The following is a 144,179-nucleotide window of genomic DNA, read 5'->3' on the forward strand; positions in this document are numbered from 1 at the left end:
GCAGGTTCATCTTAGAGCACATTTTCCATTATAGATAAAATGTTTTCCTATACATGCTTTATAGACAAACAATAGAAGTATAACCAATGGCTCAGGAACTGCAATATAAGCAGCCTCTGTATGACTAAGGTAGGTCCCAGGATGTTTTCATCCTTACAGAAAACAAAGACCAGAGATATTCCTATAAAAAAAGGTATTAGAAAAATTAGTATTTAGCCTTTTGCTGAATGTCACTTCTTTTACATAAAATTTCCCTAAAAAAAGAGACCACTGTTCAGCATTCATATTCTCTGCTTCAGCTTTTGCTGTTACACTGAGATTACTACAAAATAAAGGTTAGGCATTCCCATGACACTGAATTCTGTAATACTCTACCTATTGAATACTAGTCTGTTGGTTACCCCTTTCTTATCCTGACCTCCTCATTTTTCCTCCCCATTTCACTCCAGGTGCTTACCCTATTTTGAGCACAAAATCCAGGGCCTCTGTTTTCCCAGTGATTCCAGGCACTCTCTTACTTTTAACTCAGTAAAGCCTGCGGCAACAACACAGTTCTTTTAAAATGAAGAATTCATGTTGCTCGCACCAAAATGAGTGGTAAAATTCCCAGCTCTGGATTAAATCAAGAGAGTAAGAATTAAAGTGTATCACCATTAATATGCACTTCTGTCTGAAGCTGATACAGTCCACATAGTAACTACATAAATCCACATAAATGCCAAAAGCCGAACTAAAGCCTACCCAATTACAACTGGTATCATATATCTTTATCCCAAAAGCAAACTCCATCACTTCAGTAGCATCAGTTTTCAAGAGTTGCCCAAGGGACTTTTCTGTCCAAAAGCCATTAACAGATTACTCTTGTACATGTGGCAAAAAAGAGCATCGGTATTCTTCACTGAAATAATAATTCTGTCCTAACCCTCGTACTGCTGACAATTCTACTGCTCTTCCTATCTTAGACTTATGGCTTCATATTGCCTTTGATTTTTTCATTCTCCTTTTCTCACAGTACAGATGACATCTTAATGGTACCCTACCCTTCATCTTTCTTACCTTAACTAGAGTTCAGTCTTTCTTCACTATTACTAACAAAGCTGCTGCCCAGTCCTTTGCTCTGCCACCTTCTTACTACTAATTTTACATTTCTGAATCCTTAGTGTTACCATTTCCAGGGCATCCTAAAGACAACATTGACGAAACTAATAGCTCTCTGCCGTCTTTCTTCCTCTCCTCCTAATTTAATTGTATCTTTCTATCTCTTACCACATTAGGGTCCACGGTACTTATCTGTCTCCCCTGTAGGCTCCACATAGTTCTGATTTTTTCATTCTTTTCTATTTGTTTTCCAAACTCTTCAATTTTTTCACCTTACCATATTTGGCACTGTTGTGCCTACACCACGCACTTCCAGGACTGACCTCCTGTTTACTCAACTTCTACTGGATAATTTTTCCCATGCTTACTAGGCAGAGCAGAGTCCCAGTCTATCAGATGGGTGGGCCAGTAGCCAATATGATTTTGTGACACAACTAGCACAGGGTCATTGACCATGACCATGGGTCATTTAGGGGCATCAGAGCTACTTTTTCACACATTATAGCTTCCCAGAACAGTCTTCATATACTGAGTTACTAAGAACTGACTTACCAATGCAGAAAGACATAGCCTAGCTCACAAAGGCATTCCACTTCTTTTCATATACCTTCTTGAAAACAGATGACTGAAATGAGCACCTTTATTCTACTCATCTACATCTTTATAATTGTTTGCCTTCTGCATTGGTGTCTTTGAATAAAACAACAGAAAAAGCAAGTACTGCAGCAATTTGTAAACTCCACCAGCAGCATCAGTTTAATCTGTACTGAGTAGCTGATGCTGAAGATTTTTCAAACAGTCCTCAAGGGATGATCCAATCCCGATATCTGCACGAAGGCACTTGAGACTCAGTTCGTTGTCCCACATATAGGTGTCTAGTACTGCTTGAGGTGCCTCAGGCAAAGTGAGAAATCCCATGGCAGGTAATAAAGGACCTATGGAAGACTTCAGCCCCTCTGGAGCAGCAGCCTGGGAATATCAAAGGTGTTTAGATACTTCTAACGGGAAACTCAATTGAATCTTCAGTGTCTGTAAAGAAGAGTAAATTATACTAGTTTCCTAGAGTTGTAAATTGCAGAGACTACCTTATTTCTTAATTGATGTGATCTGTGTATGATGACAGGCTGTTTTGCTCCCTCCTAATTGTTTTAGCATTTGATTGCAATCCATATGCTCTTCTTTCAATAGCAGATCTTAGATTGCTCTAAACAAGTTAATTATATTCCACAACACCCTTGTGCATTAGGAAAGCATTAATATTCTTGTTTTGCAGTCAAGGAAAAAGGAAGGAAAAGAAAGGGTAAGTAGCTTGCTTAAGGTTAAACAGTAAGTCAGTAGCAAAATTTGAATAGGAACTCCAGATTCTCAACCATGGTTTGAATTCCCCACAGACCACTAACTCCCACATTAAATATAAGGGCAGTAATAAAGGCATGGTTTCAGAACTCCAAAGTGCAGAAAGCTATCCTATAAAAACAATATATTTGTGAAAGGATGCAGAAACTGGTATCAAAACTTTAGAGTTCCAAAACATCAGTGTAGAGATAAACATTGATCTGGAAATTCAAAAGGCTCTGACAGTCCGTATCACTGCAATGACAGCAAAAAACTGCAGGCACAAAGGATGGAACAAAACTGAACTCCACTTGCTGCCTACTAAGAGCATCAGTAAGGCAGACATACTTCCCTTGGAAAAGACATCTCACCATCACCCTGCTAGACAGTCTCACTTGGGAATCATTTTTGATCTTATTGGAAACAGTCTCATCTACCTTTCTTTTCTACAAAGAAACATCAATTTTAAGCAGGTAATTTTTAGGAAAAAAGTTGATATTGTTGTAACATCCAGATGTCTCAGACAGGATGAGGGACATATTGTGGTTTAGGTACTGTATAAAAATATATCTGCAAAGATATAATAAGCCAATTAAAGCACGGACAACAGGTGGGTGTAACAAACAGCAAGAGGAATGCAAGAAAGGGGAGAGATACGAACAACAATTATGAGAATTAATGTCTTCATATGCTGCTGTAAATCCACTTTTATATTCTGAAAATCTATAGATGAGAAGTTGCATGAGGTATGAAACAAAGAATCTGGTCTTTCACTAATTTCAGTTATTGCTTTACCTGAATTGTATCAAATGCGACAAGTAAAAATTAGAGATAGGTAGATCAAATGTTTTCTGATTGTGCATATACAGGCTGGTTCCACCAGTAAAACAAATGGGAAGCTTATTTTTTAAAACGTAAGGCCAGGTAGTGTGATATCCTGTACCCCTACTCTATGGGTCCAGTGCTCCCTAAAACATTCTTGAGGTACCTTCTTGGTTTTCTTACTCATTTCTTACACTATTCATTCACTGTATACAAATTGTGTGGGTTTTAGTCAATATATATGGGATTCTAGGGCATATTTCACATTGGATTGTAAGGGACAAGTCCCAGTTACTTTTGGAATTGAGTTTGATCTGTTTGTTAATGGATTTACATAGTTTCATTGCCTGGGATAACAGTGGACTTCACTGTAGGAATCTGGACCTTATACAATTCCAGATTGTATATTTCGTTTATCTAGAAAAGTCACGCATCATTTACACAGAACACGCAGGTATACTTTATACCAGACATATAAGATAATATACAAAATGATAATATCACAGTTCAGTTTCCAAGCTCTGTTTGACCCAGTTTAATGGCTGAGAAATCAGTCTCCCATTAGCCATGTCAGACACCATCTTTCATGACAATTCTATTCTTTTACACCTTTTCTCTCTACAGTGTCTTTCTATGGTATATTGATCTTTGCTAATCTGAACTGAGAATATCAGTTTTACATCAGATGAAAATTACCAGCGGTCTCTAATCTATTTATCTATGTAAATATTTTTATTCAGTTAGCATTATGGAATTGAGCATTAATTCATTTCAATGACTATCATTCTGACCTGGGTTCAAACCAGCAGCATCATCAATTCCAAGCCAGCCAAATCTCCACAACAAGGGCCCTGGCCTTTAGAAATGTGTATAATTTCTAGAAAATATTGCCTGGAATAATCAGCTCTAAACAAACTTTGAGATATCATAACTCTCACTTATGTCCTTGGGCTGCTAGCTTGCTTGCCAGGAGCATCAGTTGATATCCTTCAAGTATGGTTAGCACAAGTTAGCACAATTCCTACTAGACAAAACTATGGAAACCAGAACAGGGCACAATCATACAATACAATCTGAAATGAGTCTGGTATTGGAGCGTGAACACTAACTGGAGATGAGTTGTGCTTTTAATATTTAGGACTCTTGCATCCTTGCACCACCAACTTTTTACATGTTGATCTTTGTATCTAAGAAAAACTACTTCAGTCTTTAACTCCAAAGATACCACATAGGATGCAAAACATAACATCATTCTTCACATGTACATGCAGAGAACAGACTACATATGTAACCATAAATTAAATTCATTTTAGAGCTTTTAGCTTTTTTGTGCAGATCACTAGTAACATTTATATCTACGTAAATATATTTTTGTTTCAAAAGTAATAGAAAGCTGAACTACCTTATCTTCTACACACACAACTAATTTTTCAGTGGGAGTATGTGAGTACAGTGTCACTGCACTGTTCCTCTACTGATTAAAGGATTGGGCCTTAGACAGCTTTTCCTTGCCCATTTGCCTTTTTTCCCTTTGACCAAATTTTATCTATTTCCTGAGTCTCGTAGAGAATTAGAAAATAACATTTCTTGGCTATACATTAGCATCCATTCTGCCTGCCTAACAAAGTCAATACACTGAGGAGAAATAACTAATAGGATTCTGCAGTTTTTAGCAGGCATTCAGCTTGGCAGAGAGGAAACCTGCTGGGTTTGTGATCTGTTAACTGCTACAGTATTCTATAGTTCTGTCACATCAGTAAATTGTGGCAAACCACCTGTTGGATCCATACGCTTTAAAGCTGATTGCCAAGCAAAGGAGCTCCACACCGAATGTCATCAGTTCATCTTTCTCTATGCCTTGTCAGAGGAAAGAAGACAAGAGCTTTTTGCAATAAAAGGCATTTTGCAATACATAAAATGAATTAAAATGAAGCTGCAGCAAACACATACTCAGAAAAGCACCTGGGAAGGGCAAGTTTTCACAGAATTTTGACCATAGGATAAGGGATATACTGTTATTACAATAATCAAATCTCTGTTAGCACTACTATCCGTGTGTTCTTTGGGAAGCTGAGGGCGGAGAAGGCTGATGTGTCGTTTTCAGCCTTCACCTAATTAGAGATGTAGTAAGGCTTAAACTAAAGCTTAATTGTGTATACTGTTTAAACAGCACATCATATCTGCTCAGAGGATTGTTCTGCTGTATCCCTTCTACACCAGGAGAAACTGTTTCTAATGTTTCATTTTGTGAATGTGAGGGCATGGAGGATGACAAGCAAATTGACCACTAAAACCAAACCTGCGGAATAAAGACGAGTAATCAAAGCCTGTGCTATCACTTTATACTTCCTGCAAGCACTGCTGTACAGTGACTGGCTGCCAGCAGTTCTGCTGCAAACCTGAGCATACGGCTTCAAGTAGTTTTGCTTCTCTAATGATGCACAGAAATATGACACACCAGTATACAAATTACCAGTAGGGTTTTTTCAGTCACTTCTGTAGGATGCAGATGAACTTCCTCCCCATGCCAGGAAAGGAGAGGATTTGATTATGATTTTCAAACACCACTTGGATCATTTTATTGAAAACCACTGCACTGGCGTAAATCTCCTTCCACCATCACACGAACACACTCCCCAAGTCTGACTCTAAATGTACCTATATAGTTAATCAAACTATCCACTTGGGCCAGTCAGTTGTTAACAACACAGAGTAAAGAGTGTAAAGGTCCCTTTGGGCTCTATTATTTAATGTGTCTTTTTATACCGTCCACACTAAGGGTTATATTGCAGCAGCATTTTGCTCCTGCCAACAAACATGTGCCATCGAGGAGCCCTGAGCAAGCAGTCACATCTGTGTCCACTCCTGTACCACCCATTTAGCAGAGACAATGATCACTAGAAACAACAAAGGAGCCACTGATAAAACAAACAATGCTGTGAGCCAGAGATCACTGCCATCCCAGGCAAGTTTACCATGAAAATACTCAAGAAAAAGGGAGAAGAGAGGAGGGAAAAGATATATCAAATATAGAACTGTAAAACTTACACCTTGAAGAGGTTTTACCCACGCAGCCACCCAACCCCACATCTGAGTAGCATTTTGTAATGCACTGCTAGGACTGAGCAAGAAAGACTGAACAGCGCACATGGGAAGCAGCCAAGCATCCAACGCCTCCTCCCATTTGGAGTCACATATTCTCCTACGAGTCAACAGACACAAGAAATAATAATAATTGTTATTACTACAGTAATTATAGTAATAGAGAATCACCAACCTTGAGGATCCCAGTTCACCTGTTTTCTTGGAGTCTCGATTGGAAATTTCATTGCTTCCTTTTTGCAAAGGGAGTAAAAAGAATTAAATAAATTCCCAACCTTCCTGTCTCGATGCTGCAGTCAAACAAATTAATTTCAAATTATAGGGAGCCTGCGCTGTTTGACTGAGAGGAACTGGTGGTTGCCAAGGAAAAAAATACACAAATAAATCGAAGAGGTTGGGGAGGGGCGGGCAGGGGAGTGGAGTGGAGGGGTTGGTGCCGACGAGGTGAGGAGGGGTTCAGACACCCCAGCAGAGAGAGGGGTAGAAGGGATGGACTGAGGACCGGAGAGAATCTGGGGGAGCAGGAACAGAGCAGACTGAGATGGCCAGCGGGTCCAGGGTGCTGCTGGCTCCAGGAGAGGCTCCCGCAGCCGTCTCGCTCCATCCACCTGCAGATGTCAGGATGGCGGGGTCCCCGCTGCAGCGTGGCCCCTCTGCTGCGCCCACCCGAGGGGCCACCCGGGCTGGCGAGCAAGCAGGCTTGCCAGGATCGGGGAGTCGGCCAGCCCCCCACACCCCCAGGGACACCTCCCACACACGCACACGCTCTCTAGCCTCAGACACCACCCGAAAATGCGCCCACCTCAGTTCAGCCCCGGGCACTAGAGGGGTAACAAAAGTCAGCCATGGGGCGTGAGCCGCAGCAGCATGGCTAGGGCGAGGCAGGGGCGAGGCTGGGGACCACCCCGACTGAATGCAGCAGCAGCCTGGCTCGCCCAGGAGAGCCGGAGCAGGAAGGGGAGGAGGAGGAGGAGGAGGGAGCCACCCTATAGCTTTGGAGGGAATTCACGGACCCCCTCTCTGCACTGGCTTAAAAAGAGGGTGGAGAGAGGCTGTGAGTCCCTTTGTAAGAGGCGGTGGCGGGGTTCCTAGGGAGGGGGCAGGCTCCGGCTAGTACTCAATGGGTATCTTTCCCGAGAGGGGTATGCAGGCTTGTTTGGCAGAGTTTGCAGCCAGAGACACGCTCGACTAAGCTACGAGCAGCAGTAGCGGCGGCGGGAGCACATGGCAGGAGTACGGCAGCATCCAGAGCCTCTGCAGCACAGGGGGAGGGGAAGGGCAGGGATCCTCCGAGCCCCCGCGGGCTCTGGGGACCAGAACCGGATACCTCGAAAGCCAGGGAAGCCCTGCTCCCCATTCTGTCCCCAATCCGCACGGTGGGCAGCGTTAGACACTTCGCGTCAAGGCAAAGCCTGGTACAGCAGGGCTGTAAGTTGTGGCCAAGCTGCGGGGAGGGGGCAGGAGGCTGAAAGCCTCTTGGAGCCCCCCTAAGGTCTCAGGAGGCTTCGGGGAAATGGAGGACACGTGTGCAATTACCAAGCACTTGCTGCTTTCCAAGTCTGCATTCTTCCCTCCTCTCCGTCCTCTCCAGGCTTTCCCTCAAACCTAAACCAGGCTGGTAACACCAGAAAGGTCTCCAGTTCCAGTTACAATACATGCCCCAGCTCCCCTCCCTTACCCAGGAAAACAAAACCCCAGCCCCTCTGGGGGCCTGAAGAAAAACTGTAAGAGATTAACCCTGTCCTGCCTATTCTCTTCCACAGGGGAAATCAACTCCTTGTGTGAAGGAGAGCGTTCCCAGGGGATGGTTTAGTGGAGAGATCTACAAATTTCTGTGGGTCATGGTCAGACACACATACCAGAATCAATTCAGAGGTCCATAGATGATCTGAATTTTCAGGAAACACGGTTGTGATTTAAACCTGGTGGCTGAGATCATTTGTTCCCTGCTTTTTGCCCTGTACTTCTTTTTGCTCAACTGCCCTTTTTCTGTCTTGCTTTCCTATCTGTTGCTCAGATGTTAGCTAACCTTGTAAGACCAAAGAGAGAAATCTGCCCTGGTGAGGAGAAAAAAAATCCCTCGAACCAAAGCAGCTTGTAATGTGTGGCTCTCCTCAGGAAACTCGTACTGTGGAGATTGGCACACTCTTTTCACATCCACATTCTGAAGCTAAATCTGTGCTTGTTCCCAGTCTTTATTCAATCCTAAGCAGAAAGAGGAAATCAATATTTGTGAATCCACATTTCCATTTGGTGGTGGTGTACAAGGTCCTGTAAAGCAGTATGTAGTTCAAAGAAACTACATGGAAGTAATGCAGCAAGTTTTCCTGGGGGGAGGTGCTGGGTGTCTCTTCTTTCCCTAATCCAAGCACCCTGTGGCTCTTGTTTTGTGCTGTATGGGAGGAGGCGGGAGAGGCTGCTCTAAGGGAGGACATGGTGAGAATGATAATGAGCCTGCTCAGTCAGACCTGAATTTGAGATGATTGCAATGATGACATCAGGAGCACAAGGTATTTCCTTTTCAAGCAAACCACGATGCATTCTGAACAGGCTTCAGGATTTCTGTTGACATTACTTCTGCAAACTGAATGGAAACAAAAGTGAGGGTAGGCTTTGCTAATTGTGCTGTGTAATCGCTTGAATCATGTTTACAGTAACCTAAAAGATTTCAAAGAAGCCTTCTGAATGCCTAACAAGATCACTTTGATATGTATCACAAGATACATATCAAATATGTATCAATAAAGAGCTATTCATGTATTTATACATACACATGTATAATATATATCCATGTAAATAATTTTTCCTTAGCATTCAAAAGTTTCCAGTTCATTGGCATCTCCTTTGTACATTACTGGGAAAAACTACAATATAGATATATACTACTCAGTTGTGTCACCCTAACCCAAGCACTACCTTGACTTTGTGCTGTAACTATCAGCAGTTAACTGATGACCTGTATTGTGCCACAGACACCTGTCCTCTGAGAAGTCACCTAAGATAATCAAAATGAAACAGTCCCCTGAAAGGCCAATGGCATTAAATTCCTGCTAAGATATGCAGGAAGTCTATAGTCTAGAGATGAATTCTTCAGGTAGTTCATTACCAGAAAATCATTCTGATTTTTACAGTCTAAAGAAGAGGAATTTTCATGTGGACATATGAATCCTTTATTATTAAAATGACAAAATAGAGACATCTCATATTTGTTTGACTTACTGTAACACTAAATAGATAATAATGACACAATGACATATTCATGTTTCTTGTATACCCTAATGTTCACATATTCGCACAAAGTGTCTGTAAGTTCTACATAAATGTTTACCCTCGCTATATAACTTAAAAACCTTGTGGCAAATCAATTGTGATTGATCTGTCAGGTACATAAATGTAATGGTACATAAATGTCAGGTACATCATGTAATTGTTTTGCAATTTTTTTAGTATGTTATGAGCATGAAAAACTTGCTCAATTATTTCAGTGCCTCAGACCTGCAGTTTTATCCAGTGGGCCAATTTATTCCCGAAGTAATTCATTTAAAATCAATGGGGTTACTCCAGAGATAGATTTGGCACAATGAGTGCATCTTTCACTCACAGCACAGCTGTTGCATAGAAACGTAACTATTATCTTATGCAAATTAAAGGCCTTTCACCCCTCAGTGATGTCAAATTCTTATGATAGGGAGAACTGGTGCCTTGAAGCTATAGTGTTTCAAGCTGTTACTCTGTCAACTTTTATAAGCTAAGTGGATTCAGTAATGTTTAATATTTAAATGAAAGCTCACTGAGAAAAAAAAAAATGTATCATGATCAATCTGTTTTAGTACCTGCATAAGAATTTTCAGGACTTGACTTTATATCAGTAGTTTATCACACTGGTCTTCCTAAATTCTTCCTTCTCATTTAGGGCTTATTGTTCAGCCTTAAATGTCATCAGAGTTGGTGTTAGTTGAGAATCAGTGCCTTACAGAACAGGGCCTGTGACAATCACAACACAATAGAAAATAGGCTCTCTATTACAAGCATTCTCATTGAAAGAAAAATAAAATGCTAAGTGCCCTTTTGCAGTTCATTAGTAATATGGTATGAATGATTTAGAAGCTATTCTGATGCAACTCAAAGAAAGCCATAGAAAAACAAATTAATAAATAGTTCTTATACTTACCTAAATCCAGTGAGCGGGAGTGGAAACATGCCTTGATCCTTGATAGTAGGTAGAAATCATCTATAAGTTGCATGTTCCACTTCTTGGTTGCACTGAAGAAATGAAACATGGTTAGATAGAAGTCTAGACAGTCTTTGTGTCATTACTTTACAATGTACTCATTTGTATATGTAACTATTTAGTTTATGGTTAACTACATAGTTGTTTGAAATCTGCTATTTCTAATTGTGAAGATAATTCTGTTTATTGCCACAGGAGTTCTGTTATTTACAGAGACCAAGAGAGCCAGAGAATAACCCAAACGAAGTGCATCCTGTTCTTTATATTCTATTGATCCATTCTGCAGTAGTATTAATTTGGGCACAATACAGTGCGGAATCCTTTTCTAACTTCTTTAGGAAGCTTTCTGTCAAGGAGAAAATTCAAAGCTTTCTCTACAGGATAACCTGAAGACCCTTTATTCAAATAGTTTTCAGAAGGTTTAGTGTCGTTAGGAATCAGGAAGTTAACTAAGAATAAGGACTGTGTAAGGAAAAGCAACCTACTATTTTTATTGTCTTCTATTGCATTCAGTTTCTTAAAACTTTTTAAGCCATAGCATACAGTGCTGTGGTTTTATTATTTTATGGATTAATCCAAGAACAGAAAATTTACTGATTGGCAGAAATGGTTTCAGTGAAAACAGTGAGTCTACCTAAGGAAACTACACCTCCGTATAACCTTTGCCAGGATGGTACCACAGCCTGTCTACAGGTTCCTTTGGCCAGTGACACTAAACAGAATACACTATGGATTCTACCTCTCATATCCTAACATATCAATCATCTAAATGCCAGAACAGATGAGGGAATACCTGCTTCACAGTTTGTAATGATCTTCATCATTCTTCGTTCTTTTCTGGTACCCATTCCTCATTAGCCAGACTCCAGCTTTCAGCCACCTGTTATATCAGTCCCTTTGTATAGCCAGCAAGGACAAAAGTGGAGTAGTTACCTCACTTTTTTATTCTATCTGAAAAAGTACATGCACATTATTAGTGTATTAGTATGTTGTAGAATTTTTTCCAGTAAAAGATAATGCCATGTAAAAACGTATACCCAAAAGCTGCACAGTACTGTCTGTCTGAACCCACTCACATTTCTTTCACATTAGTTTGACTTCAGTACAATTACTCCTGAATCGTAGTCATGAGAGAATTACAATCTGGCTTCCAGTTTTTCCATGATGTCCCTGAATAATCATCATAAGATCAAAGGCTGATATCTGACAAAAATAGCAAGCCTGATTAATAAAAACAAGCCACCAAATTCATTTTTATAGAATTCCCTCATGTAATTTTTCTAAGATTTCTTACTTGATAGATACATGACGGTCTATTTTAGCCAGCTGATAACTTTCTTCTATATTAAACAGGAAATTTGGGAGTTAGCTTTCGGAGATCCCAACATTTCTTTGCCATTCACACCAGCAGCAGAGCCACGAACGGAAGGATACGGGCAGGACCCAGCCCAGTTTGCTGACACCTTTCAGGACCCTGGACAGGGACGCCCTCTGCTTCCCGGCTGTCTGTCACCCACCGGTCCCACCACACCGGGGGCCGGGTGGGGGAAACAGGGGTGTGAGCCCCGCTGGGGCATGAGCGTCCTGGCCCCGTGTGAGAATCTGGCCTGCCAAGTGCAATGGCAATTCAGACTTTGTAAAAGAAAGTAGCAGAAGGCACGGGGGGAGAATAGCACACAAAATATCCGAAAAGTAAGAGGCAGTGGATGAAGGGCCATCAGTATCAGAAGCATAGTGACAGAAGTATGGGCAACGATGCTAGTGGCAAGGTCAAAAGGGAACAGGAAAACCACAATGCCCGTGATACAAATGAAAGATTGGAGAATAGATGGCTTAGACATGAGAAGGGTAAGGATAAATGGGTGGGACAGACTCCTTATTTTGAAGGCAGAATGAGGGATAAATGAGTGAATGGGTTTAATGCACTACAGAAATATATTAAACCACACTTGCAAATGCAGGAGTCATTTAAGGAATAGTATAAAATTGCACTGCTTGAGTAGATTGAGGAAAACAGAGCCAAAGAACACAGTTTTATGTATATGCTTGTTCTTCTAATGCTCTTTTGTTTAAAGCCTCCAGACGTAAGAAATAAACTTAAGAAGCTTTGTACTTAGAACACACAGGGATCTTGGGCAAGAGTTCAGGTTATTTTCTGTGTTGCTGCATAGCCTGCATGTTTTCTTCTTAATTAGCAGGACTAGTAGAACTAATACAGCTACATGGAAGAATGCTTATCCTGTGCTCTGACCTTACCTCCCACAAACATGACAGCAGCCTTATCAGCCAGTGGGGCAGGGTCAGGGGTCATACACACCAAAGACATTAATGCTGGTCTCAGAAGCATTGTCTTACCACCCAATTTTACTGAAAACTTTCATATTTCTTAGAATCAACTATGCCACTAACTGCAGCTGTTCATTTCAGTGTTTTCCAATGCAGTATATTGTATAAGCAGCCTATGAAATGTGAGGATTAATGCAACTCTAGAACAGTTAAAGTAGAGAGGAACAGCCTGCACAAACACCATTCATGGTGACCAGTCCTATTATAGTTGTGCCTATTTCTTTTCTACTCTGAACAGCAAGGGAAGAAAGAAGCTATACTGAGTATCTGAAGGGCTGACTACAACTCTTGCATTAATCATCATCACTTTTACAGTACTCAGAAGAGCTTTACTACTTTCTAAATTAGGTAACACATTTCTCACATGGCTCGTGTGTAAGAAGCTGTTCCAAAAATGTGAAAGCAATGGAATTGGAGCTGTGGAATAAGGAACAATGGGGCTTCCTATTGAGTTTAACTGTCCCGCACTTTCCCTCAGCCTTGTAGCCCAGGACATGCATCTTCTCAGCCACAAAGATGTAGAAAGTTTTCAATCACTAGTTCAGCCATTGTTTGGAAGGCTAACACTGAATTGCCTGTGTCTCTGTATCTGCATACCACTGGCATCTTCAGTGCTGGAACTCTCAGGAGAAAATTACTTTGAAATAGGATGATATTTCAAGCAAAATAGAATCAATAAATTATTATTCTGTTGTAGGAAGAGTGGGGGCTGTGTTCTGAGTGTAAATTAAAAATCATTAATATTAATTGTAGGAACAGTGTGACAGGCAGTATAACAATCAGGAAAACAGCTCATGACTGATTGTCTTAATATACTAGCAAGGAAAAAGCTATTGCTGCATTTCTGAAGATATGCAGCCTAAGAGTAGGTGCATCCCAGTTTGAGTTTCTACGCAAACTGTACACGTACATCCATATGGAGTCACAGAAAAGAAATAACAATACAAACCCACAGGTGGAATCTAATGGATTTGGTAGAAAGAAAGCACTGAAAAGACAAGATTCACCCTAATATATAACATCATCATCTACAACAAGTACCATTCTCGATTTCATTAACTGTTTTATAGTATTTTGTGGGAGAAGATGAAGTGGAATTACAACAGTTCTGATGCAACATTGCAAGAGAATGCAGTGTTATTCACACATGGCATTTTCTCAGCAAAGTGAGAAGCTCACTGTGAATCAACCCATAGGCAGTGACTTCTCATACTCAGCAGATCTGCTACAGCCTACAGACCAACAAGTCATTCAGCTACCCATTAAAAGAAATATGTCACCATATATAATTATAATAAGGTTCTAGACTATTTATACTCTGGTAATACAAAGGCAATAAAGAGGTTATGTGAGTTGGGAATTATACTAAGATAAGATCTCTTCATGTTGGAGAATGGAAAAATGTCATGTACATTAACCTCCTAAGCTAACAGTTGTAGGTTGTCTGCAGGCAGCCTCCTTTATACATTTACATTTTGAATACACACTTGCTTTAAGCCTTTTATGGAGTAATTCAGGAATGCATCCCTACAGCTGTAAAACAGCTGTACTTACTTCTGTATGTAATGCATAGGAAAGCCTTGAGATCTTCTATTTAAAAGGAACAATAGAAACCACTGTATTTTTACATCTTTACATTGTGTGTGTCTATAAAAATTCCATTCAGTAATTCTGATCTGCTTTCTTACTATACTAAATAATGTGATGCAGGTAATCTCTAGATCCCAGAGATTTATTGTGGAACAGTCAGATCAAAAGTACTTGTATTACAAAAGGCATGTACAACTCAGATTAGCAGTCTGAAAGCACTCTGGATATTTTTTTTTCTTTTTTCATTGTCTCAAAGAAGTTGTTTCACAAGTTCCCAAAGATATTCAGGCAAACAACTCTGAGTCAATAACAGCCACCTAAGTATCTTGTGGTTCTCTTAAGCACACACCACCAAATCTATCCATCAGTATTGTAACCATGCTAATGGAATTAAAGAAGGAAAGAATTTAGCACAGAACTACATTGGCCAGCATTTTGAGTAAAGAAAGGTGATGGAAAGAATGAAGACTCTGCCACCATCATAATTAGCTTCTGCAAAAAGTTTTTATAGTGGACTCCATCGTAGAGTTCAGAAGTAGCGCAAAAGTGTACATTTATGGTACATATTTTCTGAATGCCAGGTTGGAATTCAGAGCAGCTATGACTATAAAAATATTGACAGGAATTTGACTCAACATTAGGTGCTGCTAAACATATAAACAAGCATGAAAGTTTGCTATTACAGGTCCTTGCTAGATAGATTGATAATTTGCTTTTGCCAATGCATGCTATACTGAAAAATATTGTTATTAAAGAAATAATATAAGAATCAAGACATACACATAACTGTAACTATCCTTTTGCTTCATAATAGCATACCTCTTATTCTGGCAGTTTATTCTATACAAAATCTTTGCATAAAACCACCCTCCCCCTCAACTACGACAAACGTCTATAAATTATACATACTGGCAGTTTCATATTACTTTTGGCAGTATAGCATCATTTTTTAATTATAATAAATATCTCATTCTTGATTTTGTAACAGTCCAAAAAGAATAAATCACAAAGCCTCTTTAATTTTTCATTTTGTGTAATCACAGAAATTTATACCTGTCAATTTATCCTTGTATGTCAACATCCTTTTTCTCATAATGCTCTTTGTCTTTTTTATCTTCTTTCCACTGTCTTGAGAAGCAGTGGTCAAAATTGAATTAAACACAGGTCTGTTCATTAAAGACCTATTGCTACTTTATTTAATTAGAAAGCAAATTTTTTTGCATTATTTTCAGTGCTTTTAAACATCATTATTCATTTTGTTTCTCTCATAACTGGGTAAAGACATTCAGTCAAAGTACACTACAGATGAGCTGGGATCCTATTGTTTGCCCATTTCTTTTAGGAAATTCATGGAAACATTGAAAGCAATACTCACTTAAGCAGTGACAAACTCAAAAAAAATGAGGTGATATTTAGTATTTTCAACATATGCTTTCTGCTTCAGAGTTGTGGAATGTCCATGGCAGACAGGACTCGTTTTGGTTCTGTTTCACTCTGACTTGGGATGGATATTTAAATAAGTTTATAGCAGTTTGTCATGAAGTTTTCCAAAATGAAAAATATTTCAGTTTTGGTTTTAGGAATGATGTCATAAAGAAAAACATACATTTTTAGCCTACTTTATCCTCTGCCATGACATTCACTATTCATTGATCAGGGTTAGCAATAAAAGGCAATTTCCTTTTGTTTGTAGTTGTTTCTGATTCACACATAGTGGTAGGAGGAAATCCAGCTGTTGCAAACATTGGATACATGACAGTCTGGCAGCCAATACCATCTTTAGAGCTGCCATGGGAACTGACAACAGTCAACCAATATAGCCATACATTTCGTTTTGGAGAAACGAGTTTTACAATCAGCAACACTGCAGCAGTCACAACACAGCAAACATGAGTTAGTTACTGAGATTCAAAACAAATGGCCAGTGAGATCTTCAAATGAAAATTATCAGCCCAAAAGAGGCAGTCTCACTCTACTTTCAGCAAATTAAATGACATTTTTTTACACACAGTGAAAAAGCAGCAGAATTGATGTGGCTGAACTGCCACCATCTCCATTTGCACATCGTATACCAAACATTTTTGCTACTGTCTTGATGTTTACTAAAAGAATCAGTTTTTTCTTCAGTCATTTCCAAAGCAACAAAGAAAATATATCTCTATAAATGCAAATCTAAAGAGTTACAGGGAGTCTTACATTCACCTCCTTTTTGTTTTGATCATGAGTGTTTTGTTTTTCATGTCATCTTCCTTCTCGGATTTTTTATTCCACCTAAAAAATTGCTAATATCACTAAGACCAAGAACAACTAAGGCTGCTTAAAAATTACATTAAGCTTTATTCAGTTAAGCAACTTGTATCTTAGATTGCTATCTCCTCAATCCCTAGACTTACGAGATATGGTTAACATACACCAATTAAGAATCAAATTACTACAGTTCCAGTAAAATGAATAGAAATTCTTTTCCCATTACTTCTGTTGAGATGGAAAGAACCTCCTAATATTTTCTAACCCACAGTATCAATGTACAGTTCACTGGGTACATACTGAAGAGTGTATTGCCTTATGGTTGTAGGTGTCTTAGCCCTTCAAAAATGAAGGTGAGGACACTGATTCTTATCTATCAGACACAGCAAGATTATAAAGTTTCTCCAGAAATCCTTCCATAGTTCTGAGAAAACTGAAAAAAGGAAAAGAAAACTGTATGAGAGAGAGGGACATGATTAGCCCTAACCAAGCTACCAAGCTCAAGGTGATACTAAATAACTGGAAAACTGTGAATATAGTATAATCTAGAAAGGAAGAAAATTATCCAGGTAGTGACAGGTCTGCTGGTTTGACCTCAACACTCTTCAAGGATATGTTTTTAAAAAGCAGAAACAAAGGACTTATGGATGTAATCAATAAATGCAAAAAAACCTAATAGGTTTATTAACCAAAAAGAACCTGAGGGGTTTTGAGATGCACTTAGCTAAAAGGCAGATAAAACAGGTAGTTTATCTTGATAGATAAACTACAAGGATTGAAGTTATTGGTGATGATGCTGGAAGACCAATATTGAAAAACTTTTGATACTTTCACAGTACATTTTGTAAAATAGCTAATTGTGCATATTTACAACTGATGGGATGTGGGAATGACAGAAATTGAAAGGTATTGCCAATACGTATTATAATTTGAAAAGTATTTATTAATACTGCAAATTAGAACACAATTGGTATTAGCAGTACCAAGTGCAAAGGCATTCCTTGGAGGACAAAGAATTGTTGTTATGAAAAGCAGATGACACAGGAAGAATGAGACATGGGAATATTAAATGAACATGGAATGTCTTGGAAAACAAAATTCATATGAACCAGGTAAATGTTTCTGGCACAGATCTTACTAGAACATATGAAAAAAAACATGAACTGGGGGAATGGGAATCCTAACTTCTGAAAAGTTAACAGAATAGCATGAGACTAATACTGGCACAACATTAACTGAGTATATACAATGATCATGAATGTAAGGGTTTGTATTCCTCCTAGGAATTGAATTTTTGAGCAAACTTTTTAAGAGGGCTGCATGCAACTTTTAAGACAGAGATTTAACAGCTTATGGAAGAGATTTATAAAATGATGTTGTCTTTCATTAAATAAACCATTAGAAAACATAAGACTTCCTACTCTAGTCATATTTTTCTTTCTTTCTGCATTGTATAACAAACTGATTTGCTTACTCAGAGTAAATTCAATTCCTTCTAGTCTTGTGTGGAATTGCTATACTCTATTACAGATATTCATGTTTAATATTAAAAATCACAGGCCCTATTGGCTTGTATGACATTACATTAGGGATAAATATTCTAAGTTTAGGTCTCATCCATATAATGTAATCTGCAGTTCTGATATTTATTATGTTATTTCTCCTTCTATTGATGATAAGCATAGTGCAAAAAGATTCATCCCAAAAATGCAGACATATGCACTAACTTTAAATGTCTCCATTTTTACTAGCAGCTATGAATTAAGGTGATTCAAACTGCAGCCTACTGAGGCACCAAAATTGCTGTACTCAAGGTCACGCGTGGCACTGACAAAGCTATAAACACATCCTGAGCATCCTGACCCTTGGGCCTGTGAAATATCCATCAAACTGAAGGTCCTTTCTTTTCTGATACATGTAACATGTTAATGGAGGAGGGGAGAAAAAGGTTTTATATCAAATTTTAAAACAGTAAATTTCAGGTTTTGTCTAAATCTGAATGTTGGCTATTCCTGAAGTCTTATGATGTCAGTAACAACATACAAGTTTAGCATGTAGTAGATGTTTTCCTTGGAACATAACATTTACATGAAAGGAAGTCCTAAAAAATAAAGCAGTTAGGACTTAGAGTAATTCTTCCTAATATTTTTTTTCTAAGTATTAATGAAATTATTCTGCAGAAAAATTACTCTTGGAGGATTTAATTGCAACAGTTAAACTTCACACACTCCATTTTGATTCCTACCATTTTCTTGCCCATTGCTTTCTTTCATTTAGAAGTGGCTAATGTGACCAAAATTGTTATTCCTTATGAAACGTGCCATGCCAGATATTTTCTCAGTCTGTTTTCTTCACCTTCCAGTATGTGTAAACACAAAGGCTTTGATAAAGTTAATGTATAAATATTGCGGTACCTTTTTGAAGAGAAATAATCCCCCCAAACTCTTCCAGTTGGGAATTTCAGCCCATTTCTAGTAAAACTGTATTTCACATTCATGCAGATATTGAAAATGTATGAAAGGGCTTTGGAAAATCATAGTATATCTGTGTCTTCTTTTGTCAGCAATTCTAAAGCTGCCCTCGAGAATTTCTCTTCTTGACCTTCACAAAGCTGAAAGAACTCTCTTCAGCACAGAGGATCCCATTTGTTTAAGCATGTGATGGGTTAATACAGCACGAGGCAAGCCTGAGCATGCTGTAGTAGCTGTGTAGAAAATGGATGGGCCACACAAAATGCCACACTGACATTCTTCTGTCTGCCTGACGTGGGCTCGGTAGCCATAGATGATCCATCTCAGCTAAGCAAGAATAGCTTCACTGAGTTGTATCGTATATATATGACTAATCTGAGTCCTTTTCTCATCTTGACTGAAATATTAAAAAAAAGTTTTCATCCTGCTTCTCATTAGTTACTATGACAAAGCATTTCTATCTGGCACAATAGGTAAATAAGATAGAAAGTGAAGTATTTCTTATGGTCTAGATAACAAACTTATGACATTTACATATGTTTTCCCTTTAACATTCCAATTATTCCATTAGTTATTGAAGTCTACACTCTTTAATACCTAATAATTCAATTAAAGTAATGAGAAAAGAACAGTCCTCAGCAGTCAGCCCTATTAAAGAACAGTTTTTCACTTACACACATTCTGTTTGCAAACTTTTACAAGAAGAGTAGATAAACAGAAAATGACACAATGTAAGAATAAATACAAGCAGATCTTGGGTCAGCCCAGCTAGTAAGTTTTACATTACAGCTGAGAATAACATCTTCTACAATTTATAGAGGTTTCTTCCTTGCCAGATTTAAAAATAGTCTTGTAAAACAGGATAGGTGTATTATAAAACTCTGTGTAGATCTGAAGAGAAAGAATATAGAGTACAACTGCACAGCAGCTTCCTGAAGAGGTTTTGGTAGTAGTTATTCATACTGCTGGGGAGACTTCTTCTAAGCTGATAAATAGTATGGAAGTTTAACACTATGTTCAAAGAAACTTTATATCATTATATATTCCTACAGTTGCCCTCATCTTCCTTATCACATTCCCTCTTATTTTAGGTTAGCTCCCTTATTGCATTCTAAATTACGGGGTTTTAAAAACTGCAGTTTTTAAGACATGGATCATCTCCTCTGAATTGTTTCTGCATTATGTTCCCCACTGGAGCCCTAGCTTCACAAAAATCTATTACTACTGCTGCCATGCAGACAATAACAAAACAACTAAATGCATTGTCATGAAGAAAGAGACAGTCTCCAGCCCTGCCAGAACACATAACTTTCCATCATTCAGAAAGCTGCAATGATATTTCAAGATTGCACATGATTTTAAATAACTTGAAGAATCACATGACCAAAGACCATGCAGCAAACACAAGGCAGAAATCAACCTACCATTCCTCCTGGAAAAGGAATACTTTAAAAAAGCAAAACAAAACAAAAAACAAAGCAATCAAACAACATATTTCAGTAGCTATTAAGTCTTTTGGTTTTTTTTTTCCCTCACACCATCTGTGTGTGAGCTACTTCAATTATTCAACACAAGAATTTCCTAAGTAGGTAGCAAAGAAACCTGCTCAGGCAGCCTGTTTAAATGCATTTAGAAAGCACTGCCTCCATTGATCTTTCAGGGAAATGTTTTTATTTCCAGGTAGTTGTAGGGGAACAGACTGTAAGGTTAATTGTCTGATACACCGGCTGGGGATTGCTGCAACTCAGTGACAGCCCTCTGTGAGCTGCAACAAGGGATTTGGAACACTCACACAACCAGACCATGGGCAGGTGACAAACCTGCACTTATGCCAAATAAAAACTCAAATAGATCCAGGAGATTTATTTCCATTATGAAGTACATGCTGTGATAAATTTAGGGCTTTTCTAGAATACTTTGTGAATATGGTGTGCAGATCTGGTTGTTGGGCTGTTTTCTGCCTGAATATGTAGGCTCACTTTGATAGACAGCTGTAAGGAAAAACAAGCATGAAAGAAAACCAATGGCTTGAAAAAGCAAAGACTCTCAAAAAAACTTGCAGATTTTAATTTTTCAGTGTACATGCAAACTATTTTTCCAAGAAAGTCAAATCCTACAAATGCAGAGTTCTGACATTATGAACAGATCTCTGTCCCAAGTGAGCAGATAACTGTTTGAGGTCCTAGCAAGACACATAGTCTTTTTCAAAGGAAACTTGTCCTGTCTGGGCTAAGTATGCAGAAGAAAGCAGACATTTCCTTTTTTTTAAAGTATTTTTCTCTGTGTTCATCTGTTGCAGAATACTATGAACATTTTCACATCAGTTAGGTGTCTACATTGGGCGATATGCAGGGCAGATGTAGTAGACAAGGTGATAGTTCCCTAAGTTTGTGTCAGGGCAGGGACAGATGCCCACCTACACTTGCAAATGTGACTCTCAATTCCTGCTGCTTTCATTCCTCCCAGTCTAGGTGCATTTTAAAACCATGTTCTGTTGTAATGCATTCCAAGGAAAAGGGGAAAATGAAAATGCCTGCTGAAAAGGACAGACAGCAACGTTGATTTCTGTGTTTTCTCTTTTCAAATTAGGAAAGGACAAATCTTCCAGGTTTTGCCATGTTATTGCTTCTTCAACAATGGTAGGCTCACTGCAGCAATTTATGGTACTTGTTTCTGTACTTGTTCGAGTTGATCAAAGTCCAGGACTGATTCAATTTTTGTTAAGGTTTTGTGTTGGTTTTTTTGTTTTGTTTTGTTTAGTGCATGTTATAGGACTTAATGTGTTAGCACATTTTTATACATCTGGGTTACTTTTTAATTACACTTAAAATATACATACTCTCACAGACCAAAGGGGGCCAAAGGCCTAAGGCTCATAAGTGAGACTAAGCAGAAATACATAGAGCTTTGGTATGTGTTACCATTTGAGGTCAAAAATTTCAGAGCCAGGACATCTCTAAGATGCTGTGATGGCTGACTGAGAAAGAATTAGTGGAAATCTCTACACACCCTCAGCGTTGCCTAGAAACCAGGGGAATAGTTGTGATATGTTTCTAAAAATTCTCGCTTAAATTTGTCTGTTTTAATTATCTACATGGTGGAAAAAAGTATAGGAACATTAGGGAGAAGATTTTGAAAAATCAGTCATTCAGGTTGGACAGAACAGCCTACTTACCACATGTTAAGTACCACAAACAGAATTTGGGAACCTGAAATTCAGAATTCAGATAAAAACCCCAAAAAAGTATTTAAACATTACTATAAGCAGCTAATTTAAAACAAAACAAACGAACAAAAAGGCAAAAAGAGACAAGTGTTTTCTGTAGCATGATCTGTGCAGGCAATAGAGAGTATCTCAACCATGTAGAGTTGAGAATCTCATACACTTATATTCTCTCCAGTATCTTCAGGTATCTGAAATGGAAACTGTTTAAAGACTATCTCTAACTCTAAAATCTACAGATTTAATTATTTTATTTATATCGCAGTATAAACCAGAGACCCTGAAACACAAGAACTATGGTAACTCATTTCCTGAAGCCTTTTCCCCAAATATCCAATTTCACACACAATCAAAAATCTGCTTCAGAGAAAAAAAAACCCAAACAAAACACAAAACAGAAAATCCCAAAACAGTTGGATTAGTTTTTTCTGGATTTGCAGGTCTTGCCTGGCAGATACTCTCTATGACATTGATCTCACATCCGAGAGTAATATGAGAAAATTACAAAATGCTACCAAATTACTTTGTTTTGAGAAAAAAGTAAGGGATTTGTGACATCATGGTTGACGGTAGTTGAAATGCCCCAGTAATAGATGTTTTTACCAAAAAAGCAGTCAGAAAGACAGAGGACCACCAGAGGATGGAGGACAGATGAGTTTCCAAGGCATACATTTCCTCTCTCACCCATCCCAGACAAATTTAACACCAACTACATTTTGAGATTATTTTACAGAAAATAATTTGGCAGTTTAGACTGCCAAAATGAACACTACAACATGAAGCATAAGAACTAAGGCCATATCAAAGGAGTACTTAATATAGCTAATGGGAATATCTAAAATTATAAGAGATATCACAACATTCAATAGTCAACTACTGAAAAGCTTTTGGTAGAGTCTACAAAAACTTTAAATGGGAGCTTTAAATGTGGCAGAAGTAAGGAAGAAATGTTGTTTTCAAATACCATCCCCTTGATTTTTGTTGTGATTTGAACTACATTCAAATTATTTTTCCTAGCATGTAAGAAGATGCAGCAAACTACATTAAAAAACATGTATTTAGCCTGTAATTAATACTAATTTCTAGATAGTGAAAGTGAATGCCTTTCCAGCTGGGGCTACATGTACCCTCTTGTGAGGTGTCTGGCTATGGAGGGGACTGCAGTGCCCCTGGCAGGTCAGTGAGAAAAATCTTCACACAAAATATACAAAAAAATCTCAGAGATTTCGCATTAAGGAAAACAGCAACTTGCCCAACAAAATGTAAATATAAGCCTATCACTTCTTCAGAAAGTTCAAGTCTAGCACATCAGCATACATATATTAATCAATGGGATAAATCCTGCTTATCAAAAGTTTATTTTGTAGTTCATTTCTAAGGTGCTTCTTAAATTCTTCAGTGTAATGCACTGGGAACGCTCTAAGCTCTTGATTTGTCACTTGCTTCTCTGAAATATGAGCGATTTGCCGTAAGTTTGTCCCTGGCATTCATTATTCTTCGACTTCCTGTCAAGTTACAAGAAATAGGCTTAGATAATGAGGGACAAAACGGGGCAGAAACTTTCTCCTGGCTGCCATGCACCGCTGGAACGGACGTTTCGAGCCCGCCCGCTGGGGGGACCCGCAGGGCCCGGCGGCCTCTCGGCTCTGCCCCCCGGGCTGGGGCTGCGGGGGCGAGGCCTCACCGCGCTCCGCCGCCGCATGGCAACGGCGAGGCGGCTGAGGCGGGACCCGCCGGCCCGGCCCGTGTCCCGCCCCGCCCCACCCGCAGCGGGGGGACGAACCGCGCACTGCCGCCGGCGCGAGCGCCGGCCGGCGCGCCCCTTCGGCCCGGCCCGGGGCATGGAAGGCTGAGGATGGAGAGCGGAGGCAGGCGGAGCCAAGGTCGGGGGCTCGTGGCGGGCGGGCTCGTGCGGGCGGGGCTGGGCGGGCGGGGCTGCCTGCGGCGGGGGCTGCTGGCGGGCGGGGGGCTGCCCTGGCGGCGGGACGCACGCGCCTGGCTGACCCGGCCGTGCTGGCCCGAGGGGGTGCGGGGCGCGGCCCGTCTCGCCTGGGCTGAGGGCAGGCAGCGCCTCCCCCTTCCCCGCTGCGGTGTGGGGTGGGCACGGCGGGGGCCGGGCACGGAGCCGCGGGCAGCGGGGCCGCTCGGGTGCTGCGGCGGGCACTGAGGGGGCTCGAGACTCGTCCCTCTCGCACCCGGCCCCCCGAGCTGGGCAGCGGGCCCGGCGGGGCGGCGGGGAGAAGAGCCAGGTGCCGGGGCTGCGAAAGAGACTGACAGCCTAGTGTCTAGAAACTCCCTAAGGGTTGTAATGCTCCGAGGGACGGGCCCTGGAACTGTCCCGCAGCCGTCATCGCGCTGTGCTCCTGTGTTGTACCGGCATCGAGAGCCGCTGTGGGCAGCTTGTCAGGCGGCCAGGATCCGCCGCTGCCTTTGCGAGGCCCAAATTTCTGTGCCAACTTTTTTTTGAGTCAACTTTTGTCTTCTTCAAAGCTGGTATTCACGGTTTGTTATAGTGGATGGTAGCCTGTGTGTTCAACATCACATGGTATTTGGCTGCAGATCCAAGTATTTTGGCTTGGGACTTTAATGCAAGTGTAGTTGAAAAACAGAAGACTCAAAAGCTTTGAAGGTCTTATAAATGGTTCCTTACACACGTTTAACCATCTGTGGGCTGCTCTGGTGCTCTGTTCCTATAGTCTTATGGGTGTTGGTCATTCATGATAAAAACAGGCATAAACACGCAAAAATGTTTGCATGAACCAACTCTGGAATAAGATATTTTTAGATATGAACTGGATTACATGCATAATATAAAACTATGGTAGGAATTAGTCTGTCCTGCACTGTAATGTCAAAATTATACATAGCTGCATAAGGTCAAAGCCTTTGAGATAACGTTATGCTTTCATGTTGCATCTCAGTGTCAGTTCCAGTCTTTGGAGACAGTGACAAATGTCACTTCAGAAGTCTGATAGCAAAGTAGAGCTTGAACATGAATTCTAATACTACATGGGAATATGAAATTCAGGCAAAAACTAGTATCTTGTGCATCCAATTTTTATGGTCTCATATAGCATGAAGGCAATTTTATTACAGATTTATTCTTTTTCTGAGTCTTCTTGGTTTTGGTTGTCAGAATACTTTTATAGACAATCAGAAAGCATGCTGATTGTTGACTATAAAATGGGAATATGTAGGATGTACGATCTAAATTTCATTCAGGTTGCAGCAAGCTTTGCTTGAATGACTTCTGTTTAACAAAAAAAAAGCTTCAAAAGTAGGAAAGAACCTACCGTGTGTGTGTTAACAGGGGAGGCTACTGCTTCTCTGCATAGAAAGTTATGATGGAGTCCATAGTGTGTGACTGGCTAGCCCAGTGTCTGGATTCACAGACACACAGGATGAATTCTTACAGAGAACAAGGATTAGCACAGGCAGAGATAATAATTCCTTACACTGAACTACCCTAAAAATTTTTGTGCCTGAGCAAACTTGGCAGAACAGCCATTGGATTGCTTGCAGACAGTTTAAGAAAGAGAGAGAATAACACATCATATTTATGGTTTCTCTGTAAGACAGTTGTATCTACACACTGTCCATCCAAAACATTAATGCAGAAGAGGTGAGATACCCTATTCCATGCCCTTGTGTGTTCTGTGCAAAGTTTATTGTTCCGACTTTGCCTCATTATTGTAAAGAAAGAACCAAAAGATTTTATTTGTTTTGTATCAGGGTTTGGTTTGTCTAGTGAGAATACTGAGCAAATAGAATTCTTTTTTTTTTTAATATATTGAACTATATAGGATTTGCATGTAGGTCTTTTTGAAGTTCAAATAAGGCTGAGGGGTTTTTCCCCCCATAGAAATATTGAAGAATTAATCCGTTATGTTTTTCCCTAATTCCAGGTATAAACCTCGAAGTTATTTATGGTAGTAATTTCAGGAGTCAGTTAATATACTCACAGATTTGTAGTATGACCTCAAATAATCTGAATACTGTAATTTTAAACCAGTTTTGTTGCTTAAATCCAGTCTTCTGCCCTGGGCTGTTTAATTCCCACAGCCAGCGATTTGCACATACCTGAACAGCAATGAAATCATACGCTTACTGTTAGTCAATGACACACATTTATGCCACTTTTATAATAGTGGGAAAGTCATCATTACTTCTGCATGGAGGATGCTGTTAGGTTTAGGCAGTTTGCACAGGCTTCAAAGATTCTAAAATTAAATTAAAATACTTCACACATTTTCAGACAACGCCCTTTTACTTAGATTTTTACTGCATTGCAGTAAATCCTTGCATTAATTTGACTGGAACTGAAAGGGTGTTAACACAGATCTGTGACTTCTGAACTGCTTTTTTTCTTTGTATTTCTTCGTTTGCCACTTGAACAAACAGCTTGTTAAACTCAAGCATTATTTGGTAGTATCAGTTCAGTTTTTCAGAAGTTGAGTTTAACCATTAGTCAAATAGTCTATTAAGTGAGTTTTAATCACTTAATGTGATTAATCCCATCTCCATTCAGCAAATAAGTTTGTATAAGGACTTAAGTGCCAAATTGGTCCAATTTCATTGAAGATTTCTTACATGCTTCAAGTGAAATACCTGTTAAAGTAAACAGTATTCAAACCATTAACCCTGCTAGCTTCTTTTCTTCATATTATACCCTGCAACTTTCTCTATAGCACAGCGGGTCAAGGTTTCTCTGCTCTGCATTCTGGGCAAGGCTATCTGTGCATTAGACTTCAGCTAATCTATTTCCAGGTAGAAATAGGAGAGAGTGGAAGTTAATAGCACTAAGGGGACGAGGGAGGGGGCATTCTTGTAGGCACAGATTATACTAACAAGGGAGATTTTTTTCCATACATGTAGAAGAATCTACATATCGTGTGTCTATATGTTTAGACATATTATACATATATATACATATATTTTATCTCTTGGTCTGTGTGACAGTAGATATTGAAACACTTTCAAACCACATGTTCGTAGGATGACATGTTGAGTTCCACATAGCAGTAGAAGTCAGAGCACACACTGGTTGTGTAGGATGTACTTATGAGGTTGTGATCTAGCACCCTTGAATAGTAGCACCATTCCCCCAGGGGAGTTGTTATGGCACATAGTGGCATATGCTCCTGGATTACCATGTGCCTTCTTGCACAGGCACAACTATCCAGGGAACTCAGGTTAGTAACCTTGTAAGACAGCGGTGTCTGAACTGTGGTACGAGTATTGATAGTTGTTCACCTTTCACTTAGTAGCAGCATATAGTCACTGCTGGAACACCATCCCTCACACACCCTTCCAAAAAATCAGAAACTGCAGGTGCCGCTGCTAATTCCAGAGATGCTGCCCAAGCAAATGATCATAGAATCATAGAATTGTTTAAGGTGGGAAAAGACCTTTAAGGTTATCAAATCCAACCATCAGCCAGGACCACCCTCGTGTTCACCATTGAACCATGTTCTCAAGTGCCATATCCACATGTTTTTTGAACACTTCCAGGCATTGTGACTCCACCGTTTCCCTAGGCAGTTGATGCTTTCTAAGCCAACGTTTTACAACCCTTTCCATGAAAAAAAATTTCCTAATACCTAATCTAAACCTCACCTGGCACAAGTTGAGGCCATTTCCTTTCATCATGTCATTGATTACCTGGGAGAAGAGACCAACACCCACTTCACTACAACCTCCTTTCAGGTAGTTGTACAGAACTGACTAAAGTTCATTTGCTTCTGTGACTGCATCTTGTATTGCCAAATGTGCTACTGACACACAGCTCTTTGTTTCTGCTTTTGGAGTATGAATAGAGCAATAACTTGCATCCAAAACTTCCCTTAAAGGCCACACCTGTAGCTAGAAAAATTTTAACAAATATTTTTCGATAATTATTTCATCAAATATGACTCAGTATCTTTTCAGGCTACTGTGCTATTTCATTAGATTTCTTAAATTTTTCAGGGAAGGGTTTGACTCTTGAAACTGAAACATAATTTTGGTTGCATGGTTTTAATTTATGCAGACTATTATTGGATTATTAGTTGTAAAGGACTGAGGGACCTAACTCTAAGGCACTGGGAGTACATGTAAAGAAGAGCTTTTGTGTAATCCAGCATGTTAAGTGTATAAATAGCACCCATCTAATTAACGGCTTAGAAGGTTATGTGTAGTGCGTGTCAAGGTGTGTATCACTTTCATCGTATTTTGTCTGTGACACAAATGATCCCATGCAAAATTCAGATGGAATATTTGGACTTTTATGAAATCAGGGCATTGTGTTTTCTTGGGGCTTTATCAAGTTCTGCAACAGAAAATTTAGGTAATAATGACTATTTTTAACTGAATTCTGCCATTTCTTAATGAATCTTAAATGTGATTCTGTTAAAGCTGGCTTCACATCCACAACTTTATACTCTCAGAATTGGTAGGAGTTTTGTTATCACTGAAATCAGAAAAGAGTCCAAGAGGCTTCTGTTTTCCTTGCAGGAATAGGGAAGAAAATACAGGTGTGATTATTAAGTACTCACCGTAACTTTCAAATAAAATGGAATACTATCTGCATTCCGTAAGTGGATAAATCTAAAGCCACGTTTGAAGATCTCCCATGATTGCATTGGTGTTGTGAAAAACTAGTGTTTTAACCCCTTCTCCTAAAGGAGGAGTCTGTGGATGGGTCACTGCTCTCTGCTGGCCCTTCGTTCTATCTAGTTCTGCATCTACTAGCCAACTTCAACCATTAGAGTAAGAACTAGGAGTATTGTCAGTGACTGCGTAGGAGAAAACCCAACAAATTAATACACATTTTTTAGAGAAAGTAATTCTGTTCTGTGTTCTTTCCCAGATATGTAACTGAAGGGTAAGTACTAGTCAGCCAAGGATAAGCAACCAGAGAAGCTTAAACTAGATGACCAATTGTAGTATTCATAGCACCTCGTCAGCCACAGTTGAGCAAGTAGGGGGTGGTTGAGGGGAGGAATGACCACAGGTAAGGAAAAGGGGGACATGAAAGGGGTTTAGGGGATATGAAAGGGGTTTAGGGGATATGGTATGAAAGATGGGAGCTACATGGATAGGAGAGCAGGCCTCATTAGTAGTAATATTAGTAGAGTATGCTTTTTTTTTTTTAGTTATATCATCATACTAATATAAAAGACAAATAGTTAGAAATAGAAAAATTAGTTTCTTATTTAAATAAATTAAGTTTAAATCCAGTGTGGATCTTCTTAATCGGGTTAATCTTTTAATGTACTTTCAGATATCAGTTTTTACTCTATATATTTCTGTGTTGCATTCGTATGCACAACAATTTCTGTAGCATAAAGAGGTAATGGATACTTTAGTTTAAAAATTCACATAGTACCAAAAGGAGAGGAATGTATATTTTGGGGCATAGTTTCATTCCTTTAACTATGACCTTGTCAGATATATTACATTAAATGCTTAAAGGAGTTTCTATCACTGCTTGAACTCATTTTGGATTTCACAGAGATTATTTAAACCACTTTTGTTCCTTCCTCAGCATGTGTACAGCATTAGTGCTGCAGTGTACTGTTAGTTGTATGGAGTTAGAAGAGTGAATTCATAGCAGGAAGAAAGATCACTGAAAAGATCACTAAACTAGTTGGTGGAACAAAGGTGGTAGTGATAGAGCATCCTTGACTTGCATGAAATTCACAGCACAAACCTTCTGCATGTAGTTGCCTGAATTACCCACTTGAACAAAGGTGTCTCTAACTATTTCAGGTTTAGAGCATTGAGATTTTGGGGGAAAAGAGAAGAGGAAAAAGAGCTGTCAGCAGAAGAAGTGAGAATACCAAACCTTTAGTGTAGTGGCTAGAGCATTTGTGCAGAGCATTTGTCAGCTTGGGCCCTTATCAGCCTGAGAGGGATCAAATCCCCAAATACCATGCAAACGATGCAGTTCTAGTCTGTCAGAGATAGGGGTACTTTCTACATTGCCAGCTGAGAGGAGGCAAGAGTCTTGGAGCCACAAAAAAAACCCCAATGCACAAAAGGGTTAAAATATCCTGACAGAGTGATAAAAATACTCCTCTGGAACAGCTGGGGAGACCTGAGGTCTAAATCCATCTTGGTCTGAAGGTTGTTTGAACCCAAGCTAAGGTCTAGGAACTGCCCTTTGGAAATTATAGTGTTCACACATCTCTGCACAGTTAAGTAAAGGCTTTATGTCTTGTAGTGCTGGATTTAGATGCCTATATCCAATATCCCACCTCCAGTCTCTGTATTTTTTTTGGGTTATCTTTTAAGTAGCAAGTCTTGGTGGGTAAGGATAGCCTGATTGATTTTTTTCGGTATATTTTATTTGCTGTGCCTGAAGTACACACTTGTTATAAAAATAGCAAGTCTAATACTTGTGTTTAAAATCTTTCCTGGGAGAACATTGTAATGAAAGACTGGGCTTCTCTCCAGTACATATTCACTTTCCAAATCTGAAATGGCTTTGTAGAAAAATGATTTCCATAAATTCTCCATATCCACTAACAACCAGGAAGCAAAGTAACAAATAGAAACCACCAATTTTCATCATTTTTAAGACTGTAAAAATAGAATTAAAGATAGGATGCATTTAAAATTAAAATATAATTTAAACAAAATATCTTAAAAATCTCTTTGAAATAATATAATTATTACTTAACTTAGATACCAGCTGGAAAAAATTATAGGGAAAGTTTTTTTAAATTTTTTTCTCTTCTTTGTTGCATATCACACAAGGAACTAAAAGATCAAATGAATTTCTAAAAGTTCTTAATATGTTTGCTCGCTGTACTTCAGGAGAACGCTCATTATGGGAATCCTAATTTTATATTCAGTGCGGACAGTCCACTTATATCTGTGAGGAAATTTATGTTTAGATCACATGTATCATGTATCAAAGATAGTTTTGTAGTTATCTTCCCTTTGTTTGGTTTGTATTTGATTAACTGTGTACACACATGGCTGGGCTTCGTGAATGAAGATTTGGGAAGGGCTCTGCCCATGTTTGTTGCAAACACGTTGGTGGCTGAAAAGGCCAATACAAGATAAGCACGTCCAGTTGCAAAAGGCACAGCAGAAAGACTCCTTAGGTGGTATATTCTGCAAGGCACGAATCTTTCTGCGTTGTCTTTTCTCCTTGAGGGTGATCCCGCCTGCTTTCTCAAAAGCATCAGCAGTGTTATAGATGGTGTGTCTCCAGACCTCCCGACTGGAGGCCAGAGTAGACCAGTTATGGTGGTCAACATGGCTGAGGCTGAGATGTTGTTTCAGGGAGTCCTTGTATCTCCTCTTCGGGGCTCCTCTCATGCGGCAGCCAGTGGCAAGTTCACCATAAAACAGGATCTTAGGGAGGCGGTGGTCCTTCATCCTGGAGACGTGCCCTGCCCAGTGCAGCTGTGTTCTCAGTAACACGGCCTCGATACTTGTAATTTACTGAAAATCCAACCTACACCTTTAAAAGGATCTTTACATATTTAAGCGTTCAACTTAAGTTGCTTCTGCTGTTGTGCAAATAACTTTGAAAACACAGCCTGAAGCTAACCAAATACCTGTGCAAGTCAGAAGACAACGTGAAATTATAGTTGTGAAACATTTGACCATTAACACTTCCTACCTTACTTCAGCAGGTAGAAATATTTCTCTGACATTAGCAACATGCACCTTCATTGTAAATATTTGACACTTTAAAAAGCAGTTTTGAGTTTCAGACTGGAGGTATTGGGAGAATATTGTAAGTTGACTTAAGTGTAGAAAATGTACGTTTGAAGGAACGTGTATGTGAAACAGCCTGGAATCCTAAGGAACCAAAAATTTGCTTATTTGCCTTTTCTGTTTCAGTAGAACTGAACATTATTTTAGCCAAATTAGTTTCTTTGACCCTTTTTCTGTGATAAATTTTGTACATGTTTTGTGAAAACAGGTGGTTCACAGAGAGAGCCTCAAACGCCCTCACTGACACACAGCTTACAGGAACAGCTGAGGTACGTTATTTGGCCTGGGAGTTAGAGAATCTAGGAGCAAGCACCATAGGATACCATGGGTGGACCATAGGAAGCCTTCATCACAAGTTCTGCTGTTTGTGGAAATACAAGAAAATGTAGTTTGCCAGAATAGAGGGCCCCTAGAATCCAACCATATATTAAAAAAAACCAAAACACTGTTCAGCATTAACTTTTACCCAGCAAGGAAATATTCTAAACAGCAAGAAGATGTTGTTTGTTAATGGTGTGCAAGTTTTCAATGAATCCAGTACTAGAGGAGCTGCAATCTTGCCATTTCATGGGTATCCTAAAATAAGAGTAGTTGTGAATGCTTTTATTTAAGGTTTTTTCACTTCCTGAAAAAGGCATCAAAATTGTAATGGCCTAGGTATTTTCTAAGGAAGTTCAGGGATACTTGTGAAAGTGCTGAGTACACGTTATCCTGCAATTAGCAGGAGCAGGGTTGCAAATCCCTCTGGTTGGATCAGGGACTTGAAAAATTTCTTTGGTGGCATAGAAATTAGAACATGCAGGGGGAACTGAGATTTGGGAACATAGTGCCTGAACAAAGGCTGTGACGTCTTAACAAGAGATGTTGTGTTTTCAGTGCGTTTTGGGCTTCTGTAAATCAGGGGTTGTGGTGTGGATTGGGAGTGACTCCGGTGCTGTCCACATGTCCACAGCCGAAATAAAGGACACAGAAATGTTTTTAAGTTCTTCTTCTTGACATTTTCTGACAGTTTTTCTTGCCAATGAAATACTGGTCCTGACTTTTTTTTCCTCCTGCCCTCTTCCCTCAGATACAGATTAGTTGTAAAGGACAAAACCAACAGCCAGTAGTGTTTTCCATAGAATTTATTCTGTGCCATCTGCTGGTGATGTGAAGCAAGTGAACATTTCAAAATCGTCTGGATTCTCTGTAGTGCTGAACAGTTGCATCTCCAGCTGAAGACAGTAAAAGCAACAGGTTTCTGAGTGTCTCTTATCATCTTTAACTCAGGACAAAGTCATTTATTTACTTGAAGAGAATCTGCTGTAATTATAACAATGTCTCTTCTGTCACATAAGAATGAGTTAGAGGTGCTGTTGTAAGCATTGATCTGACAATACCAGTCTGCCTCCCTCTGGAATTATAACCTAGCTCTGAACTACAGAAAATAATGGAATGTTTAGATTATTTGGGGGAATTGTGACTAGAACACTTCTTATTCTCAGGTGTCTGCTATAATCTAGATTTCTGATATATGGGTGGGGTTTTTTATCATTAGGTGAAAATTTTATCAACTGAAATGTTATCATCTAACATTCAAGTCCTCTAGAAGACTTGCATTCTTTAAATGTGTACATTGTAACTTCAGGAAGTGGCGGGTTTCAGGGTGGATCCAGCTATACTGTGAATACCACACATATGTAATAGTGTATGGTGGAGAAATATAATACATAAACAGGAAAGAAATCCTTTATTGACAGAGGTTTACAGTCATTATGGAGACAGTAATTCTAAATCTAATGAATTTTTGCTATATGTTTGGAATTTTAATATTTTTAAAGTTATTTAGCATTGTTTGTCCCTATGTATGCTTAAATCACAAATTAGGAAGAATTGTATCACAAGGGGAATTTAAAATGAGCCATTTGAAATTGATATGGGTGAGCAGGATTGTTGTCCTTTGGCTTTAGAGAAAACAGTATAAAGATAAAACAATTGCAGGACAGTTAGCATTTCTTTTTTTTTTCTCTTGTCCCTTTTTTACTGCGAGTCTGGCAACTTCCCAGCAAAGGGAGTGGGAGCACTATTATTGCAAACACCACCTCTAATACTGGAAAGCCACAGAAGCCTGCACTCTATAAAGGCTGACTTTTGAAAGTATGAAATCCTTATAGGAATTCAAGATTGCCCTGGTACTTGTTGTGCTTTGTAAGAGAGGAGATTGAATCTGTTCATACAGATTTAGTGTCATTTCACAACAGTGTTCTAAAAGTGTTGCAGATTCCTAATTCATGTGCCAGTTTTTAAATCACATTTTCCCTGTATCTTGGTGTTTAGATTAAGTTACTTAAATACACTGTTGTATTTCAGTAATAATAGAACAATTAAATAAGATTTTTTCCCTCAGTGGGAAAGGTCCACTAGAACCATTCATGAATTCCTTGGAGAAAGATTCTAACTTTGTAAAAATACACTTTGGGATTTTTTTTTTCTAACTTTCAGTTTTTGTTTGACATTTTGTTGAAGTGAGTGAACACCCACCTGCTGTCATTCCCAGATGTGGTCCAACAAGTCCATTTAAAGGGCACTTAAGTACTAAGAGTAATGGTAAGTAACATGTACTTTCATCATAAGATTGACATGGTTCTTCTTATGTCAATTAATTTATTTTATGATTAAAATGTTATTATAATTAAAACCTTTTCATCAAGCTATTTGGTGAAGTTTATAGCACTTAGATTTAGTATGCATTACTGAAAATGCTCTCAAGGAGTAAGTTTTGCCTTGACTGTACTGCTGGCTATAAATAGGTAGCAAGACAAGCAAATATATAAAGATGTCACATCTGTGTTAGCTGGAATATATATATGGTTACCACTTAAAGAATCCTTGAGGTTAAAAATATTCCTTTACAGTCAGTAGTTTACATGGGCTAGTGTATGTTTCTGTGCCATCCTTGTACCTCAGACACTTTTTTTTTTCAAACAAGCATAGAGGGAAGAAACAGGAAGTTTCCATGCTGACATTTTCGTAGTCCAATTTCAGCCACTTGTGTAGCTGTTTATTGAGTTAGTGGACTCAGTGGGAAAAAACAAAGGAGACACAATGGTTTCATGTGATAGTAACTGGCAAAGAAAAATGGCTGCCATTGAGCAAAGAAGTTAAGCACACTGTAATTTAAGCTTTATGACTTTGAATTGAAGTTAATAACAGTTTAAAATTTTAGTATTCTTGTTCTCGCCTTTGTAGTGTTCAAATGTATTTTAATCTTACAGCTTTCTGCATAGACTCATCTCAAAGTCTGACTAACCAATACCTCATCAGAGATCACATGATGTTTCATTATAACAGGATGCTTTCAGCCAAAGGTAAAAACCTGCATGTATGAATTAAGTTTCTACCCCCAGATTTAGCTCATTCCTTCAGAAGAGGCTCATATCAAGAAGGAATGAACTGGATTGTAGTAAGTGTACAGTTCCTGTTTCTTACTAAAACCGGCATCAGCAAGGAGATATAACCGCTACTTAATAATACTTTTATATTATTGAGATTGGAATTTTTGTATTAAAACCTTTTCCTTAAGTGTTACCAAATATATTACCCTAATTTTACTGTATTTAGTGCTTTAATGGTCTCCTTCGACTTTTCTTGAAGTTATTCTGTGATTTTGAAATATGATGAAATGATGAAATAATGAATTTATAATTAATTCAATTAACTCTAATAATTAATAGATAATGAAATAACGTGCTGAACTGAAAATCATGGTGACAGTCACAATAGCAAAGATACAGAATTTATTTCAGGAATGAAGGTAGAAAATTTTCAGTTAAACTCAGACCACTATGTCTTTTTTTATAATTTATATTTTATAATTTAATAATTATATATTTTATAATTTTTTAATTTAAAAAACTTCATTATCTTTTGTTTTTATTGCAGTGAATATAGTAGTGAGTTTTAAGGACCGTGTATTTGCAAATGAGAAAATCAAGTTACTGGTAGAGTCCATGCTCACAGATATAGTGTTATCTCTTATGTAACATATTCAGTATCCTTGGGTATGCAGGTAAATGCCATCAGCACAAAATGTGCAGAAACCTTGTGTAAAGAATCTTCATTTAAGTGATGATTCTTACTTAAAATATATGTTTTACCCAAACAGCTTTGTCTTGTAAATTCTCTGAATGTATTAATATCAACCTAATACTTTAAGTACATGGTAACTATCATGTTTTAAAATAGAGAAGAATTAAATTAGTCTTTGTTCTGTATTGGTTTATTGCTATTTTTTTCTACCTCTCACATATATGAAATAAATAGTGAATCATTCCCATTTGGTGTTTTTCTTATTTTTAGCAGCTATAGACTGCTCAGTGCCCAAAAGTAGGCTGACCAGCATCAAATGTAAGTACTTGATATATACATATTCTGGAAAAGCTTCTGTAAAACTTACTTAACACAAAAAGAGCCAGAGAAATAGAAGAGTAACAACAGAATATAATAAAGCATTCATGTATCTGCTTGTTTATTCCGCTTTTCGGTACATTTTCCAGCTAGTTGTAAGAATCTGCAGCAAATGTGAAACCAGTGAGATGGATCTGTCAGTGATGACTGGTGCTTAGCATGACAGTTAATTTTGCTTAGTATCCTTTTCATCCACACAGGCAGATGAAAATGGAGCACATAAGGAGAATTTCAACATTTTCTCCTGTTGTGTGATATGATGTAAGCTTAAACACTCAAGAAGAGAGCTTGGTAGTGCCAGGTAAAGAGAAATTTTGGGAATGTGGGCACCTGGGAACCGAGGCTGAAACTTCTTGTTCCGTTGTGCAGAAAACAGAGCCAATCACAACCACACAGCCCCACAGCCTGGATTAAACTGCAGTTAATTTTTCTGCAAGTTGTCTAATTTCTTAACACTGTTTAAAGATACCATTATTGTAGCCTTACTTCATAGCGTTAGCCAAAGTGCAGTACTGTCAAATAATTGATTTATGAATAACTAAATGAGTATATAAGTTAAAGTGGATAAATAGCAGCTGTTTGTTAAAATATCAAAGATATATTTCTGTTATGTATCTGTCTTTAATGCAGTTAGAAAAAGTTCTTCATTCTCCAATTTCATATTCAGTTACGACTGCTGAGGTACTGGAGAAAACAGAAGTCTTCTTTAAGGATGGAAAGTTAAATCTTCTAATGACTGAATACTTTGTGGTTAGTATCAAATTCAATCAAGCCAAAGTGATACTACCTTTTAAAAGTATCAAGAGTAACTAAGATATCAATCATCCTTTTGGCAGACTCAATTTCATTAGCACTTTTTTCAGTACTTTGGCATAAAGAGTTGAGACTGAATTAAGCAATGAGCTGCACCAGGATCAGAGATGCTATGCGGGCTTGCCTTCTGCTTTCAAACGGTACAGCACAAGTAGTAACAGTATTGCAGGGATATTTAAAGCCTCTAATTGCAGTAGGAATTTCAGATCACCTATTCTGTAGAGTCACCTGAAAAATGTCTTACTTCTCATGCTCCACCTCTACTGAGCTTTTCTTTGAAACAAGCATGAAAATAGAGGGTTGGTGTAAGAGGAATATTTACAACTGTGTGTTTCTATAATGAAAAACTCATGTAGCTTTTCTTTCTGCATCTGCTAGAATCTTTCTTAGGTTCCCTAATTAACAATTAGTCTTCCATACCTTTTCATGTCTTGGGTTTTTCTCAACACCAACAAATGCCTGTTTGTTTTAGAGTCTGCTGTCTTTACAGATAAAATGCTTCTGAGCTGATAGCTTGTGTGATTCACACTGGAATGAGCTTCCTCAAATAATGAGTTCATTTTGGGAGACAGCGACAGTGCCTTAACCTTAACAGATAACTGTCCTGACACTTGCAGGTGTGCTCTGAGTGAGGAAATTTCCATTTCAGATGGCAAGGCTTTGTGCAATACATTTCTCTTCCAGTTCATCCTACTCAGACTGCTGTCTGACTATGTACCTCTGTCGTAGTCACAGACAGAACATTAATCTGCTGTACAGTGTGTTGGAAATGTTTCACCGTTGTTGCTGCTTTTGTTTTTACCCATCTATTTGGTAAAACTGGTACACTAAATTCTTGCTAAAGAACAAGGTGCTGCTGCTGTACTTTATCTTATTAGAACATGCATACAACCAGCACAGCCCTAGAAGATATTTCTTATTCATGAGAGAAAAAAACCTGGAAGATGGGGGGAAATAAAGCCTTTTATTACAAAAAAATTCCTTGATTTACCTACAGTTATTCTAGCTTAAGACTTGGGAGTGCTAATTCTTACTCAGTTGGAATTTATTATATTCCCAAAATAAAGCTGGCTCCTAAAGTGAAACTGAACATCATAGTTAAGGCTTTGGATCCTAGTCAGTAGCACAGGATTCATTTGGAAGTAATGTTAGATTTACTTCTTGGTCTCACAGAAATGAGTATACATCATGGTTAAATGGATCTTCTTTTTATCCTTAGATTTAGCTCAGTTCTAACATACAGTTTGTTTCCTTGATGTTCTACACTGAGCAGAATGGCACAATAATCAAGTGAAAATGAATTTACTAGTTTTTAAAATCTGTTTAACAAAGCAATAAATAATGTTGTATTTTTTTTCCCTTAAAAGTGGCTTCTCAAGACAGTATTATGTCTCTGCCTCACTTTATAGGTTTCATTTTTTTAGGTGCTTTATGTTCCCTAATAAAAATTAGAGTGCCAAGTTAAAGATAAAAATCTAAATAATAAAGCAAGCTTATGTAAACAATAGAATTTCTATTAGAATATTCCTCAGTGTAGTGTTTTTACTTTGCATAGTGGGCACCATCAGAGTTTATTTGTCCTCCTTGAGCTTCCTAATCAAGATAGGACTTCTGCCAACACTAGATCAGTCAGAAAAGTCTTGGAAACTTCCAGGGATGGAGATTCTGAACCCTGAGAAACCTCTTTCACTGTCGCAATATGTGTGGGTCTAAAAGGTTTTTTCCATGTATCCAATTCAAACAGTGTCGGGACTAGAACTAAACTTGCTTGAAAGCATTTATCTTGGCAATTCCAGTTTTGAAGGACATATTTTGGATGGTGGATTGTAAGGGTTATAGGTGCCATAGCTAAAATTGTTGTTCCATGATGGTCAGTGGCAAAAGTGTCTCAACTGCAACAGATAGGTCCAGGATTTTCATGTGTGCGTTTGTACCAGATACTGAAGATCATTCTTTCTTAATAAGAGCCTTTGAGGATTTCTATTGCTACTCAATGTGTGCATGTAACTGGTTTTTTTTTTCTGACCTGCTTCCTTGACATGTTCCATCTGACTGAGATGACTTTACAGATAAGGAACTCCACCACACAGGCTGAAATTTGTGCAGAGTTATCAAAGGGATAATTCCATGGGACACATCTACTTTCAAATTCATCATTATTGGTCTCAGTGTCTTCAAGGTATTTAAGGTTAAGACTACACAGGCATACCTTGTTCAGTATCTGCCGTATTCTCATAAATTCTAGATGTTTAGAATGAAATTGAAAATCATTTCGATTTTATTTCATACCTAAAATTAGAGTAGTTGCATTTTTTCCTACCATTCTGTGCACTGTTCATCAAGAATTACAGATTTCTGTACTGTAATAATAGCACAACCAAGTGGTCCATGTTCAGGTGTTAAGCTCAGTGCAACATATCATTTGTAGAGTCTCTGGAAATCCACTGGAGAATAATTTTTCTTCCTCTGCCTTTTGTGAAACAGATTAATGTGGCGATGATTGCCAGTAGCTCAGACAGTACGAGTTTTTAAAAATGTGCTGAGGAAGAAAAGTAATGGAAAAGGATTTTTAGAATATTTTCAAAACAATTGCTGTTTTCTTGCTGGAGATGGGACACATAATTTATCCAGGCTCAGTTGCAACTTCAGTGTGATTGAATATCAGCGGTGTCTCTGTAAAGTCACTGAGAATGAGGGGTTTACAGCTCTATTCCCCCAGTAGTTCTGTACCTGTCATTGCTTCAACTGAAGCATAGGATTAACTTTTTTCTTTTATTTTTGTATTCCTTATTGCATCCCAAATAAGTTTGCTGTTCCCCCTCTATTTCAAAAGAGATTTGGGCAGGGAGGTAAATTTTCAATTTGAAATTATAAGATTTATTAATAGGATAGAGTTACAAAACAGAATTCCCACAGATAGTGTTAAAAAACATCCTCTGAAAATATACTTCATGTACTGCTAAAATAGCAGGTGAGTATTTCCCTTTGGGGTTGTTGCCATGAATCAATCATTAGTGTTTAAGAATTAAACATGATACTGTAGTTGGCATTCTTCCTGGCCATCTGAATGTGTTCTGTCCTTAAAGTGGATTTAGTTTCCACTGTTCTTTTCCTGGTATCATAGCTGGCAGCGAAGTAGGCAAGGTGCCATGCCCCTGGGCTAGCAGTGAGCATGTTCCTGTGTATTAGATCAGCCTTATTGACTTAAAATAGTTGTTAGAATGTGAAACTTCTTGAAATGTGAAACTTCTATGTTCAGAATTAGTCCAAGCATGCTGATTGATACCAGTGGCCATTAGAAGTCTGTGGTTGTGGAATTTGAGCCAGAAAACTTGACAAAAGCTATGCCAAGTAAGACAGCTGCTGCTACACATGCCTGGTTTCTAACAGTACTAACTTTTCAACCCATCTGTTTAGAGATTTTTCCACAGGGCATATTGATAGTACGGACTGAACCCAGTGATTAGTGAGCTTGGGAATGCAGGTCTCTTTGATACTGGGGGGGGGGAGAAGAAGAAGGGAAAAAAGTATTCTGAGAAGTTACCCATCGTAAATCTATTTTAGCCTGATGGGACTTGAATACTTGGAGGGAGGGTGGTGAGAGATAGGGAGAGACAGCAGTTCAAACTGACCAGTAATGTTGTTTTTCTGCTCTTTGAGGGGTTAGATTCAAGTGGAAATATCAGGAAGTGCATAATATTATGTAATTCTGTATTTAAATCTTAATTTTCCATGTGAACACAATATGTAGCTGTCTACCCTTTACACTATGAAAAGCAGAGATCTGTGAAAAGCTGTCTTACGTGTTTTGTTGTTGCCGCTGTTTTACAGGACACTTTCATAAAATCTCCCTATCCTTTTTTCTGTTGGGTCTTGTCCTTGTGTATGTATTTCTTAAAATAAAAGTTATGAGCAATTAATATAAGCTCTTTCAAGTCAAACACTCAGATAATTCTGATGTTTGTGTTTTCAGAGTTCAAGTTTGTCTTTGGCAAAATGTTCTAGTATATTTATCCAGTTCGATTTTTTGGAGAGCAGGAAAGCCCATTGGGCAAAAAATCTTTATGAAACTGTACTTTTCTGGAGTGATTGTACTTTTTCTTTTTTCAGAAGTTGTTTACTTTAAAATTTCTTCTATAGAAAAGTTTTATTTTTTTTTTTTAATGAGAGATAATTTTAGATATGTTGATCAAAAATACATTTTTCAAAGAGTTTGCAATTGTAAAAAGATCATCTAATCTGACATCATGAGTTGAGTAGACCAAAAATTCCATCCAGTTGTGCTCAACAGGCATACTGATTGTGGTAAATAAAGCACATAAACAATAAGAACCTGAAGTCTTGACTTGTAAAGGTCAAGAAATAGAGAAAACATAATTTCCTTTTCTAGATGTTGCAGCAGTTCATCATCATCATCATTGAAAATGTGTCCCTGATTTTTAATTGAATTTTCCCAGCTTTACCATCTGTCTGTGGATGAGGAGAGTTGTTGCTTTTATACAATTTTCCATTACTGAGGATCACAAAATAGCTATAGCATACCAGAGAACAAGGATAAAATTATGCACTCCATTTATTCTCAGCTTTATTTCAGTACAGTATGTATAAATTGTCCTTGAAGGCTGCCCTAGGAGTACCTTGAGACAAAAATCACTGTCCAAGCCCACCTAAGCCAGATGGACCTCTCTCTAGGGTGCACAAATAGAGGTTTACCGGGGCAGGCCTAGAAGTTTTCTACAGGGTTGGTGCAGGGTTCCACAGTTTCTGTGTAGTAGACTGTTGACAGACTGCTGTGTTCTTCATGCAGCTGGCAGATGTATATAGGGGATGTCTGGTGGATGAGGACCTCATATGAGGTCAGAGGTGAATGGATTTGAGATAATCCTGTGGTTCTAGCCTCTCCTGAAATGCCTGTGAAAGATTTATGTCTCACTGTTAGGCTTTATATCCAAGCATTCGCAATTACCAGATTTTGCCATTAGTATCTTTGCCAAGCAGTGTCACATTTCTGAAGTACATACCCTCATGCAGACATTACTTTCTGTTTGATACAAGCAAGTCTTTAGTACCAAACCTTTAATAAATACTTTGTCACCCTTTTTTGTGGTGATTCCTCCCTTATTTGATGAAACAGTGCTACTGATAGTGGATGTGAAGAAGGACTGCAGAGTTATCTCTTAGAGTTATGAAAATTAAAACTTCAATGTTAAGAAATTTCGATTGAGACTTACAAGAAACCTGAACTTCATAGCCAATGACAAAATTCAGTTTGCATTTGATGAGATCTCACACTGTGTGCTTAAATCCTGGTGTATTGGGGGGTTGTGTAGAGCTAGGAAACTGATAGTAAAAATTCTTAAGGACTTGATATGCTGAACACTGCAATTATAGTTGCTGCAGGCACTTCAAGCTCAGCAGAAATGATGTTTGTATGGTTTATCTGAAAAGAATTCAAAAGGGAAAAATAACCAGAAGTGTGTTACTGTAAAAATAACATATAAAAACACAATGGATAAATGCTCAGTATTGAATAATTCTTTTGGGATACATTGTTCTGCAAGCTGAACTCATTTTAAATCTAACTTAATATTTCATGGTCTGCCCTGGGTTATTTACATCAAAAATGAAATAACTTGAAGGTTAACTGCCAGTTGTACTGTGATATGACATAGGATAAATTTAGGGACTGGAAATTCAGAGCAAAGGACAACCACTGGCATTCCAAATTGTACTGTTCTTCTAAGTGCAGAGCTTTCAAGCTGACTAGGACTGCAATATGCATGATTAGTTTATTTCTTCCACATTTATGGCATTTGTTTTATAACCCTGTGCATGTCCAGAAATAATGCTGCAGCCTAGACCTAAGAAAAAAGAATCAAGCCTTTAGGGGGAGTGTTCTAATAGGGAAATAAAGCTTTGGGATCACCGCTTTGAAGTGCAGTGTACTCTGCAAAAAGAGTATTTGCCTAGGCTGAAGTGTTCCTTCTATAACAGATTGATCAGTATTTTATAAGTATCTCTTTATGGGGAATGCTACAGTTTAACATCTAAAATTCATGGTCTTCCTGGGGCTTCGTCTCACTGGCAACAAAATTAAGAGAACAGATTCATGGGGTGGATGCAGTAAGTTACAGAATCTAGTTTCACAGACTGAATTTATCTGATACTCAAAAATTAATACTTTTTATATTTTAATACATTTTCTCTTACTCTACGTCTTTGTAGTGGTTTTGAGCACAGTAGTTAATGAGATATAATTAATCTCAAAGTCTCTAATAAGGCTTTTAAAGGGACTCATTATTTGGATCTATAGACTGTATTTCTTTATTCCTCAACATTTAGTTTTCTGTTTTTAAAGAGATGAAAAATAACCAAATGGTTTTCTTTTGTTCATTTATTTGTCACAATGTGCTTATTATGATGTACCTTTCCCATATTTAACTCTACATGTGTGTTATGTTTCTGGAGCCAATGTTCAGTAAAAGCTACTTGCAGTGAAATTATTAAGTTAACAAGTGCAGTTGATGTTTACTTCCCACTAGTCTTTCACAGGATACGAAGGACACACTTGTCAAATTTAGTTTATTAACCTCTCTGAAAGCTAAAGAAGTTGTATCTGTAATTGATTTGAAGTAAAGATACCTTAAACAGTGAGCAACATTTCCAATTAACAGGCAAATCTCCCTTTTAAAACTGCATATTTCTTCTTGAATGCTGGTCTCGTTCTTTCTGGGTTTAATATAGTCACATTGCAGAACAAGTGGTTATGTGTGACAGCCTTAAGTATCTTCAGTGCCAGTCAATTTTAATATTGTAATTAGTGCCCCAGAGGTTCAGGCAAATTTTCTCTCTGGCTAAAATCAAATGTGAAGACTGGATTCTCTAGTCCCTGCTTGGGGAAAGAGCATGTGAAATAAGGGGAGGTAGGCCGTGTTCATGTTTTCACACTTGTCTGTGTCACTTGCTGACTGCCCCCAGGCTGTCCTAACTTACCTCCAGCTGCCTGTTTACATCTACATTAACTCTTTTCAAGAAGTATTTCTCTATCCTGCTTTGCTGGATTCACAATTCCTAGCTTTTACGTCTGATCTAGCCTGAAAATTTGTACTTTGGCAGTAAGATGGGTATACTTCTGGGATTTTCTGACATTCTCTTTTGCATATGTGTGTGCTGCCTTTCAGTATGCATGAGTGACTTTATGGCTTTTGGAACAAACTTCTTAATGCATTAGCTGAGCTAAGCTCTCTAAATTGCGAGTGTGAGGAAAAGACATTACATTTTCCATGCAGATGACAGTAGTCCCAGTGGATCATTCTGGCATCCAAAGATGGCCTTAACTGGCATACTTAGTGTTCTTTCATTCCTTAGTCTTGGACATCAGCCATGCTTTGGGTAAAAAGAGTCCCAACATACAGTCCTGGAGGAGGTTTTTTTGTAGCTTTGAATGCCAGTGGTAAAGGCAGAGTGCATGTATGTCAAATTTCAGTCTTCATCCTGTAAAGAGCAGAATAAGGACAACACAAGATTCTGTTTTGCTATAATATTCACACTGCTTTGCACTTTGCCTAGACACTCCTGTTAAGCAGGTGTATGCAGGTGGAACATGCAGGAAAATCATAAAGCTTGTCTTGTCTTAGGCAAACCCGCTTTTCACCTGAGCACTTGAATGTAAGGAGCTTGCTGTTTCAGGCACCTGCTGGCACTTACCATACTTCTGTGTGATTTGCATTTTTCTTTGTAGAGCTCTCATTCATGCATTTTTCCCTAGATACACATTCAATACACACCAGCCATCACCATTTTACCTGGGCACTAGGCAAAACATGAGTTTTTACAGCTTCCATGCATGTGCATACACGGACAAACTGTATTGGCCCAGGATAAGTCATTATTTAACTCAAGCATATAAAACTTCTAACCTGTAGCTAATTTTTGAGGGCTTGTCTGTAACTTTTAAGACAAATGCAATTAGAAATAATAGTAATTTAGAATAGACACATAATAATAATTCAGTGTAGGAAGAAAAATATTCTATTTTAATTATTTAATAGTACAGTATATTTTGTCCATCTTTTACAAGGTGTATTTCTAATTCAGAATTGTATATGTAGCATATTTAACTTCAGCTAATATTTTTCCAGTAATAAAAGCAACTTCATATTGTACATACTCTAATAGCATATACTGGATTAATCAGCCACCATAAAAGAAATTACTTTGTATTTTCCATATCCATTGTAAGAATTGAAAGAGAAATAGGTATTTCCCTGAGCAATGAGAGCAAGGATTTTACATCTGAAATTTCTAGCTTGAAAGGGGACTAAAGTCTTTAATAAAATGAATACACATATTTAAATATTTCCTGGAGATTAAAATGTGTGTAGGATACGTGTACACATTGAATGCATTTTAAAGGTTGATTAAATGTCCTCAGATTGCTGTAGGTCTCAGCTGTCTAGAAGAATGTACCACAGCAATCCATGAAGTTATTTACATTTCCATGCATTAAGTAAAGTAGTGCATGTGAAGGTTGGGGTCTAGCAGAGTGTGATATAATTACATTATGAAACCAAAGAAGAAATTCTGAAAGGCCTTTCTATGTGTCTGATCACTGTGGAACTGTGTTAAGCGACTGAGAAATGTGATCAGGAGTTAAAACAGGTTTCATTGAGCAGACAGACTTTAAAAGTGTGCTTGCTTATATAAACCCTCTTTTTTTCCTGATTGGAAATGAAATTATTAATGTTTTTTATCAGCCTCATTTGGATTTTTCAACTTTGTGAACTCTGAATACTGTGTACAGTTCTGGGCCCCTCACTTCAAGAAAGACATGGAGGTGCTGGAGCATGTCCATGGAAGGGCAACAGAGCTGGTGAAGGGTTTGGAGCACAAGTCCTGTGAGGAGCAGCTGAGGGAGCTGGGGTTGTTTAGCCTGGTAAAAAGGAGCTTGTGAGGGGACCTTATTACTCTCTACAACTACCTGAGGGTGTAGCCAGATGGGGGTCACTCTCTTCTGCCAGGAACTAGTGACATGAAGAGAGGAAATAGTCTTAAACAGGACCAGAGGAGGTCCAGGATGGACATCAGGAAGAATTTCTTCATGGAAAGGCTTGGCAAGCATTGGAATGGGCTGCCCATGGAGGTGGTGGAGTCACCGTCCCTGGAAGTGTTCAAGAAGCAATTGGATGTGGCACTTTAATGCTGTGGTTTAGTTGACAAACTGATGGTTGGTCAAAGGTTGGACTCGATGATCTTGGAGGTTTTTTCCAACCTGAATGATTCTATGATACATATGTGACACCTGGTTGCTCACAATATAAAAATCTTTGGACTGCAAGATAGCAGATGTAGGTGACTGGTTTAGCTGACTTGTACACAGAAAATTTATCTGTCTTTTGGACTTCTTTATCTGATGGCATCTGACTTATCTTCTGATGCTGCAGATGGGGTCTTGGACTGCAGACCGGTGTAGACTGATAAAAATTCCCCCATCCTGATCTGACAGTGGCTCTTTGAGACTTTTCCTTCAGTTTTTATGTTCTTAACATGAACTTACTTGTTTGGCTGTGGGTTTCTGTATTTGGGAGACTACTCCATGCTGTTAGCATGGATTTTTAGCATGTCAAATTTGCTAACAGTAAATGGGTTTTATTCTGAAATCCTGGATGAGAGTACAGTCAAAAGAGTTTTAGCTGTAAAAAAATGATAGCAAGCTTGTAAGTTTTTGAGCAGAGTGCTCTGCTAGCAATTCTGATCTTGGAATTCCTATATACTGGTGTTTATTGTGAGATAAGAATACTTCAGGAAAGCTAAGGCACAGCTTCAACTACCAGCATAGTCTTCATTATTTTTATTCTAAGAATAGATGTAAATTTTATAATTGCTTTGTGTTGGAAGTGGAATGTATCTCAATAGTCTGACTGTACTGAGCAATTGGAAACCACTATGATGTTTTTTCAAATCACTTAGGGAAAAAAAAGAATATTTCAGTTTGGATCTAACAATTTGTCTCTTCCCTAAGTTGCTGACCAGCAAAGAAGAGAGAAACTGAAAAAGAAGATAGCCAGGTGTGAAGAGAAAATGAGTGTGTGTGAAACTGTCTCCCGATCCAGCTCAAGAGACAGTGGAAGTCTGCCATCCTCTTTCGGAAAGGTAGATATTTTAAGTTTGCTAAATAGATGCTATCATATACTTGCCTTCCATAACAACAGCTGATCACTGCTCTGCAGCAGCTCTAGAGCAAGGGCTGGAATACTTCACGCAGAAGAAAATAGACAGCTGTGAGCTCCATATATTCTAACCCTCCTATTACATACAGTGCCACCCCCCTGCCTCTTCTGCCCTGGTTGTCTCTCCTGAAGAGCCTGTAACTGTCCAGCGGGGCACTCCAGTTACAGGTCTCATCCCACCAGCTTTCACTTATGCCAGTGATGTCAAATCTCTGGGACTGCGCCAAAGCTTCGAGCTCCTCTTGTTTGTTCCTTTTGCTATGGGCTTTGGTGTAGAAACATTTCAGGTGTGGTACATTGTAGCCAATACCTTGTGAAGTAGATTGAGTGCTCCTTTTCTCAAGTTTTGGCACACCATTTTGTGTCACTGACACCAGTGAGTCACTAAGTGCAAACTGTAACTGAGCCTTCTGGTAGAAGGGTAGGCAGTGGAAGTAATTGGGCTGTCATACGTTCATGCTAGAAATGAAACCCTATTTAAACTTTATTTCATTTGCCAAAGTATACATTGATTTCCTTGTTCATAGACCAAGGGACAGTTCCTCTGTTTAAATCGTTAGATGTCCTTTAATGCATTGTGAGGATGAATTAGACATGCTAATTGTATTTCTGTAGCCATCAGCATATATTATTGATAAGTGACAGCTGGAAAACAAATTCCTAATGCCTGATAAAGCATATGATATAGAGGATTTTTCCAGTAATCATATTATTGCTGGTGCCATTAGGAAAAAGCTGAATATACATCCTCTGCTTGTGGAACTGCTCCAAAAATTGTTTTGTTGAATTAGGACATTTCTGGGTTGGGGTGAGGGTCAGCACAAATTTGAAGCAGTCAACCTTGGAATACTCTGGGTTTCCAAGAAAGTGATGGCAAGAGAAGAATGTGGTCCTGTGCTTAATGAACATCTTACAAGACAACAGAAGCATGTAAGAAAAGGAGACAAGCAGAATTCTCCTCGATTTGCCACTGTTACATTTAAATGTAAGAACACAATAGTTAGAAATTCCTTTCATAATGCATAACTTCTTGCTTAATAAAATGTCGCTCTTGTAAAATGTATATCAATTTAAGAATAACATACATATATATATATATAAAGATATCACCCTTGTCATTCTGACAGTGTTAATGGCTGACTAGATTGTAGGCTAAATATGTGCTAACCAACTTTGATGTATGCACCTGAAATCCTATTTTCAAGTGGCTTCATTCATTAGCATTCACTTTTTATGTATTCTGTCAAGTTTGGTGCCTTTATTTCATCATTTTCATTATTCATGTACCTGCATTTATTACTATTTAATGCTACAGCAGAGCACAGGATCAGTTTTGAGTTGAGACTCTGCTTTGTGCCTGGTAAAACCAAAAAGAAATAAAAATAATTTCTCTAAATTATATAATAAATGTTATACATATCTTAAAATCTGTGTGATTTAGTTAGTGTATTTTGTTATACACTGAGCTAACTATGAAACTGAATAGTTGTAATGTGTCTTGAGCATGACTGGCCTGCTCTTAGTTTTGTACAAGGGTTTAAGTGCTCAGTGAATTCAGAACAGTGAATTCTTTACCTTTATATGTAGTTGTAAATGTAATGTTACTGTGATGTGAGAATCTACTATGATATGTAGTGAACAGAGAAAGTGCTTACTAGACTTCATTACTGACTTTTTGGAATAATTACTGATTGTCATCAAAAGAGTCTTTTGGTCAGAGATAAGAAAACTGCATCCAGAACTGTGGGTTAAGATGTGATAGAAGTTTATGGTGCAGCATGAATTTCTCTACTAAGTGAGAAGCAAAGGAAGAGGCTCGTTCTCAAATGTCACAACAGAGTAGCCTTCAGATCTGTGGGACTGCTAGAACCTAAATTACTTCGAAGACAGTAGTGTATCTCTCACAGCACAGTAGAAGGACAAGGAGGCATAAGATACCGTGGGGACAGCTGTACTTCTCTTCTGCTCCTCTCTTTCCATGTAACATAATAATGATGGTGACACCACGTGTGAAAGTTAATCAAAATAGGATGTTAAATTACAGATACAGATGCTCAAAGGGCTGCTAACTTTGTGGTTGTGTATCTATGTGAATATGTAATTTTTAAGCAAGTATTTAGATACTTAATTAGACAGAAAATATTGTGACACCTATGCATGCTGAAATCCTTAGATTTTTAATTTTATTTTTCTGTACAAACTGATGTGGGTTTTTAAACATTCATCTGGTCAAGTTGGATGAAACTCAATGTGACTTATCTCTGAAGCAAGAAAACCTGAATTGAGCTGGCCACAAGTAAAATCTATGATTTGAACAACTTGGCATTTCATATCTCATGTTCAAGTAATCCTATTAATAGGCATTTCTGGCTGCTAATGATGTTTTAAAAGAAGTTAATCCATGCCAAAAGTCAGTTGAAGGAAGGCTACTTCGCAGGAGGTTATATTTTCTCTTTTAACTGTTTGAAGTATGGTTGCCATTGCTTTGACATTTCAAGATCCCTTTCAGTCTGTTTTTTGAGACTTTTTTGTTTTCTGAAGAATTAGTTAGGACCATCTGCTTGTGCATATGAAATACAGATTGCAAAACACCCATTAACTGTTTCTAGTCTCTCTTGTTAATTTTGTATGCAACGTACATGTGTGGCTATGTGAAATGCCTACTCAAATGCCTTATATTTGAAGATTTATTATACTGTTATGTTATTAACAGTCTGAAGATGTATTGTGCTTGGAATAGTTCTGTCAGAGTGAGAGATGTGACTAAACAAAGCAGAAAAACCTTCTGAGCATCAAAGAAAGTTGTTTTCATCAGGAATGTTCAGTACAGATTTCCTTTCAGGCTTCGTAGTGACAATCACCTCTCATGCTGGTTGCTTGAATTAATACATTTCCATATGCACATTCAGTAATACCCCTTATTAATAATATCACAGTGTTTGATCAAAGTAGGAACCTACCACAGTATACACACATATGCACACACATGCATAAAAGGAAAGAGTGTAACAGGAACATAGTTTTGAAAGAGAAGAATAGTTATTATTGATGCCAGTATGCAAACTGATTGTATTCGTAGAGGGTCCAATTTGTTCACATATTTGTGTTGAGTTTTCTCTCTTGACTTTCTCAGTTTGTAACAGATGACATGCAAGGGTTTTATGACAGCAGCATCTCTAAAGGCAGCTTTAAAGAGACCTTTTCTCTGTCCAGGCATTGGAGAGCGGGCACTCAGCCTGCTTACAGCAATATGGAAATGGCTTATAAATGGAACTGTCTCAAGTTAAGAGAATCACACATTTATTTCAAAATTGCAGCTTCTGTATCTTGGCAGTGCAGTTCATAAAGCATCTCTTCGATCTCATTTTATGATGGTAGATGAACTATTCTGTTGGAAGACCTTTTCATACAAGGACAAGTTAATTTCAAGATTTAAATTCATCTTGGTGTAACTTCAGTGACCCCAGTGAAAGCTGCCTTGGACCTTTTATATGAAAAAGGATTTGGCAAGATTTCTCTTCACAGTTTGGTTTTTATAGGGCAGCTGATACTTCAGTGGCTTTTGAGTTGAGAAACTAAACTTCTTTTCTTTTAGAAAGTAAAAGTAACTTCCAGAGAAATCTGGATTCTTTCTCTGTGTTACTACTTTTGCCCATCAGATGACAGCAGTATGCTTTGATCTGTTTTTACTGAATTTTCTCTTCCACAGAGTCCATGAAGATTCAGATGTCCTCTCTATACAAGCATGGTGCAAGCACTATTCAATTTACCCAAGTTTTGTGACTAATAAAATTGAAGCATAAATATGTACTTTTTGAAACCTTTTAAAGGGGTTGCTGAAGTGTGTCATCGAGTAAATTTGTATCTTTGAAAACAAATTACAATTGTTTGAATCAATAGAATAGGAACATATATTGGTAAGCAAGATACGAGTCAAGATTTTTGACTCCAAATTACAGTAGTTATAGTTCTTGATAGTTCTAATATCTAAAGTTATGATATTACCATGGAATAGTTTTTTAATTGTATCTGAACAATAAAATGAAATATATTTTAATCACTGTGCTACTGCATATTTGTAGGCATGTTTTTGTCTTCTTTATTTTTTTGTTTCCTACCTAAACATCTGATGTTTTTATAGATAACAGACTAGAGAAGAAATTGAACATACTTGCTTACAGTTTACTTGCCTGTAGCAACACAGGTGTACAAATAACCTTCTGAAGGTTTGGAGACAAATTGCAGGCAAACAGCATTTCTGACACTCCTTAAATCTTTTTGAAGTCACCAACATAGTTCCTTGTTCCTGATATTGTTTCTTTTTGTATTTGAAGGCAAAACTTCCTAGTTTAGGCAGTAAAGTTTTATAGCAGGATAAGGACTTTGAAAGACTTTTCTTCTTTCTCAGTACTTGAGTGAGGACATCTCACAACTGACACAAATACAGTGCAGGGTTCCAGTTCTCTCTAGTCACTTGGTCTCTTCTACTTATGAAACATTTGAGGAGGAAAAGAAAAGAACTACCCTAAGCTTCTTCATATGTAAGGAATGCTTAAATTCAGGATATTGCTACATCAATCCTGTAACTTTGTCTTGTTTTAGGATCAGCTCAGCTGCTTCAGAGGAATAGAACATGTCACTTCCATGAGGTGTAGTTGAGTAATTGGCCAATATCACTTCATACCTTTTCTTTGTTACTATTTTGCATGGGGCAGGGAACCCGTCATTTGTGAGCATATGCTCACAAATGCTTCTACAATCTGATTTATAGTGCAGCTCCATGTACTAATTTAACCACTCAGAGTAAAAAATTTACAAGAAAAAATAAGCTACTTATAATATCCAGTGAAGAATATGGAATTAGCTTTTCAAAACATCTATATAGGTGGATTCTGAAACTTTCCAGTCTTGTCTGTTTTCTGTAGTGCTGAGCTACCATTGCAAGTACTTTGTATGCAAACAATCACACTGGTAAGCCTCGTTATACTGCTTGCTAAGGCATTTGTTTGGCATTGTAACTGCATGTTATCAGTTCAGCATTTAATTATGCTGTAGTAGTAAAATAAAGTCAGCTTACACCATCAAGAAGAGCTCATTTTGCTTCAGCTAACTAAAAAAATAGCTCTTTGCATTAGGCATCAGCAACTGTGGACATTGGGGTACTGGAATACTGTAGATAGGTCTTACTGATGTGAGAGAAAATAGTTGTGAAGGAAATGTATGACAGCAGTGTGATCTGTGACTTAATTTTCATGGTAAAATATCTGCATTTTTAGTATTCCTCTAAATAATGTTTACTATATGCCACAAGATGTATAGTCATCATATTTGAGCTTCAATTTAAAATATTAAGTGTTTGTTAAAAACCTGAGTTGGTCTTAGAAATTGAATTTTCTTCTTAGGAAACACCTCTTCTTGTATACATGCTTTTAAATCTTACAGCACTTTGTTGCTGCTGATGTGGACCTATATGAACTGCCTAAGTGTAAGGAAAGTATGATAATAATTTCAAAAAGTCAGCTGTCAGTTTTGAATTGGATTTTGTCAGTTGTTGTTTTATTTTAGTTATTTTGCCTTGCGTTTTACTGATTGCGTGGTACGGCAATGAGATTTTCCAGAATAACACTATCCTCAACTTATGTCCCTCACTGCTGCACTGCAAGCACTGTCTCTGGGAGTTATGGTGCCAGGTAGTTTGAGTCATCTCTTCTCCATCACATGGTTGTGTGTAACAGAATTTCATAGTTATACATGTGGTTGAAATACATTAGTTTATACAAAATTTTGTTTGCTGATAGGCTGCTGGCTTAATCTTCTAGTTCTGCAGAATGCCTGCCCTTGGAGATTGTAAAATATCATACATAATTTTCCCTGACTGACAGAATATTCAGTGTATGGCTCTATCATAGGTAGGAAAGGAATATACAACAGCTGTTTTGGTAAGGTGCTTTCTAACTTATCAGAAACATTGTAAAGCACATTTATGAGTGTGCATGCCCTGTCCAGGTATTTATGCTTTGAAGTTGCAAATTTTTCAAAATTTTCTCTATGACAGAAATAAAATTTCTATTTAATTGTTCTTTCTCATTTAACAAAAAAAAAAATAAATCTTAAGATGCCACTTAGAGTTAGTTGTGTTTCTGTCTTGTCTTTACCACAGTGTCATAATACAATTCAGGAATAATGTTGAATTTTTAAGCATGGGATAATTATGAGTAATGTCTACCTTCCCTGGGTGGTATGAACAGAGCATACTCAGATAAAATAATTTGCTACAGTGCAATGAATCCTTGACTTCTAAAAATGTATTGAGCCTTTGGACTCGATACAAAATGATTAAACTCTTGGTTTGATGTAGGCATCAGTATTCTGTAACAGAGCACCAATGTTTTGCTACTGAAGCAAACTGTTTGCTTATTACTCTCTTTATTTCCTGTGATTAGGTTTGTAAATCTGTTAGTACTGGGGCTGCTCTGAAACCAGTTTGATATTACAAAAATTGGATGTTCTTACACAGAAAATACCTCCAAGTTGGTAACAATAATTGGTGAGAGTACCATCGTGAGCCAAGTTGGTAACTTGCAAAGCAATCAAATGTTGTTTTATTTTTTTCTAGAGTTTCTTGGAAGAGGAAGACAAAGATGGTCTCTTCCTCTGTGCTGGCCAGGCAGAGGACCTATGTAGAGCACTGTCTCCTTATGGCAAGCATGGCTTGGTTCACACTAATAGAGTAAAATATGCCACAAAGTGCTCTCGGAATACATCTAGGGCATCTTACTCAACCTCAGCTACATCAAGGCCACCAAGAAACTGCTCTGGACTTTCATGTAGTCGCTCCACTGTGAGCACTAGTCATTCCCAGAGATGTCAAAGAAGCAGCCCCAAAGAATGCAGCGGGGATCTTCTAGAGAGGCACTCTGAATACTTCACTAAGAGCCGAAAACCTTTTACTCCACGCACCTTAATATCAGATGCTAAATCTTTCCTGTTACAGTACAGATATTACACTCCTGCTCGAAGGAAAAAGAAGAATCCCCGCAAGCAGCGTGTGGAAGTTCAGACACAGACCGATGTGATCAGGTACAGAGATTGAAACTTTATTTTGAAACTCTAGAATTTAGATGTTATCATAACAGTATCTTCATAAAAGCAGCATGTTTTGCTTTCATTTACATTTGTATTAAACCAGAATAATTGTTCTGAAGTTATTCTAGATATACCTTAGCAAAAGCTAAGGAGGAACTGGTTTTATCTATACAAATTGGATATAAAGTGCTGCTAAATTCAAACTGTGGGGTCTTGCTGGTGATAGTCATTCCCTCTCTGTTCCCTAGGCTCTCTCTGGTGTGTGGTTGTGCTTTCTGTCTTGTTAAGAATTAATGAGTGTAAGCATGCAAGTAGTTCTCCACTGTTGCCCCTGTAGTCTTATACTTTACAGTTTGTCAATTAATACATCATGCAAAGATCCTTTTTTATAATTCTTGAATGCGGTTCTTCGTTGTCTTTTTATGACTTGAATTTAAATACCTTCATATATACCTTATATGAAATATTTTAAACAAAATTAGCGTCCTCCTGCATTGAGCTTCTTAGCAAATTGAACAGTTTTGATTAAGTTCTAGTTTTACTGATACTGCCTCATAGTCGGAATTTCCTAAGACTGGAATTATGATAACTTCAGCTCCATGTTGCAACTGTTGATTTTCTGGATGGGGGTCATCTATATTCCTGGTGCACTTTTAATTTTAGGATCATCTCCATTCTAAATTCTGAACAATTATTTTGGATAATTTAGCTATCCCCTGTCAATATGCAGCAAAATTATGGATTTGGACCACCTGTGAATGACTATTGTTATCCTTCAAAAAGAACTATAACTTAGCTTTATTATGTGAATGAAAGTCTGGCAAAAATGTTCTAAACTGTCTGGTACTAGGTTCCGTTCAGAGGGACAAGAAATTTGCACAGTGGCACTGATATTCTAATCCTGCATATTTTGAAAGTAGCCTACTTGGAAATCTAATACCTTTCTAAATTTTATAGGTTTTCATGTGCAGACAAAGTGTCTGGGAGAAAAGTTATGACTGAACAGCAGAAGATAACATTGAAGGTAATAATACATCTATCAGTCATCTGGGTTCTCTTAACCACACCCCTCACCATCATTGTGGGGTATGTACTTCATTGCTGCCTCAGCAGTATACAGCTGATTTAGGTTTTGTTTTCTGTATTGCCATGAGATGAATTAGTTCTGTAGAGGAGAGAGAGTTTCAGAAGAATGAGTGGAAACAATAAGGAAAAATATAGAGGCACATGAAGAGATATCTTGATTTGTTTTTCAGTTGTTTCTATAAGTGCACTATCAAATATCTGTTAAGGTCATAGATAACTGGTGCATGACTTTTCAGCAGAAGAATGTGTGCCTTTTTTTCTGTTTACCCAGTTTTTCAGAAAAGACATAAAATCTGTAGGGCTGCTTAATCATAGAGAGTTAATAGATTCATTTTAATGGTTAAATTTTCCATGTATTTGCACCGATAATAAAGATTTTTATCTCTGTGTTGTAGGCTGAAGATAGAAGATATACTGTGGATGAGCCTGACAGAGGAATAGATGCTTGTCCGTGCGCCATCCTAAGGTGCCTGATTTACAGCAGGAAGGAATATTTGAAGTGTTCCTCCTTGCTTTCTATACAGCTGGTCCTTAGGCCATAATCCTTCCCTACCATTTCTCTGTATATGTTTCTTCTCACAGGACTTCTGTTTGGTTGTTTTTTACATAAATGGCCCAACTTCAAAATTCATTATTTTCTTACGACAAAGTTCCACTGGGAAGCCAATTAAGAAAGAGAGCTCTAAAATACATGAGTATTTTTGTCAGAAGTGAGAGTGATGACACGTTAATACAGCTGTTAATTCTGTACATCTGAGCTCACACTGTAACTAAATACTGGATTGGTATTCCAATTGGTATTTCCCTTTAGGAAAATGTGTCTCCAGGCATCCAGCCTTTTGAATCTACAATATGTGAGAATTGTAGACCAGAAGTATTTCCCACATCTTTTTCTGAAAACATAACACTGAGATTTAGAATATTGCTACAATGCAAAAGCGGTGTTGGAAATCAGGCCAGAACTCAAGGGCTCTGAGCTTATTCTCCTCATTGCTGACCTAAATGTTGGCCTGACTTGCTGATTTGGTCTCTGCTCTTGTCATACAAAGGCATTTTTTTCTGAAGAAAAAATGTACTCTGAGTTAAAAAAGCACTCTTATGAATAGTGGAGGTCAAATCGCATCTGAAGCAGCACTGAGGTCTTTTGAGCACTGCATCTAGTGAGGTTTTGTAATAGTTTTGAACTATAGTCTTTCAGGCTTCAGTGTAAGCAATGGATTTTGCTCCTGGAGCAGGGTTTGCGGGTCTTCCGGTGGGTTTTTTTCCGAGGGGAAGTGGCACAGCATGGCTCTAGGAGAAAATGAAATGCAAGGTAGTACAAAAGGAGTTTAGAATTTTGTTCTCTTTCTTGCCCTCTGATCTTCTGATTAGAGAGACATCGTTGAATTCTCAGAAGTCTTCACCAAGGAAGACTGTCGAGGCTCAGTAAGTATGCTTAAACCATTTTTCTGTTCATTTACAACATCAATCTAGAAAGCTTTCCTCAAAACTGAGTAAATAAACACTTCACAATTTGCAGAATTGATATGACTATGAATTTTTATTAAATAATTAAAAATTTTTATGTGATTCTAAAAATTAAGACAATTCATTATATTTTCAGAAGGATAGACTTCTCTTCTTGTACAGTGATTATGGTTTAACTTTCCATTTCTGTTTTGGTCTGTAATCTCTGAAGCAAATATTGGCAAATAAAATACCAAGTTGAAGGGCATTCTTACCACATTTCTGCACTGAAATTTGATGAGAATTAGAAGAGGTTTGAGTTATATTCAGAAACACAGCCAATGCTTTATCAAATGGCCTTGGGAAAGTCAGTTAATTCTTTGTGCTTTAGGACAGGCTTGTTCCTGCCTAACTTTGAGCATACAATATCAAAGATCAGCTGTAGATATCTTTCTCGAGGGAAGTAAAATTATAATCTTTAGTCTGGATGACAAATTTTATGTAACGAAAGTCATGCAAGATGTATTCCATTTTTTCTCTTTGTTAAGACTGAAGGATGATTCAGTAGAGTTTGGATGGATACTTTGGGAGATTTCAAAAGATACTGTGAAAGAGAAACAGCACTGAAATATTTCCTTTTGAGGTTTTCTTTTTTTTTGTTTTTCAAGCAGAACTCCAGAGTCTCCCATTTAGAGCAATTGGCATCAACAAGGCTTTAAGAGATATCAAATAGAGATAAATTTGTTCCAAGAGGTGAAAGTCACATCTCACACTAAAAAGATTTTGTACATCAAAGAGATGTGTTTGAAAGGAGTGGAGGTTGTCAAATAAGCACTTAAATTTTTCGGAGCTTCCATTTAGGACTAGCAATTTTCAGCCACAGTCAGGTTCTCTAGAAGCTCCTTTGGAAGCCTTTACCAAGAGCATCAAACTGCATTTGTACACTTTCTTCTTGAGTGCAAAGCAGGTTCTGAGTGCTTTCCAGGATTTGCTGATTCCCTCACTCAGGATCTCTGTGCTAAATTATACCACAACAGAAAGTTAGCATAAACACAAAACACCATAACAACCTTTCTAACAGTCTCATATTTTGCAGATTGAATGAAAGGTTTAGTTTGTCCTGATAGACTTATCTTTTATGAAAAATAGCAGCTGCTACAATCTTTTTAATGGCCTTTCTCATGAAGATGATTAGACCTACTACATTGTGTCATATGTGTCTCTTTTTTAAAACATTTGACATTTGGTTTTCTATTCTCCCTGCAGGGAAGAGGAGCTTTTGTATTTAACTTTCATTGAAGATGTAACAAATGAAATTCTTAGCCTTGGCCTATTTTCTAACAGGTAGGTTACCGCTATTTTCAGTTTTGTAATACTGTGTTAGAAACACATGGACTCAGTAAGAAAGGGAAGTGGTGATTAGTAATCATTTCTTTGCCTTTAAGAATATATATACACAGTTGCCACTTGCTTTTGTTTTGTTTCCTTTTCTGTTTTGCTCTGTGTAAGAAAGAGGAACTGTGAAATACCTTTGGGTCGTCTAATTTGATCTGCTGCTATGTACCATGAGATCAAAGCTTCTGTTAGAAACTGGCCTGGAACCATAGGTGGAATAATGCTAAGAAAAAATCATTTCACTCTGCGGCATCTCTTTTGCTAAATTAACTGAGTTACTAATCTTTCACACAACAAATCCTCAATCTCCCTTCTCTCTTTATTCCTGTTCCAGTACAAATTCAGTCTTCAGCATGGGTTGCCAGGATTACATTCTGTTTTAGATAAAGATTCACCAGTTGCTAAATCAGAATTTTTTCAATAATTAAACAATAAATGTGTTTGAGTAGTACTCTCCTAAATTCTTTTCCATACCAGTTCTTTCTGATAAAGAACTCTCAGTTTATGTGAAAAACCCTACAGTATTTCTGGTACAGAATTTTAACCCACTTTTGTAATTGCACATTCAAAGCAGTCTAATTTCATAATATTCTGATCTTCCTCTGGGTTGATAGTTTCCCCAGCTGTTTCTCTAGTTCCTCTCTTGTTTTTTATTTCTCATGTCAAGGCTAACAATGAGAATGTTAAGTATAGTAAGTAAAAAATTTAGCAAATTTGGAAAGCAGTCTTTGTCTGGTCCTTTTTTACAGTAATGTTGTCTTCCCTTAATACCCTTCTTGCACTATTTTTTTAAAAACTAATTTCTCATGTAAGCTAGATTAAATTCACTTGACTTTCTGAAAATGTGTTCTAGTGACTGTGTACCTCAGTTGTCACAGAACACTTTGTCTGCAGAATTTTTTTTCTCATTCTACTTAAGCAATGGAACAGAACTCTTATGACTGAGGACTTTTCCCTGGATTTTTTTTACCAAAGCTGGATTTTACTTTTTCCTTCTATTTACTCTTGTGTATGTCAGCCACTGTGGTGGAATTTAGAGATTTTGGATACTTTAGCATGCCAGTAGAACCACCACTGGATTGTTAGCGTCTCCCACCATATTGACCCAATAGACCAAATACACACAGAATTGTGCTACAAATCACCCTGTGGTTACCACCTGCTGCCCAAAGCTGGGTCTGCCTGCTGAGCACGTGTCCAGTGGGTTACCAACCACAGGTTTCTGACAGAGCATAGTTGAAACAGTCTTAGTGGTCCCATTCAGGTAAGAAATGAAAATAAAAAAACTATAGTCAATAATTTATGTAGATCTGTTGAAAGATGGTTTTATTGCTGTGCAGTAATTTGATTTTTCATTTGTAGGGTTCTGGAACAACTGTTTGAGTGCCATATAGAAGAAAATAAGCACCGTTTGGATGAGGTAGGTGTTGACCCTCTAATAGTCTCTCTCTCTGCATATGACTTAGGTGACATTTCCAAAAAGTGTAGTGGTTGTTTTGAGGATAAAGGTAACCAGAATTCTCAGTGGGAAGCCTCTCTCTCCATAAATGAGATTTTCAGATTCATGGATCATGGCAGATCAGGAGTCACAGGGACAGTGACAAAAAACTCAGTTTGGTCACACTCACTCTTGTAATTTAGTCACTTGATTGCGAGCAGCCTGTTTCCTTCTGTCAGAATTAAGCCCTGAGTTTGAGCAGTGCTCAGGTGCTGTGGGGCTGGAGAAATGTCACTGTTCTTTCCTTACCCCCAGGCCAAAATGCGCCACATGTTGGATGTGCTGAAAGCAGACCTCGGATACGGCCCAGACAGCGAGGCAGAGCAAATCTGTGAAGGCTCTGAAAGCTTTGACTCACTGGATCTGCAAGAGTTTGATACTGTGGAAGAGCCCGAGTTTACCAGTAAAGGTCACAGGGTAAGAAAAGCCACAAAAAGTGAAGAGTTCTTTGAGACCATGGATTTATCATTAAAGGAACCAAACAAATGTGAATCACCATTGTGCAGGGAAATGTCAAAGGAGACACAGAGCATGGAGGACTTTTCAGAAGATGTGGCAGAAATTATGGATGCTGGGACAGAGTCTGATTTTTGTGTGAAATCTGAAGAACACACAGACACTTCACCCACATGTGAGGCAACTTTAAACTTGATTGCTTGTGACAGTGATTTAGAAGTCAGTAAGGAACTTGATGATCTTGAGGAAAGCTTTGCAGAGGCCCTTCAGATCTCACGTGATTATTCGTAATAGTAGCCAAAACTTAAACAGGAATAAAGCTACTTCTGTGGTGAACTGCCATTTGTCAAATAGTAGTAAATTATTTATTTTCAATTTATTTCTGTTTAAATATTGCTAAGATCTCTCTAGCAGGATACTATTAATTGGGCATTAATTAATCTCTGTGTCAATGTAGACTCTAAAGGGTCAGTTATCAAAAGAATTTTGTATATTTTGCCTATAATTGTATAACTCGGAACAAACTTTGAGAATACTAAAATTATATTTATATTTTTAAAAGCTGTAATAGTAAGTTATGAAATATTTATTGTTTTAAATAAATTAATTGCTAGTGCAGTTGTGCTCCTGCTATAAAGATCCAAGATTCTGTAGTCTGCAAGAATTTAGCAACTTAACATCAATTTAACATCCAACAATGCCCTCTTCCCGAATGGACAAACAATTCTAGTATGTAGTACACTATGTTGGCACTCACAGAACACTACAAATGAGAAATCAAATTATTTCACAGGAAGAAAACCAACTTTAACAGAGCTAAATAAATAACTGACCGTAGTTTTTTATTTTCATTTCTTAGCTGAAGGGGACCACTAAGACAGTTCAATTTCTTGCATTGATGACAACTGCAGCATAGCATTCTGCATCAAGCTTTGGTTTTGGAAAAAGATTGAGTTGGGTACTACTTGATGACTACTAGTCTAGTAGAAGATACGTCAGGCACTTTGTACAGCAAGTGGAGAAAAGGTGGTGTACTTTATGGTTAAAGTGAAGTTATAACATGCATTGCACAAAATCAGCCCAAATTTCATCGTTTGATTAAAGAGAGTACAGCTATTTCCTGGCATTCATGTTACTGCAGAATGAGGTTAACAGGTTCTGAGGAGAAGCTGGCAAGTTATGTTATCTTGCTCTAGGTGAGGAACTATAAGAAGCCTTAGGAACTGGATAAAGCCTGTTCCCTAGTATCTTTTAGGATTGGTTTTAACCTTCCTCCTCCAAGGACAAGCCCAAGTTGTACCAGTTCATACACAACAGGCACCACCTGCCTCCCCTGTGCCTCGTGAGCATCTACTACAGACTTGATTCTGTAAGTGAGATGACCAATTACAGCTGGAAGTAACTCTGATAGACACAGACCACTGCTTTACTTGTGAAGCATAAACTTTGGGCAAAAAAAAGCAATCTCAAAAAAAGTCTAGGAAAAGCCAGCAAGACAAAAACATTTCTGGCACAATCATCAGCACTGCAGTGCAGAACATAATTCCCCAAAAATGCAAAAGCCGCTTTCCTGGATGCCTTGTCCACGGTAATAAATTGCACTTGTTGACAATGACAGCAGACCAGGGTTTATTTTAGCCTTGTACACGTGGCTGGGCAGATGGGCACTCAGCTGGCTGTCGTCTTAATCTGGCCTGCAGCATGAGTGCTCTCGCTCACTGAAAAGCAGGTAAGATAAAGTGAGGATTTTGGCATCCCTCTATCAGAGCCTGTCTTGTTGAAAAGATGTGGCCACAGGGCTGAGTCAGTACAGTGCAGGGATGGGTTTTTCCTCAATCACAAATGATCACAGCCCTTCTCCCATTCACAAAGAAACTCCCTATTTCTTACCCCAGAGAGCTGAAGGGCAGGATGCCCCTAGGAAACTATTGCTTCTATTGTATGAAGAATTCTGATACAAAGGACTATCTAGAAAACTAAAGAGTCTGGTTAGATGTATGTAAGTATAAAGCCTCCTTGCTCCTCAGACAGGACTTCACCCACTCTTGGGGCCCTCCATTCTGAGTTCTCCATTCTTGGTCAGTAATGAAATTTAGGGGGTTTCTTTCCTACCTATTAATACACTGTGACTTGCACATCATAAAAAAACATCACTCAGCAAACTTTGGCTTGTTGTCAACAGGAGTCTGATTAAAGATTAATAAGAATTTCACATTTAAATTCTATAAATGAAAAAACAAACAAAACACCACAGCAGTGAACCTCACAGAAAGGCACAAATAGTGACATACTCATTTCCTGTTGTGTGAGTAACACAAAGCCAAATAAAAACAGTTCCTTGACCATATTTCCTGTTGATGAGCTGTATGAACATCAATGACATTTTTTTCTGGGTAGATGGAACTTAAATAAGGAAATAAATTCATTAAAGCAGGCCTTTCACAAAGAAAGTATCTGTCTGCCTGAACTGTAACTGTGAACATTTATTGGATCCATAGTGAAGTTTCTGGTAAAGAACCAGAAAATCACACACCCCAGTATGCAGTAGCTGGAGCAGTCAGCACAGTCTGCAGAATTGGTTTCTCATTGTACAGCCATTCTCATCAGACAGTGGGGAAAACATGTTCTAGATAAATGTTATCTATATAAGATCAGTTTATCTACAGATCAAAAGTAAATCCAGGCTGCCCTGCACTTAAGACTTTTTCCCTTCTATTCACGTTTAAGGCAGTGCTTAAACTACAAGTTGTTTAAGGAGCTTGATGTGCAAGCCTGACTCTCATCACATAAGATTAATCAACAGCACAAGCTTTGGATTTTTTTTCCAAGGGTTTTTGGTTGGTTGGTTGGTTGTGGGTTTTTTTATTTCATCACTTTTTACTTGGTGATATACTCAGGTCTTGGCACAAGCAGTAGCAGAACAAGGCAGTCATGACACCACAACCAATCTGAATCCTTCAGAAGTAACAAACTCAGGAGCAGTTGGCAGCTGTGATCTGCAACATAAAGACCTAAGTCTGCCCATATTCATGTGGGCAATGAGCACATGTATCACAACATCAATGTTTTCTTCAAATGGACAAAAGCTGCTGATATTACTTTGCTCTGTAGCAAAACAGCCTCTTATCTTTAAAGCTACAGTTTTGTCATCACTGTTCTTTTTAAAAGGTACGATTCTGTTTATATACAAAGCAAAGTGGGGCTTTTGGTCATCTGAAGTAAAGATTAATGGGATCAAAGAAAAAGATGCTTAGATGTCCTAGGGCTGACCAGAAAACAAAAACCTTCAAGCAAACTCCAAACTATCATTTAATCCCTGATGCAGCCCATGTGTAAGGCTCCTACACAGTTTTCATTTAGGCTTAGCTGCAGAATGACTTCAGAGTCCTGTTTCTCTGCATTTCTGTACACTTTTACATCATTTATAGCAATGCATCAATAGTTATAAGAATGATGCAGCTCAACTGATAATGTTTCATAATTCAAGTACAAGTGGCTCCATCAGACAGTGGGAAAAAAGGGCTACTTTTTTTCTCAGCAATGATTTGTGCAAGGATTATGAGCAAGACAAATGGAACATCAGCATAAATAAAAATTAAGCCCAGGGGTTCATTTGTAGCTCCTAATGCGGGCTGTTCCACTGCAGTGAAGGCACAGCTTCTAACCAAGATATCCCAGTAATGCCCTTCAGTGCACGGCTACTGTTCCTGTGTGCCCAAACACCAAGGAAAGGCAGCAGCCCCAGGCCATAGCCTGGGGGAAGGAGAAGTAGTAATGGAAAATGAGTGTTAAAGAGATTATAGGGAAAAGGGACTGGGAAAAGGGAAATTGTTACTTATTCCATCTTTTAAAAAAATGGTGAGACCTATTATTGGGTAGAACACAGGTGCAGAGTAGAGACTGGTTAACACTGGTCTTCAAACATGTTTTAGAGCTCCCTTAGTTTTTCTACCTGTGTATCACAGCATTTGTATTTGAGTGTTTGAGACTTAAAAATCTGTGAAAAGGAAAAACCCACAAAACTGGGACTTAGGCTGTACTTCAGAAAACTATGGAAAACTCCAGCATTCCACTTTAGTTTTTGACCACTCAAGGCAGGAGCATACACTGCTAAGCAAGTACAGGGCACTGCAGCTGCATGATGTCTCTAGAGCAATCAACCTTTTCTTTCTGGCACTTTCCAGGCACTTAACCTTCTTTTTTCAGGAGCTGACAGCTGGTATGTACACAGATTACAAGGAACAGAACAGCAACCAGTGATTTAAAAAAAAATAAATCATTTCTCACTCTCCAAAACCACCAAACCAGATACAAGCAGTCCAATCTTCCTGTTTTCTTTATTAATAGTGAAATCTGCTTCATTCAGAAACAACCACCTTCAGTTTCTATTCCAGATAGCAAAGCGAGTGATACACAAACAGGTGAGCAGAAGATTGATGTGCTGCACCAGCCATTGCCCCAGCATGGGTCACAGCCAGTCAAGAGATCCAGTTTCAACACCTGTAGCAGGTTGTGAGCCAGCGGAAGCTGAGCATGTCACAGGGGTAAAGCATCACTGGGAAGGGAAAAGAATCAGCAGTTATCACTGGCATGACAAGTCATCAGCTGACCCATAGAGCACCCATACATCATCTCCATTTCAGCCACCTTAAAGAAAGCCCAGGAGGACTGCAGGATGTCAGGCAGTTGATGAATAGCAACAAGAAGTGTTAATTCAAGTGAAGGGAACCAAAATTAAGGATGAAGTGTCTGCTTGTGCATGAGACTTTCTGTTCTCTGTAGAAAGCCTCCAGAGCAGTTGGGCTCCTAATGGGACCGATCCATTTAGCTCACCACTTAGCTAATTCCAGCAGACAGCAAAGGGAAGGAGGTGTGCCTCACACCCAGGTGACAACACACAAAACATCACTTTCATTCTTTTAAAACGTGACACTGGCCTGTAAAAGGTAGACTCTCAACCCAGCACCACGTTTTGGGCTGGAGGAATGCCCAAGGTGCCAAAAACCCATCCCCACAGGGCACAGGCAAAGGCTGCTGCTGCTGTGCCCTTGCTGCTCTTGTTCCCAGGCTTCAGCACACAGAGTCTCCCCTGCAATCCTCCCAGCCCTACCACATCGGGAGAATGAAATTAGACCTTGAGAAGGGCAAGGAAAGGCTACATAAATGGAGTAGGGAGGCCTATGAAACTCGAGAAACTCGAACACAGCCTCAGCCTGGCAGGCCACAGAGCTATGCTGTCCCATTCTCAGAGGACAGGCAGCGTGATCTGTAGCACGAGGTGCAGAGCTCTCTGCAGTTATCCCAAGAATTCAGCAAGCCCGTAGGACTCCCCTTACAGTATCTGCGTGAGGACTGCAGCATACCTTACATCTCTTAGCAGCCAGAGCCAGAGTCCAGATGAGTAACAGAACTATGAGATGACCCCAGCTCTTCCCAGTATCTGTTTCTCTCGCTCGTAAGCATGCTCACATGCCAAAAAAGTGAAGCAACATATCAAAGGCCATCAGCTCTCCTGTCAGCCTGAGAATTCCTTGTAGGAACTAAGAGGTGTAGCCTCTCCAACCAGAAATTCAGCTCAGAGGCATTTGGCACCCTGCTTTTTCCCAGCGTTTGACACAAGTGAGACCAGAGATGACACAGATAGCATAGGTTTAAAAATTGAAGCAGAACAATTTCTAAGATTATAGTTTCAACTTAAATTGCTTTTCTTAATTTTGGGAACGAAGTAAACATTCGGCAAACAATGGAATTTAAAGTGATGGAGACCTACACCTTCTGGTCTTCAGGAGACAAATTTTTCAAATACGGAGTGAGCACTTGCTCACTCTGGAGGCTCAGAGACAGTCACTTCAGAACCAATGAATTTATTTCTGTACTGCTATGATACAGGAAATTCAACCCTGATAAACCTGCTAAAATAGTATCTTTCACATTATTGAACTAAAAACAAACTACCTTCTGATTGCATCAAGTCTTTTGCTAAAGATTTTGTCAATGGAAAGACATCTGCAGCATCAATCAGTTGCAAAGAGCACAGCATGCAGACAGAAGAAATCAGATCTACATACACACACACAAAGTATGTAGTTCTTTCAATCACTGACTATCACTATTAGCCAGGCTTGACATAGCCTTTCTTCATAGGTACTTAACACCAGTGAAAATTATTCATTCACCTCTGGGTATGATAGATAATTCAGAGACTGTTCTTGGAAGAATTTGATGTTCTTCTTAACTTATGTGAGGCACATGATTGTCATTTTAGAAATGGCTAATAATAACTACCTGAAACTCATCTGCAAGCCCTCCAAGTCTTTTCTGGTTGTTTTGTTTATTACAGCCGATATTTTAGATCCATAAAATAAGCAGGGCAGAAAACAATCTAGTATGTCAGGAATGGCAGATGTTTGGTTTAAATTTAAATTTAAATTTAAATGTGAAAGACTGTCATGCAGATCAGTTTGGGAGATGTGACTGATCCGAAAAGGGGTAGCATTTTTGTAAGCTCTGCCCCTTCTAGCTCCCACATCTACGTTGTGCTGTTTTAAAAGTGAAGAGCCCAAGAACACACATGTGCCCCAAAGTCCATGCTTTAAAAAAGCTCCCAAAGAATGCCATGAGGTCAAATGTTGCAACATGTCTTCAACCCTGTGCAACTCTTAAGAAGTTTTGTGACAAAATAGTCCCAAACTCATCTGTATTCCACTTACACTTGGTTTTAATTAATTAGGCTAATTTAAATTGTAATAACAACAGCACTGGCATTTAAGTATCAGAACAACCGCTTCCCTAAGCATTATGTTCCACTGGAGCCACAGAACTGCCATCCCTCAAACAAGATCTGGTGGCAGAAGTTTCACCTTGAAAGAGCCAGATTGAGCCAACGGGTCATGCAGTGATACAAGATAACCTCCTTAGTTCAGAACTCATGAGCACCCACCTGTCCCCCAGTCCTCACTCAACTCCAGTTCTCCTGCAGCACCATTCTCCCGTCAGTACCTGCGTGAGTGACATTCCTGTTGTACTCACAAATTGTGATCCTCCACAAGCAGTTCTCAGGCTGCAGGAAGCAAACTGGCAATGTTTGTGTGGCACTGAACAGCTTGTCTTCATACAGAGTACAGCATCCAGGGGATGCTCATAAAAATAGTGGAGAGGGACATTTATATGCTGTCATTGACCGCTCAGGGAAAAGGAGTGGGTGTAAGGAAATCTCTCATCATATCCTAAACAGAGCAATGTGTACATGCAAAACTTCCGGCTAGGTACTAGGTATTGCTGAGTTTCATGTAACCTTCATGTATCCACGGCCATTCACGATTTAAACAGCCCTAACAGCTGAGCAGGAGCTACTTTAGGGGCTAGTCAAAGCCCCAGGCTAGAAACCTCTCTCATCAGCTCCCCTAAGTTTCTCGTATACCATATCCAGGAGCTCTTGCCTAAGAAAGCTGCTGGCTGGCTGTGCCAAATCCAGGGATCAAGTTGCTTCCCTGTCAGCCAGCTCTGGCCAACAGGAGGCTCTAATGGGGATTTTACAGTGTCTCCAGCTACAGTTTAAAACAATTTGAATTTAGAGGAAATTTAGATTTCTGAAGGGACCTTTGCCTCAGGTCTAAAACCAGTATAAGTGATCAGAACTGCTGGGTGTTTTTATCAGGAGCCTAGGAACCCAGGAAGTCCCATTTCCCTCTTCTGATTTTGAAACTATGTCAAATAAGAGAGCTTTGCTCACACTGCTCATGCAACACATTCCCCAGGACTTGGGAACTGATCAGACAAGTACAGAGACAGCTGGTATGTTACTGTCTTACCTTCAGCTAATTAATGCCATCAAATTGAGTGCACCTAGAAGACAAAATTTCAGTTAAAAGCAAGCCTGATTATTTCAGATATAGTTAGGTGGACAATGCACTAGGCATTTAGCAAAGACAAAGAAATGCAACTGTCCAATGGAAAACTGTAATGTCCAGTATTCAGTTCACATATCATGGCATTATAAAGTCTCAGGGTGCACCAGGTGTGTAGAGCAAGCCTTTGTACCACAACCTTTTTAACTAAATGCCAATTATAAAATGAAGAAAAACTTCAGTGTTAGTTGTTGGTAGCAGGTCCAATAATAGTAAGCATACAATCAACTGTTTCCTCTCACATCCTTTTGGAAAGGGTTCTGCACTTTTCAAAACTTTTTAATCCCTCCTACACTTAAAGGTTACAGGAGAATTGAAAGCTCAGTACCAAAAATGACTTTAGAAAATGCAGAACATTGTGAACAATAATGACAGGGCAGCAGGCACAAGACTTTCCTGCCACAAAGATGACAGCTCTTAGTATTTGATAGCCTAAATTTTATATCCAGTACTTGCAGCACTTTGGAAGAGGGATCGCACCTTTGTGTACTGAAGGCAAAGTCCCAGCTTAGGACTACACATGAACACTAAATTCTCAGATTTTTCTTTTTATAATGGAACAATAAAAACTCATAGCTGTTTCAAATATTTATTTCCATGGCAAAAATAGACTATAATATATTCATTTCACATATATTACATTCAGTAATACAAGCTTTTCTGTCTATGAAACACAATTTATACATTGTTTTACAAACCAATTTCAGTTTTACAAGAATTAAAGCTGGTTTGATTATACATTTTTACAATATTGGTGACAAGACAGCAAAAATAGACATAAACCACTAGCTTGGTACTAGAAAATAATACTTCATGTTTGCTACTATTTGAACAACATCTCATTTAAATCCTTGCATACTGGCTCAAATGAAAATCGAAGAAAATGGAGCCAGATCCCATGTTCCTCTGACATTAAGAATTCAATCCTACAAAAGTGCTGATGGGACTTCAAACACCCATTTGCTTTAACTGAATGGAGAGATTTCAGCAGTGTGGAGCACACATGCTTACTGATTCACCAAGTAAAGCCTCTAAAATTTCCATCCAAGTCCTCTCAGATCAGCCATAAAGAGGACAGACAAGTTGGGTATTTCAAAGCAATTTAAGCAAGTATCTTTGTAAAGAGCATACACACCTTGTCTGTCAGAATTATCCAGGATTAGCAAGGTGACATACTGGAGGATTTTTCAGGGGTTATCCCCATCAAGTTTCCTACCATTCTAAAAATTAATGGCATTTGCAATGTCTTTAAAGTATTAAAGTCTCTTAATTTTACCTAAATATTTCCAAATGGAAAAACAGCATTTAAATTCCCTTTATGAAAGTTAGGCACCTTCTGAAACTGTACTCATAAAACTAATAATTTGGTAGTTCTGATTGCTGCATATCTGAACCAAAAGAATGTTACAATATCTACTGACTTGCTCTCTGACTTGCCACAGGCTGGATCTGTTGTAAACTCTATTCATCCGATTCTTTAAATTTGATTTCTATCTTCATCCTCTAAGTAGAGCTGAAGAATAGACTTCTACAAAGCAAATACCCTGGATGTTATTCTTCACCACTGAATGCAGCATCATGTGGAAAACAGCAAAGAATAGAACCAAAGGCTATTTAGCAAAAGTTTTTTGAAATGCTCATCGAAGTTAACAAATCCTGTTTTTTCAGCCCAGTTAGACCTTAAAGTAACATATGTGATTCCAACAGAATGCACCAAGTTAGCTGGTCCCCAGCAGGATCTTATTAAGAAATGTTATTCTTTAACTTGTTTTTACAGACATATTTGCTACAGCAGTTAATTAAGATTTTTTCCCTTACCTTAGCACAGTATTACGTTATTTTAATGTCCCTGCATTGCAAATGCTGGACTGCAACAGAACTTCTAAGCACATGTTTAATTCCATATTTCAAGAGTCTCTTTGTCAGCCCAGCCTTAACTTGGTGCAACTCACACCAACTGTAAACACCTGGCTTCATTCATAACATATTCAGACTTCCAAATCATCTCACCTGCATCCATTAGAAGTCATCACTGCCAAATCACAAAAAATGCCTATGTCCCCTGCATGTTGCATCTGTAAAACCAGAGACTGTGGTTTGAAAAATCTGACCTTTAATAATTAAACAGAAATTGAGCTGACAGATTTTATTCAATACAATTGGAAAGAAAGAGACATAAAAATAACAGAGCCTCTGAAAAAATATTTGGAGTTTAAAAAATCACATTTTAAAAAGCCAGTAAAAATAACACCTATGACTACATATTCACTTACCCTACCATGCCATGAAAAACATACCATATGACTCAAACCCTTCTAGCAGCTCTACTGTGGATACAAAACATTCCAAATCCTCCTCCAAATGCCTTCTGCCACTCCTTAAATCCTCACTGTCTATGTCCAAAACTTCGAATTCTCTTGTCCAAAACAAGAGAATTTCTTCTGAATTCTCAGCTGCTTTTCCTTTGAATGCTGTACCTTCTTATATGCACATTCCTGTTGCATTCTTTTGGTTAATTCTTGTAATCTGTATTTAAATTTAAAGCAGACATGTGAGTATTCATGCCTTAAGGGCTCAAGCTTTCATTGGCAATAAGCCCATTTTAATTCCCACAGAAGAACTGCAGGAATTTTGCATCTTGCAGTACTGGACTCTGGTTTTGCATGACTTTGCAGTATTAAAAAAAAAAAAAAAAAAAAAAAAAACCACAAAAAAAAACCCCCTAAATTCTAAAGCACTGAGTTCTTAGCAATTGAAGCACTGATTTTTTTAAATTAATAATTTGAACTAGCTATTGAAATATAATAATGGGTTCACTATTTTTAAGTCCAGGGATTTAGTAATGCTACTGATATTAAAACTGAGGTCTCCTTACACAGCTAGCTTGTATGATAAACAACCCTGCAGCTCCCAGGTTTGGTCCGGAGGCCATTGAAATCTATGAGCCACTCAACTTTAACAGCTGCTCCAACAGAAAATATGTAGCAGCAGCCTCAGGTAGTCTTACTTATTAAAATTAAAGGAGCTATTTTGGAGAAAATTGCTCCAAGTGTTGTCCACTTCAAACAGATACACACAGCATTATATGAGAAACCAGAAAAAAATTTCTCAAAATGTCAAGAATCTTTTCCATTTTAGTACAAATTTATTTTACTTCTATTTGTTATTACTTTATTTTACTTTTTTCTCCTAAACGTTAATGATAACTTAGAGCAGCTCTTCATCCACAGAAATACGGGGACTCTGCCTTGCTCACCTGCTTTGAATGAAATATATTACTACATATAAACCGTAGCACCCTGCACTTGTAGTGTTTATTGTTCACTTGTGCAAAAGGTATTGCAATGAGTGCAATACTAAGGCATAAAACTTTTCCTGCTCTTCCCAGGGTACAGCAGAGAAGGAGAGCACTGCTGTGCAGGCTGCAGAGACTGTGCAAAACCCCCCTGTGTGGCACAGAGCTTCTCCCTCACCCAACAGGGCCAGAAGGGAGCTGCAGCCTACAGATAATCCAGCTAAGTCAGTGACATCTTTGCAATGGACAGGGCTCTGACATAGCTTCTTAGAGAAGAGCTTCTAGCTCAAAACTACATAGATTCACTGGCCAAAAATCTCCAATCAGAGCAACCAAGAAAGAAATGAAATGTGCAGAAGTCCTTGCTATAATTTGCGGGTTCTTCTCCTGACTCTTCATTGAATTTGATCCTAAAAAGCATCTTCCACCTACCCAACAAAAGACAGTCAAATCTGTCTCTTGACAGTATATAGCACCTTTATTTTTCCCTGAGAGCTCTGACATCCCTAGAGATCAGCATCATTTTTGCCATTTACTGCAAGAATGTCTTCATACAATTTTTCTTACTAAACAAAATCCATTCAAATCTTGCGTAATAATCTGGTTTCATCCCCGTAGAAACAGAAACACATTTGGCAAAATGGACAGGCTTATAGTGAAATTTTAAGCCTTTGACAAATAAATTCACCTCTGACTCACTGTGACTGGATTTGGACAGTGGATGTTCTTCTAACGTCCAACACTTCATGAAGCACCCAGCACAACTACAAGTAAAAATGCATCCCCTTCCAAAGCTCAGAACAAAGTGCTAAAAACTGAATTGTCTTTTATAAGTTAACTGAAAATCTAAACAATGGTTTTAAAAATCATTTTGTTACGGAGGATTGTGAAGTTTAATTTCACTTGGTATCTTTAGAAGAGAAACTGCTTGTTTTCAATGCTCACTCAGAGCCATATGCTTACATACAAACACAGTCCTGCAATCTTCAGTAGAAAAGTTCACATGAAGTCAAGTCTATTAAGGTCAAGTCTATTAAGGCAAAAACAGACTGCTGATGGACAGAACTGCAAGCTGAAGGGGAGGAGGTAGCAGTGTTATGCTTAAAAACAAAAATTACAACTGTGCCTATCAGATTGGAGAGCAACTGCCTCTAAAAAAGTGAACACAAATTCTTTCAGCGAAACAGAAACAGAAAAATAAGCCAGAAAACACACGTTTCCTCACCCATGTCAGATAATCCCGTAAGTATTGGATTAAATTGTTTCTTATAACTGCTCCTTCTAATGCTTAGCAGCTGATGTTCTGCCCCAGTAACTGCTGATTAGCTAAAAGCTGTTGCTTGAAGTTCTGGTTGTCCATCATGTCACTAAAACTGCATTTATGAGGTTATGAAGATCACAGTGCAAAGTTTAGACATGGAAAAGGTACAAACTACATTTTAGAGCCTGCCCTTCCATTCAAAAAGATTTCTGCAGATAGAAGTGAATTGTGGCAAAAATTAAACGTGTTTGTAAAACACAGCATGATACAAATAGCTAAGAATGTTTGTTTCTTTCAATACTTCTTTCAACACAGAAATGTCAGATTGGTTTCTTTGCAAGATTTATATGTAAAGAATCAGTCTTCAGTACTGGTTTCCTCTGGACTTCCAGCTTTACATTTGGCAACTAATAATTCCTAGGAAATTTATGTAAGAACAACATTTCTTTTCCCTAGTCTGAAATATTCAATCTAATTTATACTGAGAGTACAAAAATTCAGACTGCCTCCAAGCAGACCTGAAAGCACCAGATCAATACAGTGTGCCTTAAAGTAAAAGATTTTGTACAGAATGACATATTAGCACAATGTCATTTGGACTGTGTGTTTTTCTTTGTGGAAGTAGCTTATTATAGAGGAAATTAAGGCAACCTATCTATCATTCTTAATTAATGTTTTGGGACACAATTATTATTTTGAAAGGGTTTTAACAGTTTCCAAACCCTTGTTAGACCTCAGAAAAATAAAATAATTTCAGCACTGATCAAAATTAATTTTAGTTTCATTTCATTTCACTAAGCAGGTATCAAGGGAAATGGACACTTAAGCATTCCAGCAGACTGATCTACTATAGGGTTTTTTTGAAATTAAACCAGATATCTAAAAGCTATAGCTCATTTTGAATAGGTTTTCATCTCAGCATCTCAAAACACAGAAAGGCAGCTAAAACCACACTGTCCCCATCTGAAAACCACAGACAAAGGATTATTTAGGGATACTGTCATTAGATCAGCCCCCATGGGACAAAACAGAAACTACCAAAGGTATGACTCATCTTCAGGTCCATGCCACAGCCATTGACTCAGCCACCTACACAGCTACTAAAATACCCACATCTCCAGTGTTACCTCTAACAGCTCCTGCATTCTACAAGTGTTCTCAAATACTCTTCATTGCAATGCTGCACAGCATTAGCAAAATCTGTTCTAGTACTGACAAAATAATCCAGAGGATCTCATGCTTTAACGGCTTTCTTGGCTGGGAACACTTACATTTTTAATAGTCATCTTTGCACTGGGTAAACCAGCAATCACAGCTGCCACACCTCCTCCGTTATGCTTCATATGACCATCTCTGCTTCACCACTGTGCACCTTCTTATTCCCATTTTGGTTCTCTCATTTAATCAACTTAAAAGGCTCTTCCTAAAATATCAGGTTAGTAATGGTATATTACCATATGAAACAATGCATGATTATATTATCTATATTTAACTACATAAATAACAGAGAAAAAAAAAGTGCTTAAAACATTTGCATCCACTTTGATTTCAGCCAGTAAAATCAAACTGTCCTCTAAACATATGAATAATACTGAATATGTACTTTCTCTCATCTATTTGTTTCCAATAACCTCATAGATACTTAAAATATTTTTCCCCTGCTTGTTTCAGGTAAAAATGCCTCCACTCAAATGGAAGTTTTCAACAGTTGCCATTATCTTTCACTTGTCAATTCCATTACATGGCACTACAATTACCAATAGCTTCCCCTAGGACTTTCTGCATGATTTTTGAAGTTTGTTCAAACGTTGTCAGTCTTCTTCTCTGAAAACATTGTTCTGTTTAAAAAGTTTTGTGTTGTGGTGTTTTGGGTTTTTTAATTTAAAAAATATGAATATAAAAATAACTGTCATTAAAGCAACAGCTTGAAATATCTAAGAGCTGCTAATTTTTCTAAGTAAACCAGAGGAAACCAAAAGTTCATTTTTAAAAATATAGATGTATTGTTCTAAATATAAAATTGAAAGCAGAGTGAAACTGCATAAGACCTTCACATTCCCAAGGAGCTCCTACAGATTTTAGCTTTCACACAGTCAAAAATTATGTTTCAAAACATAATGTTAGTAAAATTGTGCTGTGTACTTCCATTCTATGATACTTATTTTGCCCAGAGTAACACCACTCTAGAGAATATGTGTAAGTACTACAGACCAGTACAAGTGAAATTCTTCCTTAACATAACTGCAGCTGAACATAGGAAGAATTTACTCCAGCAAAGATCCTACTTTGTAGGGACTGTTACACCGACTTACGTTTAACAGGCACACAGCAGCCCTAAAAGGTAACTGTGTGATTCATCATTTAAAACACCAGGTCTGTCTGGACAACTGTGATTTCCTTTCTGTAAACTCTTGCAGTGTCCCTTAGGAAGTGACAGGGATTAGATAAGTCTAGAACTTTTGAGAAACTGAATGAGAACTCCATAGACAAAAGTGTACTGCGAAAGAGTCTGCACCATCATCATTCTCTGCTGCCTCAACATGTCCAGCACTCGTGGGATGTCCAGCATCTGAAAGAAGAGAACAAACCATTACAAGTGACTGGTGAGCAAGGAAACTGGGTTGCACTTTCACAGCTGGAGGTTCAGAGCAGTACCAAGTGATCTAAGGGCAGCTGTTCTAATTTAATCTCACAATTCGCTGCCCATGTCTGCAGTATAGACTACACTACACCACTGACCATCTGTGAAATATGCATAATGGTAAAGATACCTATCTCATGGGGTATTGGTCTTCACAAATATAATGGCTGCAGAAGTCTGTCTCAGTGTTAGGACAGGGATGCACAATGAAACACTAAGTCTCAGCTGGCATATTATATTATTAAGAAACACTTTGCAGCTGTTCACTTCTGGCTAAAAGTTGATAGAACTGGATTTTATTCTATTAAACTAGCACTTTGTCCTCTGCTGAGACTGATACTGCAAGTACACCACACTTAAGAACAAGATAATAACAAGCACAGAGGTTGCCTACAAAGCATGTTCTTGAATATTATCCATTCTAATTAAGGCAAGAAGTGGTAAAGTCAGGATGAAATCCTGAAATATGCTCAGTAGCCTGGGGCATATCTTGTTCCACTCAGTGACTCAACATCTTACAGAGTCAAGAATCAAAATGAGCATTCCAGTACTTGGTGTATATGTGGGCAACTCTAGAAGATTATTAACTTCTGCTGAATTTCCAAGAGCTCTTTCAAGCATAGTTGTAAGGGCTCTTCCAAAGACTGCTCAGACGAACAGCCATTTTAGGCAGGTTATTTTCTGTTCTATTACCTAACATTATTTAGAGCATGAGAAAGAAAAAGAGATCACCTCATTGTGTTCCAAGCAAGCGATCATGATCTCTGACAGTATGACCACCCCTGTTCGCCCCACACCTGCACTGCAGTGCACCAGTACAGGGGGATTAGAGCTTTTAGGATCCGCAGTGCTGTTCGTGTGGCGCCGCACAGACTGTATCTCTTCCAAGTACGCTGTTAAGTTCAACAAGAAGAGAATAATTCATTTAGGAGATGAAGCCCTGTAAGCCATGCTATTATGCTGTACGACCACCAGAAAAGTAGTAGTTTAACAAGTGACATCCCACAGAAAAACAGATTATATAAATCACAAGTCATACCACCACCAGAGCAATATAGATCTACAAAGGTCATCTCACTTTTTAAGGATTTTCACGTCTTGTTCCCCTACTTCCCCCTAAAGGTGGCTCACGGCCATCTTGCTACTGCTGCAACATACTCAAATGTGTAGTATGTGATGCACTTATGTTTTAATCTATACGAACTTTTAGTAAATTTTGGCTTTAGACATAAACAGTCCCTTTAATAAACTGTCAGGTATATTCCTGCAAAAAGTATAATTCAGTATATCTTGCTCGTGTGAAGAAACCTTTTACAGCAGAATGCTTGACATACTTATCAAAAGCTAATTCCCATATAGCAGCCATTCTAGAAGGTATTAAAAAAACCAACACAAACCACACACCAAAACAAAGCTATTAAATATAACTTACATAAAAATCCCTTTAAATCTTCTGGACAGCCATGCTCTGGCCAGTCAGTGTACTGCAAATGCCAAACCGTTCTCTCCTGTCCTGTGAGAAGATGCTTAATCTTCAAACCTGTAGTTGCATAGCAGCCTGAGTCAGTACGGAATCGCGTGGTTATCTTAAATCTTCCATAGGTTACAGTGTTGTGTCGTGAACCAAGACGTGGCCAGTATCTGAAGCTTTTTTCTCGCCCACTTTCCTTAAAAGTAAAACATTTGCTTAACAAAAAACACAAGAACATTCATACAACTAATTCTACTGTAGTAACAACTATATCTCTCCTCTATTACATATTACTAGAGTGTTATTGTTTCTTACGGAGTAAATCAACCTTCCAGTAGAAAGAGTTTGCAAATTCATCTTTCTACCAAAGAAAGGAAGACAGAATAGCAAAGGAGTCACTAGAAATTTGTCTTTGATTGGTCTTGTTAGAGCAAAGATGTCCTTCCCTTAACAGATTATTAAAAAAACATTGTGGAATATTTGGGAGAAACCAGATTTAATTTATACTCACTTCCTCTGCTGTCACCATAGCTATGATGGCAATCCCTTGTTCCCAGATCATCTGCCAGAAATCCTGACATGTATTCTGCAAAGGGCCCTGCGTAGCAATGTAATCCCACTCTATGCCCCCAACAGAGATCTGTAAAAAGAAAGACATTGTATTAGTAATTACGCAAAACCCTTTCCCCAATTCTGAAGATGCACAAAATGAAAAAAGACAGCAACACTGCAGAAGGAGGAGCCCCTTGTGAGTTATATATGCCCCAATTTTTGGCTATGTCTTGTCACATTAGATGCAGAAGAGACAGAATTGTATAGGCACATGACTAAATAAATGTACTTTACATCATAAGCATAATGAAAAACTGAGAAAATAAAACTATATTTTTCTTTTGTGAATTGAAGGTATTGTAGCAAATTCAGGCTTAGAGAAGCTTGCATACCCTGGTGCTGTAAATGCTATTACGAGTAATAAAAATTCAGAAATTTCTGTTTCCTCGAAAAATATTATCTTGCTTGAAAAGGGTCAGAAGATTCACTCAACATTTGTGAATGAAGCAGAGAAACAATGGTACTGTGTCAGTGTACAAATGGATTGATTAAAAAAAGACAGCAACACAGATACAACTGCTGCTTTGATGATCTCAACTCTTTTCAGAGAAAGCATGAAGCCAAGTGTGGTTGCACTTTAAGCAGGTAAATGTATTGAAAAATGAATGAGCTACCTTGAAGGTCCTTGAGGTCACCCCGCAAATTCTTCAATTTTTTAAACAGAGTTTAAAGAATTAAGGATGGGGAAGGGGACAACTGAAGATTTTAAAAAAGCATATTTCCCTCTGGCTCCATCAATTCCTCTAATCACCCAAAAAAGCTTAAGCTGGGAGCTAGCTTACTCCCTGTTGTACATACAGTCTGAGAGTACAGAAAAAGAAGAAAAACTGATTATCACTGCAGTTCAAAAACACCATAACCATTCCAGAGGATCCAAGTTTGTTTTAAAGCTTTTTGCCTTTTTAACTCTGGGAAGAATACACATGCCTTCTGTTAGCACCAATCTCCAGAGAGATGAGACAGAGATAGAGAGGAGACAGTAGATCAATACAGAAATGAAATGCAAAAGATCCTCCAATATTTAACCCTCCTAAGTAATGAGGAAAACAGGTTCCTCCTTTCCCCAAAGAAACCTCTGGAGAAGAAGTGGAAGAGAGAGATGGAGAGATTCTCACTCATCTTACCAAACCAAAATTGATAGCCAAATGCACTTTTAGATACCACATGAACCGGAAAATATTTCTCCAGCAATATTCCTCTCACCTTGATATGAGATGCATTGATGTAACCCGTGTTATTTTCTTTGGTTGGGACTAGCTCTACTCTGGTATCATCATAAGGAAGGACGTCCTGGAACCGGTTCCTTTCAGCATTTTCAGGAAGCCGAGCTATTGAGCACTCACCATCCATAAGCCTTTTTTTCTGAATGCGCTCGTATTCAGTGAACACCATCCCCTGCTCTAACCGTTGTTCCAGAATTTTACACTGAAAGACAGAACATGGATAATGACACAAAGTCATTCTAAGGTGAGTCAGTTTTAACAGAGAATTCATGAAGGATAAAATGTATGTATTTTTGTCTCCTATACACTTCTTCAATGCTTTTCCAGCTATTAAAGTTTTCACAAATATACCAGAATAAATTAGAAGCAACCCTAACCAGCAGGAATTTTGTTCAAGTGAAAACTAAGAAGCCTGTTATACTTCATTAGGTCACAAAGATCTATGTGAATACTGCTTGTGAAGGAAAAATTACTTCATAGTTTCTATAAAGACAGCCCAGTTGGTTGGGGTGGGGGGGAAACTGGCCAACCAGATAGCTATGCTATACTGTATACTGCCTCAAATACCTTTGAACAAGGAATACTTATTAACCCACCTGCTCAATTTAGCATGTTAGATGCCATCATTTGAAAGGTCTCCTTTAACCTTGTAATAAAACAAACAAACAAAAAACAAAAATAATAAACAAACCATCCAAACTTTATTGTTTGGATGGAGAAAAAACTAAACTTTTCATACAGCAGCAAAGCCTTCTTAGAATCTCTTGCTCCAGCTGAGTTATAAATTCAGAATTTTTTCTAATAGTATAATTCGATCTGTTTTATTTAATAAGCTGCTCCCCTTCCCACTCCCCCTTTATTCTTTTGAAACCAAGTTCTTTCTAAATCATAAGACACTTCTGGAATTTCAGCATCTCTTTGCCAACAATAATTAGAGGAATAATATGTAAGATTTCAGCCAGAAAATTTCATCTATGTCACATGCCCCCAGATTCTCACAGCAACTGCTCTGTGGTATCAGGTCATAAAAGTATCTTGTATCAACTAAGTATGCCAAATGTTGCAGAGGAAGGTGTAAAACCTCAATCATATGCAATTTGCACACCAATACAGCAACTGTATGAACTCCTTTATTACCTTTAGGCTAAATTCCCTTATTTAAACTGATAATAACATGAAGCTGACCAATGAAACAGGCACTGAATCCATACTAAATTCATCTTCCAAAATATCTGTACTCTGGACTTCATGTCACGTGTCTACTTCGCATTGCCTCTTCTCAACTGTTTTAGGCACTAATCCCATTTCATGATATCTATTCTGCCTCTACATGACTGTCTGAAGAGAAAGTGTAGTGACATGTCTCTTTCATAACTTGACTTCATGGCTTCTTCTTTACCTCAACACTTTTGGGCAGAGCTAGTTGAATAATAATATGGCTGAATTTAGAAAGATCAATCTAGAAAGAAATGATGGCTGTAAGTAAGAGGAAATAACCAACACAGGTAATAAATGTAGAACTGTATCTCAATAAGACAACGTTAATTTTTGTGCCTTAGCATCTTTAGGCAAAATATATGTAGTTCAAAGGAACATAAACTGTGTTGAAACGGAACAGTCAGATGTCCCTCCTATGGATCTCACTCCAAGCCTTCAAACTCTGAATGATTTGCAATAAATTTTCTTGGCCTGTTTCTTAAAACTGCAGCTGGTGAGAGCACGATTATTCCTTCAGGTTCTAATCCCTGTCCAGTGACTGAGAACAAACTCAGCTAGAGGGGATCTGCAGCTGAGGATCCCCAGCCATGCTCAGAACTGGATTCTAAACAGATCACTGGTCACAGAAGGGACAATAATCACCATAGACCTTGGTGTATCTAGTTTCTCCCTGGTCAGATGTGTGATGACAGCTGGGTTCCACATAGCCCATCAAAGGCTGAATATTGACTGTATTTCACTTTCCTGCACTTGTTTAATGATATATGAGACAGGCTGAAGCATATTTACTGAGGTTTTTTATCCTGACACAAGCAGATGGAGTCTTGTATTTCTCAAAGATCCTCAAATTCTAGAACCTGATGTCCTCTCATTGATCTGAGATCTTTTACTTATTTAAAATTTCTGCAAATAGAACAAGTTCCCTCTATCTTTTATGGGATTCACCTGAGGAAAACAGATAAATACAATCTGTGCAAACTGTACTCTGGGGATGCAATTTAGCTGCAAAACTTATTCTAAACTGTAAGAATTACTAATAATTACAACTAAGTTCAATCTCACACTTAAGTTTCGGTCTGGAAAACTCAAAATTAAGAAATAAAATAGAAAGAGTTGCATAAAAATATATCAGTAAGTACTAATAATTTCTTCCTATATGTTCAAAGGGTAAATTATAATTGAATCGCTGTCTTAAAAATCTGAGCTACACCCAATATTTCTACCAATAATTTGTCAATCAGAAATCTCATTTTTTGTTGTTTTATTCTCAGCATTTGATTTGAATCTGAAGCATTTTAAAGTCAACAAAAAGCACCATTCATATGCGCTTCATTTTGAAAAATTACTACTTAAATCAAGCTCTAAAAAAACTTCAACATACCCTTTCGTCATTTGTTGCTCTTGTTGATTCTTCCTTCCCCTCATCTGGCAGAGGCATCCTAGTCAATGCCAGTCCATTTAGGGCAGCTAGCTTTAGAGGGCCCATTTTTTTTGCATCATTTTTATTCTTTTTCATACCCTGCAAAAGAAAATATAAACTTGTAAATATTCTTAAATACCTGACGAAGTTATAAACAGAAAACAGCTGCATTCAACTAAGCAAAGGATACATCTTTGACCCCTTCTGCAAACATATCTGACCTTTTTTTTTGATAAGCACTGCAGTGAGAGATTAGGGGGGTGGGACTACATTCCTCCAAGGACACAACACAAGTCTGTCTTCATTCCAGACAGGCTAACGAAACTGCACGAGAATGACAAATATTGTTCCCTACAAAGCTCACAACTGAGGGTGTGAGGTGACAACTCTGAATAATTAACATTCTTGGACAGAACTGAAATCACTTCCCAACCCCAAAAATGCATAAAAATTATTCCTTACTAGACTATTCAGTTTGCAGGCACTTTTCTTCCCCACAAGCAGGCATAAAAATGAGCATATACATTGCAGATATTTGGATATAGTTAAATGCTTTATTACATTTGCAACAAACTGTACATACAAAACATGAACACAGAACTGCAGACAGATTTGAGTTCTGGGCCAGGCCATGAATCTAAATTATGGAAGTAACCATTCATTATTTGAGAAAAATATCCAAGGGGGATTTCTATGAAAGAATAAATTCAAATTATTCTTTTAAAAAGTGTAAGAGAAAATGTCATCATTCCTGCAATTGCAAAGTTTACTTGTTAACAAAAATACAGTAAAAATAGGAGTGCATATGCTGCTTGAATGACAATCAATGCTTTCAAAAGCTAAAGGGTGGTAAGAAATAGGAAGACAAAGCTAAGAGGACGAGACCACATTAAAAAGGAACAGAAACACAACAGCAAAAGTTCATTGAAAAGCAAAACATGCAAACATTGGTAGGGGCCAGCTCTGTAACTAGGATATTCATCTCAGTTATGAATATAAAAAGGTAATATTCTGTATTACACAGTGGCACTCTTAAATGTTACTGCACTAGAAACTATATTAGTGAACACTTCCAATGAAAAAGTTTTAATATCAATTTAATTTCAAAGGTTGACTGGAACATTTACATAACTGTCTGAAGGAAAAGCAGGGTATGATTTTGGTAGACACATTACTGTCTGAAAATGTATCTTCTGGAGAATATACTAAGTGACTATCTAAATGTGAACACAAGGAGAAAGGTATCACTTTTTTTTCCTATATCCACATAAAAACTCAGGAGGAAGGAGATGTAGAAAAACATACATAATTATAAAATGAATTGAAGCTGACGAAGGTTCATTTCATAGTGTTCAGCTCCATGTATAGCATGTCTGACAGACAAAACATTGTGACAGCAGTAACTATTTCAATGCATAGCTTTTGCATATGCTAGTTTTTGCAGCATTAGCTGTAAGTTACCACAGCAATAGAAGTTAAATCTAGCAGTTCCCCTGCAGTCCAATTTGTGCAGAAAACAATTTGACACTAAATCAGACATGCAAAATGTCAATCAATTTTAAAGGCCAAAATAATAATAAAAATTATATTCCTCTATTAGTACCTGAAATCTGCCACAGACTACATAAAACTGGACAAAAGGTGAAAACAAAATGGGTGGTAAGGAGTACCAGTGAAATTGTACAGTCCACAGAGACCTTGACACTTCTGTGATGTAGGAATTACAGGAAAGGTGAAACTTGTAGGTTTTTACTATTCATGGCTTCATAAGATCGGAGTAGGAGAAAGAGGCACGGCAAGCAAGAAATACCTTTACTGGGATAAAACATCTTGAAGAGAAGGCAAAAGGGAAAGGATTTGGAAAGGGGAAAGCATGGAGTAAAGAAGAGAATGCAAGGAATGAATTTATTGTTTAATGTGTCAGGTCCCCTCTTAGGTCAGAAGAAGAAAGCAAATTTTTTTTAAAGTAAACATTCAGCTATGTATGACTTTTCCATGAGAGGAAGATTAGAAAGCTGGTAGTTGAATGGAAAGAGTTGCTTCTGTTCCAGATAAGGACAGATAGGACAGAATTGGGATCTAGAGCTGACTTTAAAATAGCTCATTCTAAAGTTTCTGGCCAGGTTAGGTGTATCAGAGAGATGGAGGTTGCACAGCTGGATTTGTGTGGGAGGACTATACAAACAGAACTCAGACACGGCAGAGAAGGGGATAAAAGACAGCTAAGCAAAGTTAATCAGGGAAACACAGAAAAATAAAGGTCAAGCTTAAGGTAGCTTTCAATTCACATGTTTTAAAAGCATCTCAGGTTGATTAAAAGAACCCCAAACCTCCAAAAAAACCCCAAACAACTTCTGCTACATCCAACCCAAAACAAGATGAATGGTATCCACTTACACCTAGCGGGGGAAGGCCTTCCACAATATTCTTCTTCCCAGACAAAAGATCGGACACAGGTCTCTTCTTTACTGAATCTTTCCTTACTCTGTATCTCCCTGATGTTGTTAGATCAGATTCTGACATGGATGGAGTAAGCAGTCCTTCCCCTCTTCTCTGGACCTGGCTTTCTACTAGTAAATGAACAGGGCTCATATCTTTCATTCTCTTCTCTGCCTCTGTAATATGTAATTTAGGCTCAAGAATATGCAAAGGGCCAGCAGATGAAGCAACAGAGCTACAAGGGTACTTCAGTACTGTATCATGAGAATAACCTCCCATAACAGATGAAAGCTGGGTTTGATCTTCGGGCAGAGGAGAAAGACTTGTATTAGCCTTGTTTTCTTCTTCAAATTCTTCTTCTTCCTCACTACTGTGAATCAGCATAGTGGCATCTGAAAGGGTTTTCTTATGATCACAGTTCACACATTCTTCTTGCTCACCTTCTTTTTGCTTTGCTCTCTCCATCAGAATGTTGGGCTGTGACCCTTCTGAGATAACTCTTGGAAGAGCCACATCTGCTGCAGAAGCTGACATGGTCCTCTCTTTAATCCTTATTCCTTCAAAGCTGGGAGTCAAGCCTGCTATTTCAATACTGTTCCTTTTCTGCAGCTGCGCATGGCGTGCCGATGTTAGAGGCTCACTGACTTCCTGAAGAGAATGTGCCACAGGCAGGCTGTCTTCTTGAAATGTCTGGACAGAATGGTGCACTCGCCTTGTGATCAGATCTGGATTGCTGTTGCTGATGTAGATATGCCGGGAAAGGTCTGGAGTACTGTTTGCAGGCCTTGGGTACGGGTATGGGGGAGGTGGTCGATAGACTTGGGTCTTCATTATATTTGGTGCTGGATAATCCTGAGCCTGGAGCTGCACATTTGTCAACTCAGGCACACTGACTGCCCCAACAACTGGGCGCTTTTCAGCAGGATATGGGTAGGGGGATTGGCTATGAAAGCTGTAGTTCAGGTTAAATGGATAATGGTTAGACTGTGGGGCAGCAAAGTGAGCATGTTCTCGTATTTCAGGCTGACTGTAAACTAAGGCATCAGGTCTGCTGTAAGCATAGGAATTGCTGATGTTAAGATTTCTCATTGAATGACTCTGCCTATCTGTGTGCACCATTCCTCTGTTGAGCTGTCTCATCACAGTCTCATAGTCTGGCGTGGGACGATAAGAAGGTGGTATTAGTGCACTATGTCTGTGTGATGGGACATAATCAGTTCTGAGGACATCACTTCCAGTAATGCTTGGGTTAGAGGACATGGGGGATGGCTGCAAGTAATGCTGTGGGTTGTTCAAGGAGTTTGTGCTGTGTGCACTATAGACACTACCATTGCGGATCCGACCACTGTAGTCATGAGGGGCTCTATCCAAGCTAGTCTGAGAGTGATAGTAGTATCCATTCTGATTGCTCACAAAGAGGTTATCTGAAAGCAAAGTTTAAGAACAATCTTTATGTCCAAGACACCAAACAAAGTTATCTTCTATTAAGGCATAGCTAAGCAATGTTTGAGGTTTTCAGAACCTCTATTAATCTTAGCTATGTATTAAAATAGGAAGGAGAAAAAACCAAACCCAAACCCCAGCTTTTGTTGTTGATACCCAAGATATGTAGACCAGAATAACCTATTATATTTATTTCAATTATTCAGATTCCTATGGGAAAACACTCTCTGTTTAAGAATGGCTTTCTTCTGTTTAGGATAGGTTTGCTAAGGTTCAGTCCAAGTTAAACAAAGTCCCTGACAGTGTTACACCACATCATTTGAAAAAAAAGAATGTTTACATGGATTTGCACTAATGTAGTAATATCAGTTTAAACAGTAAAGAAAGGAAAAAACACTAAAAACAGCCCCACAAAAACCAAACAAAAAATCCTTGCGCTTCTTCTCTCTTCTACCCCCTCATGACATAAGTAGATATAGTACCACAAGATCTTAAAAAAAAAATCAAATTAACTTTTCTCCAGAAATTTTGGAGACAGTTTAAACTACCACCATCTATTGCTCACAAATTACCATATACCTGCTCTTATGGGTAAAGAAAATGATCTAACAGTTTATACATCCAAGACACATTTAATCATTTAATTATTATTTCATTGGATGTACAATTTGCTAGTCTCCAGAAGAAAACAATTCAGTCATTGCTTAAGATGCCTTCCATAATTTAACTCTTTGGGTTCACCAAAATAATTGCTGCATTTATGCTAATGAATTTGCTGACAATCAAAAATCCTTCTGTGCAAAAAAATCATCCAAAAATAGTGTGTAGTAGCAAATATCCAGCAATAATTCCAACACTAAACTGGAAAGAATTCAGCTACATTCTGAATGTAGCTGAGTACCTGTATTTCATGAAGACTTGTGTAACTCTGTTCAGATAGAAAATGTGCTTACTCCCTTCCCGCTGAGTTGTTAGAGTATTATTTATCCAGCACACTTGTAGGACTGAAAGAACCCTATCAAAACTGAGGCAACTTGGCAAACAATTAGACTCAATCCTCGAGGGCAGCAAGTTTTTTAATTAGACACAATGTGTAACAATCAAAAACACATGAGAAAGCAGCCATGACTCTGCTGTAAACCACTTAGATTAGGTGTCTACATTCCTTGAGAATATTAGTTAAGGGTTGATTGGGGTTTTTTCTTTTTTGTTTCAATCAAACATATACCAGTTCCCTAACTTGCAAACTTTCTTAGCCTTTGAATTGACCACCACCTTGTAGCCTAGCAAACTCTGAGAGAACCTCCTCTCTTCCTGCATCTTAGGTTCAATTTATTTTTTTTAATTTTTTTAATTTTGTAAATTGTCTGGGGGTTCAGTTAGTCTTTGCAGCTATTGAGATCGATATTGGCAAGGATCTCAAAATGCCATAACATTGGTACAAGAACCAAAAAATGTGAAGGTCAGCTTAAACTCACACAAGACACCACAGTGTTTTGTTGGTGTATATGCTACGTTAACTAGATTTACTCATCTCTCATAGGAGAGGAAGTGGAGGAGGAGCAGTAAAGGGAACTGGGATTGTTTAGCCTGAAGAAAGGGAGCCTCAGGGAGGACCTTATCACTCTCTACACCTGTGTGAAAGAAGGTTGCAGTGAGGTGTGTGTCTGTGTCTTCTCATAGGTAACAAGTGACAGGACAAGAGAAAACAGCCTCAAGCTGCACGAGGGGAAGTTTAGATTGGATATTAGGAAATTTCTTCACAGAAAGGGTGGTAAGGCATTGGAACAGGCTGCCCAGGGAAGTGGTGGAGTTACCATCCCTGGCGATATATTACAGACATGTAGATGTGGCACTTATGGACACGGGTTAGGGTGGACTTGGCAGTGCTGCAACGATGATTGGACTTGATGAACTTAAAGGTCTTTTCCAACCTAAAGGATTCTAGGATTCTGCGATGGTATTTCACATTAGCCTATGTGTCTATAGCAGCAGCAAGCACTTCAATGAGTGTTCTAGTACAAACCTACCCCATGTTCACGTTATTGATTTCTTCAGCTCTAAATAAAGTAGCTACAAATGCAAATTATAGTTTTTACCTTTCAAAGATGTGTAGTGTGGTGGTGGATTTAATGAACTTACCTTGGGAAGACGCATATGGTTCAGTATAATGACCATTGTAATGCAGCTGAGGTGGTGGAGGCATCATATAAGGCTGAGGCTTAGGCTAGGAAAGCAAACATCTTACTGTTACTTAAAAACTGATTATTTATTTTAAAAATAATTCTTGAAATTTTTTATATATATAATGTATACTATTATATATGTATAATATTATACATATTATATGCAATATTATACACATTATAATATAGAATAAACACACACACATACAAAGCCTTAGTCTTAAACCATTTCTCTAAATCTGCAATGGAAATTTCTCCTGTGAGGTCATAAAAAGAATAAATAAAATGCTGGGAAAAAAGCCCTCCAAGCACACACCACCAACCCAAGACTGTATCTTGACATCTGACATCTAGGGCAGTCTCCTAGAGACACAGTGGTCAAACTAAAAATAGAAGTGTTTAAAATATTTTTCATTACAATTATTTTAATTCCATTATTTAGATATCACATAGCAGCTTTTTCTACAAGTCAGAAACAGTTCCTTACATACTAGACTCATCTTTTTCACTGCTCATTTCGTTTCACTGAAGGAAACTAATATTTGATTCAAAGGCAATTGAAATCCATAACACTGCAAACATAAAGCTATTTGCTCCCCTTACCATAGACATTCTGGACGAAGACCGTCTTCTAACAGGATTCACTGTAACAGGCTGAGTTTGTCTGCAGAAGAAATTTTATGGTAAGAAATGATTCTTAACAACAGCAAGACATATATCAAACACTGGAAAGCACTCCCAAGTTCAATCAAAATCACTCTACATTTCTTGGAGCCAGGCCTGTGTTAAATAGTCCTCCCCAACAGTCTCAAAAGGAAAGAGCTCTGTGCATAAACCACCATCACAAAGCAAAAATCACAAAGCCAGGATCAAAATACCTCAGTTATTTCTTTGCCTCTTCTCTATGAAGCATAAAAAGGAGACGTCCCTGAAGCACTGCAGTAGGGCAGAAAAAGCAGTGGAATAACTGGGGGCTAGTTCCAAATTTGAACCCCATATAAAATCTCATACTGTAAGTTACCTGTTCTACAAGTCAGACATAAAATTGTTTAGGGATTGTAACATTACAAATGTTACAGGAACTGGAAAGCATGACCATACTGCATGAGGATTTATATGTTCTAACATTCAAACTAACAGTAATGAATTTTCATAATTTGTTGGATTGCCTCCAGGACGTAAGTCTTAAGGTCCTTTTCCCCCCACCCTACACTGCACCTGTTCTCTGTGTCTTGCAGCAAGACAGAGGTCAAAATACAGCAGCATAATATTAACGTTACTTTTCAGGAAGAAAGATGTTGTTTAGCTCACCCTTTAGGAAATGAAGGACGAGAAAGGATTGGAAAGCGTGGAAGGGAAAGAATGAGGGAAGATTTCTGAGAGCCCTCCTCAGGTGGAGAGTCCAGGGAATCTCTAAAGATAAAGTACGTACAGATTAAGAAAAAAACCCCTGAAGTTAATACAGGCATGCATAAGACAGTTTTCAGCAGCAGGACCAGATGACAGGAAATTTTAAGAGTAGAGATAATGAGAAAAGTTTTTTTAAGGACTTAACTTCATGCAAAACCATATTGTGGTGAAACCATTACAATAAGTAATCCTAGAGACTGGCATTCAATATAGAACTATAGAACTGACATTATTCAGACAGCAATATACAAGTCCCACAAATGCACTACTTCTACCAATACTTCTTATCACTCTCAAAAGGCAGTCAGGTTTACAAGCTTTGAGGTATGAGGTTTACTCTATTTCACAGTAATCTTACTTCTCAAATAAATTAGCATTAAACACACTATTGAGTCACCTGTGGCACAAATATTTCATTATCTTTCCACTGGCCTCAGCAGATTTCAGAGCCACCCCTCCACAGCTATCTCCCACATACAAAGAGGAATGAAACATATGGGAAGCGTGCTTCTTTTATGACAGAATGTTCACTGTGTCTAATTCCCTATTTTTTGACTGAAGAAACTTAACTGAAGGAAAGCTGTATCAGTAAAGTAGCTCAGATTCCAGACATTGGTTTACAAGTTGGAGACCAGCCCAATTAAATTTAATTTGACGAATTGATTAAATTTACCTTGCACTGGTGCTACTTGAGCTATACAGATTCCATGGATATCTGAAGAACCACACACCTCTCAGCTGTCAATCCAGCACATTTCAGGAGTGCTTCACATACACTTCCCGCCCTTTTAAAGCCTCTAGTGTCCTTTCAGAGCAGTTCGCCCAAACCTAGGCCAAAACTCTAGTGATTCCAGTAGCTCACAAACACTAGCAATATTAGATCCCAGAGCAACTGAAGTCTGTCACAGCCCTGAGATCCAGATGCAAAGGCCAAACACTCACGATTGGTAAGCTTTCAGTATTTAATATTTTCCTCTGTTATAAAGCAGAAATTGTTTCAAAAACTGTTGATAACTATTTTCTCAAAAAATGATTAAGAAAATTAACCCACATCATTAATTGCTACCATGTAAATAGGACAGTAGTGGAAGATTTCACTTCCCAATGGAAGCTTCAAGGCAACACGAGTTGTGCTAAAGTATTCCACTTACAGGCTGCATTTATTTAGTCTGTAAAATTTGTGTCTAGCCACACACATCCTCCACACATATTTTGCTGTTTCCATATCTTCCTGCCAAAAAAAAAAAAGCAAAATTTGCATTAAGCCAAATATGCATACCCTTTACTTGCTTTCAGACAAGCCACTGAAATTTTTAAGATGAAACTAGCATTGACCTATTTAGTTTTAGGTTTTCCCTAAAACTCTATTTTGCACTCCAACCTAACGCTACTATTAGATTTATGAAATTTTAGAGTAGAAGCCTTTTGTTGAAGACACTCTTATCAGCTGTAGTACTAACACAACTTATAGTTAATAAAGATTTCCATAATTCTGTCGTCAGCTGCCTTTTGACAAATCAAAGGGCAGATGCTGCATAAAATTAGTTCTATGTGTCAATGTATTCAACATAAAATGTCTGATTTTTAATGCCTTCCTGTAGAAAGCTAGCCAAAGACTGTATTATTACTTTTGACTCACTCATACAATTCAAAGCTGCTAAATATATATAAAGTAGGTTTTAATCTGTCAGTTAAATTATCAGTCTTAATTTGTGTTTATATTTACTGATGTCTTAGCAAAAAAAAAAAAAAACGTACTCACAGTTTGGAATTGAATTGTCTCTTCTTTGTTGGCCAGCTCTAATGCAAAAAAGGATTTATTGTGGGACATGTTGGCAATATCATGCCACCTGCAGACAAAAGGGATAAAACATTACTGGCAAGCTCTGATTTTCAAACCACAGAAAATGCAACTGAAGAACAGAACCATCACCCAGAATATGGAGAAAGAACGGAGGACATACTCATGAGGAGAAGTGGAGGGGCAAGTACTGGTCCTTTCACTCTGGTGACCAGTGACAGGACTCAAGGAAACAGCATGAAGTTGAGCCAGGGGAGGTTGAGGCTGGATATCAGGAACATGTTTTTCACCCAGAGGGTGTTTGGGCACTGGAACAGGCTCCCCAGGGAAGTGGTCACAGCACCAAGCCTGACAGAGTTCAAGAAGTGTTTGGACAAGGTTTTCAGGCACATGGTGTGACTCTTGGGGATGGTCCTGTGCAGGGCTAAGAGTTAGATTCAATGATCCTGATGGACCCCTTCTAACTCAGAATATTCTATGATTCTGTGAAAAAGTTCATTAATCTATCTGAACAAGTTGCAGACCATCACTTCCATATCCATCACATGGCTACTGAAAGGAAAACACGTATGTGACTAACTTGGGAAAACTAACAGCATGTACAGTATTAAGTTTATTACTTATCTTCCACTTGAAATTCTTTCAAGTGTTCTTTAAAAAAACAAATCAAATTTAGACAAATTTAGTTATCAGTAAATTATAACATCCTGACTCCTTGAAAGGAAATCAGACATTCCAGGAAAAAAGAAATTAAATCTACACTTAACAAAGCCTTTAAGGCATTATTAGACATATTTTCTAGAACTGTTGCACATTGACAGATGAGAAGAAGTTAGATTACATAAAATATAATATGATATATTTATTCATGTTCTTGTTAAATATAAATGTAGCTTGATCCACTAGAATTATGTTAGTATAAGTAAAGCTCATATAATCGATTCCTTAGAAGAAGATTCTGCAGTGCATAAACACATGAAAAAGAATGATGTACATATAGGACTCTCTCTAAAAGTATTTATATGACTCACATTTTCATTACATAGATGAGTCTGACAGCATTTTCTGTAGCTACTCCCAGTCATATGCATGAGGTAAAGAAAACTAATGTCCCCATTTTGATGTAGAATAAAAATCCCTCAGATTTAAAGCCTTGGTTCATAGGCATTTGGGGACACAATTATGAAATTACCTGAACAATTTGAACCATTACCCAGCCTTTGTAAATTATACTAATGGGTCATTTGTCTGTGCATGATATATCTATCCATGGTGGAATTGCCAACAGTCATACAACGAACAAGTAGAAGAGCAGAAAACTGGATGCTGAAACTGGAATGTGGATATTTTCCTGATGCTTCCCAATGTGCTTTTTTTTTTCTGTTTACAGACACTACATTCACAATTCTTTAGGAAATTATGCAACATGCATGGACAATGCTTTATTCCTCTCTCCTGTGTTTGAAAAGTACAGCTGTTGTCTAACACTGCAAGGAAGCAGAGTAGAGCACTTCAACAGCTCCAGACAATTAAAAAGAGCTTGGCATAAGCTCTCCTATCAACAGCAGAGACAGAAGGACATTTAACAGTACTGACTTTATAAATTCTGTTAAACAAAACTACTAAGAGAAAGAAGCACTGTTGCTACTTTCTCTAACCCCAGAAATTAACTGGTAGTGAAGTTTCAGTAACTGTTGGACCATGGGATTTCAAGATTTCCATCAGATTCAGACAAAGATTAAATTCTAGAAAGTTAAAGTTCACTAAGAATAAAGCCTTTCTTGCTCTAGCAATTATTACAAATTGATGAGACTCATCTTATAAAAATCTAAAAATGTATTTTTTAAAATTTATTCAAAATTCTGCCCAAAGATGCCCAAGCAACTCCTCTTGAAGTAAATGAGGATCAAGCCATTTCACATGAAGACTGAATTTTAAGTAAGTCACACCTCTGTTTACAAGTTATCAGACCATTAAATAATAAACTAAAAAATGTATGAATCCAAAATAATGAAACAAATGTTATCGTGTGACTCTCCACAATTTATTTTATTTATAATATATGAAAGAAACTTCTGGATAATTTTACAACTGGATATTTCAACATAAATTGACGTGACCATGGCAGGATTTGAGATACTGTATATGCACAGAATTGCTCTTTTTTGATCCAATAAATGCTTTGCAATGGAACTGTATATTAAATGTTCATCTCTTACTATTAATCTGGCTTAAAGAGATTCATTCTGCAGTCACTACATCGAAAAAATCCCATGAAATTCAGTATTCACTGTAGTGTGATTACTACAAGACTATGTTCAGGTTTATCAAATTACTAAATACACATCATATCTAAGAGTCATTCATGCTTGTGAGCAACACATATAAAATGTGAAGTGCACAAAGATATTTTAAGAAAGAACAATACTGACCTAAACACAACAGGAGGACGACCATTTTTGTGTTTTACAAAGATACCATCAAGACATGCTCCAATGAATATGTCACTTCCTTGGCTGTCCTGTAAGAAGTTGCAAAAAGTTATGTAAATACAGAAAAAAGTCTTGGAAAGCAGAGTTACAAGAAAAACAACTGCTTTTATAATTCTGGAGGAGAAAATTCTGAGTGGTGTGGATTTGGAGTTTTATTTATTTTTGGCAGGAAGCAACCCTTCTAAACAGTGAAAAAAAGGCAACTGAGACAAAGATCAAAGCCCTGTTTACCTTTGCAGGATAGGTCTCTTCACCATAGCCCTCCATTCTTTCTACTTCTTGCATATATAACATTTCCGCATCAGGAGGAGTAAGGCCTCTACAAATAAAAACAACAATCAGCTAGTACTGCCAATAAGAAAAAAAATCTTTATTTTGCTCTGAATGACACCACCAAAGCTTGAAAAGCATTCCCAAGACATCCAGGAAATCATCAAATCATGCTGTTTCTATCTGTTCCAGTGGCTGATATTTTTCTCAGCCTTTACACTTTGATTCTAGTAACTTCTTTTTCTCAGGCATCTTTAGGTGTAAATGACAACAAAGACCAGTCAAAATTATCATCTCTTCTAATGGTAGACAATTATCACATTCTTTTTCAAATCCACCATTGTCTCCATATTTCCTCATCTTATCAGAATGATTATAATGGCACAGGTGTTCAAGACCTGAATTTCCCCTACAGCAGCATTCACAATGAAGTTTGATGTTCCACATTTCAGGAAAGATAGATTAATTTTCTAAATGCTGACAGAGTTTTAACTGTAATGGTGTGAGAATATGAGGACAAGATCTCTAGGTAAAGGTAGCGTTTTTTGTACTTACACCAACTGACAGTTTTCTCACAGACTTGCAGTAGTGTCACAGGGATAAAAAGTTTGTGTTTACCTACCTACCAACATACCTCAGTTATCTCTTAGAAGTCATTATTTTTACTTGCAAAATCCTGTCATTGCTATGTCTCTCAATACTTTTTCAATCATCAATCTCTCTGTTTCTTCACTTTTTCCTAATGTTATGCAGATTAAGTTTTCTTTGGTGAGCCTTAACCATGCAATCTTTTTACAAATGCATTTCAAAGATAAATGGAATTGAAATTTCCAACTGTTGTTTTAAAATTATACAGTGAAAAATTTTCAGTATTACCCACATAATCACAAACATTTTTTGCTGATGAACTGACAACAGAGAACTTAACTTTCCTTTGTCCTGGTCTACTGCTCCTTAGCTACCTTTTACCTAAGATCATAAGACATCTGGCACAGTTACTGTCTCTACATTTCCTCTGCCCTCATTACCTGCCAAAGTTGTTTATCAAGAAACATCCTTACTGTGGTCACAACTTCATATAAGAGAGTTTCAAAAACATAAAGGTGAAGTCACATTATTTAATATCTTCCTGCATTCTTAATTTTCAAGCCAAATCCTCTTATTTATTTTCCTAGATACTCTGTTCTCTTTTCACTTCCATTCAGCAGGAAATCTTGTAACTTTGATGCAGATGTATTAGAGAAAAACTCATTTACATAAGAGGTGAAATTAGTCCCACTGTCTTCTGAGATTCACATTTTGAGCTACTGAAGATCAAAATTTGGCAATAAAGAGTTTTAGACATGTTACCTGTACTTCTGATGTAGCAAGGCAACTTTCTGTGTTGCTTCTTCCAATATTTTTTCTTCTTGTAGCCAACCCTTAAGGTAAGAGAGCATTTATGCAATGAAATACAAAAAAAATTCTACAAAATTAAATGGTTATAGTTTCCTTACACAGGTGAATCAACTCTCCACTCTAATGTTGAAGATTAGGTGCTGCAATATGCACACAAATAAACCCAGAAAGCACAAACATTGTTCTGAAGTGGTTTTACTCACTTTTCCATCTACACCCCAACCTTCTTTTCAGTGTAATACACAATAAAATTGAAAAGGTCCTGCAACATCTTTACTTCTGTGTAATATAAGGTGTGATATCTCACTCCAATCTCAAAGAAAACCTTTACTGAATTTGATGACCTAGGGAGCAGTAAGCTGGACGGATCAGGGAGTCTTAATAATAATGATTTGCTTTTACCGATTTTAAGAAAGTTTTAAATTTAAATTTTTCAATTTAAGAATTTAAATGTATCGATTTAAAGTGAGTACTTACCACTGGAAACAAAGCAAATCTTTGTAGAAACTCCTGGGATTCATACTGATCATAGTCTCCAAAATCAGCTAAAAAAATAAAAAAAATTTTTGGAGTCAAACATTTTTAACAAAATTATTTAATACCCAATTAGTTGCAGCAGGATCTCCAAGAAGGGAATCTCTCCATCCTGTTGAACTGTGATCTGGAAGTAAAGCAGTGGAATAAACTAACCAGTAGTGTTTAAGAAGAGGAAAGGTAAAAACACATCCCATCTTTTTACATTGTTCATAAAAATTGATAAAACTCCTTGTGGCTAGAGAAGAAGAAGAAATTATAAAACCATCAGAATCCAAGTTCCATAGTACTTTGAGGTTTAAATAGTTTGATTCTTAATCACAGAACGGTTGAGGTTAGAAGGGGCCTCCAGAGATCCAGCTCTAAGCAGGGTCAGCTACAGCAGATTGTCTCAGAGCTTTCTCCAGGCAAGTTTTTAATATTCTGGCTCTATCTTCTTTACTCCCTCCTGTCAGTCACTTGTGGTACAGCACCAATGACAGCTCTATCTTGCAGCTTTACTCAAACACTGCACAGAGCAGCTGGAGCATCCTTCAGCTTACAAGACTTCTACAGCTCCTTGCACCCAGACATGCAGAAATTGGGAGCTAGAAGCCTTCCCAGACTCAGGGGTATGCTCAGAAAGCACTTAACAGGTTATGTCATGACAAAGAGCATCCCAAGAAATCTCCCCCTTTTTCTGTTTCCAGGAAAAAAACAAGCTAACATTTCAAAGAAAACAGTCTAAATTGGAAAAGTTCTGTACCAGACTCAGAGGAGAAACTGTGGAACAGCAATCTGCATGGAAAGGCTGCTCCCAAAAGTATAAATACAATCCCTGAGTATACAGATCCTATTTACAATAACACAAATTCTCATCTGTATTAGTTATTTACAATAACACAAATTCTCATCTATATCATTTTAGAGACATTTAGGAACCAACTTTGTATTAAACATTAACAGTTAATATGCAAGTTATTTATGATGAAAGGGCAGCACTTGAGACATCCTATACCAACACAGTTCTTGAGGTAAAGCAGTGTTTAGAAGTAGCCTATTGTAATCATTTCAAATACAGATCATTCTTGTAAACAGTTCACTTGGAACTGCAAATACTGCTTCTGTTCACTCACCAGCTAAAATTAACTAACCTACCTGGTATAAGCTACTTCACTCATCAGAGCACATTAATTTATGACCTACAATTTTTCTGAGTTGTTTTTTCACTGTGTTATCAACACGTACAGTTTATCTCTTACACAAGACTGAAAAACGAGGGTGAAAGCTAAAAGGATAAATACTTTCCATCTGGATGAGGATCATATTGAAAGATTTCTATAAACAACCCACTGAGCAGAGGGACATTTACACTGTCCAAAGATATGAAAATAACAAAGCAAGATTTTTCAGTTGAAGACCATTAAAACCTGGCTTGGAATTAACAGATTCACTGTTATACAAACAAGGCACTAATATAATTCATCCTACTCCAGTGGAAACTACATTTTCAAGAAACTCAATCATCGTCTTTACTGTGATACAACCAATACATATATATAACTAAAAAAATACAAAAAAAAATCTTTGGTTGTATATTCTGCCAATGATTTTAAGTTTCTTTCAATTCTGGCAGATCTACAACTGCTGTTAGATATACTGAAGTGGCATTCACTGTGAATGACACACAAATAAAAATACACAAACACACTAAACAAAGCTGTTGCTGTTGAAAACTTCGGAGATATTTAATATCAAACAAGCATATTAGCAGGGAATACCAGACATGGTCAGTGCAGACAGACTTAGTCCTCATGTATACTCTGTCCCATCTGACCCTAGTTAGGAAAAATAAAGCTGCCACTTTCATGTAGATATCACAGAAATGTGTTTTCAGGAATGATTTCAACACAGGAATTGCTAACAGTCTTGCATACTAGCTTGAAATATTCTTATGTGTTAGGATATTTGGGAGACAAAGTGGAGATACAAGTACAATTGTACATTCAAATTTACTTATTTATGAACACATGTCTCTTCTCTTGTTACTATGTCAGAACATAGAGTCTTCATTAACAGAAACAGAAGAAGGGTGTGTTGATGTAAGCAGACATCTAAAGCCTTTGCCCGCAAAGGGACTCCAATGCCTAATTCAAATCCAGCTCCTGAAAGTACATATTAGATATCCAGGTACAGCTTTGAGGACTGCACAGAAATACCAAGTTTGGGGCCACTGGTGCAAGTGTTCCCTCTCCTCAGCCCATATGATGACATTCTAAGGAACAAGCCTTTCATAGCTTACCGACTTGGGTCTTTGAGTGATAAACAGAAAATATGCAATAGAAAATATATCATCAAAGTTTCTGATGCAACATTAGCTAGTTGGCACAATTCCTTACTTACCCTGAACAGCCAAACCAGCCAGATGTATTGCTTGTTCCAGTGTGCAAGGAATGTTGCCCTCCAAGATATCTTTCTTTAATTGCAGATAATACTGATACCTACATGGGAAAAAAAAAAAAAAAAGAAAAAGCTAACATGGGCTTCTTAATTTAAAGAGAGAGCAGATTAATATGCCTGCATTTCTTATTCCTCTCTGCATTCCCAGTTTGAGTGGAGGGTAGTCACCCTCATCATTCAGATCCACTATTTCAAGGCCTTTGTTAACTCCTGCCTCCCTTAACTTTCACATATTATTCCAGAATCAGTGATCTTAAATAATCTCCACAATACTCTCATATTTTTTTTATTTTTACCTCTTCCACCCTTAATGTTGCTATTATTGTCTCTAAACAATGTTCAGTAAACTGCTGCTTTATTACTGCCTTCTCTTCCAATAGACCTAGCACTGCACATCCTCTCAATCTTGGTAGTGACTTTCATTTCTGCATTACAACTTCTGAGTGCATTTTGTTCTCACTTTCAAGGCACCATTTTTGTCCTTTAATCTAACCTTTCCCTGTGTTGCCTCTTGTACATGCAACTTGCTGCTAGCTGTACCATTTGTTCACAGTCTGAGCCACTGTTTTCCTGAATTCTTCTCCCCCTTTCAGCTTTCCAAAGAATTCCCTATCTTGAGCCCAAAACACCTCAAAACTGCCATTACAGCTACACAGACTTGGCCAAGAGGTACACTTGTCTTCTATAATTCTAGTTTTAAAAACTTCTTGACTTCCTCATATTGTATGTCAACTTTTGTGAAGCAAGGTTTTAATACTAAGAACATGGAAGTATGTGCTATAAATCATTCAGTGATTAGAAATGCTCAGGTAAATGCCACATAAATTTTATTTATATTAATTGATAGCTCTCTTCCCTCACTAATTACTGGTCTGTTAAATACAGTGACAATTTATAAATAGACTCTTCGAGATCCTACTATAAAAAAACAGTACACCATATAATAGTACATAACATCCTTACACAATACACAGAAGAACAGCTGGGACTAAATCCAGGCCTTAAAAACAAAGAGAGGAAAAAGCCACCACATATCAAGGCATTTGGGGAAACAAGTCCTCCCCAGTCAAGAAGTGGAATGTAAATCCTTTCCACAGAAACACTATTAAAAGTAAACATACAGATGAAGAATCTTAACACTACCTCGAAATAGCACAAATACCATCTCTTTTTATTTATGACATTTCCATTTCCTGGTGTACTAAACATATAAATTGCTTAAACATGCTCAATCTCATTTGTATTGAAAAGGCAAGAAAAAATCCACAGATTTCTGAAATTAATTCAGATTCTTACTGTCATATATCAAATCAAACACCATCCTATAGGACTTGAGTATAAGGTTGACACATAGATGTCTGCTTTCTACCTGGCAGTACACTGCAAAATTGTTGCTAAAGCTCCAGCATAAACACCATATTCTTTAAACAAATGCCAGAGAAGACTATTCAAGGTTTTTCAGGCAATTTAGCTATTCAATGCAACACCATGACATTTATCTTACTCTAACACATCCTAGTACACCAACAAACACAGAATCTGAATCAAAGATTTTTAAGCCAGTAAAATTGCTGAGACATAGCACAAAACTGAAGTTTTCAGGAAAAAGATAATCTTTCAGAAATTACACATCAAACACTAAAGCTGCCAAGGACTGAGCAACAAATAACAGCAGCAGTGTCTGCACCAAGAGGCTTATCTCCCTGAAAAGCTTTCACACCACATTTAGCAGGAAAGGTGTCTGGCGGGGTATTTTAGCAACACAGTATTTAAACACAGTTTCATGTAACCACAGAATAAATTAAACTGGAAAGGACCTCTGAGTGATCATCTGGTTCAACTCCCCGCTCAAAGCAAGGTCCACTTGAAGTTATCAGCTTAAATGGGTTAATTAATGCAAGCACATATTTCTTAAATAACAAATACATGTTTGTAATCCAGTTACTGGTTTTGTACTCATTTGCCTATTAAAAATAATCATTAAATCAGAACAACTATACACTTTAAGCCACTAGAAGCCAATGTATAGGCTCAAAAGAATAACTAGCCAGTATACATGCTCAATTTTACTCTTCCCCCTGTAGTCAGCATCAATTACATGATGTTCCCCAGTTTCACAGTAGAAATGTGTACATGATATCAGAAATAGCATCCATATTTATGGCTCAGTGAAACACAAAAAAAGTCACAAGCTGAAGCTTAGCCTGTAGCTTGCCAGTGGATTGTACTGAAAGTACAGAAAGTACTGAAAGCAAAACAAAGGAAAGCATAGCTCAATAAAATCTGCACCTGCTTTGTGCAGGATGGATGTCCACAAAAGCAACATATGGCTCTTCAAAGCAAACAAAAAAAAAAAAAGAGACAAACATAAAGAGAGTAAAACAATTAAAAGTCTGACCATGCAAGTATGCCTGTTACTTAAAACAGGTTTGAACAGATTCCTAAGATCACAAAAAAGATAGTTGTTTGCTTAATTTATCACATATTCCAAATATTCCAAAGGTAAATAAATACACAGTTTGAACATAAATTCTGCCTAAAGTAATTTTCATTTCTATAAAGGTGAGGGAGTGGAAAGCAGACAACTTTTAAATAAACCATACATTTAAGAATGCTGGAAGCAAATTTTTAGACACATGTAAGAAGTTTACCTGGTAATCTCCTGCTGAAGCTGAGAAACAGTAGGCACATAGAACACTACTCCAAAATACACAGTTGGCTCCAAGGCATATTTGTCCAGCTGCTTTTTCAGAGGCTTGTCCAAATCTACCCATCTGCGTTGATTCTGCTTATTATAATACCACAGGCTGAAATACGTAATCTGAAAGAGGCATTTCAGAGATGAAAAAAGTTAATATTGTGATATTAGATAAAATGTATTGTATGAAAGTCTCACTACCTAGAAATAAATGGTTTAAAACACTAAGGTTATGGGTTATTGAAAACTTCAGAGAACTGCAGAGACATTTAACATCAAAAGCAGACACTAATTCCAGATAACCAACCCACATACATAAGGTTCTCCACCTAAAACAATACTAAACTTAGTTTTTACTTGCAAACAGTTCATAACTCTTTTGTGGCAACTCACAGACGTTAGCAGTAGGCATTCCTGTGTGACAGGAAAGCTAAGGGAAGTGAGGAAGGCAAATACAAACTGACACTGGACAGCAGGAGAGCAAAGCATGGCTTCTCTGGGGAAAGGTAGGCAGGCTCACATGGGATGCTGAAGGACAAAAGTGCCCAGGACAGCTGGTCAGTCAAAGGCAAGCACATTAAAGCATATGCATGGTTCACCCCACGAGCAAGAAAATGAGCAGATACAGAGGAGCAGCTTGAGTAGGCAACTCCTGCCAAGCCCAAACACAAAACACAGTTTGCACTGGAACAGACAACCCCTAGAGGCTGAGGGGTGTCACCTCTGGAAAGTCAAAATGCCACTGGACAGCATCTTGAGCAACACAATGTAACTTGGATTAGATCCCTCTGAGAAGGAGTCTGGATCAGAATATTTTTCCATTGCTCCACAACATGGTTCTAAATCCACACTCCAGAGTCACTCATTCAAATTTAAATTTCTCCACTATGTTTAAACTGATTAAAATCTGCTCCCACAGTACTTATTTCATTCAGTTCTGGACCAGCAAACAGACATGAACTGGAAGCTATTCATATTATTATCACGTAAAACTAGATATCATAATTAGAAGTGTTTTAACTGAGGGAGGAAGATAAGTGAATATTACGAATTCCCATCTATGTCTGTAGGCATTTACATGGAAATTCTCCAAGTCCTTGCTACATATACTTTATTATATGTAGAAATGGTAGAAACACCAACACCTTTAATCTGACACTTTTTTACGTATATTCAGATGTTTTTAACATACAAAAAAAAGCTACTAAGGATGAAGTTTTATAAAACAGAGGAATATTCATCATAATGATTTCTTTTCATCGGTAATTTCTGTGAATTAGACATGGAAAGACTGTCTACCTAGCAAAAAAACTATTTACTGTTATCTTCTCAGAAGGTCTAGCACTTTGATAATTTGGAGCACAGATCTGAAACTCATTGGGGAGCAACAAACAGATGGTAGTAGACAAAGGCCACTTTAGTACATTCCTGCAAAAACTCGCCCATATACACATCTGAAAATTCATATACATAAATTTTCTTAGTTTATAGTCTAAACAGGATGAAGAGTCTACCCTCATGGGACTCCAGCTACTCCTTACAGCTCTGACAGGCTATGTGTGCAACAACCACAGCACAGGCAGGTATGTCCCATCCCAAACTTCACGGACAGCAATGGAGTCAATGTTCCCTATCAGCACAGATCATTAAGTCATTTGGAGCACAAAACTCAAGGTGTAGCATTAAATTAATAAAACCCTCTATTCCATAATATCTCTGGGATAATAGCAGAAGTAGGAAATTAGAGCCAACTCTAAGACTCTAATGTTCCTTTGACATTGCATACTGACAAAATATACTTCTTTGCTTCTCTCTAAATTAGCATCAACACAGTTCTGTGTGATTGTTAGTGGGTTTTGGTGTTCTGGGTTTTTTTTCCCCCAATGTTTAAAAAAAAATCCTCTAAGTTAAAATTAATGCTACCATGTAACTGCAAAATTAGTATTCACAAGATAAAAAATAAATATGTTAGGATGAAGTCTGCCCATTTAGCCTTAAGATTCCTTCTATAAACTCTAAAACAACTCTGGTACTCTCTGATAAAAAGACATGCTTTAATACAGAAAATAAATTGAATTACCACTGTTCATATAAGAAAAAAGCAGCTTTTTCAGTATAGAGTAAGATATTTGGAGAAAGTGCAGCATGTTGATATAGACAAAATAGTTTCAAGGCTGGGAAAGTTTAAAAATCATCATGGAGAACCAGACTACTCCCACATCAGAAACAGAGTTCTCTTGTAAAGCAAACCCTACAAACCAAATTTTTCACAGGTGGATGCTGTGTGCTCATCAATTCTGAATTCTGAAAGCCAAGGGTCAAATTTAGGAAGTCATAAATACTCTGAGTTTCCAGGAATATTCCAAGGAATATGGCTCTGAATTTCTCAGTCCAGGCATACAAAGTTTACTGATACTTTAAGGAACATTTGCTTTTGTTTCTATTCTTCAATCCACTAACCATTAGGCATAGTGTGTGGGGTAACCTCCACCATCCCACAATGATATTGTGAAGACAGTATCTTAAGATTCTGTAAGATGTTAGGAAAAAAAACCAAACAGCAGTACCACAGAAACTCCATTATGAAAGAAATATTATGTTCACTGCAACATCACATGCAGAAAATAATAAAATGTACCAAATGACTGAGTACGCCCCAATCCTTCCTGTGGACTGAGTAAGGAAAGGAACACATGTAAAAGGTTGTATTTCTTTTTCATTACAAGACTGTTGACACCATGCACTCAGTCGCAGGAGCCAAAGTCAGACTGTGATGCTGACATTCTGTAACTTCTGAGGGTTATCAATGCAATGAATGTAAGTAAATTAGTGGACCAAAAAATAAAACAACAGTTGAAGTTGAACTATATGCCAGGAGCTACTTGATCTCACTTGCTAAGAAGAGCTCAAAAAAAGAAAGCCTTCTGTGCTGGCCCAGCCCACTCATCTGACAGGTCAACCACATCAGCCTCAGGCTGAGCACAATCTAAAATGTGGAACCACAACATTCTGTGTGAGGGCAGCGGCCATGGCAGAGACCAAAAGCAAAGGGTAACAGCTACAGCTGAAAGACTTCTATAAGGGATATCACACAAACACATTTGGAAACCGACTAAAAATATGCAAAAAAAATGTGTAACAATTGTTTGAATAACTCATTTGCAGCCTTGGTGTACTTAAAATTCACAGAAGCACAGATGTATAACAAAGGTGAGGAGAAAAAAGAACACAAACTTCTATTAACATCACCGCTGATTGAAACTCTCTGATGTAAGATACTCCTGGTTCTACACCCTGAATCTAAACTGAAGGTATAGACAATTTTTAAGGCATGATGATCACTTAAACACGTCTGTATCTTTGAAACACTGACTGCTTTTTCTGGCCTACATGTAGAACAGAGTAGTAACTGGCACAACAGACTATCAAAAATGTTTCCACATTTTAAAATGCTCTCTGGAATCCAGTATATCTGTAAACAAGCCAACCAAAATACTATGGACGAAAGTTGGTCTTCTGACTTCTATGCAAACCTTTCACTTTACTTCAAGGGCAGAATTTGATCCTGTGAGTTTTCAGAGGAGCTTATGCACCCTGGAATATTCGCACTGATTAAAATAGAATCCACTTTTATTCATTACTAAAACATTTTATTATTAGCAGCTCAGGACAACATCCAATACTAAAAAGAATGGCATGACATAATTCTTAAAATATGTTAAGCTGTTAAGATTAAGACTACTTTGAGGTTTGTTTATTTTAGTGACTTATTCATGACCCAACCCCTCTAAAGAAAATCAAATAGAAATAAAAAGAACATATAATTTCTGCACAGTTATTTTCTACCTATTTGCTTTCTGACACTAGCAACAGGAATAGTAAATATTTTTGCATAAAAGTTCAGGAGTTATGAAGAACACAAAAGTATCAAAAGCCCAACACAGTATTGCATCAGGAACAGTGTGGCCAGCAGACCCAGGGAAGTGATTCTTCCCCTGTACTCAGTGCTGGTGAGGCCACACCTGGAGTGCTGTGTCCAGTTCTGGGCCCCTCAGTTCAGGAAGGACATTGAGGTGCTGGAGCAGGTCCAGAGGAGAGCAATGAGGCTGGGGAAGGGACTCAAGCACAAGTCCTATGAGGAGAGGTTGAGGGAGCTGGGGCTGGAGAAGAGGAGGCTCAGGGGAGACCTCACCACTCTCTACAACTCCCTGAAAGGATGTTGTAGCCAGCTGGGGGTTGGTCTCTTCTCCCAGGCAACTATCAGCAAGACAAGAGGGCATGGTCTCAAGTTGTGCCAGGGGAGGTTTAGGTTAGACATTAGAAAGAATTTCTTTACAGAGAGGGTGGTCAGACATTGGAATAGGCTGCCCAGGGAAGTGGTGGATTCTCCATCCCTGGAGATTTTTAAAAAGAGACTGGATGTGGCACTTAATGCCACGGTCTAGTAACTGCAGCGGTAGTGGATCAAGGGTTGGACTTGATAATCTCGAAGGTCCCTTCCAACCCAGCTGATTCTGTGATTCTGTGATCTCACAAGTTGGTGGGAGTGGAGTGACTTTATGATTGAAGTCCACCAGACTTCCTAAGCTAAGTAGAGAAGTTTCATCAGGTATGAGTGCCATAAAACTACATTACTGTAGGTGATTCTGTTAAATCTTTCGGCATGATGTACAATGAGACTCAGTGAAGCAGGGCTGATCAGTCTTAGGAGGAGACTAAAGTAACATCTTACTGTGGACTTCAATTGCCTAAGAGAAAATAGAGCCAGAGTCTTCTTGTAAGTAATCACTGCAAGTATGAGAAGCACTGGGGACAAGCTGCAACGTGGAAAATTCCAATTAGATCAGGAAAAAAATTTCACAACAAGACTAGCCAAACACTGGAACAGATAGCCCAAAGAGGTGTCAAATCTCTATCCTTGGAGGCACATAAATTCACCCAGGCAACCCCTGAACCATCTGATCCAAGCCAGCCCTCCTGAGCAGAGGGTGGGACTAGCAACCCTCAGAGGTCCCCTGAGGCATAACAGTGTTCAGAGTTTACTTTGAACTTATGTATTTAATAAAATATTTCCCAGTTAATTTCATATCCTATATTATAAATGCCACAAAATATCTTGTAGGATACAAATAGACTGGAAAAGAGAATCATTTGCTAATGGTTAATACAGTGCCTTTTAATTAATGCATTCACCTACCTGCCTCGAGGGTACAGTGACCTGAGGAATCACCATCCTAAGATGCTTAAATTTTGATTGCTTTACAAAAGGCAAAATCCAAATTCTAAAGCAGTCTAATAATACTAAACAATAAACTAGTGCCTTTCCTTCAGAAGTAAAGAAAACCTATTCTGTCAAAGTTAGTATAAAACTGTACAGCAATTCCCAATGAAAAAAATACAATTAAGTGGTATATTCAAATTCTGCCCTAACTTTATAAAAAAGCTAAAGAAACCAAGGACAAGGTTTTCCAATTGCCACTATTGTTTTCATGGAAAAACCTCAATTTTGTGCTGCTCAGTATAATAAGACTTTATCTGCAAATCCTTTATCTGAATGTATATCTTTTTTTGTTCAGAAAAAGAAAGAACTGAAACAGTGATTTCAAGTAACTCTGTACTTCAGTTTACCTTGGTTCCCACATTATAATTATAGCACACTTAATATATGTTTTAGATGGAGTCAAGTTTGCTTTTCAATGAAGTAGCATTTTTAAACTAATCAGATTACACACTGAAGGTCTGCATTTTTATATACATTCCTCCATGACAATTTCTCCTTTCCTAATTTTAAAGAAAATTTGGTTCAGAGAGGCAACCACAGCAGTTCAACTATGAGCACTGCTTCTCCTCGTATTTCTCCAAGCATCAGCTACAAATTTGTCAGACTCTGACACAAGGCATAAACATAATTATGTCAGTAATCCCTCTGTCATACTTGGCCCAACTTTTATTTGCCAGTCAATATGGTTAATGATACATTTAGATGTAAGAATATTTATGGTTGCACTTGGTCTTATTTTAAATACACTCTTTTCATATGAAAAACACATTAAAGCAATCACCAAATGAATTAAAAACTTTTTTGTGTGTGTATTTTCTCCAAAAAAGAATTCAGAACAAAATTTTACAGCATAGTTCAAGCATTTCTGAAGCACTATTCCAGAACTTCGAAGTCATTCAGGATCCGGATAACCTTGGTTCCTTTTCCTATTCATGTCCAAAACAAACACAGGAACTTGCATATGCACAGCACAAACTCTTCCCAGAAGTTCTCTACCATTGGTTCTTGTACTCTACCACATATCTGCAGTTAAGTCAGACTCTGCTTGTACACAGGAGAAGAATTTGCCCCTTCTTGCTTGTTTAGAAGTGTTATTAGTAAACAGAAAAAAAAGAAAATTCAACAAGAGAGAGAAACCAGTTATAGCACCTCCTGCCAAACACTTCAGAGATATCTAGCTATATTATAATTTTTTTAAAAATCTCTATATTTTCAAGGATTTTATTTGTATACTCTTGCCCTAGATGTAAGATGAGCAGTGTTGCACATGCTTTGTGAGGTGGTTAACAATCAGAGCTCTCAGCAGTTTCTAAAAACTTGTAGTTTCAGAATGGTTTTCTGTGACAGCTTTTTGCATAAATCAAGTTTGGTTGTAGTACCCTCATAGGATGAAAGACAGACTGTGCTACAAAGGGTAAGTAACTTATGTTCACTGTTCCCTTTGGCTTCTTTCCCCAGTTCCTCAGTTTAAGAGAGTTGGATTACATACCCATTGCTGATGAGTCACATTCTGGGAATACCAGAAAATAGTCTTTTTAGTTTAATGCATTCATTTCACTTTTCTATGAAGTTTACCATCCAGTAAAAAAATTAAATTGTCAACATACATAAAACTGCCTAAACTCTATGTGTCCTTACTAGTATACAACTTGAAAATTGAGCAGTACCAACTGGAAAATTGAAAGAAAAATAGTGTTTAGCCACACAAAGAATAATTTCAAGACTATTAATTTACATAAAGATCTTAAAAGACAGCACACCATTAAAAATAAGCTGTTCGGTTCACTGTCCAAATTCAGTAATTTCAGACTCCACCAGAAAGAAAGAGGCATTTACAAATGTTACCGCTGAATGTGTAAAAAAAGGTAGAGGTTCTCCTCATGCCTCATGCAATAAACTGTTTTGAAGATGCATGGGAACCGCCTGTCCTAACTGTGTAGGCCATATACAGTAATCCAAGACTGACCTTGTATTTCAGAATGACACCGAGTCTCAGCATTCAAATAAACACTCATACTTTCATGTTTAACACTTAGAATTCACACTCGTGCTTCAAGGGTGCTCTGTACATTAAAAATGTGCAACATCTTATGGAAAATCCTTTGTATTTTACAGTATCAAGGACTAAAATTGTCCTTGCAGTTATAAGAAAAGTGCTGAACCAATTTTTCTTTCTGAAAACTTTCTACTAAACAAGTAGTCAGGAATGATTCAGTATCTGCTTGGCAAATCTGACTCTTTAAAGGCAGAACAACATTTTTTGAATGCAAGCTGTGGAAAGTAATTTATATCCCTATTTTCCATTCCCTTTAATTGCAACACATTTTCCCGCCAAAATAATCCATGGAAGAATGCCTGGCTGAAGGAATCTGCTCAGAGTTCAATAGTGTACTGTCAACTCCCTTAGTCTGATATATGGCTCTTAACTGAGGGAATTGCATCTTTTGCTCTCTCTTTTTTTTTTTTTTTTAAACAGATTTTTAGGAGTGACTTCAAAGAAAGAGATAATGAAGAATAGCTGAAGAAAACATGCCTCTCCAATGATCTGTGACTAGTTCAATAAAAGCTGGCAGTCATCGTTCAGGAAGACAAAGCACTTGCGTTTTGCAACCTAAATACAGTAAAAATTCTACATTTTCTGTTGACTTAGAAATTACATCTGAAAGTTGATCAATAAAATCAACAGACTCTATTCACACAATGGTAACTGAATTCTAAATATATGGTATCTGATGTGTTCTAAGTAAACAAGAGTAGTTAGATTCTCCCTTTGCCAGAAGGAGAAAGATTTTTTAAAAAAAGTCATACTGTTGCAGAGAACTGAATTTTCCAAAATAACTGTACATGAAAAAAGTATTTGGAGACTACAAGAATGCAACTGAAAACAAGTGCACATAAAGCAAGCACTTAGAGATTAATGGATTCACATCTATTTCATTCATATACGATTCTCCAGACAGAAAAAAGGAAAAGTATTTCTGAAAACAAATGACTACTATATGTATGCATTTCCTACTGAGGATCCTACAGTAATGCATGCGGTGTAAAATAATAAATGTTTGCAAGATTGAGTCCTAAATATATTTGGTCAGGATTTGAGCAAAGTTACAAACAGTTGCCATTGCTTGACAATAAAAAGACAGCATTTTAAAAGATCATAGTTACAAATGCAAACATTTATTATTACTCAATTATTTTCACAATTACTCATATTTTCATTACCTAAGTCCATGGTTTTCATCCTGTATTTGAAACCCATAATCAAAACACAGTTCTATGGCGGACCACATAACAGGACAGAAGCATATTTTTCAGAACAATGTTAGCAACACTAAACTTTTATTATTAGTTTTCTCTCTCCTAATTCCCCAGAATTGCACATGCTGTCACAATTCAATGACTACAAAATGAACTAAACCTTTTGAGACTCTAGGGGGAAATGTCAATTCATCCAGGACTGAGAGTCTTCAAATACTGCAATGAAACAACCGGTGTTCAACACTATAAAGCATTGGTTCATATGTTGGTAATCTGTGCAGATTTCTATAAACATCTTGCAGCTCTGTATTTCAGAAGGGAATCACTCAATACAGGAGATATATGAATAATCACTAAACGTGAGGAAGAGCAAATTTCAGTTGCAAAAGGATCCTTCAAATTATCAGGTAAGGAATTTTTGGGGAAAAAGTCAGATGGAACAGATATATACAGATTTATCTAGTGCAAAACAGGTTTCCTCATGAAGCCAGTACTCAATCTGTATGTCTACATGCATGCTCCAAGACAGTGTCTGCAAACACGTTTGTGGTATTTCAACAAGCAAGACAAATAATTGGTCACTGGTACAAATCACATTTTGTGCTTTAGGTTCTTTTCACAGCACTAATCCATCAGAAAAAAAATACATGCACACAAATAACACTCCTTCATATCCCTAGCTAAAAGTTGACTCAAGTCTTGCAGTAATTCTTAACCATGTGGTTTAGGTAGAATTTTTTCTTGCTTTTTGGGGGTTTTTTAAACAGAATTCTCAGCATTGTCAGGTTTAAAAACCAGTTGCTTTGTTTATCACCGTTAAGCTTTATCCACTGACACTTCTCACGTGTTCTCCCCTTGGACATTCCCGAAGCTTTAACATCGGTTTGCAACTGTTTTGGAGCAATCCAAGTCCCCACAAAGAACAGAAGATGAATAAACCATGGGAACACAGGATAGCTGCCCTAGTAAATAAGCTGATTGCCCTACATGGTAAGGATTTACCACATAGGATATCTCTCACAAGAGATAAATATTACACTTTTGTTTGAGAGTTCACTTACCTCCCGCAATTCAAGCCTCTGAGCCACTGCTTCCAGACTTTCCTGGCCCGTGCTTTCCACTGACAGCGTGAACTCCACAAATTCATTGTTGAGCAGCTGGATACGAGCCACCAAGCAGCTCTTGCTGGATACTGTGTAACGTCGAGTTCGTTTCAATTTTAACCCAAAAGGTAGAGGCATCTTCTTTTTCCCCCACGGATGGCTACTGTTAAAGAGCTACTACCACCAGGACCTTGAGAGGGGACGAGAAGTTGTCTCCTCTCAACAGGTAAGAAGCTGTAAAGTCTCCAGAGATCAACCAGCAGCAGCAGTATCCATTAAAGACAAGCAAGTTTTCCACCAAGAAACAAGCAGAAGAGACATCCACTGGAATCCTAGTACGGAGCAAAAGAGAAAGAGAATAAATACAAGGATCAGAAATACTTTGACTGAAAGGGGAATGGTAACATGGGAAAAATAACATGTATATTTTTTCTAAATCTAAATAACCAGTCTACTTTTCCAAAATGCAGAGCTGTTATGTATTCAAATAATGAAATAAGTACCGGAGTTTCTGGTTTTTCCACAGATGACACTGGTTTTTGGCAAGTTGATTTCTTTTTTTTTTAAACTCACAAGCGAATAATGAGTCTTAGTCAAATGTGGCTGCAATATCTTAAAATAAGTATGTATAAACTGAATCAATATTTAAATGAAGGACTTTTACGAAGTCCAAGTTGCCTAAGGTATTTCTAATACTGAACAAAGCCACTTTCTCTACAAGCAAATCCAGCACTCTGGCTTGTTTTTCAGCACATCATACAGCTCAGCCACCGTCTGTTGGTGGATTAAATGCAAAACCAAGCCCCATAAAAGATTAAGAGGGAAAAAAAGAAAGGCAGGGAGGCATTAAAGCTCACACCTTAGCCATTTCCTACCAGACAATTAAAATGTAATTCCTCTAATTTTCCTTGAATTACAGCTAGCTGTGCCATTATTCCTCATGCTGAACTTCTGTATGATGCTTCAGGTTATGCTTTGCTTCACCAAAAGAGTACGTGAATTCTGAGAACCATTTATTTTCTAATTTTTCCTTGAAAAACATACTCATTCCCAGGCTAAAGGTAGCCACCCATTTCCCCACCTTTTCCAAACACCTTCACGCCTCTTCTCCTGTCAACTCCATCCCAAGCTTTGCCTTTCTCCTTTTTCAAGTGATTTCTTACTGCATGCACCCTGATCTAAGAAATTTGTCATAGAATCATGGAAAGGTTTGGGTTTGAAGGGACCTTAAAGATCATCTAGTTCCAACCCCCCTGTCACGGGCAGGGATTCCATTCACTGGACCAGGCTGCTCCAACCTGGGGCTGTGTGAGGCAGAGCAGGACTGCAGGAGCAACGTGGGCCATGCCCGTGTGCCAGGCATTGCCGCCTGGGATAAAGCCAGGCTGCTTTCTCTCGTCTCTGCCCGTGGACCTCTAGTGGCAGCGTCGCCCCGCCTGAAAACGGAAAGAAAACAGCAGCCTACTTTTTTTTTTTTTTTTTTTTTTTTTTTTTTTTTTTTTCAGGCTGGTATGTATTAGTAGCACCTATTAAAAGGTGTAATTCAATTTCCCAGGACTCTTAGGATGACCAGACAGGAGCAACGTGAGGATACCCATTTCTTTGGAACGGGCGAACCGGAAGAAGCAGTCTTCCTATCACACCTGTTTTTAAACTCAAAGGTACAGCTATAAACAAACAGATACCACATACTGCTTGGACCTTTATACGCCTACCTAGAAACTTAATGTTATCCAACACAACCTCAAACTCTTTAGGCTGAAAACCTTGTATCAGCCTCCCTATTCCCTTGCAAGCAGCACAGCAAAGAAGAAAGAGAGGCAGAAAGACACTAAAGACCTTAAATGGGGAGAAAGAGGAGGCAGCGTGGCATTTTTCCCTAATGACATCTTTGCAACTCTACTCCAAAGAATGACCAGAAGCATATTTCATGACCACGTTTCTTATAATCTGGAAGCAGCTCTACCATCCTACACAATCCCTATCCTCAACAGATACCACTTAAAATCTTACCTGAATAAGAAAAAAACCCTGACCCAAATGCCAACTAATTTATTTTTGGGTGTAGCTGTAGAGTAAATAACAACGGATAACAGGTTTCCCTGAAAAATACAGGGATATACAGGGAATCCTAACTTTATTACTTGCTCTGCACTTTGATCTTCCAAATCCAGCCTGCTTGAGCAGCATGCAGGGAATGCTCTACAGACAGAAGCTTTTAGTCCCCTGCCCACTGCCAGCAGAATCTCTCACTGGGTTTATTCCTGTTAGAGTAACTTTTGGTTGATTGACCTCAGCCCATGTCCCCAAGCTTCCACCCCTCATTTTCCAATACATTCTTTGCACAGTTACGCACTTTCTTTTAGTGCTACAGCAGTGAGGAAAACCAACTTACTCCTCTCTTTGAAAGCTGCAGTTAGAAATGCAGTGCTGTTTAATCTCAGGTTTTATGTAGCACCACTGAATACGAAAGACCTTCAAACTTTTGTGCCCTTATCAGGTCCTTAAGAAAGTATTCTAAGGGCATGGAAACAAACAAACAAAAAAAAATCATTAAACAAAGGCCAACCAGACAGGTGAAATTTTCAAACCATCTAATGCTGACATGAGGAACTCTCAGACTTTCAGTTATTTCTCTATGCAGACAGATAACAATGCCAGCATAGGAAGAAGTTTAGAGCAGAATTTTCAGAACATGCCAGCCAGGAGCATTCTTCACGTTAAGATCCCTTGTTTGCATTTATTGGTCCACTGAGCATTTTCCCTAAATGATTTCATTTTAACTCAGTACATGTCTGACATAATCTTCATGACTTCTGAAATACATTTATAACAAGGAAAACTTAATTAACTTCCAGACCACGTCACAAAGGACCAACCAAAAGAAAAAACTCCTGACATATAATAAACACTGTAGAATAAAGGCAAGTTTGATGAATAACACTGAGCTATCATTCAGTATCTTCTACTGCTAGCCATGTGTAGTTCCTGCAAACGCAGCTGTGTTGGTTTTATTCAGCAGCTGAACATTCTGCAGTGCTAGGTGGTCTCATACTTGCCTTCTGCATTACTTTAAATTCAGACACATCTGCATTGTTTTAAAGCTCCTTTAGCAAAAATGAACTACATACTGCCAGGAGTTACAAATCCAACTAATGACCTTTACAGTAACAGGTCTTTATTTACCAAGCCTGGAATTTTCATGCAACAGCTAAAAATGTTGTTAGTGACCAAAGTTTGTATATTTTAACAGAATCCCGTAGTTTCAAAAATGCTGTATTAGAATTTCAGCAACATGGCCATGACAGATGTGTGATTACTGAACACTTTCTCTTTTGCCTACACTCCCCACTCCTTCAATTATTAGTATTTTACTTTACAAAGATTTTTTAACAGCCTGCATGAATGACAGTAATCAAAATAAAACTGCAATATATGATGGTGAAAAAGGGTTCCTATTATTTCAAAGGCTTGAAGTACATATATTTATTTCAGAAATATTTGGGGAGCCAGAAAAAATAATCAGAATACTCCACTCTCCCCCTGTTTTACCAGTTAATCTTTGACATGACTCTTGGACTGAGAGAGCAGCAATAAGTGCGTATCTCAAACCTCCCCTACCTCCAGAAGCACAGTCCCACCGCCTTTAATTTTCAAAAAGTAAACGCTTGAAACTCCTCACCCTTACACTACACAGCAGAGAAGTTCAGCCGCTATGTTTTCACTCTGCCTGCTGTTTTCCCCTTACCTTGCAGAGCGATCCAAAGACACCGAGTCTCCTTTCACATACGTGTAGCTGAAAAAAGCCCTCAGTGCTCCAAGACTTTTTCTCCCGGAGCCATCTCATCTGTATTCCTCGGGAACTGACTTACTGTGTTCCTCTTGTCCGAAACAGCTGCTATCTCGGCTAACCCACCTTCTTCTCAGATCACTCATAGTGAAAACATTCCTCACTTCCTGTCTCAAAAAACTTGCTCTGGATATCATTCCACTGGGTAAAGAGCTGGGGGGTGGAAGAAAATATTACAACAAAATAAACCTGTGCCAGCCAGCTCTTCAGGCGGCCTCTTTCATGTGACGCTGTGCCGCATGAGCGCAAATTGCGTTCTCAGGAATATTTTCAAATCGCCCGTCCCTGTGTGCCTCTGTGTGTGTGCATTTAATTTCTTTTCCTGGAGGCGTTCCCCTCGCTCTATCCATGCGGAAGGATACGCTGAAAGAATTAAAGCGAAGGCCCGTATGCTTGTAGCCCATTACCTCAGAGAGTTGGAATGCCTGGCAGGGAGAATGTCAGCAATGAACAGCTGCTTCTCTGGCTACAGGGGCACTACAGAAATAGGGGTTACAACAAATAGCAGGCAATCCTTGCTTTTTTTAATCATATGATCATTTATTTTAAGCCTTTCCAATTAAGGCAAATCTCTTACCAAAATTCTGCTGGTCTTATTTTCAAGTAGCTTGGATATATTTTTAAGGTTTAATCAGTCTGTGCCTTATCAAATGACCTATGCACATACATTTATATCTGCAGCTGAAAACAAAAGTCCTTGCAAAGTTTCAGCTGTTGGTAAGATACACAGCAAGAAAATGCAGACTAGAGGCTGATCTTTCAGCCCTTGTCTGGACTTAAAACTCCCAAAGGTGTCAATAGAAATTACACCCTTGATAACAACTGTCTTAGCAAGCTTTAAATGCATATCAATTCAGGAATATTTACAGTGTTTAACTAATGCAAACACCGTACCAAGGGCTGCACTCCAGTCTCACAAGTATATGGAGACCTCTGTGTGTTTGTGTGCCTGTGAAATCTGCAATTGTTGCATGCCATTTGGAATATTATGGCTCTCCCCATTGTATGAGCCAGGCAAAAGTATTTACAAACTTGAAATGGGTCAGGGATGAGGAAAAAGTAAAGTATGTGAATGCTGATTCATAACTGTAAAACTTAGAAAGTGTTTTGGTAATGTAAAGTGCACAAACATGCTACTGTCTGAGCAGGTCTAACCTGCAGGTCAACTATGCAAATAGCATGTTACTCAGGAGGACACTAATCTCAGCTGAAATATGTAGGTAATTTTGTACTATAATGAATTCTTCTGAGTTATTTCTCCTAGACACAATTGTCTTTCCTCAGATTAGAGAAATCTCTCTTTTTTTTTTCTCCATACATCAGTCACAGTTATGATGAGCAGTCCATAAGCAAAATACAAAAAAGTAATTTGGGGGAATCTTACATTGAGAAAAATAAACTAGCTTTGAACTAATCGAAATGGATACCCTTTCCTAATGGTGTATGCTACAGGACAGAACTCTGGTTACTTGCTGGAAAAAACTCTCTAATACAGCATATGACAAATTCAAGCCATGAAAATTCAGAGTTACGAAGGCAACCCCTCCTATTTTTAAACAATTCATACTGGAAACAAGGTCTCAATTCTCTTATCTGTCACATTTCCTATTCTAATTCTTCATCACACCCATTTCCTGCCTGAGTCCCTGCCTATAAGTCGCATTTATTAGACTTCCCTTGTTTTCCATAGTTAGTTCTTGCTGCATGTTCTTTCTTTGCATTTATGTTAAAGACAACACCTCATCTTAAAAGAGACAGCTAGGATGTTGTCAATATGCTCCTCTACAGCCTGCATCTTCTTTTGAAGCTCCTCACATTTTTATACCTAAATAAATTTTTTCTTCTGATACTTTTTTAGTTTTGTAACCCCAGATTGTATCCCAACTCTGTATTTTTCTGCACCTTCTCCATTTTGCCATGTCTCATTTTTTTTTCCTCATCAGCTCTATGTTACTTGCTTTGCTCCAACTATCAATTCTAATAAAAGGTGCAAAGAGACAAAGACATCCATAAACATGGGATGATTGATAAAGACACATCAATAAGATGTAGAGTGATTGCCTCAGGCCACAATACTGTGCTTCTGATTCCTCCTTTAAGCCCTGGTTAACACTCACGACATGCATGGATGTTGAATACATCTTTTGCTGTACTCTTTACTCTCTTGTTGAAATTTGTGAGGAAATGACTAATATCCTACAGCTGAATGCTGCAGCCCTTGTTCTATGAGTACAAGGAAAAGTTGCTGCCCCTTGGGTTGGATAAGGCCTACCCATTATGGAACAAGGATAAATCTATTTTGTTCTTATTGACATTGTCCCTTCTGGAGCAGATTTTTGTTGGCTTTTTTTTTTTTTTTCTGATCTTGGTCCAAATATGTGATTACAGTTGAGTGTATCAACCAACAGGGTAAAGGTTGATGCAAATATTCAGCTTATTTTGGTTCTGCAAGGTCTGTCCAGCATCAGGTCTTTGCATTGACTAAACGTAAACAGAAAGTTGGAAGTGAGCTGAAGAGGAAGCAGAATCGGCCACCCTCCAGGCAGAAAAGTGGTATGCATGTATACACTCCTCAGCCTAGTGGAGAGTTACTGTTCCTGATAAAAACACAGGCAGGATAATCCGGAAACTGTTAGTTAAAGGGGCTTTCCCACAATGCTGAAACAATGAAGTCATGTGGAAAAATATCTTGATTTACACCATGCAAAATAGTGACTTCATGAACTGCGGTCAGAACACCTCTGATTCTACATGTGATGCAAAGTTGTTCTCTGAACAAATTTACTGTATTCATCACTTTGCTCTGTGTCTGAAGCCTCCTTGCTTTTTCATCAGTCATTTCTTATTTGTGAAAAACAAGAGATAGCTGGGACTTTATGCATCCTTATATATTTTTTATGGTAATACAGAGAATGGAGTGCCAGAAAAATGAGTAAACAATAAACATGCTTGAAGCCTGCAATTTCATGTGTGCAAGATTCATTTTTACTTACAAGGTGCTGTAAAGTGTTGAACATGTTCTACTAAGTAACTAACTAAGGCTATAGAATTTTCCTATTAGAAGAAAACAGGCAGTTTTCCTACACAGAATGTAGTGTTGAACTTGAAGCAATAAGCTCCTTTTTTATTTTCAAAGGAAACTTTTTTTAAACACAGTATTTCTTTCTAAAGTAAATCCCTTAATAATGAAATAAACTCAGTTCCTATTTTCGCACTGCAATAATTATTTTTCTTGCTCCAATAATACTTTCTTTAGAAAGTAAAATGTATCTCTTAAAGGTTAAAATGGTGTAATTAAACTAATCTGTTACTAGTTCCATCTCACTGTAACACCAATATGTTATAACTAGAGTCAGGCAAACAGCTCAGATCATTAGCAATAATTAGTCTAGGCTATCTCTGTATGATATTTGGTTTATATCAGGAGCAGTGATGCAGAAAGAGATTAACACAGCTGTTAACTACAATGCCTGGAGTTTATTTTAACCAGTGGCATTACTTGTAAAAGATTCTTTATCTGTAGGCTGGGCTTTTGAAAATGTTACTGCTCACTAGATCAGCTGAAGTGAAGCTGGGACATTGGTGCAAGAGATAAATGGTTTGCCTCAAACATTACTTCTTTTTTGCTTACTACTATCCTTACCCTGTAGGCTTTTCTCCCTCTGCAACTGATCCCTTGTAGCAGTAAGACCAGTTGATATTTGTGTTGGGTTTGTGTGGCCAGGTTTTGGTAGGGGAGGAGCTACAGGGGTAACTTGTGTGAGAAGTTATCAGAAGCTTCCCCTGTGTCTGACCGAGCAAATGCCAGATGGCTCCAAGATAGACCCACCGCTGGCCAAGGCTGAGCCCATCACCCACAGTGGTAGCACCTCGGGGGTGACATGTTTAGAAGGGAAGAAAAGTTATTGGGCAGAAGCAAATTGCAGCCAGAGGAGTGAGAATATGTGAGAGGACAGCTCTGCAGACACAAAGGTCAGTGAAGAAGGAGGGGGAGAAGGTTCTCCAGATGCTGGAGCAGAGATTCTCCTGCAGCCCGGGGTGAAGACTGTGATGAGGCAGCCGTGCCCCTGCAGTCCATGGAGGTCTGTACTGGAGCAGAGATCCATCTGCAGCCTACGCTGGAGCACATGGATGCCTGGAGGCTGTGAAACTGTGGGAAGCCCATGGTGAAGCAAGCTCCTGGTAGGACCTGTGGTCTCATGGAGAGAAGAGGCCATGCTGGAGGAGTTTTCTGCCAGGACTTGTGACCCCATGAGGGTCCCACGCTGGAGCAGCCTGTTCCTGAAGAACTGCATCCCATGAAAGGGATCCATGCTGGGACATGTTGTGAACTGCAGCCTGGGGGAACAATCTGTAGAAAGCTGTTTCTCCTGGGAGCAGGGGAAGTATTCTTACCCCTAAGGAGGAAAGAGTGTCCGAGACAACAGGTGACAAACTGATCGTAACGCCCATTCTTGTTCCCCTGTATTTCTAGGGGAAGGAAGAAGAGAACTGGGAGTAAGGTTAAGCCCTGGAAGAAGGAAGGAGTGTTGGAGAAGGTGTTTTAAGATTTGATTTTATTTCCTATTATCCAACTCTGGTTTGATTGTTAATAAATTAAACTAATTTCTCCAGTCTATTTTGTCCATGACAGTAATTGTTGAGTGATCTCTCCTGTCCTTGACCAACGAGCCTTTTGTTATATTTTCTCTCTCTTGCCAAGCCAACAAAGGGGGGGTGATACACCAGCTTTGATGGGCACCTGGCAACCCTTTTCTTAGGAAAAAAAAAAAGGCATGTTGTTTTAAGGTACTGTGGGATCACAAAATTAAAATTCAGTGCTAAAAGCCTTTTATTATATAGCTGTAGTGTGGCATTAGCAGTTACTTGGATACTGTGTGTATTGTTATACCATAATTTATTTGGTTTTTAGCAAATAACCATTGAAATCTTCAATTTGTGTGGTCCTTAAGAGAGAGCATTAACATTAAAATAACCTTGTAGTTGGTGTTAAGGCATTCGCTTACCCTAAGCCACGTGACAGGGCTTTATAAAAACCTGGAATGAAGAAAAACAGGCAACTTTAAAAAAGCCGAGTGTGTCCGTCGGGTAATGCCGAGCAGATCCTGCGGCTCGCAGCTGTTCGGAAGCCCAGCAGAGAGACAAGCGCCTTTATTCCCGTTACTCCAGGCCGGGTCCAGCCCTCCCGTAAGCCCGGGGCGGTGCCGCCTCCGCCCGCCAGGGGGCGCTGCCGGCGGAGGCCGAGCTGTGCTCGAGCGGCGCTCGAACCCGGGGGGCGGCGGGAGCGGAGCCGGGGAGCGGGAGCGGGCAGCGGGCCGGGGGGCGCTCGGAGCCACCATGGAGATCGGCACCGAGATCAGCCGCAAGATCCGGGTGAGGCAGAGGCTGCTGGGCCACTCCCTCCGCCCGCGGCAGCAGCCCGGCCCCGCTTGTGGGGCAGGCCCGGCCGGGGGCTGAGGCGCCGGGCTCCCCTCAGAGCGGCCCTGGGGGCTCCCGGGGAGGGGCGGGAGCAGGACAGTCGTTTTTCTGGGAAGCAGAGTCGGGCCCGCCCGTACCCCGGCGGGCAGCTGCCGTGTGCCGTCTGTGCCCCGGAGCTGCGGGTCTCGCCCCGCAGAGCCCGCCCGGCCCAGGCCCGGCGCTGCCCGGCACAGGCACAGCCCGGCAGAGGCACAGCCCGGCCGGTGCGAGCCCCGGCACCGCGGGGCCTGGAGCTGCTCCCGCTCGGCAGTCGCAGTTTGGAAAGACCGTCAGGTTTCCGTTTCCTTGCTGAGCCGGGAGTGACCTTTTGTCAAACCATCCGGGATCCGCTTTCTTTGCACCTTACGAGTCCGGATGGTCTCTGCTTGAAAAAGGATAGCAGGGATTTGGAGGTTGTCTGGAAGCACCAGGAACTGGTGTGTAGGAAATATGGTAGAGAGTGTGAGATTCTTGGCAGTTCCGATTATTCTGCTGTCAGTCCCTCACAGTTATAACGTCTCTGCCATGAGCAGGGGAGAACAGGAAAAGTTAACATGTTAAACCAATGTGTTCAAACACTTAATAAGAAAAACTTTGCTAAGCCTCCTACCTCATTGCAGTTAGAAATACTTTGTTGATCCATCCCTTAAATGCTATTTCATTATTTTTTAGGGTGCTATAAAAGGAAAGTTGCAGGAGCTTGGGGCTTATGTTGGTAAGTTTTGTCACGTGTTTAGCAATCTTCTCCAGGCCATTGTAGTTACATAGCAAAAAACCAGATAGTTAATGGAAACTTATTATTACTTGTGTTACTGCATACAGAAGCCTTAAGCATGAAAAGAGTTATCTAAAGTGCTGGAATAGTATGAAACAAACAGACAAACAAACATGTACAGTCTAAGCATAAGAGAAGCAATACATGGATATCAATATATGAAGAACTAAAAGGAAATTAACTAAGAAGTCAGTCCAACAGTCTCCCCTTTAAAGGAAAAATGGTGGCAAGGGATTTGAAAGAAAAACAAACTATGATGTGAATATTTAAGGAAATTTCTTTGAAGCACTAGGTGAAACATTATATAAAGCAAGACTTGCAAATATAGCAGCAGTTAGCTTTGAGCACTCTGAGATAGAGTCAGTCTTTCTGAGGCACCTTTTTAACAGTCTCTTGAATTTGGGGTGAAATATTTGTCAAAATTAGGAGAGGGGACAAAGACAGATTGACTGTTTTAGGAAATGAAAAGGCCTCGTCATGTGGGACAAATCTTCAAAATGTAAAAGTTGACTGTTAAGGGGACGACTGAGAGCTATGTTGAACTAATGGGGATGAAATACATGTATCTGGGTCTTAGAGACAGGGGGACATTTTATTTTGGCTTGTGAGGAGAGAGGTGAGCAGTGTGAATGTCTGTGGTTTTCTTCTGCGTTTGTTTTTTCTGAATCCAGGATTAGATGGATATTGCACTTCAGTAGCAGTTCAGTAACTTTTACTGCAACAGTAAAAGTTGGTAACTTAACAGTGTTCTGTTGGAAACAGAAACAGAACACTGTAGTCCTGCAACTGCCTTGTTGTCTCTCATACTTCTTGGATTTCAAGTGAAGGAAAGAAATTGAGGGCATAGTTTAGAGATCCTGTGAGTTGCAGGGCCAAGTTCAAAGTTCGTAGTTAGATCCTGAATTCATCTTCCTTCCTATTTCAAGGGAGGCACTGTATTTATGGAAAAAGGTAGCGACTCTATAGAAGGAAGTTACCTGCAAGCTGACATTCAGGGCTCAGCTGGTGCTAAGGAACTGTGTTTAGAATTTTTTCATTGTAAAGTCATCTTTTTTTTCACTGTTTCAAAACTTCTCGTTTTCAGAAACTCATTTTTGGTGGTTGTTTTTTTTCTTTTTTTACCATCATTCCAGGTTTCAGTTTCTCAGTCCTGGATTCTTTGTCCGCTTTTTCCTGCGTCTCTGAAAAAAGATCTTTCTTATCTGTAATAGTAAGATGCTCTTAGAATACTAGCAATCTTAGATTTCAGCTGTGACTGATTATTCTTTCTTTGTTTTCCTTCTGTTTCCTGTATTCAGAGGGCAGATTTCCTGTATTCCCAGGGTCAGCATTCAGTGTCTGCAGTTTCTTCTCAGTTAGCTTATGGACTTCTTTAAATAACTTTGTATTCTTTATTGCCATGTCTGACTTGCCTTGGCCTCTTTTTTTGTTTTTAAACCACTGTTTCCAAATTTATGTAATTTTTCACTTTTTTTTTCTTGACTAGCGTATTTTGGACAGGTTTTCAAGTAATGTTTTTCAAAAACTCTCCATTTCTTCTTTTATTTAACTGGTAAAAATTGGTTCTCCCTCATTCTAGCCTCTGCATAAGAACCATGCTTTTGTTTCTTTCTGTAACTGCTAGTTCTTTTCTTTTGAAAAGTCTTCTACAACAAGACATGTTGAAACTTTATCATATGTTGAACCACCTGAAGAACTTATCAAGTTTAAAATTAGCTTAGCCAATAAATAAAATTCGTTCTGAGTTCCTAGGTATGAGTATTAATCCATCATGGGGAACTTGTAGTTTGCATTTAGAAAAACACCAAACCCAAAGCAGCAACAACAACAAAAACACCCCCCCCAGAAACACCAGAAGATACAGTTTAAGCTAGGAATGTGTTCTCTTGGGACAAGTAGCAGAAGTGGCATGCAGGTGCAATGTATGAATGTTATTTCTATAGTCTAGGGTAAACATAAATTATTTACGTAGACATAGAAGAAAGGCAGTTCTTTCATTTGGGTTTTGATTTCTATTTTTCATTTTTTAGATGTTTTTAGTCTTACATACTGGCTTAACTTGATGAAATGAGCTGTATTGGTGTCTTAGTTCAAATTCACAGTTTGAAGTGTATTTCCCAACTGTCTTCACTCACTATTGTTATGTTCATGTCAAGGATGTGGTATTGGGTATTGAGGTGTTTGATAAACTAAATTGATGTCTGTGCTCAGGATGCACACCTAATGCCTTTGAGCAGCAGTTGCACCAGACAGGCCTCAAACAGAGACCAGAGCTAGGCCAAAGGAAAAAGCCAAATAGCAAACTCCCCAAACCCTTCATGTGTTAGTGTTGGATTCTAAGCACTCTCCCATCCATTGTGTTGGGTAGGTGTACCCTGAATGAGCAGTCCAGCAAGGGAATGGATTTCTCACTGTGTGTGAAATTGCATATGTTAGGGGATTGGAGATTCACTCTCAAGGTTGCTGGGATTTGGGTTTGTTCTGTTTTTGTAGATAGAGAATCTGTAAGTTAATACTGTTTTGATTTGTTTAATGCACATATCAGAAATGGATATTTATTTGGTTGGGTTTTGTAACTAAAGGAAATTTGACAAGGATAATGTGCTATATTTGGTGACGTTTGAAGTGATGAAAATTGTAGATGTTTTTAGTATTCAAGTATAAGGATATAGGCAGCAGAGTGACTCTTTTTTATCTTGTCCTTTTTTCTATTCTGTTTACTCACTTTTTAAATACTTTTATCTTCAGCTTATGCACTTGTGAAGTTCATGATCTTTTATTCCTCACTTGTAGATGAAACTTGTATTGACCCTCAGAGGAAATGGAAGTCTTGTTAATTTGCTTACCTAATCCTCTACCTGCAGAGTGTTTTCTTTGTAGTAAAACTGGAAAAAAAGTCTGGTCATGTGTTTAAAAGTGTTTGCTATCTCTTCTGTGATTTATTATACTTCAAAACAACATATTTCTCTTTCTATTAGATGAAGAGCTCCCTGATTATATTATGGTTATGGTGGCCAATAAGAAGAGTCAAGAGCAGATGACAGAAGACCTTTCCCTTTTCCTTGGGAACAACACTGTCAGGTTTACTGTCTGGTATGTTTGCAAGCTACTTGTTGCACTTCTTCAGTAGTCAGGACTGCTTTCTAGAAGTGAAACCTGACCACTAAAATAGTTACTTATCTTCTCATGATGTACTTTGCATTGATCAAACTTTACACTTTGCAGGTCTAATAAGTAAATTAGTCCATCAACAGTTAGGCTATTGAGGTGATAATGAAATGGCAAGGAACTGGAGGATTTACATTTTTTGTTTGCTTATAATCCAGTCAGATTTGTGAATTAAGTGCTCAGGTAAGCGAGGGCTGTGTGTTGACTTGAAAAAATTTATTCCTGCAAAGCCCACTCTCAAAGCATGAGAGTGTTATTCACTGTAGTTGGATGTAAAAGACAAACTTGTTTGCTTTTATGTTAATAGTGTCCAGATTGCTGTTGTGCATGGGAATTACTATATCAGGACAGATGAGCTTTGGATCTAATTCTGTGTACTGTCTTTGACAAGGCTTAGCACCAAATGCTTAGGTATTCCCACCTCTCAGGCTATTTGTTTATTACCACCACCCAACTCTGCAAACCAAAAGTAGAACTGCAGAATTACTGTGAGCAGGACAAGTTAGCAACAGTTCAACTTACTCTCAACTCCTTACAGTGTAGGTTAATTATTCTTTGTTGCATGACCTTAGCCATTATATTCCTCATGGATTTTCTAATACTGGATTTGGTTTACAGTATAAACCTGTCATGAACTCCATGTTTCAGAGGATCCAAACAGACATTTGACTCTAGAGATTTTTGTTGCTTTCAGAGTTGTGTATTTTTTCAAGTTAATCATTTGAGTCTTCTACCTAATACAGCTTTAAGGAACTTTATTTTCTTTTGTGTAGGTGAGAGAAATACTACCTTTTTTCCTGCTTTTTCAGTTTATTCCCTTTGAAATTTTCATACTGACAGGTTACAATCACTTTCAGTATTTCTTCTATGTGATTAGTTCCTATGAGCTTTTGTTATAAAACAGCAGAGGGAAACATTTTAGAAGTTGAGTGTTATGAAACCATAAACAGTAGCAAAAAATGAAAATTAGTGTCAGCTATTACAATTCACTGTATTAACTATCTAAACTGATGGATTTCCATGTGATAGTGTTATTTGAGTGGATTTAATCTGAGTTTACTTACACAGTTTTCAATTTTTTCCTGACATTTGTCAAAAATATAATTAAGAAGTACAATAAAGCATGCACCCCTTTTAAAAAAGTACACAGGCATTTATGTTCTTTGTTTCCTTTTGTGGCCTGCCTAGGCAAGGCTTTTGGGTTTCACTGTATTAGGAAGTCATGCAGTTGTCTTTCTTTTAGCAGTTTTGGGAATCAGACAAATCAGTGAAGTTTACAAGTGGATGAGGGTAACTCCAGTACTGGGGTTTTGACTGAATCCTGATATACAGTAAAAAATAACAGAATAATGTATAGAAGAAAATACTTTTATGGCTTTGTAAATGAAGCTAAAACTTTATTGAAAAATAATAAATATGTAGAGAAAGCAAATTTCAGCAGAGAAATCAAGATTATTTTATATATGTGTATTTCAAACTGCATATTGACTTTGTAGATATTATACCACCAGCTGGTTTTGACTCCTGCTTAAATTCCAAATGTAATGACTGTTTTAATCCTAATTCAGTATCCACATAATATATATAAATACAAATTCAGTGTCAGAGTGCTCTATCCAGTACCAAAGTAGGTAATGGTTAAGAGAAGAATGGAAAAGAAGACAAGATGAAACCTATGCAATAAACTGTGAGGGAACTGGTGACAAAGTATTAAATAGCATTGTAGTTGGGAGCTTCATATGCCTTTATTTTTCCTAAGGGCAATCCAGAATGTTTACTTTCTTAAACAGTGGCTAAATACAGTACACAGCAAGGTCTGCCTTCCTTGGTTTGTCTCTGTAGTTGGTAATTTGGGGTCATCTGGCAAAAGTCTCACAGCAGTTGTATGACAGACTTGGCAATCCTATTGGTTGGCCACAACTTCTTACTCTGCACCAAGAGTCGGCTCACAGTTGTCCTGAGGTCAGTGTGAAAACTGATACGCATCACCAGAGGTCAGCTGATGAGTGTTCTAGTGAAAACTCACAAGGAGGATGAGTGTAAGCCTTCATTATATTCACATGTTGTCTTACTTCTCCCAGTTCTCAATATGTTTTTGTTCTTTAGCTGCTTTCTAATACTCAGTCTAAATTATAGACGTGCCCATGATGAGGTTTGAACTCCAAGTAAGATACACATTTAAGTGTTGGGAATTTTTCCCTTTCTTCTTGCTGTAATATGTTTTGATTTTTAAGCAGGCTTATTATTTCATAGCCTTCTGATTTTTTTTATTACTTCAGCTTGGTGCCTTTTTCGCAGGCAAAGGGCAAATTTGACACCTCATTGAAATGCTCAGAGAATGTTGTTGGTATATACAAAGCATGCTGGAAGAATCCTGAGAATGTTAAGTGGTATGAGTTGTATATTGTTTGGGTTTATACTTAGAACTACATTTAACTCTGCTGTGTAAATAAAGTTTTGAATACAAAGTATAATTTTAGGCCATGCTTTAGGCTTCTAACTTAAGCTTTTTGCATCACTCCTTTTGACACTTAAGTCCATTGATTTTAGTGAAGGTGGAAAGTACTGGCTTTGATTATGTAAACCAAATGCCAACAGTAGATGATGTGATGAACACTCTACTTGCATGTCTAAGACACACTGGAGGCAAGATACTTAAGTCCTCCCTTTTAAGGTTGATGCAAAGTGTAGTCTTACATAAATGAGGTGCTTGTTATGGGGGGGGAAGGCAGTTGTTTTTTGAAAGATGATTATTCTGAATGTAAGTTAAAATTCTGTATTTCTTCTTTTTCTCTTTTGCTTCCTTCCCTGTCCTCTATCTATTTCAGGCTCCATGGTGTTTTGGATAAGCTTCGATCTGTGACTACTGGTAAGTAAGAAAATTAACATTGAGTGAAGGTGGTTTTATCTTTTCTGTGTAGTGTTGCATATTTAATGAGTTTCAAAAAGATCTTGGCTCTTTTGTTAACTTTTTATTTGTATGGTCTTTTGGGTCCAGACTTTTTAGAAAATTGCTTTGTATTTTGAGGTAAAGAATTTCTTTGTGAGTCCAGAATTTATTTCTCTGTATTTCTTTCTGATGTTTTCAACTTGTTATATTTTCAGGTCTGTGCAATGCCTTGTTTGCAGTTTCTTAGCTACATTTATTGCAAAATCTGTATTGCTGTATTTTAATATAAAAGTGAAAGGTACCTGTCTCCACAGAACCAACTAGTGTAAAATCTTCAGAATCCAGTATCTTTGAGAGCAACCTGCCTTCCAGCAAAAGCACTTCCTGTGTGAGTGATGACAGGAGGCGTGAGGATATCTTGCCACCTCTTGCAGTTTCCAGCACTCGGACTGAAAGAAATGACTCAAGAGTTACAACGAGCTCTCAGGAGCAGAGAAATGCTTCTTCAAGGTAAGGCTGCTGGTCACTTACTAACACTCAGACATCAGTAGTTGTGTGAGTGTAGTAGCCATTTTGAAGAGTACAGACACCTGGAAAGATCAAAGCAGTTTTGAAGAGTAAAGCATCGCTGCAATTTGTTGGATGAAAAACATTAAATCAGAATTCAGTTCTTTAAGTAACAGATGGGCTTAAATTAAGTAACCAAACTAAAAATATTGATTAGTGTGTTAGATTTGTATAAACAATTGTACCTTAATGATTCTTCCGTGCTGGCTTTAATTAAAAGATGGTTCTCATTTTCCTGGACTTGACTTGCAGATAATAGTTGGCAATTTCTTATTTTATCAGGCAGTCTTGTGAAGATGGCTCTGCATCCCACTTAACATCTACAGTCAAGCCTTTGAGGGAACTGTCACCTTCTGAAGCTGTAATTGACATTAAACCTGAACCAGATGATCTAATTGATGAAGACCTAAACTTCGTGCAGGAGAATCCTTTGTCGCGGAAGAAGCCTCTTGTAACTGTGACTTACGGTTCTTCTCGTCCCTCCGCGGAGATCTACCGACCACCAGCCATCAGGAGTGCAGATGGCAATGCACACGTGCCCAGACTGTCACAACAAGGCAGCTTGCAGGGGAGCAGGCAGTTGGACACACAAAGCTGCAGGTCTTTGGAAACAGGCCAACTGTGCAATCCTGAAGCATTTGGGAGCTTAGCGGAAGGGCACAGACCCACCTCCAAACTCATTGCAGATAAAGTAGGCAGTGAGGTTAGTATGATCTAAACTATAACAAGTTTATTCCTGCCAGGAACCTAAATTACTATATATACTTCCAGGAAAATCTTCACCTCAAAGAAATCAAAAGACTTCTGTCACTGGTACCAGTAGGTTTGAGATTTCATCCTTTAGGTCCACTGATAAAACCAGATTTCATAGTTTGACATCATCACCTGATAGCTTGCTGCATCTCAGAGTTAATTACCATGTACATCTGCATGTCATACTTAGTTGGACTAATGGGTTAGCACGATGTTAAATTGCATGTGATGAATCAGAAATAATAATTCTGATATTTAGATCATTGAAACAGCATGGTCTTCTCTCAGTGCTATGTATACCCCCAGCTTTACACAATTCTGAAAATCAGGATTTTTGGGATACTATTTATTAACCTCTAAACCCCAGATAGGTTGGTTTTTAGAGTTATTATACTATTTAGAACCATGTCAGTTAAGAATTCTTTGGGATGGATGTTGCACAAGGATAAACTAAAAAATGATTGCTGCCCTACATGCTTTGGAGGCCAGGCTAAGCCTGGCAGGGTGATAGTCCTAGCTGATAGTTTTAAGACTATCCATATGATTAAATTAAGAGCCTCTTTTGAGGACAATGAAGATTGTTATGGCTGTTAGTGTTGTAATGAAGCACGTATTTTACATACCTTATATTGCAAGTGCCTCTGTGTTTATTGCTGCTTATACAGTTCTGTGTCTTAGCTCTATCTTACTTGGTTATGTATAAAGGACAATGAATTTTATTTGGAAATCTAGAATGCTCTACAAAGATAGAGGGATAGAGGCTGTCTTTGTTTTTAAGAATAGGGAAGTGAAAATCAGAAAATAGTGGTTTGTTTAAATGACAGTCACATCTCTCCTTGGACATGTTAGAAAAAGGTCTTCTTTTTCTTCTATTACTTTTCTATGGATAATGTCCAGAAAAGACAGAATAAGGACCTTGCAGTGCGGAAACTGGACCATCCCGACTGTGTATGGTGGTTAGCATCCTTTGGAATATGTCAGCTTGCTAGAAATGAATCCTTACACTTCTCTGAAATTAGACTTGATACAGAGGAGAAAGTAATTTATACTGATTTCACTTCTCTCTCTCAGGCTTCCAACAGGTTCATCTTGAAGGGTAGTATGAATTTCTTTGGAAAACCCTGATTTTCTGTAGGTGTTGGATAATTTGTCTGTACTTAAAAGAGTTTTTCTTCTCTTCTTCCTAAATGTTATTTACAGTTACATTTTAAATGAGATGTTTGCGTAAATGTGTCTGATTTTCATATTATCCAGTGCAGTTACTTGTATTTGCAGACAGCACCTAGTCCTGTGCTCGGGCAACTGGGATGGAAGGTCTCCATCTCCTGGCTGTGGGTAGAATTGCAGTGTTTTCTTTACTGGTTTATTGACGCATGGTTTATGCTGAATGAACTGTTTTGGCTGCTCTGTTTGTTGTAGGAAGAAAGCTCCAGGAAGAGACGGTTGCCTGTTGTAAGCTCAGTAGTGAAAGTGAAAAAGTTCTGTAATGAAGGGGAAGATGAGGAGGAAGAGGAAGAATACGGATTGCGAACAGGAGGCATCTCCAGCAGTGTGTCTGTGCCTGCAAAGCCAGAAAGAAGGTATTTCAGATCTCAGTGGTTTTGTGAGGTTTCAAGAATGAATTTAATGAGCAAAACTTACAAAGTGGAAGTGGGGGAAACCTGTTTGCACTTTTGAAAATTGACAGACAAAATTCAGTAAGCCATTTTAATATTTTTTTGTACTATCTCACAACTCTGTGGGTAAGATGCTTGTTTCTACCACCCTTTTGCCTTTGATTTTGTATCCTGTTTTTTTCATTGCACATGAGATGCAAGGGAGTGTGAATTTTTACTTTATTTTGTAAAGTTTACTGGCAAAAGAACATTAATTAACGTTGGCATGTTTCAGACTAGATATTTATTGTGGTAAAATAATTTTTCAGGAGTTTTGCTTGCTTTGATTTTATTTCAGGAATAGTTTTCAAACTGGTTATCTCTTGTTCTTTAAGGTGATTATGACTTTTCAAACAGACTTGAGAGATTTTTCCTTTTTTTCTGCTCCCTAATTCTTAGTGTCAGCTGTCAGTCCAAGTACCTCAATTGTTTGTATCTGATTTTCAACAATAGAGAAAGAACACTTAAACTAGAGAAGAGATGGTTCTACTGACCTACAGTGCTAGCCTGTGTAAGGTTTGTTTTAAGCTAATACACTGTATTGAATTGAGCTTCAGTGCCACAGCACATTTATCTGATTTAAGCTTCCTCATTGTTGATGTTAAAGACAAGCAGAAAGCCTTTTTTTACAGCTAATATGTTTTTGATAGAGTCAGTTTTCAACTGGATCTTACTTCTCAGGACGTAATTATTGGTGCCTTCACAAACATAGCAACAGATGTGTGATGGGCAGAGGTGGGAGGAAATGAAGGGCAGAGTGTGTACCTTTCAGATGCAGCATGATTTTACAGCAGCTTAAGCTGTGACATGAAATCACACATCTGGACTTCCATTCTTGAGAGCATTTTGTGGAAACCCATCCACTCAGAGAATAGATTAACAAACTGAAAACAGATTTGGATAAAGTATTTTTAAATTATCGTTTCTATCAGTATTATGCCTGTGTTAACCTGTTGAAATACCTGTCTTTAACATGGATTTTGTTACTGTGCAATTCGTGTACAATTAATTATTTTTTTATTTCCTTTAGACCTTCATTGCCACCTTCAAAACAGGCCAATAAGAATTTAATACTGAAAGCAATCTCTGAAGCACAGGAATCAGTTACAAAAACAACCAATTATTCCACTGGTAATTACCTTTTTTTTTTTTGTGTACTAAGCTATAATATTTCCAAGCTCTGCTGTATAAATCCAAGCTAAAGATAGTGCTTAGAGATGACAGAGTGCTAAATAGCACATCAGTGATACATGTGAGGGGTTTACCATGTCCTGTGAACATTACATTGATCTTCAGTGATGAATTATGAAAGCATAAACAAGGGAGGAAAGAGTTATTTAAAATGTATTAATCAAGATAGTAACTCTGTAAAGTGAACAGTTACAAAATGGAAGTGCCAGAGCAGTTGCCAAGAGGAAAGTCATGAGAATTAGGCAGGTGCTTTGAGCTATTTACTTTATCTTTTGTCCCTTTCTGCACTCTCCTCCTTTCTTCTGAGATGGGAGGATGAAAAAGCCAAATAGCAAAAAAATGAAAGTGTACTGGATATATGTAATAGAAGTGCAAACTAGTGAGGAACATGTGACTGATGTTTATCAGGGTATATTGTCCTTTAACAGTGAGGCAGCAATTATAGTTCAGTGATTTTAGGCATTGAGTTGCAGTTGACACAGCAAGTGAGCAGTTGTCTGTGTGTAGGCATTCAGCTCTCCTGGCTGAATGGCAAATCTTCTGCTGAAGAAGGGCAAATCCAGCTGTTGTCTCGTGTGCTTTCCTTTCATTGGGTGTTAATACACCTAGCATTGCCAGCAGGAAGCATTGCATCTTGCCAGGGAAGGAGCATTCACTAACTACCTAAACCATGACTTTTATACTATCTGAAGCAAGACTGAGAGCTTTCCACAATCTCTTGCCTGCTCTTTTTAAAATTCTGCCAACTAACTGTAAGAAATGGTATTTTGAGGTGATGCAGGAAGCTCTTTCCTGTGTACACAGCAATGCAGCAGCAAATGGGACATAGCCAGAAGATTTTAAATTAATTAAAACTATTGATTTTTTTAATAGTGGTGATCTTGTAGTTTGACTTGCCAACGTGAGAATATTTTAGTGGAGAGACCAAAAAGCACCACTTTGTCATTTAATACTGAGGTGATCTGTGAATTTTATCTGAAGTATGCAGGTTCTTCCACTTCAGAGGTAATATTTCACCTGTTTTTCTAAGTGTTTTGAATGGAATATGGAAGTTAGCTAATTTAAAACACATAGTTAAAACAAAACAGTAAGTTCATAAATAATGCATCTAGTACTGAGCAGTACCTTTTAGCAGTATCTTTCTGTCAGAAATTGAGCTGATCTGATATTCAGCCAAGGGAAGAGTATGCTTAGCTTTTCACAGCCAGTAAAGAAGTCAACCTGTCGCCCTTCTACCCTCGAATTCCATGCTACAACTACCTGAAAGGAGGCTTAGATTTACCTGAAAGGAGGTTGTAGTGAGGTGGGGGTCAATCTCTTTTCCCAAGTAACAAGTGATAGGACAAGGGGAAATGGCCTCAAGTTGTGCCAGGGAAGGTTTAGATTGGATATTAGGAAAATTTTTTTCACGGAAGGAGTTGAAAAGCAGTGGAAATGACTGCCTGGGGAAGTGATGGAGTCACCACCCCTGGAGGTATTTAACAGAGGTCCTGCTTAGGGACATGGTTCAGTGGTGCACTTGGCAGTGGAGGACTAGGTTTATGGTTGTACTTGGTGATCTTAAGGGTCTTTTCCAACCTAAATGATTCTATGATTCTGCTGTCTTTAAGTTTTATGTTCTATTTGCAAACTTCTTAGCATAGGGTAGCTGGCATCATATGAAGAGGCACATTGATAATCCATGATTGTTTATATGAAAAGTAGGATGAAAAGTGATTTCAAAACTATTAAAAATACCACATTAATTATATGTAGAAGTGGATGAACAAGTACTTTGCTGATGTCACTTTAATCCTTCTCATGTTGTTTTTTAGAAGTAGGTAGGTGTTCTGAGGTGCTACTCACAGGGTGCTCTGTGCACATGCACCAATGTGCTTGCACACTAAGGATTTTTCAGGTAGCTAAAGATGCTTTTTATGGATACAGATGCTTGGGATTTTGCATATATGTGTGTGTGCATGTGTGTAGGAATTTATTAGTTATTTTAGCACCATATGTAAAAACAGTACTGTTGTGTGATTGGATAGTATGTAAATGATTTGCCATTGTTTGTTTATTTAAAGTTCCACAGAAACAGACTGTTCCAGTTGCACCAAGAACTCGAATTAACCCAGAAGAATCTCAGTTAGAAGTAATTCATGTGCAAAACAGATTGCCTATTCTGAGTTCTCAGCTTCAAGTAGAAGAGCCAAAGGAGCAGACACTTGAAGGAATTCAAGGTCATCTGATAATATTCTTTAAAAATTTATACCAGGGAATGTCATTTTACAAAGGCTAAGCAGAGAAAAGAAATGCTTTTAATTTTTAAGTCCACGTCAAAAGTTGCATGCAGAACTGCCTTGAAAACCAAGCAGCTTTCTAAAGCATGGCTGTCAGATAGATACATATCTATATCTCTCTATATACACACACAGACACACAGAAGCTCAGAGGAGTTAATCTGTAAGCAAAGGATGTTATAGCACTCTGGCATATCACTGAAGAATAGTTTTGCATAACTATTTATATTGGGATAACTTCTCTTTTCCCCATCCTTTGCATATTTTCCCTAGTATCTTGTAGAAATAATTCTCTCACAAAGTTTATGTGAGACTTAAGATACTCTACAGTATTTGGAACAATTTTACAGCATATGAAGTGTTGAAAGATTCTTTCCAACACATGGTTTCCACACAAATAGTTCTAATGTTTTATTTTTTAGTTTAAATATAGGAATACTGTATTTGCTCTTACAGGACAGCTGATACCAGGCTAATTGTGTCAGCTTTGTTTTTTACTTCTGTTTTGTTACTCCAGAAGAAAAATGGCATAACATTTAAAGGCAGTCTTAGTGTCTTTTCAGCATGATTTTGTTACAAAGAAAGGAAGGGGTGTTTGTCTGTTAGTCACAAGGAATCACAGATGTAAGGCAGTGGAAAAATAATGTAGAAGGTAGTTTATACTTTCTATGTGCTTAGATATTTAGATTGTTGAGTAAAATTTGGGTTGAGTAAGATTTTTATTATATTATCTCATGTCATTCTTAAGGAATGGTAAACATTACTTAAAAAAATATATATTTTTTCAGTCTCTTATTTCTCATATAGACAAATTTGGAATCTTTCTGCCAATGTAAAATAGTTGAAATTGCATCTCTAAAGTATGTAAGAAGATGATTTATTAGCCTTTGAGTTAATGTACACGCTAAATATTTTCACCCTTTTGCTGGTGAAATGGAAATGACAGCTTGCTTAGGAAATCTACAGAAAGCAAAAGGAATTTCTTCAAACCACAGCTCAAATGTAGAACAGTGCTGCTCTGATTTGTGTCACTTCTTTTAAGACCACAGAGTGGTCTCTTGTTGTTAGTTGCTCTCCCATGTGTGTTCTCTGAATGGTCAACTCCTCTACAAATGAGGAGGAAGAACTTGGCCTTCATAAGTTGCCATGCCCACAGACCTAGTTTGTACTGAACAGTGGCTATGGTAAAGAGTAGCATCTTTCAGTATTTAGATTTTGCCATGTTGCTGTTTCTGAAACAATGAGAAAGGAGTTCATCATAATGAGAATGGCTTGCCTTTTTTTTTGTTATAAGTGTGGAGATTTTTGTTGTTGAAGTTTTGAGGGCTTTTAAATCAAAAGAATTAGAGTGTGCCTCAAGTTCTCTAAAATATAGTTTCATGTTGACATGCAGTAAAATATGCTTCTTATTGCTGGTTTTTTTAGGACTTGAACAAAAGGAGCTCTCTTCTCGGCTTCAGATTGAACCCATGATTGAAGATACCTTGCAAGTGACTCAAGGTTAAGTCTTGTGATCCTTTATTTTCAAATTTAATACTGTTGGCCAGCGAATGTTAAGATATAACTTCCTTTTCATTTAATTATACTGATTTCTAGCATTTTTTAGTTTCTACATATCTAAGGAGTGAAAGCATTATATCAGTCGGTGTTCAAAGCATGAGAGATATGGGGGGGGTGGACCCCCTTCAATGCTGTTTCAGCACAACCATTCTTTAATAGAATTTCCTAGGCTGGCCTAATACCACCTATGGCTTTTGTTGATCCTCCTCTATGGAATTAGCAAGGAAGTGAAAATGTTTTCTGGAAACTACTATGAAGAAATGTAAAAAAAACCCAAAATTAGTTTATTGGCTGTGTAAATTGATATTAAAAATATGCTATAAGGTAAGAGTAAAACTACAACCTTACTTTTTTCTCTTCTATGTAATTTTTCTCCCAATTCAGATTACTGTGATGCAGAATCTATGGTCCACACAGATACCAGGTCATTTATCCTGAAGAAGCCCAAGTTATCTGAGGAAATAGTGACACAGAACCAGCAATTGGGAAAGAAGGGCCCAGAGGCAGTACGAGCTCACTCAGGACGTCTAATACAGACACGGTAAAAAGTTACTTCATTTAGGACTGTTAATAGTCAAAGTGCTTGTTCATGGTTTAGATGGAGTCATTTGCTGTACTTGTGCTTTGCCAGTCCAGTCAGGAGCCATGAAATCATGGAAAATGGACTGACATTGAATAGCAGAGATAAAAAAGCAGGGGCAAAAAACCTCCCAGAAGTCCTTCTAAATTGAAAATAATCCCAAGGTCAACTGTAGCTTGAGCATGTCCTTGGTTTTCAAGAAAAAAGAGGAAGGAACTGAAAAGTCCTGCTCTTTTGTCATAGCTGTTCTGATTACTGAAATCTTAGTCAAGTAATTATTTTGCTTAAATTGTCTTTAGTTTGACCCTGCGATAACATTTCTTAAGGAAACATCTTTTAACACAGTATTGATTTTGGTGAATCCTGGATGATGCTTTAAAGCTCCTTACTGGTGAGTTTGACCAAGAGAAGTTTAAAGTTCATGTCAGCTTCAAACGAAGTTCCTGATTACAAATAGTCTTACCTGTTAAGAGTTAAAATCACTCAGAACAACATGATGTACTTCATCAAAGTGGGCTGCTGTGTTTGAGAAACTGTTGCTGTTTCCTTTCCATGAGTGGCTTTAAACAGCATGTGTTAATTAAAAATAAAACCAACAGTGAGCCGGCAAACCCAAAAAACCTGATAATGTCACAGTTGAAAACTTGGTGCTAGAGGAGAGTGGTAAATTTTTGCATGTGAATAGGTCAGTTTCTAACTGCTTGAATTTCAGAATTCTAGCTAATGATGTTTTTAATGTGTTGGTTTTCTGTCTTCTTAAGGACATTCTACACTGTAGTTGCTTTTAGCCTCATTTCATAGAGAAGCAAAGTTTATCCCATCACTGTTTGTCAAAGATGAGAACTCCACAGTTCTCCAAATAGTTAGAATCACATGTTATTGAAGAAATCCCTCAGGTGAAATGGATGGCATAGTGAAAGGCTGGAGAAAATGTGTGTGTCCCCTGTTTTTATACTCCCTCCTATCTACACTGACTGCTGTCAGATCCAGGACAGTAGGCTAGACTCACCTTTCAGTCAGATTGAGTGTCAAAATTCATAGTGTCAGTATTTCATTCTCTCCTCCTAGTTTTAAAAACTTTTACACCCACTGTTTCCTAATGTATTGGTCAGTAATTTTGAGGAGATACCTGTTTTCTGTGTTAAAGGGTTTGTGATTCCAAGAATGGTACTTATACTTACTCTCACTTTTTTTTTTGTCTCAAAATTGTAAATTCCACAAGATTAATCTCCTTTATTTAACTGTGCTTGTAAATGAGCTTTTGGATCCATCTGTTGAGCAGAATGCAACAAACTGAAGTGTACCTGAGAGCTGTAGTTCTTATTAGAGCCTCAGGGAGATCAGAAGGCAAAATGCTAACTGGAGTGCATTATCAGTAGTATTAAAAGAAGGTCTGTTACTGCTTGACTCCCCATAGATAAGTTCGTACTACTGTTAGTTACTAGTACAGCTCACATTGACTCAAACCTCTTGAGTCAGAAAATCTAAATTTACTACATTTCTTTGTTTGATAGAGACCAGCTTGTGCAGCCAGAGAAGCCTGCTAGTCCCAAGTTCATTGTGACACTGGATGGTGTGCCCAGTCCACCAGGATACCTTTCTGATCAGGAAGAGGAAGATATGTGTCTAATGGAAGGATTAAAGCCAGTTACCCAAGACATATGTGCTGGCAAAGGATTAAAAGGCCTTCGAGCACAGCAAACACAAACTGTAACCAGGCAGCTGGAGGACTCTGATGGTAATTATCTTTACCGACAGGATCTGACACTGATGTGGTGCTTTGATCATGGCTACAACTTTCTGATACATCATTCTTAAGAAACCAAAGCAATGGTGTTTATTCTTCAAATTAGAACATTCTTTATGCAAATGAAATGTGGCGGTTCAGTGGGAGCATCTCCTTAGAAGCCTTTATCTTGGTACATGAGAGCAATACAACACGTGGGTTGTACATATACACACATCTCAGTATTGGTAAAATTTGGCTTATTTCTTTTGCAAATAAGAGTTGGTCTTCATTGCCAGACATCTGCACTTCTGGCTGACTCATGGTTTGTCTCCATGCTGATGGACAGGAGATGTAACAGTGAACGTTTTGACATGCCTTGAACTTTCAGCAATATGTCAGATGGTATTAAGGTTTCTCTCTAGATTTGTGACATCAAAAGGAGCCTGTTAAGTGGAAGGTATTGGTAAAGTCCAGTGGATATAATCTTTAAAATAATCTTTAAAAGTAGAACTTACAGTGCATGACTTTACTTGAAGGCTTCTATATTCTCTTTATGCATTTCTTTTGAATAACATGGGAAATTGCTTGCTGAACCATACCTTTGAATTGTTTGGAATGCTGACATGGTGATGAAAATCACAGAGGCTACTGTTTTGTCATAGGCCTGTTGAATACTTGCCTAAAGGCCATGCTTGGATTCATGTTTTTTACTTGGCTTTCTTACGAAAATGAAGATTTTTATTTTCCAGAGTAGCAATGTGTCCAAATTTTCTGAACTAAATAAAGAATAGTGTTTGATGTTGTACTGAGAACCCTTAAATTTCATGGATCCAGCTGTAAATGTGTAATGCAATTGCAGCAAAAGATCTTTTAAGTCCATGTCCCTTCAGTCCCCCCCTGGCTGCAGAAGTACTACACATATCAGGCAGTCTTAAAGAAGAAAGGAATGCTGCATATCCATTGGCCCATTTTTACTGTACAACGAAATGGACATTGGAGTATTTCCTTGCAGATTGATGCTTTTACACATGTACTCTCTTTCCTACTCCTGACTGAAGCTGTTTGGTAGAGGAGACTGTTGCTGATACAGTCCTATCTCTGTTAAGGATTCCTATGTCAGTAGCACAGAGGTGACTGAAGTTCACCTGGAACCAGATCCACGTGGAAGTGATCTGTAGAACCCAGTGTGGTTGTACAACAGGATGGCATTGCTTGGCAAGGAGAAAGCATAAATGAGGCTGAGGATAGAATGAAGCTGGAGCAATTTCTGTCAATAAAAAGATAGGGAAGTCTAGCAGTCCTGGAAAGCTTTGAAAAGCCAAAGATTAAGGCAGATTTGGGAAAATAAGACAAAAGCAACATTCTACACACAATTGCCTGAATTTGCAGAATGAGGTTTTACAAGTAGTGTTAAATAGGAGAAAGTCAAAATCTCAGGTTCCAGTAAGAGTAGTGAAGGTAAGAAATGTTTCAGCTTGGAATTTCTTAACATACTTTTTGGATTGGAGTCTGGGTGTAACTGAAGTTTCTGAACAAATGAAAGTGGTTCTATTTTCACAATGTGCCCCCATACTAATAAATCTGATTCGTGTAAAAATTGATTTTTAACTTTTATCTCTTGAAATAATTTTCTAGAGCAAAATTATCTTGGAGAAGGGAAGCGTAACTATAATGAACTCGTGGCTCAGCAGAACAGTCATAACTCAGGTTCAGTTGAAGTCTTTGTCTTGTCTGAGTCAATTTGGATTTGTGAAGAATATTTTGCTTGTAAACAGTGCAAATTTGATCTTTTATCACCAAAAGGCAGCTGTCAGTCCAATATTATGACTCCTTTCACTTCAAGGTTTTAGAAATTTTCTTCAGATGAGTGTACATAAACTTTTACTGTCATGACTTTTTTGATTAAGAGAGAGAGAATAGGAAGTACCATGAATTTCGATTATTGCTTACACCAAATTGCATATAGAATCATAAAGGTCCCAGCTTGTTTCTTTTTTTTTTTTCCTTGCCATCCCAGTGGACATGGAAGAGTTAAATATGCTACAGAAACAGGAGAAGGTGCTCGAGCGCTGCAAGTACTGGCCTGCCTGTAAAAATGGAGACGAATGTGTGTACCATCACCCCACACTACCTTGCAAGTGAGTAGTACAAAGGTCATCCACTTGACTTGCTATTTTGATTTTTATTCTGGTGCTGCAAATTTCTGTTCTGTGTTAGTAAATATTCCAAGGCAGTGCAAGTCTGTCCCCGTGGGATCAGAACTCGATTGTCACACTGTAATTGCTTCTGTTTTCCACCCATCTCCCACGTGCCAGAACACAGGGATGGCAGCTGTGCTCCTGCAGAAGAAAGCTTTAGTTTAGTGTAGTGGCTGCTTCGAGATGCAGGAATTAGTGTTGTAAAATAACAGGCTCTGCCAGCTGTCACAGTGCTTTTGAACGCTGAGGTACCATTACATAGTAATGCTGTGATTGGTTTCTTTAAATTTGAAAGCAAAGGTGAACTCATGAATGTGCCCTGTGCCTTTGACTTCCCTTCCACAAGCAGCAACAGTCTAGAAAAACAATGTCTCTTTTGGGTAACTGTTACCTGGTTGGGTAACTTCATTTATGCAGACATTTGAATTTTCTTTTGAAATCTGGTGTAACTAAATTCAAAATAACACTTTCTCTTCAGGGAATGAACCATATTACTCAGGAAATTTTGCCACCCTCCCTGGGAAGTCTGATTTCACAGTGCTGCTCTGTGCTGCACACTAATAATGCGTCTTAGCTTGTAACAAGTAGCTTGGGACCAAACTCTAATGAGACTGAGGTAGTTCAGTTGTTTATTGCATATAAAGAGTGTCCACAGGGAAACAGTTCAGATCTGTTGTTGTACAGCTCATACACGACACCCTCATGCCCTGCTTTGGGAGGACAAAGCAAAGGACTAACATGTGCCCGAGCCCTGTTGGAGTTCTGCCTTTCTCTGGTGTTCTGGCTTTCATGTGCAACAGATGTTTGGGGATTTTGCTCCAAATATGAGCTTTTGACTCAATTTCTTTTCTCTCCAGAGTTTTTCCTAACTGCAAATTTGCTGATAAATGCTTGTTCATCCATCCAAACTGTAAATACGATGCAAAGTGCACTAAGCCAGACTGTCCTTACACTCACGCCAGTCGACGAACCCCCCATCCATCTCCTAAACCAGGTGAGCATGTCTTGTTTTCTGAGCTTCAAATGAAAATGCTGAAGGCAAAACAGTATTTTTGGTATCAGAAACTGACATGGGTGAAAAAATAATTTTTTGCTTAATTTGACCTAATTTTCTTTCACCTCTTAGTGCTAGATGAAGAATAATAATCCAGTGTTACTGCCAAACTTGTTTTCAGAAAAATCCCTCAACACTCTTATGGAAGAGTCCATATGAAGTCTGTGCAAGGCCAAAGTGGTGACTTGCACAAGTTGTCCATTTCTCTGAAGGGATTAGCCAGCACTGCAGTTTTACCCAAATTTGTTTCTTAAATTGGACACATGTTGTGCCACAGGCTTGTGACAAGCTGAAAACAGAGGCTTCTGTCTTTGAACATTTTTTTCTTGAATGCCAGTGTAGGAGTTAAGTTGGTGTAATAATGAGGTGACTTTCAGGGGTGAGGTTACCCGGTGAAGGCAATAGCTGTGTTTGGATTATGGGTTGGTATTGCTGAGCCTTTGAACAGTGCCAAGGTGCAGGGCCTTTACCACATGATCTTTTGGAAATAATTTAGCCCATAGTCACGGTACAATGCAGTTTTGTTACTTTGCCAAGTACAATGTGCTTGTCTCCTGTATCATTTCCAGCAACTCCTCTGTATTCCTGGGAAGTGCAGTGCCTGTGCTTTTCAGTCCAGTCAGCTGAACCTCTAACAGGCTTGCTGCTGTCTAAATTTAACATCTGAGATTCTCTGCCTACCAGAATTTGTTGGAAGTTTTGCCTTGACCATGGTACCTTCTGTCCTGAAATGGGGAAGAACTGAGTTAAATGATTACTTGATAGTCTTGTTTGCTCCAGGGTGAGATCCACTCCCTGCACCGTGATACACCGTCCATATTTCTTGCAGAACTTTGGTGTATTATAGAACATAATTTCTCGCAGAAATATTGATATATTTAAGGTTGTGTGGAGCTGTCTTTAAAAGGCAATTTATTCTGACCCAGGCTCACTTCCTGTTCTTTTTGTTTCTACTATTAGCACCCCTGCCCGCACTGCCCATATCCTCCAGTAGTCCACTGTGCAAGTTTTTTCCTGCTTGTAAGAAAATGGAATGTCCATTTTACCACCCAAAAGTAAGATTTATGTCCTGTCTCTTCCTTTTCTTTCTAGAAAAAGACTTGAAATGTGCTACTTTGGGACAAGAAATGTCATTAGGATTTCACACTTTTTGCTTTTACTTTTGACATTTTAACTTTAGCTCAGAAGCAGAATATGCAAAAACAGTGACTTAAAGAATTTGGAAAATTATATTTTTAAGTAACCTTTTAACAGATGCTGCTGGGGAGCTTCAAACAGGCCATAGCTCTTGTCAAAATGTGCCCAGCCAGGATGCTGGAGGCTGAGGAGGGGGACATCCTTTAGCCTGTGTGGAAGGACAGTCAAGACTTTTGACTCTTCCTTCAGATGTGCTGCAATATACAACAACTTTAAAGATTGCCCAGTACCCTGAAGTGTATATCAGTGTGATTGATACAGTACAAGAGTCTATTACTCTGGTACTTTTATAGAATTATGTCCCTGCATTTTCTTACACTCGGAAGTTTAGTGCTTTTTCAAGCCCTAGCAATGCTAACATGCCTGGGGTCCCCAGGACTCTGTGCCCAGTTATTATCAGCCAGATCTTCTGTTTTTTCCTGCTCCTCACATAATGCTATGTCATGCTCCCAACTTGAACACACAGATCAATTCAAACTGAACTCTGTAAACCCTTGAAAGCAAAGGAACCTCCACCTGTCAGTGCAGTGGCAGTTTTGGAGCATCCAGTTAATAACTGATACTTTTTAGAACGGGTTTTCTTGTGCTTGGGTTGAGCTGATTGCTCTGGTGGCTGTAGCTGTGGGTTCAGGTGTTGGTCAGATGTGTCACACAGCGATACAAACTCACCTGTAGCCAGGGTAGCTCAGCTGGCTCAGGAGTTCAGGCAGCCAGCCTCGAGTAGCCCCTTCTGAAATGCTTTCCTTTTTAGCATTGTAGGTTTAATACCCAGTGTACAAGACCAGACTGCACTTTCTACCATCCCACTGTTGCTGTACCTCCACGCCATGCCTTGAAATGGACTCGAACTCAAACCAGGTGAGAGACACTTTAAACCTAACATGAAAAATAAAAAGTATGTTTTGACGTCTCTAATGTAGTTTTACTTACAGAAGTAATGTGTGTGTGATGAACTGTATGAAGAATAGGCATCTTTCTTTATAAGACATCTCTGTACTGTTTGGTTTTAGTACTACAAACATTAACTAATGTGTTGCAATCCTAAAGTGCACTAAACAAGTGCCCTGCAGCTAAAATAGGGCAGAGTCACTGGAATCCTGACCTGGACATGGTTTGTTTCCTGAGTTTTATTTGAATAAAGCTGAAAATCCAATATCAGCTCTTCATTTACCATTGTTTTATCTTGTGTCCAAGCTGTCTTTTCCACACTAAGTTCAGCTGTTTCTTTGAGTGTTTCTGGCAGAGCTGCTCCTTCCTGTCATCTGTCCATGATTTCATAAATTAGTAGCAAACTTCCCAAAGCTGCAGCTATGGGCCTGTCTTAAAGATCTTCAAGTCACATGAGCCTTTCACTCCAACTACTCATCTGCAAAGGTTTTAACCACTCCAGGAGTAGGGCATAGATCAGTTCTCAAATCATCTTTACAGGGTGGTAGAATTGTTACTTATGGGAATTGTTTTTGTCTTCTCCCTCAGTGAATGAATATGATACAACCTGGGACTGACCTTTGCCTCCTCTGGACAGTAATGGAAAGGAAGATTAACCACCAGGGTACAGGATGCTAGAAAAGATTAATGCATTTTGGACTTTGAATATACATTGTTTTCATAAAACAAGGTTGATTGCATACTTGAAATGTCTCTAATTTTCCAAGTTTGTAAGTTTGAGCAATTTTACATTTTTTTTACTGTAACAAGAAAACATCTCTGTAAGAAAAGTTTACTTTAAATTCCATTAAAAACCTTCAAAGCACATTTTGTGTTCTGTTTGGGTAATGTTCCTTGTTTAAGATCAGGTGTGTTGAAGAAGAAAGTATGTCAGCAGAAGGGCTCAGAAAGCTTGTTCCTGAATTCAGATCACACCAGAACTACTTTTTGTCCAGCAAGTGTTTGGTACAGTGCACACAACTGCTCTGCTGTTCCAGCACCAGCACTGAGCTCTCCACCCCAGCACAGGGAAAAAGAGCAAATGCTTTGGCTTTTAGGTGTTTTTCAGCACAACAGACATCATAGCCCTTCCACTCTCTAAAACAGGGAGAAAACTAAAACAAGGGAAACAAAACACTTCATAAGTCAGAACAGTTAGAGAATTATTGATGCTGTGCTCCATTTAAAAAGCCTCTGAAATGCCACTTCACTTGAAAATAAATGCTCTCAGATGTCTCCATTTATACCAGGAAGAAATAAGATACCTCTCTGAACCTCCTTCTGAAGAATCCTTTATTCCTACCGGGCACATTCTGTAATTCTCTCCTTCAAGAAAGTTCCTGTGCCTTATGGCAAAAAAATAATCCACACACATGCCCATATATGTTTAAGTGGTATTAAAATGATGAAAAATGTTGAGCAGTAACATAAATGCACTTTTTTATTAAATCTTTTTTATCTTTTGGGGAACTACATTTGCACAAAAATATACAAAAGAATTTCTTTTTACAAATATTTACATTCAGTATCAGAAAACAATGTTAGCTACATATTTTAAACTTAAATTTGACAAATATAGTCTTGAATTCTGAAACTTAACACTCCAGGAAAGTATTTTTTAAATATTTTTTTTTAAATAAAGTACTCAAAGTTCATATTCAAATTTAAAAAAAATTAATGCAAAAATCTGACATTTAATTTATATATATGTGTATATATATATATACTTTAAATAAACATACAACATTGTTACAGGAATTAGATGTTCATGGTGGAAACCAAAATGGAGTACAGTTAAACCCATGATCCTTATCACAGTAATACATGACCAGACCTTTGGACTAGTTTAAAATACTTTTTTTTTTTTTTTTTTTTTTTTTTAAAGCAAGAGGGATTATCTGACACACTCCATAAT

General features: G+C 38.2%; 3 protein-coding genes across 9 annotated transcripts; 2 read left to right on the forward strand and 1 right to left on the reverse strand.

Moving 5' to 3' along the window:
* Positions 1 to 24,299: 24,299 nt before the first annotated feature.
* On the forward strand, positions 24,300 to 60,985 carry SPATA7 (spermatogenesis associated 7). Of its 5 annotated transcripts, XM_018082894.2 has the most exons (13): positions 24,300 to 24,348; positions 34,685 to 34,765; positions 35,434 to 35,526; positions 36,518 to 36,565; positions 47,460 to 47,590; positions 54,284 to 54,747; positions 55,711 to 55,777; positions 56,235 to 56,305; positions 57,211 to 57,264; positions 58,552 to 58,629; positions 60,043 to 60,100; positions 60,434 to 60,595; positions 60,685 to 60,919. In XM_018082894.2, exons 1-13 carry the CDS (start codon positions 24,321 to 24,323, stop codon positions 60,763 to 60,765), a joined length of 1,416 nt encoding a protein of 471 aa, XP_017938383.2. In that variant the 5' UTR covers positions 24,300 to 24,320; the 3' UTR covers positions 60,766 to 60,919. The 5 variants fall into 5 exon arrangements, with proteins under 5 accessions (XP_017938383.2, XP_017938379.2, XP_029820136.1 ...); XM_018082890.2 differs by having other exon boundaries at positions 60,434 to 60,985; XM_029964276.1 differs by having other exon boundaries at positions 24,320 to 24,348; positions 34,661 to 34,765; positions 60,434 to 60,985.
* An 8,137-nt stretch (positions 60,986 to 69,122) lies between these two features.
* Positions 69,123 to 114,578, reverse strand: PTPN21 (protein tyrosine phosphatase non-receptor type 21). 2 transcript variants are annotated; one of them, XM_018082649.2, is made up of 20 exons: positions 114,183 to 114,578; positions 110,393 to 110,766; positions 100,746 to 100,915; positions 98,038 to 98,135; positions 95,599 to 95,666; positions 95,074 to 95,144; positions 93,685 to 93,772; positions 93,394 to 93,482; positions 90,923 to 91,010; positions 90,312 to 90,391; positions 89,062 to 89,163; positions 88,354 to 88,414; positions 87,707 to 87,791; positions 84,080 to 85,545; positions 81,644 to 81,781; positions 79,025 to 79,246; positions 77,721 to 77,849; positions 77,171 to 77,405; positions 76,471 to 76,631; positions 69,123 to 75,666 (listed from the first exon to the last, which is right to left on the reverse strand). In XM_018082649.2, exons 2-20 carry the CDS (start codon positions 110,570 to 110,572, stop codon positions 75,538 to 75,540), a joined length of 3,660 nt encoding a protein of 1,219 aa, XP_017938138.2. In that variant the 5' UTR covers positions 110,573 to 110,766; positions 114,183 to 114,578; the 3' UTR covers positions 69,123 to 75,537. The 2 variants fall into 2 exon arrangements, with proteins under 2 accessions (XP_017938138.2, XP_017938139.2); XM_018082650.2 differs by lacking the exon at positions 89,062 to 89,163.
* A 5,002-nt stretch (positions 114,579 to 119,580) lies between these two features.
* Positions 119,581 to 143,090, forward strand: ZC3H14 (zinc finger CCCH-type containing 14). Of its 2 annotated transcripts, none has more exons than XM_018082794.2 (17): positions 119,581 to 119,657; positions 120,414 to 120,456; positions 123,495 to 123,609; positions 126,513 to 126,553; positions 126,889 to 127,084; positions 127,424 to 127,844; positions 129,314 to 129,474; positions 130,580 to 130,680; positions 132,804 to 132,959; positions 134,445 to 134,519; positions 134,964 to 135,120; positions 136,674 to 136,897; positions 138,906 to 139,026; positions 139,944 to 140,080; positions 141,101 to 141,195; positions 142,089 to 142,195; positions 142,814 to 143,090. In XM_018082794.2, exons 1-17 carry the CDS (start codon positions 119,622 to 119,624, stop codon positions 142,818 to 142,820), a joined length of 2,193 nt encoding a protein of 730 aa, XP_017938283.1. In that variant the 5' UTR covers positions 119,581 to 119,621; the 3' UTR covers positions 142,821 to 143,090. The 2 variants fall into 2 exon arrangements, with proteins under 2 accessions (XP_017938283.1, XP_017938284.1); XM_018082795.2 differs by lacking the exon at positions 119,581 to 119,657 and adding an exon at positions 120,066 to 120,178.
* The last annotated feature ends 1,089 nt before the right edge of the window (positions 143,091 to 144,179 follow it).

This window comes from Manacus vitellinus, unplaced genomic scaffold (assembly GCF_001715985.3).
Source record: "Manacus vitellinus isolate BGI_N305 unplaced genomic scaffold, ASM171598v3 scaffold_6_pilon, whole genome shotgun sequence".
Classification (NCBI taxonomy): Eukaryota; Metazoa; Chordata; class Aves; order Passeriformes; family Pipridae; genus Manacus; species Manacus vitellinus.

What these genes read in the sequence shown, in the direction of transcription:
- SPATA7 (XM_018082890.2), top strand. Translation starts at nt 24,321, where the DNA reads ATGGAGAGCGGAGGCAGGCGGAGCCAAG. An exon ending in CAGGATGCTTTCAGCCAAAG is followed by an intron (nt 35,527 to 36,517) that starts GTAAAAACCTGC and finishes TCTTATTTTTAG; the next exon opens with CAGCTATAGACTGCTCAGTG. An exon ending in ACACAGACCGATGTGATCAG is followed by an intron (nt 54,748 to 55,710) that starts GTACAGAGATTG and finishes TAAATTTTATAG; the next exon opens with GTTTTCATGTGCAGACAAAG.
- PTPN21 (XM_018082649.2), bottom strand. Translation starts at nt 110,572, where the DNA reads ATGCCTCTACCTTTTGGGTTAAAATTGAAACGAACTCGACGTTACACA. An exon ending in AGAGGCTTGAATTGCGGGAG is followed by an intron (nt 100,916 to 110,392) that starts GTAAGTGAACTC and finishes TGCCTCTTTCAG; the next exon opens with ATTACGTATTTCAGCCTGTG. An exon ending in AAGGCCTTCCCCCGCTAGGT is followed by an intron (nt 81,782 to 84,079) that starts GTAAGTGGATAC and finishes TTTCTTTTGCAG; the next exon opens with GGTATGAAAAAGAATAAAAA.
- ZC3H14 (XM_018082794.2), top strand. Translation starts at nt 119,622, where the DNA reads ATGGAGATCGGCACCGAGATCAGCCGCAAGATCCGG. An exon ending in GCAGCTGGAGGACTCTGATG is followed by an intron (nt 136,898 to 138,905) that starts GTAATTATCTTT and finishes TTGCCATCCCAG; the next exon opens with TGGACATGGAAGAGTTAAAT. An exon ending in CCATCCATCTCCTAAACCAG is followed by an intron (nt 140,081 to 141,100) that starts GTGAGCATGTCT and finishes TTCTACTATTAG; the next exon opens with CACCCCTGCCCGCACTGCCC.